This window comes from Prosopis cineraria, unplaced genomic scaffold (genome assembly GCF_029017545.1).
Source record: "Prosopis cineraria cultivar Desert tree isolate PC_DT_omini unplaced genomic scaffold, ASM2901754v1 PC10, whole genome shotgun sequence".
Lineage (NCBI taxonomy): Eukaryota > Viridiplantae > Streptophyta > Magnoliopsida > Fabales > Fabaceae > Prosopis > Prosopis cineraria.
Window position 1 is genome coordinate 34,912,504 of NW_026555341.1, and position 117,359 is coordinate 35,029,862.

Genomic DNA, 117,359 nt, shown 5'->3' on the forward strand with positions numbered 1-117,359 from the left:
CTTCATAGTAATTTGTCTTATTTATGGAACCTGGGAGTATTTAAGTTTGATGTGTAGGAACTTATTGTAATTTTTCCTAAATTTTATAATAATTAAATTCTTTTGTGTGTAGGATTTTAATATAATTTTTTTATTTTATACGTTTTTCTCAATCTCTCTAAAACATATAAATGATAATTTGATCCATTGAAATGTTATAATTCTTTAGAAGTCTCTAGAAATTTTTTATCATTAATAAATTTATATAAATTATCAAATTACTTTTATTGAAAATAAATAATTTATAATTTTTTTCCTATATCATAACTTTTTTTTATATTCGCAACAATACAATAACAAATTATAACTTACATGTTAAATTTTTTATTTGCTATTGTATTGTTGCGAATATATGAAGGATATAAAAATTGTGAATCATTTATTTTTAATAGAAAAAATTTAATAATTTATATAAATTTATTAATAATAAGAAAGTCTCTAAAATTTTTTAAAAAGTTATGACATTTTAAAAAAAATTAAATTATTATTTATATATTTATCAGGGATCCGGTTATCAAATTTTTTTTTTTTTTTAATCTCTTCTTCGAGAATCTGAAAAACAGACGTCATGTATGATGCATCGATTTATCAAATTCATATGAATCAGCGAAAGGCTCCAGGATTTCAAAGAAAAAAACTTTAGCCAGCAGGCAACATTAACCGCCTCGCGTCATTTCTCTTACCCCGAATCTGCGATTGTTCTAAAATCACCAATAATGTAATGAGCTGCTTCGCCAAACGGAAAGGTTCACAAATTTTACCGGAACGTCAGCTCTAAAATTGATAAAGCTTGAATCAATTCTCAAGCCCGCACCTTTTGGCATCAGGTACTCTGGGAAAGAATAAAAACAACTACCCAGAAGAAAGAGAGAAGGAGAACTCGGACATCCAGTCCAGTCAAATTTACACCGTTTTTCGTCTATGAGAATTCCCATTAATTTCTTAGTTTTTTTTCCATTCCAAGTCGTTTTGTTCACGCCCACATCATTCTTAGACCAATTCACCGCTTCAACAAAACCCTTCGGAGAAGTTAACCGCAAATTCAGTAGCTCGTCCTCTGGGATGTTCTACACGCCAATAAATGCGGGATTGGTATAAAAGCAGCAGCTCTGAAGATCTTCTTCCATGACAATTCGATTTCGTTTTGAGACACTATCAAGGGACTAACTTCAATTCGTTGAATAGGAAAATTTTGCATTATCTTGTTTTCTTTAATATGAGTAGCAATGGTGGTAATCAAAGCACCAGAGATATCATCTGCAACGCGGGTGCTGGAGCTGCTGCTGGTAAGTTACTCCGCTTCTTGCCCTTGTTCAATTTTGAGCTCAGTTTCATTGCGTTTATGTCTTTTTCTTATTTTTTTCATTCCAACTGCTGAAGGTTAATTTTCTGTTATTTCGCTTCCAATCAATTCTGTTCTATCTTTTCTTTTCTTTTTGTTCTTTTTTAAATAGTGAGTTGTATGTTTTGAGGTACAGTTTGGTCTTTTTTGCTGGAAAGTTTATTAGTGTCAAATTTATTACTGGAGGGTTGACTTGCTTGCATTGCAGGGGCTATAGCCGCTACATTTGTTTGTCCACTGGATGTAATCAAGACGAGACTACAAGTTCGTGGCCTTCCTCATGGGCAGAAAGGCATGCTAGAATACTTTTCCTTTAAGTTAGTTCACTTTACTTAATGCTCAGTTGCTCAAATACAATATTTCTGCGCTTATGCTAAATATCTAACAAGATAGAAAAGTAGTCTTGGACTAAGTTTGCGAATGTGGGGCATCAAGATATACGATAAACACTTGTTTCTTGCCTTTAAAAAATAAGTTTGAGACTTGAGTTGTCAACTTGAAACTGAAGGTTGTCCACCCTACAATAGGTGCCCTTCATTGATATAAGTTGGAAGTACTATTTCTATGTGCATGAATGAATTCCATCATAAATTTGTTAATGGATTTCTCAGGCTGAGGTTTGCTATTTCTTAGGTAGTGTCATCATCACGAGCTTGCGGAATATTGTCAACTCTGAAGGTTTCAGGGGAATGTACCGTGGCCTTTCCCCAACAATACTAGCATTACTTCCAACCTGGGCAGTGCGTTTCTCTTCCTGTTGCTCTTTAACCACATCTTTATTCTTTCTATGGACGTTGATAATCAATTATCATGACCAAAAAAATGCAATGTTCTGCCACTTAGTACTTAATGTGTACTAGTGACTCTTTTATCCTTCCCTTCTTTAACATGCTTCAATATTAACAATTACCTAACAAGACAAGCCATAATCTTAATAAATGGAGTTACATGTTACTCAAGCGAACTACGATCTTCAGGTTGAATTTCTTTTGTTTTATGATGTTACCTGGGAATACAATGTCCACTTACCTACTTGCAACTATATATTTCTATTATCAATATTAAGTTTTTAGTCTCCTTAATCTTAAAGCTCTTGTTTTCCCTTTTTCCACATGCTTCTAATTTTGATAAAGCATCATTTTGAGTTTTCTATCTACTACTGTTGGGGCTGGAGGTATAAAGAAAATTAGAAGAGTATATGGTTCTTTTTGCAATGATTCTTTTTTAAGAGTATATGGTTCGAGGGCGAATATTTGTTATATTAGAATATGCAGTCTTCCTTGTAGCATGCAACTAGTATTTGTTTTCGTTGCTCTTCATATTTCTTGAAGTGACACAACTATATTTTTTCCATTTATAGGTGTACTTCTCTGTTTATGGTCAACTGAAAGGCCTTATCCTTTCACGAGGTAAATATAATGCAAATGTTGAGTACCAAACACATGCGCTGTGTCTTTACAGAAATTTCCTGGTTTGACTCTATTTTCATAGGATTTTTTATTTGTAATACTGCAGCAGATGGTTGCATCCAATTATCAACTGTCGGAAATATGGTGGCTGCTGCTGGTGCTGGAGCAGCGACTGCAATTTCAACAAATCCATTGTGGGTTGTTAAGACCAGACTCCAAGTAAGTATTTGCATGTCATGCCTGTAATTTTTTAGTTAATTTTTTTTAAAGGAGCCTATGATATTAAGTTCATAATCTCAGCTTGTCAATCTTTCATTTGTTTACATCTCATATCTTATTTCTTTGAATGTCATTTTAAGTTCCTTGGCTGTATCTGAAGTATTTTCTTTCCCAGCTAATGATCAGGCTTGAAAATATGTTTTTACTCCAATTTGTAACTCTTTGATGGTTAAGGTTTGGGGAGATTACATATTCACCCTTTGGCTGTAACTCTTTCAGTTTCAATGAAATCGTTTATCATAAATTTTATTTGTTATTCTTTTAGTCTATATGTATATTTTGCCAACTTAGTCTGTGTGTTTATTGCTACATGATATCATTTCAATATCTTCAGGATCAGCCGAATTTTATTATGATTCTTTACAGTTTAGTTTAGCAGTAATCCTTCCCCTTATATATATTAAAATAATGAGGGGAAAATGGGTTGTCAATGCATGATGCAATGGTTAGAAGGTTATCCTCATATGAGAAATCATTAGTGATTGAAATCATTCCTTAAAACCTTGGTCTTTCCAAGAAATTAGAAATTTTGCTGAGGAAAGTAGGTGAAAATATAAAAAGAAGTGTGGTTAATGATTGCTTCTTGGCCAATTCCTCTCTTTTCCCTTTTCTTCACTCTGCTTATGTGTACATTGGACCCTTTTTTTCTTTTTTTTTTTAAAAAAAAAATCCATTACTTCAGTATGAACTTTGGAAACAGAATCTTCATGTGTGTCATGTGATCAATTGCTTAGTTTCACTACTTCCTTTAACCTAATATGATTACTCTGAAGGTTCCTAATCGTTTCATGTAATTGATGGCTTGCTTTATTGTAATTTTGGGCATTGATTGAATTTTTTGTTTCCTTCTTTTAATACACATTAGACTCAAGGAATGAGGTCTGATGTGGTTCCGTACAAAAGTATTCTTTCTGCACTGACGAGAATAACACATGAGGAAGGCATACGAGGACTATATAGGTAAGTTTTCTAGTTGTAATATTTACTCTTTGGCTTGATGATTTGGGAAAGTTTATACGAAATAATAGGGTAAAAGTTTTGCAGCTGTCCCTTTTTATGCCCGTGTTGGGGGTGTAATACTTTGTATCTGCATTACGTTTATGCTAATGAATAATGAATGGCATTTTTCCTGTAAGCTTCATTAAAATGGCAAAAAGATGTTGACATAAAAAATGAAAAAAAATCTCACGTTTATGAGAGAGAAAACAACTGGCTTTAGTTGAAGTAATCTTTGTTTTTGTTATGTTCTTCCTTTTATAAATTTAATGAATCCTATTCTGATTAGCTAAACATAATAAATACTATTTTGATTAACCAACCACTTGCTTATGGAGATCTGCTGTATCATCTCAAAAAGATAATTGTATTTGGATTCTTTAGAGCCTCAAGCAGCTTTGGATGTTCTCTTGTCCAGTCCATCAGATCATGGAAGAAAGACAGTATATCGAGTATTATGACTTAAACTAAAATTAGATAAATGTGGAAGAAAATTAACGGTCTTGCATAAACTGCGGAAGATCACAGATAATTTACATTGCCAAATATGCACTATATTTGCGATTTGCCACCTGCATGTTAATATAAGTTCATGTATGTAAACTAACAGCACTGCTCAAGGAGTAAATTGATGATCGAGTTTCTTAAAAATCACTCTTCTCTCAATTTGGTCCTTCAATCATAAAGCCTCTCAATTCAGTTTTCTAAAAGGTTTTCCCCAATCAAAATGATTCTTCCATTAAGCAAAGCTCATGGTCAGTTAAAAGACTTGCTCACGTGGCTAGAATGGGAGCTTATTAGGATGTTAAAGGAAGCAGTCCCAAAAACGTATTATTCAGTAGAAAAACTCTCCACAGATGTTAACTGAGCCCCATGCCTATTATATGTTAACTTATGACCTGAACTTGCCTGGTGACATTTCCCCTGAACCTGAAAAGGCATTATTTAGGCACATTTTATAAAGCTAAATGACTGTTAGTGCAATGCGATTTTGGGGAATGCCAACTTGCTTGGGGTTAATGGCCATGTCAGAACTTGCTGGGATATCAAAATATACTCTTCATTGATATTGAAACAAAAAACACTCTGCTCTCTGGACAGACCACATCTAAAACATGACAGACCAGAACTCACAGTATTACTGCTAAAGAAAAAAGAATTATTTGCACAAAAGCAACAAGAATTGCACACACCCAGAAATATTCTCACGCAAATACTGACTTTTGAGTGGTCAGGTACCTCCCTCTCCCTTCTGGGCCCTTTCCTTTACTACAATGTTCTCTCCCATCAATCCATGTGCCCCCTTTAAATATTCCCCTTCCTCCACGATATAAGTGCCCTTTTTATTTATACTTCCAACTACTCTTTTCAGCCTGTGGTGCCTACGCTATTTATTGGCTCACTAATGTCTGCTCCCTTTTTGGTCTAATAGGCCATGTGCTATTGATCTTAAGTGGAGGTGTAGGTTGAGCTTGAGTATGAGTCCTACTGAGATGCTTTGCTTTTAGAGGACCAAAAATTTGAAGGAGTAATCTTTGAAGGATGAAATCGTTAATTTACTCTAGAATAACTAAGCATTTCAAGAAAAATAAAGTAACAGAAACGCTAGATGAGCTGGGCCTACATCTTTCTGGAGTCAGTGATAGTTTGTTCTTGTGAAACAGTGGCATTGTGCCTTCCTTGGCTGGTGTAAGTCATGTTGCAATTCAGTTCCCTGCATATGAAAAGATCAAGTCTTACTTGGCAGAAAAGGGTAATTTTGATTGCACATTTGTTTACACATTCATCTGTACTTGTAGCAAATGAGTCTCTCTCTCTTTTTCTAAAGCATTACTGATCAAGTGAACCTTTCGAACACTTCAGATGATACAACTGTTGATCAACTTAGTCCAGGAAAAGTTGCCATTGCATCCTCAATTTCAAAAGTAATTGCCTCTGTAATGACTTATCCACATGAGGTATGCTAAGCCCGTGTAAATTGATTTGCAAAACATTTGTTGGATCTCCATCTGCAATAGCGCTGTAGTTTTAAAATGTTTATTTTTTTCCCCCTTTTAATGTCACTTTCCTAGGTGATACGTTCGAGGCTACAGGAGCAAGGCCAGGCCAAAAGTGCCGGGGTCCAATATGCTGGGCTTGTTGACTGTTCTAGGAAGGTGTTCCATACTGAAGGCCTCCCCGGCTTTTATCGAGGTTGCGCGACAAATTTACTAAGAACTACTCCATCAGCTGTAATTACATTCACCAGCTTTGAGATGATACACAGGTTTCTGCAACGTGTTGTACCTCAGGACATTGGGTACTCGCAAGGGTCTTCTAAACCAGATGACCTTAGCAAGTCCCAGCCAAAAGACAATGACGTAAAATTCGAAAACAAAAGGGATTGGAGGAAATCTCCATCTGAGCCTAATAAGAAAGCTTTAAATAACGAGCAGCTATCTAGACACTGATAGGGGGGTTTGTGTTATTTTCTGTAGTCTCATTTTCATTTCATTTTTTTTTAATTTATAATAACTTGGGTTGACCTCTGAAATTTTTTGTCTGGGATACAAATGCGACATGAATATGTAGTGTGTTGGCCCAAAAACAAGGTGGTTTAATAAGATTAAGGTCATTCTTTGACTCTAAACTTGGTTGTACTTTGTGCCAGCTTAACTTTTTCCGCACTTAACAAAAAAAAAAAAAATCATCTCATAAACTCAACTTCAAGAATCTTAAAATTTAGAATATCACTGTTCTAAGTATTACATATATTGTTTGCTACAATGAAAAAAGTTTTTATTTTCCTTTCTTAACGCTCATTGAATGAAGATAATGTATTGAGTGTTTGGAGACGCTCCCACTAATGCCAGAATGGGGCTGCTTTTGCCAAAGCTGAGTTTTTGCTAGGGTATGGACATGTTTTCAAACATAGTCGTAGTCATAAGAAGTTTAATTAAGTTAAAAAGGAAATATTTCGAAGCATCTTCACTTTAAATTCGTTTACCATAAAGTCACATGTCACCAAGTGCAATTTGTGTTTGAAAAGTAAACGGAGTAAACGACAATTATTTAAAAACTCATTTGGTGTCACCAAGTGTGGGGAATTTACTGTAGAACAAGCTTTTATGATGAAAAAATGGCATGTAAGTCAACTCTAAACAGTTTGGAGTGTAATTTCAGGATAACAATAGTTTGAAAAGATGAATTTCACATTCCTCATAATTAATAAAATAAGACCTTATGTTTTATCTGAAAAAATGATCTCCTATTTTGATCTTTAAATTTTTCTTCTTGAACAAAATAATTCATTCCCAAGGCAATTTTCAAATCAAAACAACTCATTTACTAGATAATTTTCTACCCATTAATAAATGAAAAGTTAAATAATTCTAATCCATGATGAATATTTTATGCATTATGGTAAGTGAATGGAGACAAAAAATACAAGATATATCTTAATTCAGAATTTAAATATCAATATTATAATCATCATAATTTAAAAGGTAATATGTACTTTTTTTCCTAAACAGTACAGTACTATCAAGGGATAGTTCAAGATGAATTCAAAATAGAAATAAAGAAACTAAGTACAGATTTGGACTTTCATACCACCTTTGATAAAAAGGTTAACAATTGATAAAGCCTGAACAAAACAAGCTGATCACTTGTGATTTGTAAATGCTGAAATTAATTTTGACTCTGTCATGAAATTTTATCCACTCATGTTTTACGGCAGAGTAAATTTTTATTACTCGGAAATAGGCTGAAGCCCAGGGTGCCAGCCTTTCTTCAGCAACGACCGGATACGGAAGCCCCTCCAAACCGGTTTGGGTGACCCGGGTCCATTGCTCCACACAACTGGACCGCCAATGCCAACCACGGTCCCCACCGAATCTAACCGTCTCGTCGGAATCTCCGTGTTGGCTTCTTCTTTTGGCGGCGAAGACACGAATAGTTCCTTCAAAGAGTTCCGACGCATCAGTTCCTTGCGTTTCTCCTTCTTCCTCTCCTCCGGTACACCGAACAGATGGTTTTGCTGAATCGGCGAATTTCGCCGCCTTGGTGACTGGCGGCCCATGTTTCGATTAAGTAGCATCCGCAGGGTGGTTTTCCGGCGCCGGAATTGAACCATCGGACTTGCCCTCGGGCTTCGCGTTGGGCTCCGAGCCATGCCGCAGTGTGTCGCGAGAAGCTTGAATTTCTGAAGCGTCGCCATTTCCAGGTGAGTCTGCTCTCTCTCTCTCTCTCTCTCTCTCTCTGAAGCGAGTCTGTGTATGTTGTTTCAATGTTTAAAGGCTCTCTTAAACGTACTTGTTTGAGTTTCAGTGACTTTGAATTTGAATATTGAGTGATGATTGTGAAGGGAACAAAGGGAATTATGAGTTCAAGGTAGGGAGGCAGGGCGTGATCTGTTTTGGAAATGGTTTTCTGTGTTCTTTTTCCTTTTCATCCCATGACACAATTGATGGGTTAGTTCTCTCCCGTTCCTTTTAATTTCAAAGGAGAGAGGTTCAATCATCAATGGCTTGGCGAAAGATCATAGAAAAGGACTTTATTTCCATTTTCAAATGTGAAAAAAAAAAAAAGGTCTCACAGTCCTTTCGTCTTCCATATACTCCTCTATTTATAATTTTTATTGGCAAGTCAAAATGGAAAAATTGAATATAACTTCCTTTGGTGGAACTGGAACCCTTGTATTCAATTCATCATCTGTCATGGGTGAAAAAAAAAGAAGAAGAAGAAAAAACCAACAGCTATTATTTAAAAAAAAAAAAATAGTGTAGGCCATCGCCAATTTGTACTTGTCATGGCTTATAAAAATCAGACCCACTCACGACGAACTGTTTCACTTCTTTTTATATCATTTTTTCTTTTGGGGGATTTAACATCACAAGGCATATTTTTACTGAATTTGTTGAGTTATATGAAAAAACCAGATTATAACAAATTCCATCAATGATGACATTTGGCTCATAACTCCGCCTATGTTTATAGCCGGTCCCAAGCCCGGGTAAAGGAGGAGGGTTGTGTTAGGCCATCAACAGCCAATGTAAAAATTTGTTGAATCTATCATGAACATGGACAATAGACGTTATAATGTTAATGCTAGGTCGTTGCCCGTAAGTAACGCGCTGCATGGCTCGAGTACAGTGATAAGTGAGTTAGAGTCGCTGCATCGGCGCCCGGATGTAGTGTTAAATGAGCAAGGGCTACCGCGTCATTCTGGACGCACGCGGCTAAAGAAGTTAGTCCATAAGAGCAAAATTAGATTTGGTACTTGGAATGTTGGGACATTAAATTGTAAATCTGTAGAGGTTGTAGGGGTTATGATTCAAAGGAAAATCAATATCCTTTGCTTGCAAGAAACAAAATGGCGTGGAGAAGAAGCTAAGGATATTCAAGGTTTCAAACTCTGGTATACAGGAAAAGTAAGTGCACGCAATGGAGTAGGCATCATTATAGATAAGGAGTGGAAGAAGAACGTTGTAGAAGTTAGCAGAATTGGAGACAGAATTATTTCTTTAAAAATGATAATTGGACGTGAGACTGTTAATATTGTTAGCGCTTATGCGCCGCAAGTCGGGACAGAAGCCAGTCTTAAGGAATTATTTTGGGAGGATCTGGAGGGGTTGATTCGACACATACCACAGAGTGAAAAGATTTTTATTGGAGGAGACTTTAATGGGCATGTCGGGAGGGAAGCTGGTCAGTATGCGAGGGTGCATGGTGGTTTTGGTTTTGGAGAGCTAAACAATGAAGGGCAAACTCTTCTTGATTTCTCATTGGCGTATGATTTTAAGATTGCCAATACTTGTTTCAAGAAGAGAGATGAGCATCTCATCACCTACAAAAGTGGAGCCTCAAGGTCGCAGATTGATTTTCTTTTGGTTAGGAACACAGATAGAAAACTTTGTAAAAATTGTAAGGTGATCCCTGGAGATGCTGTAACGACACAACATAGGGTCCTAGTCCTTGATGTGTGTATTATGAGTAAAATCCAAAAACGTCGACAAGTAGTAACACCAAGGATTAGGTGGTGGCAATTAAAAGGTGAGAAGCAAGATATTTTCAAGCGAAATCTTTTGGATAAAAGAATTTGGGATTCTCAGGGAAGTGCTAACATCATATGGGAGGATATGGCTAAAAAGATACGGGAGGTTGCAAAAGTAGTTTTGGGAGAATCGAAAGGTCCTGGTCCGAGAGATAAGGAGTCTTGGTGGTGGAATAATAGTGTACAGGACAAAATCAAGTATAAGAAGAACTGTTTTAAAGCCATACATTTGTGTAACAATGAGGAAAATTGGGAGAGGTACCGTATGGCTAAGAAGGAAACTAAGAGAGCTGTGGGTGAAGCTCGTTCTAAAGCTTTTGAAGAATTTTATAAGAACCTTGAGACGAAGGAAGGAGAGCAAAATATTTATAAGATTGCCAAGAGTAGGGAAAGAAAATCAAGAGATCTAGAACAGGTAAGGTGTATTAAGGATGAAGAGGGAAGAATTTTAGTTACAGATGATGAAATTAAAAATAGATGGGAGACTTATTTTTCTAAACTTTTCAATGATGGAGAGGATTCATCTAGTAACTTGGAGGATTTAGTAATTGGTGAAGGAGAACAAAATTTGTCATTCTATCGAAACATACGTGATAAGGAGGTAAAGGAAGCTCTTAAGAAAATGGCAAATGGTAGAGCTAACGGACCTGATTGTATATCTATCGAAGCGTGGAAATGTTTAGGTGAAGAAGGGGTGAGATGGTTAACTAAGTTATTTAATGTGATTTTACGGTCCAAGAAAATGCCTGATGAGTGGAGGAGAAGTACATTAATTCCTATTTATAAAAATAAAGGAGATATTCAGAATTGTACTAACTATAGAGGGATTAAACTCATGAGCCACACAATGAAATTGTGGGAGAAAGTAATTGAGCATAGGTTGAGATTGGAGACAAGTATTTCTGAGAATCAATTTGGTTTTATGCCAGGTAGATCAACTACAGAGGCGATTTATCTACTAAGGGGATTAATGGAAAAGTATCGTTGTAAAGATAAAGATCTACACATGGTTTTTATTGATTTGGAAAAAGCTTATGACCGTATACCAAGAGAAGTGCTTTGGAAAGCGTTGGAAAAAAAGGGAGTACGGATTGCTTATATTAAAGCCATACAAGATATGTATGAGGGGGTAAAAACTAGTATAAGAACGCCTAGTGGTCAAACAAAGAATTTTCCTATAAAGATTGGGCTACATCAGGGATCATCTCTGAGTCCTTATTTGTTCAACTTGATTTTAAATGTTTTGACGGAACATATTCAAGAGGAAATCCCGAAATGTATGCTCTTCGCGGATGATATAGTTCTTATAGCAGAGACAAGAGAAGAGGTTAATTGCAAACTTGAGTTATGGAGGAGGACATTGGAGTCGAAAGGTTTTCGTCTGAGTAGAAGTAAGACGGAATATTTATATTGTAAATTTGATAAAGGACTATTCGAAAATAATTTGGAAGTAAAATTGGGAGATCAAATTATACCTCAAGTGGAAAAGTTTAGATATTTGGGAGCCATTATCCAAAATGATGGCGAAATCAGTGGAGATATTTCACATAGAATTCAAGCTGGGTGGTTTAATTGGAGAAAAGCTAAAGGAGTTATTTGTGACCGTAAGGTGCCTAATAAACTTAAAGGAAAGTTTTATCGTACTGCTATCAGACCGGCAATGTTATATAGTAGTGAATGCTGGGCTCTAACGGGACAGCAAGAGCATAAAGTTGGAGTAGCAGAGATGAGAATGTTACGATGGATGTGCGGACATACACGTAAAGATAAAATTCGAAATGAGCACATACGTGAAAAAGTGAGGGTGGCACCTATTGAGGAAAAAATGGTAGAAAATCGGTTGAGATGGTTTGGGCATGTACAAAGAAGACCAAGGGAGGCACCAGTGAGAAGAGTGGAACATATAACTTTGAGTCCGATTAAGAGAGGTAGAGGAAGGCCTAAGAGAACACTCTTGGAAGTTGTTGAACGTGATCTCTTAATTAATAATATTTCTAAAAGCTTAATAAATGATAGAGCACAATGGCGTCTTGCAATCCATGTAGCCGACCCCACCTAGTGGGATAAAGGCTTGTTGTTGTTGTTGTATGACATTTGGCTCATTCCCTTAATTCCTTGCCCCATGTAAAATGGGATTATATAATTAGACCGAAGTTGTAATTTTTTCATATTTTATTAATTGATAAAATTTTAAATACGATTGTTGCAGATTAAAATATGATAATAAGTCCTTTGAAGTTTAATAGTAATTTTGATCCTTAGATATAATTTTCCCTAAAAAAAATGCCTTGCAGTAAATAAAAGCAGAGTGAAAAATGTGGTGTTCAAGCGTTTTTCTTTCTCAAAATATCAAATAAATCAGCAGATCCGTCCACCTTACACTTGGCCTTACGTGTGCAAAATATAGGAGGATGGGAATATAGAATCTATGGGAAGAAGAGCAGAAAGCAGAGAACTACAGAAGGAGAAATTGGTAGCATGAAGTTGACTGGTAAAGGTAATTGGTATGCACACTTGTTCAAGGATATCTAGGTTTCATATCTTAAGTTGGATTGCATTTGTTTGATCAGCATACTTTGTCGAAGGCACAACATGACTATGAAGATACCCTAATTTCCAAAAAAAAAAAGAGGAAAAAAAAAACCAAAGGCAATGTGAGGGAATTACCAAGTAAGAAGTGAGAACGTGATCTGTTTTGAGAATGCTTTTTTATATCCTTTTTCTTTTTCATCAGGATACAATTGATGGGATGGTTCCCTTCCCTTCTTTCTTTGAATTCAATCATCAATGGCTCAATGGAATGCCAAAATTTTTAGGGGGGGACTTTATGGCTTTTTCATACGTAAGACTGGAAAAAAAAGTCTCATATCTTTCATTTTCCTTCTAACTTCTTGTATATTAAACCTATCCATCAACAAGAGTTATAATTATGATGTCAAAATAGAAAAATTAAATAAAAGTTCTCATGTTGGAATCTGGTTCATCAATTGTCATGAGAAAAACAAACCAACGGCTATGAAAAAGAACAATCAGTATGAGCCACAATCGACTTGTACTTATTACTGCTTTTTTTTTTTAAAAAAAAAGCAGACGTTTTACAAACTCTAGTTTTAGCTTTTCGTTTTATATTTACATGACGTGGTGTGTAAATTAATCCTTACCAAATAAAATAAGCCATTAACTTATCACCGACATTAGAAGTAATTAACCCCATTATGCCACTTTTCAGTACGTCTTTTGTTGAAGGCAGTGACTATTTTTTTTTTTCCCAACAATATAGCCTCATCGTTGTCTGGTGAAGGAGGTGATGGTGAATGTATAGTATGCCAGGCAAAATCCCTGTTTCCCCATGATTATTTGCTTCCTCTAGATGATTGAGTTCCTATTTCCCACTCTCAATTCTTCTTAGTATCTCCAAAGCCTCGTCTATGGAAGGTCTCAATTCCTTGTCTCTCTGTAAACACTGAAAAGCCAGCTCTGCCACTAAAACTATCATCCTCCTAACCTCATTATCTGACTCAAAACCAAGAGAAGGATCAACTAGCTCCCATAGTGTGCTTTTCTGAATTTTCTTTATAGCTAGATTTGCCAGAATTATCTCCTCTTTATGCCTGCTCATCTCAATTGCTGGCAGAGATGATATCAACTCAATGAGTACAACTCCAAAGCTATAGACATCACTTTTGCTAGTAAGTTGAGTGCCTTGGTTAGATTCTGGGTCAGTATAACCAGGGGTCCCTTGTGGGGTAGTGGAAACACAAGTGTCATGGATGAGGGACAATTGTGAAAGTCCAAAACCTGCAACCTTGATAGAAAAACTGTTGCCTAGGAGAATATTGTCAGTTTTGACATCACAGTGGATGATTTCAGAAGCATGAAGATAAGCCAATGCAGCTGCAGTTTCTATGGCTATCTTCATTCTTATAGGCCATGGTAGTAAATGACGGTTGGCTAGCTTACCATGAAGATGACATGAAACAGTGCTATTTGGAACATATTCATACACAAGGAGAAGTTCACGACTGTGGTGGGAGGTGCAGCCATGAAGAGACACAAGGTTTTCATGGCGCAAGCGAGTGAAGATCACAACTTCATTTAGAAACTGTTCAAGTCGTCGATAGTTATGGTTATATAGACGTTTCACTGCAACTTCTCGTCCGTCTTGGAGTTTTCCTGGTTATTGAAGATCAAAGCATGAGTTAGACATTATTTTATTTACTTGGTATGTTGAACTCATGACTCATCGAACAAAGAAGAATATGAAACAGTAATTGGACCATCTAAAGGATAAAGAAAGCAACCGTGCATGATTTTGAAGTAAAATAACGTGATTATTTTTATAAAAACAGAAGGATGAGAATTGTAGTTAAGCTTCATATTTATACATTCCATACTGTTACAAAAAAGAAACTGTATAGGACATGTATTTTTGTACTTTCTCCATAAAGCACTCTAAAAAGATTATTATTATTATTTTGTAGAAGTCCTTAGTTTAACAGGTTCCATGGAGAAGATTCCATTACCATAGATGGTTTTGGTCTCTCTTTTTTCTTCTTTAATCCTCTCACTAGGTTCCCCTCTGTCCTCGCCAAGCACATGACTCCAAAGAACTCTCATTGTCAGTTACATCACAAGTTAATAATCTATGTTCATTAAAGAGAGGGCAGGGTGTGAAGGCATTACCATAGTAAATAGAGCTAAAGCCTCCATTCCCAAGTTCTCTGGAACGGTCAAAATTATTTGTTGCTTTTTCAAGCTCCTCGTAAGAGAATAGGCGGATCCCAAAATACCTGCCACTTTCTAAATCAGTATCAGAACTGGGATCAATTGCATCACTGTTTATTGATTGCAATTGGATGCTTGAAAATGCATATTTTTGCTTGTAATGCTGTTTAAGGAGCCACCAAATTATGATTAGAAAGCCTGTAAATCCAATAAATAAACCTGCAAAGGAGGAGATCCCACTTTAGATATGGTCACTTTCAAATTATTAGCGATAAAATGGAAGAGGGGGAAAGAAGAAAACACTCACACACACACGCACACACAAATGACTGAAAGTTAAGTTGAAGAATTCAGCATATCATGAGGAATTTTAATAGTCGGAGTTGAAAATGTGAATGTTCCAAGAGCACTGGAGTGAAGATACAAATTTTGACCCCATGCACTTGAAAGGTGTCAAGTCATTAATTCTTCGTGTATCTTTTCTTATAAGCATAAAAATAGGTATGAAGTAATCTTTAACTGAAAGGGATATTGAAATATTTTATTTTCAATTCTCATTCTTCTGTTCAATAAAAGTTAATTCAATTTCGTTTGGGAAGGCAAACTGCCAGAAATTCATTAGTACAGAAAAAGTCCGCACATTTTTATCCCAAATTAACTTTCTCAAAGATGTGAGGTGAATTTTTTTTCCCTCTTCATAGTAACCCAGAAGAGATTCTCTGCTACATATTGTAATGATGAGCATGTGAGATAACAACACTAGAGAAAAAAGAAATTTTGAATTTAACATGGCAGCAAGTAATTTCTGATAAACAGGATCTTTAAAAGGCTTTGAAGAAAAGGATAATGAACCTTACCTCCAAGCCCAAGTCCAAGCTCCAAGTTGAATAGCATACTCCCAGTCTCTGCTGCTCAAGTTGAGAGAAGAAATCATTACATCAGGATCAAAATTTTAAAGTCTGAATGACTGAAGAGAAGATACTAAAATGACCGAAATTCTAATCATCTAGCTAAGGTATAAAATTCTTGGTAAAAAAAGCCTAGGACACAAAATCTATAGCATAACCATAGATCCTAGATTATGGTAAGGATAAGAGGGGGAAGTCACTTGAATTTAGAAGCAAGAAGTGAAATCTAATGGATGGAAAATACATACATATATAGAGCTTGCTATGAAATGTATATGAAGAATTCATGATATGGAAAGCATATATAAAATGAATGCTACTGTGGAGTGTACCTGTGTCACAGTAAAAGTTATTGTGATTGTCAACTAGACATTGGCCGCCTTTGTGGTTGTAGCACTTGTCACAATCATCAGATAATTGCACTTCAATATCTATTTCACCACAAAAGAATGATGAAAAATCTGTGGTATATGTCAGGTTCTTACAAGGAAGCTGAAGAATCGAGCAAGTAGTAAAAGATCCAAATGCCTGGTCAATAATAGGAGGAGGAAGCCCGTGTAAGTCGTGACTAAAGATATCGTAGTCAGGACAGACATGATTGATGAAACCATTGGGGGTGCTGATGTGGAGGTCGTGGTTGCATATGAACAGAGTCACGTTGTGTTTGATATGAAAGGAAGCCAAAGGAGAATTTAGAGGAAGAGTCACGTTACTGTTGAAAACTTCACAGGTTCTATGCTTCAAATGCTCGCGCAGATCTAGGTCAAAAACTGTGATGATATTCTCCTGCTGAACGACATTTGTAAGCAGTAATGGTTTTCCATTCTTTTCCAGTTGAATCGTTTTAACTGGAGATTCACAACCATATATGGTCATAAAGCCACAGTGTTGCAGTTCTGGCTTAGTGAAAGGGAAGTGGAGGCTCCCAAATTGTCCGCAATCAAAAGATGTAGGACACTTCTCATGGTTCCCATTTCCATAACCAGCCAGGAAAAGAAGTACAAAGTGAAAGAGAAACAAGGGGAAAGGAAACACAGAAACTGAAGCCATTCCCAAGGGAGAAACTATAGACAGGTACGAGAAGCTGATTCTCTGTAGTTGAACTTTCTTCCCAATATATATCACTTGCTTGAACTGCGTTGTACGCCATGACTTGGAAAATGACTGTGGAAGACTTCATGAAATCATTGCATGAGTGAGAACAAAAGGGAAGGTAGAATCCACTTGGTCTGAACTGATTTAGATCTTTTTGGTCCAGCGATGAACAGTTTTGCATCTTATTTTCCCCTACTGAGTTGCCCCAGAAAGACTCTACGTTTTTGAGTCCTTGACCCTTCAAAAACGTCTCACACCGTGAGTTACACGCATTTTCCAAGTCTTTGTTCAAGGTCTCTAAACTTATAGTTAAACCGTTCAAAAAACGGCAAAGAGAGTGAAAATTCTTAGAAGCCTTGGGTTTTATTTTTATTTTATTTTATTTTTTGGTATGCAATATAGTTTAGATGAGTTGGGTACAAGAATTTATCGGCATATGTCTTCAAGTTTAAGAAGTGGTTACAAAAATTCTCATGGATCACCTACTAATAATGTGCTCAATATATTGACAGGGAGATTTGAATTTAATACTTTGTGAGTTATAAGTTTAATGTTTACCAATTGAATCAACATTTATTAGCACTTTGGGTTTAATTTAATCTTAGGGATTTTTTTTTTAAAATATATATGGATAACATGGACCAGGTGTGACCTTGTTTAAGAATCGTTGGTCTGGCCTATGCTAAACAGGTCCAAATTTAAAATGTTTTCCCCAAGATTTATGCAATAGAAACGAAAAGGATGAGTTGAGAGGGATAAGACAGAAATATGTCCATATATATAATATAATCTGAACAAATAAAATTTTAAAATATAGCAATCAGTAACTTAAAATTTATGAAGAGTGGGGATCAATTTTTATTTAGGCTTAACATTAATTGAATTTGAATTGGTATTACTGTATACTAAATGGGTGCAAAAAATAGCATGAATGGTAAATAAATTGTTATGTATATTTTATATGTCCTATTGATGATGATTGATTGATAATATTTATTGATACATTGATATTTATATTGATTCTAAAATAAATTCTTAGGTAAATCGGGTGGACTATGTCATTTGTGATTTGTCTAATTAAAATGGCCTAATTCATCTAAATAAAATCTTATGTGGCATTGTTTTAATTAATCTTTTTTATAATGAAATGTACAGTTAATTTCTTACATTTTTTCTCTCTACTATCATTAATATTAAAATTAATTTATATTAAATGTTATTTAAATGTCATATTTTTATTAGATAGGTTATAAATGACGTGACACACTCAGTATTTAAATTATTGTCATCTTGTAGTTGACATGCTGCACAATTTGTTGTTGTTGTTGATGTTTTTTTTTTTTTGTAAGATTATATAAGATAAGCTATTTAATATGTGCTTTGTGCTAGCATTGGATTGATTTAGTTGAGTTACTGTTAATCACGGCATTTTCGTGAAGAACATGAAAACTTTCTGGGTTCATAGCGAAAGAGCTTGGGACTTGACCATAAACTGCATAGAACCAGGTCTTGCTCAACCTTGTCCGAATTACGAAACAGAAATTATGGGTTTGTTTGTTTTCTGTTTTTAAAAACTGTTTTTTCTAAAACAGAAAAATTTAAAAATTTATTTGGATAAGTTTTATTTAGTTATTTTCAAAACTGTTTTCATTTTTTATTTTTAAAAACAAGAAAATAGAAACAATTTTAAGTTATTTTTGTTTTATTTTTCTTATTTTTAAAATGCAATACATTTGATTATTAAAAATTATAGTTATTTTAATCAATTTTTATTATTAAGCATTATCATTAAAAGTCTACAACTATCACTATTAGCACATTTTTTAAATTTTAAAACTCTTTTTTAATTGACATAATTAAATGAATTTTTATTTTGTTTTGTTTTGAAAACAATTTTGAAAACTATATTATAAAATAATTTTTAAAAATAAAAAATCAGAACGGAAACCAAACAAGCCCTAATTCATCGTGTTTTTTATTTCTATTTCCATTTCCATTTATTAAAAGCAAGAATAATGATGGATTTGGAAACACAATCATCTCAAAATCTCCAACCTTATGAGCGCCCAGAAACAGATTCTGTAATGCAAGTTTGTATTTAATTATTATATTAGCACGCCTTTCCCCATTTGTCTTCTCGTCTTGAACCGTTTGATACGAAATTCCAATGTGAATGAGAGAAACGTTGCGAGGTGTGGGGTCGCCTTGTCACTTACACATGTCTGGTCCTTGATCAATGATCATTGTTCTAGCACGATGGTTTAATTAATTTTCAACATTTTTTTCATCTTAAATTCAAACTTCACCTTCGTCCACTTTTAAATCTTTGGGTCCAAAATTATTTATACGATCAAAAAATTAAAATGGGTGTTTTTTTTTAAACGAAAACTCACTAGGTTATGTTCATATAAATTTAAACAAATATATGAACGTCTCAAATAATATGTTAAGATGTGATAATAAGTCTATTAAAGTTTAATAATAATTTTTTGATACAAAAGTTTACTAATAATTTTGATTTTGATCGTTAGATCTTATTTTCATTCTAAGAATCTGTGTTGCAGACTTGTAGTGCCGATAAAAGTAGAGTGATAAGCATGGTTAGGAAGAATTACTCTAGAATCCCATTGTAAATACCTTCAAATCCCATGAAATAGGCAAAATGCTCTGTAAGTAATACTGAACAAATGGATTACGAGCCAGCCCTTGCAGGTTGGCATTTTTGCAAGTTGGGTTAGGTTAACCCGCCAAATAAAATGAGTTGAAAAATTCAACCCAATTCATTTTCTAGCGGGCTAGCCAACCTGTGGGTTAGCCCACAAAAAATTATCAGAATTTTTTTAATAATTTAAAATTTATATAATATAAATATATATTTATTTAATATTTTAAAGTAAATTAGCAATTAAAAAATTTAAAAATAAATAAAATAAACATAGAATTCAATTAAGCAAATTCATTTTGCTAGATTTTTACTATCAAATATCAATCATCTTTTTACTTAGGTGTGCTATCTTTGTCACTGAGAAAAAATTTAAATATAAATCTATATTTTTTTCAGTGAATTCATATTTATAATTTTAATTAATAGATCTTATGAGATTAATAAATAATATATATTTAAAATATTTTTATAAAAATTAATAAATCATCTTCATAAACTATAACAAAAATTTTATTTGTAAATTGTAAAAAGAATTTATACTATATTTTAAATGTAAAGAATATATTTGAGAGTCATAAATTATATATTTAAAAAATATTATCATTATTATAGATTTATAAAAAAATATAATATAATTAAAAAATAAAATATACTATATAGCTCATTAATTTTGCAGGTTGGGCTAACTCAGTTTGTTTTAAAAAACGGGCTAATTTTTTCAATTCAATTAGTCAAATTATGCAGGTTAAACGGATTAGTTCGTAGACTCAATTTGTGTTTCTAGCTCTATTTGTAAGTCCAAGGGTCACCAACATAAATATTTTTTGAAAGTTCAATTACCATATCACCCAACCTGAATCCTAACATATCCTCATCTCTTTTGATTAGTCTGGACCTTGAACTTTGCATCTTTCTCATCTCTCGCGAGAGGGGAGTCGACATTCAAATAATTCTCGGTGTGGCATGTGAAAATCACATACCTGCTTGAATAAAAATTACATTTATTTCTTAGTAAAAATCACGTGCCCTGCTTTTTATTCAATTCCATTTCTTAGAGAAAATCACACTTCATTCCATTGGCTTGAACCCAAATTTCAGGAGGAAGAAAAGAACAAGAATGGCTATAACAATTCATTTAATCGCACAAATTCCAAATAAAAAGAACTAGAGAGGATCAAACCCTGGAAAAATGAAGACAAAACTTCGTTTACCCCCATTCGGATTCGAGGAAACCAAACAACTCAAGAAGGAATGTATGAGAAAAAAGATTGGCATTTCTTACATTCTCCTGGAGAGAGCTTTATGAGATTGGCGAAGGGAGGCAAGGGATGGTGAATGAGAAGGAAGAAAGAGCGGATCGTGTTGTGCAGTGGAGTGTAAAGGAAGGAGAAAGGAGAGCGTTGAATCTCTGGTTTAGAGATAAACAATGCGAACAATCATAAGTTCTCGGCGGTCCTTGGCGAGAGAGGAGAAAGATTCAGGGTTTACAGTCCAGACTATCAAAAGTAGGGGTGTTCAATTTGGACCCGTCCCGATTGGCCCGGTATCGTCCCGATCATATCGGGACGGGTCTTGTCCCGACCCGAAAATAATCAGGACGGGACTTTATGGGACGGGACAGGAAAGGGGTTCAGGACAGGACGAGACACGGAATTATCATCGGGATGTCCCATCCCATCCCGAATATTATATATATTATTTTTATTTTATATATATTAATTATATTAATATAATTTATACTTATATTAATTATATCAATTATAATTTTAATACTTACAATTCTTATTTAAAACTAAAGTGTTTTTATATTGATAATTTTAATGGTATGGAGTAAACATGACGATATCTTTTTTATAATATATTAATTATATTAATATAATTTATTCTTATATCTATCTATTTAATAACTTTTATTTATAACATATTTTTTGTTTATTTTTAGAAGAGTAATTAGCTTAGTACATCTTCACTAAAGTAGAAGAATAATTATTTGATGTTGTGTTTGACTTGCCTGTTGTTGCTAATCTTATAGTATAAAGATCACTTGTATTTTTTATTATAATATGTAGTTGTGATTAATATAATTCAATAATTAATTTTAAATTATTGTTATTTATGTACTTGTGTTATTTTGATTTTAAACTTAATAAATTATATAATTTAAAATTTTAATGAACATTATTATTCAGATCTTTTTTCGATATTATTTCATTTATCGGGACGGCGGGACGTCTCGATCTTATCCTGGTCCCGTCTCGACTCTTAACGGGACGGGACGACTTTCGAGACGAGACGGGACACGGGACCAAAATTCAGTCTCGATCTTTTTTTCGGGACGGGACACGGGACGGGAGTGTCTCGATCCCGTCCCGTCCCGTGAACATTCCTAATCAAAAGAGAAGAGAAAACGACATGGATTTAGGACTGATGGGCAATATAGTAATTTGACATTAAAAAATTATTTATATTGAGAGACTTTGGACTCAACCATTTCATGGGACTTAGGCATTTACAGTACTTATGTGAGACTCTAGGATAAAAACAATTAGTTCAAGTGGTCTGAATGCCTATATTTTCTTAGTTGTTTCTCATTAAATGAACAGACACGTTCATCTTATACCTGGCCTTACATATGCAAAATATAGGAGGTCACTAACCTAGAATTTATGGAAAAAAGTGTAGCAGTCAAATATAGGACAGTAATCTAGAATCCTTGCAGAGTCATGTTTAATTTAAATATTTATGCTTCATTAAAATATATGGCATACATGTTTATATGAGCATTTTAGCGGTCATTCATAAGGTATAAAGTATAAATGATACAGCTCATTTTTGAAGCTCTTTTAATACACAAAACACACATTAATTTTACAGACAAAATCTACTTCAAATTTATTTCTTTCATATTTAAACCTGCAAGCCTCCCACACAACTATGATTTGTTGTATATGATCATTAACAAATAAAGACAAGCCATTAACTAAGCACTGACATTAGAAGTAGTTGGCTCACTATGCCATTTATCAGTGATGACTTTTGGTGAAGGTAGTGACTTTGTAGTTTTCAACAGTATAGCTTCCTCATAATCTGGTGAAGGAGATGATGGCGGAAGTATTGGACCACTAAATGAAATCCCATTGACCCCATGAATATCCACTTCTTCTATATGATTAAGCTGCTCATGTCCACTTTCAATTCTCTTTAGAATCTCCAAGACCTCATCCATGGAAGGTCTCAAATCCCTTTCCTTTTGTAGACATTGAAAAGCCAACTCTGCCACTGAAACTATCATCCTCCTCACCTCATTATTTGACTCAAAACCAAGAGAAGGATCTACTAGCTCCCCAAATGCACTTTTCTGAATCTTATTTATAGCTAGATTTGCTAGATTAATCTCATCTCTAGACCTGTTCATATCGATTGCTGGCAATGATGATATTAGCTCAATAAGCACAACTCCAAAACTGTACACATCACTTTTGCTTGTAAGCTGGTAGCATAAATAATAGTCTGGGTCAACATAACCAGGGGTCCCTTGTGGAGCTGTGGAAACATGGGTGACATCATCAGGAAACAATCTTGAAAGCCCAAAATCTACAACTTTGACACTAAAATTATTCTCTAGCAGGATGTTATTGGTCTTGACATCTCGGTGAATGGTGTCAGAAGCATGAAGATAAGCCAATGCACTTGCAGTTTCAATGGCTATTCTGATTCTTATAGGCCATGGTAGTAAATCATGATTGGCTAGGTCGCCGTGAAGGTGACACGAAAGGGTGCCATTTGGAATGCACTCATACACGAGGAGAAGTTCACGACAGCGACGGGAAGTGTAGCCATAGAGTGACACAAGATTTGGATGGCGCAAGCGAGTGAGGATATTGACTTCATTCATAAACTGTTCTTTTCGTTTATAGTTATGGTCGTATAGACGTTTGACTGCAACTTCTCGACCATCTTGGAGCTTTCCTGGTTGTTGATAATCAAAGTTAAACATGAATACTGGTTTACTTGATATCAATCACTTATTAAATATATGAGTTATGAAGAGAAGCAAACTGGGACATTTAAAACGAATGAGAAAACAACAATTGGTGATACTGAACATTTAACTCTGTGAATTCCATACATTTATAAAGGTGCTTTTTTTTTTCTCTAAGCAACCCATGAAGAAGACTCCACGAAAGTCTTAGATTTCTCTTTCCTTTTCCTCAACTCCAAAGATCAACAACAACGAAACATGTTAACAATCTATGTTTCATTAAAGAAGGGTAATGAGCGAGGGCTTTACCATAGTAAACAGTGCCAAAGCCTCCATTTCCAAGTTCTCTTGAACGATCAAAATTATTTGTTGCCTTTTCAAGCTCCTCATAAGAGAAGAGGGATATCCCATAGTTATAAGCCCTACCACTCTCCAGATCAGTATGAGAGTTACAAGCAATTGCGTTATTATTTGCTGATTGCAATTGGACATTTGATGATGCACATTTGTGTTTGTAATGTTGCTTACATAGATGCCAAATTATGATTAAAATAAATAAACCTGTAGAAGAAGAGGCTGCACTTTAGATATACATGAATACTTTTAAATTGTAGTCTATAGTAATGGCAGAGGAAGAAAAACAGAGATGGTTGAAAAATAAGATGGGGATAGTCTTGAACTTTAGCGCATAATTCTGAGACGCAGCATGTTCTGAGAGTCTTAAATATTTATTAATCCTTCATCAATCTTCTCCTTGTAGTATAAAAAAGGGGATGAGTTCATTTCATCCTTAACTCAAGAGATATTGCAATACTAATTAAAAAAAACAATTATTTTCTATATGAGAAATTTTGGTCCAATTTCTTTCGGAATGAAAAATGCCAAAGTTTCAGTAGTACCTGATCTTGGAGATGTTAGGATTGATCTTGCGCTAGTTGGTTAAGATCACTATTAGTTGAGTTGAGTTAGCTGTATTTTCACATTACCAATTAGCCACAGTCTACTTATATTAAGGGATATTAGTCTAGGAGTGGAAATAGACTAGCCAAACTAAGTTTTGGTCAAATAAGTCTAAACTTGTGTGGCCTGAGTCTAGCCTGTAATCTTTATGAGGCTTTTTTTCAAGATCAGGCTTGGTTTGGCCTAGAAGCATAAAAAATATACTTAAAAGTAAATCTTTTAAATGGGCTGTATTTTCATACTACCAAGTAACCACAGTTTACCTATATTAAGAGACATTAGTCTAGGAGTGGAAATAGGCTAGCCAAACTAAGTTTTGGTCAAATAAGTCTAAACTTGTGTGGCCTGAGTTTAGCCTGTAATCTTTATAAGGTTTTTTTTCAAGACTCAGGCTTGGTTTGGCCTAGAAGCATAAAAAATATACTTAAAAGTAAATCTTTTAAATGGGTTTACATATTAGCTTTTTTGAAGGTTTCAAGCACATTTTAAGACTATTAAAGTCTACATATACACAATTTGATTTAGCAACTACAATATATAATAATTAAGAGTATTTACCAACAACATTACAATATAACAATAAAGTAATAGCATTAAAATCAATATATAATTATAATCTGATTGAAAACTTAACCAAGAAACTAGAAACAAAAAAAGAATATATCTATTAAAATCAAGTGGTGAAATTGATATATCATCAATTTACCATACAAAAGCCAATAAAAAAAAACATAGGAAAGGAATAACTTATTTAGTGTTTTCAAGTTTTGATTCAGAGGAAGAATGAGAAGAAAGGGAGTGAAATTGATTATTTTATAATTCCTTAATTAAATATTATATATATATATATAATATTACACATATTATATATATAAGAAATATATTACACAATGATAATATATATGTAAATAGGCTTATCTATTATACTCGTAGGCTTGGCCTAGCCTATGTAACTATTAAAGACTTGAACTTGATCTGGCTTATTTTATAAATAAGCTAGGTTGTAAGCTTTTAATGAGAGCTTGACTTACTTCCACTCCTAATATACATTGAGTCTAAGGAGGTTTAATCTCACCTCAAGTATGAGTCTTTGAAATGTATATCTTGGGATTAGTTGTACCACTCTTCAAGGAAGGGTTGTCTTGAAGGACTAATTATCATCTTGGTTTATTGTGTTTCTGATACCTAGGTTCATCATCTTTATATGTATCCTTATACAAGTTTCATTGTGTTGTATTGCCAATTTGGCTTCTCAAAGAATAGAGTATAGTCGTTCCATCATCATTTATAGATATGAGCACATATTTCACAACAAATTAATTTTCTCATAGATATGAGGTGAATTTTTTTTCCTTCCTAGAAACCCAGGTGAGATTCTCTACTCCAATATGAAAACGATGAGAAGGTTAAATTATAACATTTGAAAAAGGAGACATTTTGAATATAACATTGCAGTAATTTATGACAATCAGGATCGCCAAAAAGTTTGGGGAAAAAAATTATGCACATTACCTCCAAGTCCAAGTCCAAGTCCAACCCACAACTTGAATAACTTACTATCCTCTGCAACTCAAGTTGAGAGAATAATAATTTGGAAAAAAAAGTAGGTCAATTATAAACTATAAAGTATCAGCAAAAAACTTGTCAAGATACGAGAAGAATTTCATAATTCCCACATCTCTAATTATCAAGCAATGAAACCGAGACTTTGCCAATGTTAGCAGGAGAAATCACTTGAATACGACTTATGCTGAGAATATTGTACCGAAGATCAGTACCAGATCGCATGAATGTAATGAAAAAATATAAGGAATTTATCACATGGAAGCATATATATAGAAGAGATCATGTTGTCGGAACGTACCTTTGTAACAATAACACTTGTCACAATCATCAGATAAATGCACATCGATAACTATTTCACCACAAAATAATGATGAAGAATTTTTGGGATGTGGCAGGTTTTCACAAGGAGGTTGAAGAATCGAGCATGGTGGGGAAGGGTTTTGTGTCTGCTCAGGAGTAGGAGATGACCCGTGTGTGTCCTTACAATAGATAGTATAGTCACCACAGACAATAGGATTGACTAGACCATCAAGAAATCTGTTAGGAGGGTCGTTTTTGCATTCGGATGAGGTTGCTTTATTTGGAATGATGTGAAAAGAAGCCAAAGGATCATTTTGAAAGCTTGGAGGAGGAATCTTATTTCTGTTGAAGGCTTCACAATTTCTAGATCTCAAACGCTTGTGCAGATCTTCATCACAAAGTGTGATGTTGTAATGATTATGCTGCTGAAGGACCTGTTTAAGCCAGATATATCTTCCATTTTTCTCCAGATCAATTGATGTATTTGAAGATGGATCATCACAACCATGAATGGAGATTAGGCCACTACCTTGCAGTTCTGGCTTGGTGAAAGGGAAGGACATGTTCCCAAGTTGTCCACACTTAAACGACTTAGGACACTCATCACAGTTCTCATTTTCATGCCCAACTGAGAGAAGAGATACAAAGTGAAAAAACACGAGGAAATAGAACACACAAAGTGAAGCCATATCCCAAAAATAAAACTAAGACACTGAAAATCTGGAATGAGAACCTTAGTATCTAAATGATGATTGAACTTTCTTCCCAATATATCACCTACTTGAACTGATTCATACGCCAGTTGACCGGGAAAATGATGGGAAATAGGAGGACTTGTGACTTGTGACAGCCATGTGTGAGACGTATGCGTCTGGGCTCTATATGACGAGCTTGTTCAATGTTACGTTGATCTTTTATTCCAGGGAACAAGGTTTCTACTTGTAATTGACTCCTGACCCCTTCAAAAACGTCACTCGCACAATTTCCAAGTCAACATTCAAGGTCTATACTTTTTAAAAAAGAGCAACATTATACTTTGACTACCTTTATATTTTAACTTAATCACACAGATCACCTTTTTATTTTGAAAACGCATATAAACATCCCTTAAAATCAAAATAAATGTTACAGAAACCTTATATATTTGAGATTTCATTTCCATCCATCTAACCATTAGTTGATCGTTAAGTTTAATTTTTAAACTTTTAATTTGACCAAAATGCGCCTCTTTAACATAAGATTTTTCTAAAAATCTATATTTGGCAAAAAATATTTTTTGTATACAACTAAAAAAATAATAAATGCATTTTCAAATTTTTACTATATTAGAAAATTTATTAATTTTTATGATATTATGAAATTTTATTATTTTAATTTTTATCAAATTTATTGAGACTTACTTATTTATGTTTTTAAAAATTGGTAAAAACATATTTTTATTTGTCATATAATATAAAATGATGTAAGTTCAAGAGATTATATAAATAATTTAAATTTAAAATTTAAAATTTGTAAACATGTTTTTTACAATGAAATTATGTAACTATCAAAATATAATTTAGGATTTATTAGGGTGAGGGATAAATTAGTAAATAAAATTTATTGTAATATAAATTTTAATTTAACAACAAGCTTTTAGAATCTTTTTAGAATATATCTAACAGAGTTAACAAATTGGATTAAATTGTATGTTTTCAAAATATAGGAAATGTCTGTATAATTAAAGCAAAGTAGAATGGCGGTGACGGTACTTTACTCTTTAAAAAATTAGTGTTGTGGCTTGTAAAACCTTCCCAAGGACGGTGAAGAGAGTGCAAATTATTGGAAACTGCAGGTTTGATCTCAGCACAGGGCTTGTGATCCAATACGGATCACTGAAGTGAGATTTCTAAGTTCTGTGAAATGAAAAAAAAGTATCAGTACTTCATGTCTAGCTTTCTTTATGTATACAAAATAAAATTAAAATGCTAGTACTTTTCCCCCCTTTTACCGACACTCATAAAACTTCAAGGAGTCTTGTTTCAGCACATCCAAAATTGAACTTTAGTTACTCATCAGAAGCAATGAATCTCATATTCAGAGATGGAAATCAAGATCATCCTTCGTGAGAAGTCATTCAAGAAATGAGGACACACATTGCTGATAGTCCTGAATTCAATCTCCATAATGTTTACAGAGCAAGCATCAAATGTTCAGATTTCTTGGCTAGGAATGCGCATGAGGTTTGCATCAAATGTGTGCCTATGTAATCCAATATATATATATATATATATATATGTAGAGAGAAGCGATCACTTGTGCGGATCTGATTGCTAAAAATGCTCACAACTCTATCACTACTCTTATTTGATGTGAATCTGTTCTCCTTGAACATGCAGCCCAATATCCATAGGAAAAGAGATTGTCTCTGTTTGAACAGTATCTCCTACTTGGCATCTCAAGTGTCTCTTTTTGAACAATGTCTCCTGCTTGGCATCTCAAGCTTTGCTTGCCCCATTGTAATTCGGCCCCCGGGGGGGCTTGGGAAGAGTTTAAGCTTATGATGTTTTAATTGAGATTTTTCATGCGCCTTCTGCACTGCATAGTTTTGTTTTGTGTTTTTTATAATATGCACTGTATAATTTTGACGATGTAAAAAATAGTTTTTACAACGATTGTAGAATTGATACAGAAAGTTCAACATTTTACCTACTTCCTAACTCCTATTTTCACACTGCTTTTATGACTAAAATAAAATGTCAATTTTAACCGTTTTAAAAAATTGCCACCTACAGCTTAAAAATGAATTTGGTAAATAAATAAATAAACGAAACCGTAACATAAAGTCTGTTCCTTTTGCGTATTAAATTAAATTGATGAATGAAAGATATCAAAAGACCAAAATACCCTAACATAATAAAAGGAAAAGGAAAAAGGAAAAATTACATATAAGTCTTGTGAAGCAAACTTATTTAAAATAAGCCCTGCAAAAATAAAAAATCATAGCCAGATTCTTTGAGATTTAAATGTAATTTGAAATTTGAATGCAAAGACAATAATACTATTATTAAAAATACATTACATCAATCAAGTAATTTATAACTATTTCATTAGTAATTTATAACTATCACTTTAACTTTTTATAACTTTAATTTTATACATATTTAATCATTAACCTGACCATAGTTTAATGGAATCCTGGCTTTCATTGTGATTTTGTAGTTTTCATCAATATAGCTTCATTGCAATCTGGTGAAGGTGGTGATGGCGGATGTATTGGACCACTATGTGAAATCACATAAACCCCATGAATATCCACTTCTTCTACATGACTTTGTTCCACTTTTCCACTCTCAATTTTCCTTAATATCTCCAAAACCTTATCCATGGAAGGCCTCAATTCCTTGTCTCCTTGTAAACATTGAAAAGCCAACTCTGCCACTGAAATTATCATCTTCCTAATCTTATTATTCGACTCAAAACCAAGAGAATGATCAACCAGCTCACCAAATGCACTTTTCTGAATCTTCTTCATAGCTAGATTTGCCAAGGTTACCTCATCTTTATTCCTTTGGATATCAACTGCAGGCAAAGATGATATCAATTCAATAAGCACAACCCCAAAGCTATACACATCACTTTTATCAGTTAGCTGATAACATTGGTAGTATTCTGGGTCAACATAGCCAGGTGTCCCTTGAGGGCCAGTGGAAACATGGGTGACATCATTGGGAAACAACCTTGAAAGCCCAAAATCTGCAACCTTGACAGAAAAATTATTGTCTAGGAGAATGTTGTTGGTCTTGACATCGCGGTGAATTGTGTCAGAAGCATGAAGGTAAGCCAATGCTGCAGCAGTTTCTATGGCTATTTTGATTCTTACAGACCATGGTAGAAAGCCATGAGTAGATAGCTCATTGCGATTGTCGTGAAGATGACATGAAAGAGTGCCATTTGGAATGTACTCATACACTAAGAGAAGGTCACAAGAATGACAAGAAGTGCATCCGTAGAGTGACACGAGGTATCGATGGCGTAGACGAGTGATGATATTGAGTTCATTCATAAATTGCTTTTTTCGTTGATAGTTATGATCATTTAGTCGCTTCACTGCAACTTCTCGTCCATCGTCCAGTTTTCCTAGTTATTGAACATCAACATGTTAAGTTAGAAGTTATTTATTGGAAAATATAATAATAGGTCCTTGTTCTTTGATTGCCTTGTATTTTTAGTTTCTATAATTTTAAAAATACCGACAAGAATCATTAGATGACACTAATGGAATTAATTTTACTAGAATGTACTTAACTCTATTAATTTCTTTGCTAAGTTGTACATTTTGTCTTCATCTTTCACATTTTGTTTTAACCAAATATACATCTAATCAATTTATTTTCATACTAGCACATTTTTACCATGTCAATAAATGAACTAGTAGAGTTATAACAAAAAATTAACACTGTAAGTTCCAACGTCATTGTCCTTATGTATATTTTTTAAACTATAGGAATGAACATTACAAATTGATGAAACTAAAGGGATTGAGAACATGAAAATAAAATTATGTGAACTAAAAACAAAACGGAATCAAAGTATGTAGATGGATTGTACTAATATATTTTCTCTTATTTATTTATAACTTGATCATCATTCACTCAAAAATATATGAATCATGTAGGAAAGGGTAGTGTGAGGGCATTACCATAGTAAACAGTGCCAAAGCCTCCATTTCCAAGTTCTCTTGAACGATCAAACTTATTTGTTGCTTTCTCAAGCTCCTCATAAGAGAAGAGGGGGATTGCAAAGTAATGATCCAAACCGCTTTCCAGATCAGCATTAGAGTTATTACCAACAATTGCATTAGGTTTTGTGATTGCCGCTGGACATTATTATTATTTGAAGATGCATATCTTTGTTTGTAATGTTTTTGTAGCCACCAAATTATTATTAGAATGGCTACAAGTCCAATAACTAAACCTGCACAAAAGGAGATCCAACATTAGATATAACCACTTTTAAATTATCATTCTAATCTATTAATGGAAGAAGAGGGCAAAATAAGATAAGATTGAAAAATAAGTTGAAGATCATCTTGTAACAGAGTGTACAGGGAATTTTAATTGCACGCTGCAGTGAATTAAGATATTACAAATTCATCGTGTGTATATTTATATATACCCCCCTCCCCCGGGAATCTTATCCAAGCAATACAAAAATAGGGATGAGTTTGTTACATAAGAGATAATGAACCGCCCACGCTTGGTTCAATGATAAGAACTTAATGGTAACGTTTTTAATTACAAGGGTTTGTCTTGATTTGATCTGGATTAATTTAAGTCCCGTACTCTATGTGGGGCATGCCCAGAATACCGTGTGGTTTATACGCAATAAAGAAGAAGAGATCATGATTTAGAAAAAAAAACAAGTCTTCAGTAATTCAATTTCTTTTGGAAGGAAAAATGCCGAAGTTCTATTAGCACCAGAAAATTTCATATAATCAACATAAATCAACTTTCTTAAATCTGTGAGGTGAAAATTTATTTTTCCTCCTTCATAAAAAGCACAGGCGAAACCCTGCTACAATAGCAGTAATTTATAATAATAAACAGGATTGCTAAAATGCAATTGGGAAGAAAAAATATGCGCGTTATTACCTCCAAGCTGAAGTCCAAACCCCAACTTTAATAACCTCCCGTCGTCTGCAGTTCAAATTGAGAGAAGAAACCATTTTTAAAATGCTAACAGAGAAACCATAAAATATAGGCGTTAAATCTTACGGAGACTCGATCGAGAGCTACATATATCTAATTATCAAGCTGACATAAAATTTTCAACATAGCAATGGAGCGTACCTATGTCACAGTAAAAGTGATTGTTGGGGTCAACTAGACATCGGCCTCCCTTGTGGCTGTAACACTGGTCGCAGATATCAGATACATTCACTTCAATATCTATCTCATCACATGAGAAGCTTGAAGGATCTTCGAAATCGACCAGGTGTTTACAAGGAAATTGAAGAACCGAACATTTTGAGAAAGGATTTTCACCCTTGTCATTGAGGTCCAGATTAGTAGGATGAGGCATTTGTGAGTCTTCACAGTAGAAATCATAGCCAGGACAGTGACGATTGATGAAACCATCGGGGATCTTGAGGTCGAGGTCCTGGTCGTGCTTGCATCTGAACAGGGTTGCGTTGTGTTTGACATGAAAAGAAGCCAAAGGAGACTTTGGAGGAAGAGTCATGCTCATGGTAGTGTTGAAAGCTTCACAAGTTCTTGATCTCAAACGTTGGTGCAGTTCTTCGTCAAAAACTGTGATGATATATGTATGCTGCTGAAGGACCTTCTTAAGCAAGAGTGATCTTCCATTCTTGTCCAGTTGGATTGTTTTATTTGGAGATGGATCATCACAACCTCGTATGGTGATAAAGCCACAGTGCTGCAGTTCAGGCTTGGTGAAGGGGAAGTGGAGGTTCTTAAATTGTCCGCAATCAAAAGATTTAGGACACTGATCATGCTTCCCATTTCCATAACCAGATGAGACAAGAAGTACAATAAAGTGAAAAAGTAAGAGGAAAAGAAACATAGAAAGTGAAGCCATTCCAAAATCTAAGCAAAAAGTAATTGACTGGGAAGGAGAACCTGATTCTGTAAATTTGATGACATTGAAGAATTGTTCTCTCTTCCTAGTATATATCACCTAATAGAACCGCTTCATACGCCAGTTGACCTGGAAAATGAAAGAGCAAGACTTCATGAAAAGGGATTGCATGAGAGTCTGGGCTATATATATATATATATATATATATGTCATGGTCTTTAATGTTACATGGATACATCTTTGATGATCCAACAAAGAAGTATGTCTCAATTTCCACCTCAGTTTCCAATTTCCTCTACTGATGAGTAGCACCTATATATTGAGTCATAGACCCTTCAAGAGCTTCTCACACGCATTAATTCTCCAAGTCAATGTTCAACGTCTATGATTTTGTTTTAGTTTTGTGGCTTGTTGAACATTCCATAGAACGGCAAAGAGAGCGAAACTTCTTGGAAGCAGTGGGTTTTATCTCAGCGTGTAGCCTGTCAATCACGATTCAACCGAGAATTTATTGTCACTCGTGGACCAACAAGGCCAGTGTGTGACACGCCGGTTTAAGAATAAACCATGTTGGCCCATCCAAAATAGTCCAGGCCTTTTTCTTATTAAATTAAAGGTTAAAAGTTTGGCCCATCTTTGCAATTACACAAAGGACAAGAGTTGAAATTTTTTTTCCCTTCAAACAAAAAAATTTAAACCGAATCAAGAATTGTTTTCATAAGACCCAGCCCAATATGCTTACTGTGGTTCCACTTCGGCCTCGTATAGTCATTTTCTTATTTCATCATCATTCATCAGTTCATTAAGAGCTTAAGAGGTGTTCAATCTACCTCATTTCAGGAGAAATGATTTATTTGAAAACTGAAAATACATCCACTGCTGACATCAAATAAGTTCAATCAATAATGAATGAATGAATGAATGAAACATGATAAATTTGAAATATATTTTATTTACAAGTATTTCTCTAGATATACATACTCACTTCTCATCAACATTCATCACTGTTATCATGCGGGGTGTAAATAATTATTCAATAAATAATTATAAGTGATTATTATTAGACACTCACATGAGTTGTACTTGGCTTGTTGTGAGTCACAATTTTAGATGAAGGGAGAGATTTTGCATTTTTCAACAATCTAATCTCATCACGATCTGGTAAAGATGGTGATGGGGAATGTGCAGCTTCACTTGGTGGAATCTCAATAGCATCATGATCATGAATATCCACTTCCTCTAAATGACCAATCTCTTCATTTCCACTTTCAATTCTCTTAAGAATCCCCAAAACCTCATGAAGGTCTCAAGTCCTTGTCCCTTTGTAAACACTGAAAAGCTAACTCTGCTACTGAAATTATCATCCTCCTAATCTCACTATCTGACTCAAAACCCAATGAAGGATCAACCAGGTCCCCAAAAGCACTTTCTTGAATCTTTGTCAGTGCTAGATTGGCCAAGTTTATCTCATCTCTGTTCCGTCTAATATCAACCGCTGGCAAAGATGATATCAATTCAATAAGTACAACTCTAAAACTATACACATCGCTTTTGCTAGTAAGCTGATAACACTGTCTGGATCCACGTAACCTGGGGTTCCTTGTAGAGCTGTGAAACATGAGTGATATCATTGGGAAACAACCTCGAAAGCCCAAAATCTGCAACCTTAACGCATATATTATTCTCTAGGAGAATGTTTTTGGTCTTAACATCACGATGAACAATGCCCGAGCCATGAAGGTAAGCCAACACAGTGGCAGTTTCAATGGCTATTTTGATTCTTGTAGGCCAAGGTAGTAAACCACGATTGGCTAGCTCACCATGAAGATGACAAGAAACAGTGCCATTTGGAATGTATTCGTATACAAGAAGAAGTTCATGACTATGACACGAAGTATAACCATAGAGAGACACAAGGTTTCGATGGCGTAAGCGAGTGAGAATCTTGACTTCATTTATGAACTGTTCTACTCGTCTATAATTGTGCTCGTAAAGGTGCTTGACTGCAACTTCTCGGCCATCTTGGAGTATTCCTAGTTGTTGAAGATTAAAACACAAATTAATTATGAACAAGAGGCAATAAAAATGAAGTGTGGAGTGGAGGAATATATATACCATTATAAACAGTGCCAAATCCTCCAGTTCCAAGTTGTCTTGAACTGTCAAAATTATTTGTGGCTTTCTCAAGTTCCTCGTAAGAAAATAAGGGCAACCCCAAGCAGGCTCTGCTGCAACCTTCTCTGTTTGCATCTGAGAAAGGATTTCCTTTTTTGTTGTTTCTTGACTGCATGTGGACGTTTAGAGACGCAATTTTTTCTTTGTAATATCTTTGGCGTTGCTGACAAATTGTCAGAATGACTATAAGAACAACAAATAATCCTGCAGATGAGTATATCCCATATCAGTCCTGACCACTTTTCAATTATAATCCATTGTAATGGAATTGGTAAATTAAAAAAAAAAAAAAGCAAAAATATATTGAGATAACTTTGTTACTTCATCACCTGAGGAATTTGAATTGTTGAGTTGTAAGTGCGTCTTTATAATTAATTATAAAGAATTGCTCACTGATCAGAATTAATTATAGAAGTCTATTAAGGGAATGTCTTGAACTTGTTTTGCTTTCTCTGTTCTCTCTAATTTCAAAACTGCTTCACGAATTGCTTATTGATCTAAATTTGAGAAGGAAGGAAAATTTGACATATCGGTGAAGTATGATAAACAAAGAAAATCATTAAAATACATTTTATAACAATAAAAAAAAAATGCACATCACATCCTATCCCAAGTCCAAGTCCCAGCTTGTAGTCCTTACTTGTGTTCTCTGCATCTTAAGTTCAGACAAGTCATCATTTGAAGTAATTAGCCAAACAACAACTATGAATTATATCAGAAAAAAATGTATCCACAGCAGCAAAAAGAAGGCTATTATATGTCCCAAAGCTTAACATCAAGCCAAACGTATAAATAATTAAACATGGCAATGAATCAAGCTGAGATTTTGCCAAAGATAACAGCGGATACAAATCTTAACTGGAAACAAATATGGTGTGTGTGTGTGTGTGTGTGTGAGTATACTGCTTAATTTTATAAAAATGATGTGGCTAGCTAGAGCGTACCAAATTTGCAGTAAAACTTCTTGTTGGCATCAAGGAGACACTGGCCTCCCAAGTGGTTGTAACACTTCGGACCTTTTGCTGTTGCAAGTGCAAGCCGGTAGGTTTCTAACTATCACAGTGTTAAGAGGGGATAAAAAGGCCTTTCCCTTGAGCCCCTTGTTAATGGGGTTCATCACAGTCATCAGACAATCGTACTTGAATATCAATTTGACCAGTTAAGAACCAAAGATGGTCATCATCAGTTTCAGACATGTATTTACTTGGAAGCTGAAGTTCTGAGCAATTAGGGAAAGAACCTGGCGGCGCGTGAATATCACTGCTAGGTTTACGCCTGGATGAGCCTTCCCAATAGACATCAAATTCAGCACACCTATGTTTGACAAAAGCCGTGGGACGACTCACATAGTGGCAGTGACTGCATTTTTTCAAAGTCCCATAATTTAGGATCTGAAAATAAACCAAAGCTGAGTTTGAAGGAAGGCTTGTGTTTGAGTCGAAAACTCGACAATAATTTTTGGATTTCAGAAGCCGGTCTAGATCTTGGTCCAAGACTCTGATGATGTTCTGGTGGACGTAATGTATAAGCCACAGCTTTCTTCCATTATTATTCTTCTCCAGTTCGATGGTTTTGTTTGATTTTGGATTGTCACAGCCGTGAACTGTGATAAATCCACAGTCCTGACGAAGTTCAGGCTTGGTGAAAGGGAAGTGGAATGTCCCAAGATCTCCACACTTAAACGAGCTAGGACAGTTTTCATGGATTCCTTTATCAAACCCAGATGAGAAAACAAGTACCAGGTGAAGAAAAAAGGGGGAAGGAAACACAGAAACCAAAGAAGCCATCCCAGAATCCAGCAAACTAAAATGAAGTCGCACAAGAAGAAGAAGTAGAAGAACAAGATGACTGTGATTTCTGGGAATTGTGAATTCAGCGTGTTGGCAATATATCACGCATTGAAGTGATCCATGCAAGAGAAGAGAGAGTTGACTGGAAGGAAGCCAGCTAGCCAAGTCATGTGAGACATGCATGCTTGGAATTTGAAGACCATGGGAATCTCGTTGAACGTTAAAAAGACCATTCATGTAACAGAAACAAATCTTAAGCTTTTGCATCTCAAGTTCATCTTTTGTTTAGCGCCAAATAGACGGCAGTTGTGTCGGCTGACGTCCAATTCAATTGATAATTGAAAAAAAAAAATAAAAAAATTATTTTATAAATTATACTACATCCATCCCAAATTATAAGACATGTTTTAAAAAAATTTAGCATTACAAAATATAATATATTTTAATAAAAATAAATTTTTATTAATAATTCTTTTTTAATATTACTCTTTCTATTATATTCTCTATCTTTAATATTCATCATAAATGAAGAATTAAATGAAGGATATTTTTTAAAAGTTTATATTTTTATTTTTTAAAAAAATAAAGTTGTAAAGTATATTTAATAAACTTTATTAGTACATGTGATTTTATTAAATGTTTTGTAATTTGTGATGGAGGGATATGAGATTACATCTCAAATTATAAAATAATTTGAGATAAAATTACATATATCAATTAAACATAATAATGACACTTTACAAATTTATTTTTTCAAAAAAAAAATATAAATTTTAAAAAATGCCCCTCCACACTTAATCATTAATTATCTCTCAATATGAAGGATAATATTAGAAAAATATAATTAATAAAACTTTACTTTTATTAAATTATCTTATATTTTGAGATAATAGAATTTTTTTAAAATTATCTTATAATTTGGATTGGGCGAAATAATTTTTTATTAAGCAACCTTTGTGTTTGAGTATGGTGAAATTGTGAGTTAAAAAATTTACTGTGATTGGAGTTAAAAAATTTATTTTTTTAGATTTGGATTAAAAAGTAGCATAACACGGGTATAAAATTTAAAATATTAAAATAAAAGGTAAAAAATATTAAAAAAAGGAGGGGATGCAAAATATAAAAACTTTTACCAACTAAAATTGACATAAATGATAAAAATTCTTGTTACTTATTGAACAAGTAGCTAGTGGTTCGATTCCCAACTTTGGTATGTGTTACTTTTTAGGAGAGATTTATCCTTTACTCTCAATATCTCAAAGAAAATAATATTTGTTCTCAACAGAATACACTCATTATACTATAAAAAAAAAAAAAGAAGTGACAACTTATATTCCCGTACATGTAATCTTGCATGTGGCTCCACCTCTGCTTTTACTATATGGTATCTCAAATTTTTGATTTAGACTAATTTGGTCAGTATTTTATGAATACATCTTTTTGAAAGTCATTCCTCCTATCAAAAATTGAATCGTGGTTGCATATCCAAAGGTTAAACTTGAAACTTATGACTAAACTAAATCAAATATATAGCTATTTTGATATTCCAATCTTTTACTAGGGCATCGTTAATAAAGACAATTTGTTGACCTTGACCATACCAAACAATTCCCTCCAATACACGCCTTTGTTCAAAAAGTATCTTTTCGGAGAATTAAACCTAGCTTGTGGTCATAACTATGTCCGCCACTCCACCAAAAGCCATAGTGCGTAACAGATTTTATTTAACTGCAATGATGCAATCACCCAAATGCATGCCGTGTTTTGGTTGACTCTTTGACCATTCAAAAACCTCACATCTTTTCAAAGTCAATGTTCATAGTGTATTTAACATTTGCAGCTTGTTAGACCGCGTAAGATATTGGCAAGGAGATTGGAAATTCCAGAAAATTCCGCACGTGTAGCTGACATTAAATATGGAATTAGAGTCGGGATTTTCGTCTGTTAAAACGCAAAGAAAAATAATACTAACTATCAGCTCAGATTTGATGGGAATATTAAAGTAGAGAAATTAAATTAGAGAAGGGAATGCATAATACCAAGAAGGCTTAGTTGAACTGGTTGAAAGAATTGAATCAACTTATTTTGAGAGCTTTTTAAGTTTAGAAATATACAATCGCATTAAATAAATATGTCAAGAATATCTCTAAAATATCTGTGCGGCTATTGTTGGTAAAAATAGTCTCATGGGGGTCCGAATTAGTCTGGACAGAAGGTGGTAATATCTCAGGTTTTTCAAGATATCGGGCTATAAAATAAAAAATGAAACAAACAATGAACAAATGGGAGTTAGGTGTAGCAGAATGAGCTAATCCCTTATAACTCAGTGAACTAGGGTTCAAATTCCTCTTGAAAGAAGTATTTACATTTAATATCCGAACACATCTCAAATATAATTGTCTTTAATGGGCGAATATTTATAAACATTTTTTTTGTTTGAAAATGAACGAATGGACAATCATACCTAGTTTTACTTGGCAGCCAGAAACATTTTAGCCGGCACCGGCAGCATTAATAGGTAGCAGGTTTACACCGTCTTAATTTTTTTACTTGGCAGCTAGAAACATTTTACTTGCAACACTTGAGAAATATTATAATTTTAAATGTAAACTTATAAATTACTATTAAATTTTTACAATTTTAAAGAGAAAAGTTGAATTTCAAAAAAATAAAAAACTTGTGAATAACAATAAATATTTGAATTAAAGATAATTTGATTATTTATATTAATTTTTAATGACAGAAAAGTCCCTAATTAAGGACTATAGGGAAATTAAGACATTTTAAAGACCAAAATATCATTTACATAATTTAAAAGAAATTTATTGTCATTTTTTTATTTTTATTATGTAGTTTATATCTTACAAAATAAAAAAGAAATAGTAAAATTATGCAGTGAATATACGTCCGAATTTACTGCTGAAACAGCAGCACTGCCCAAAATCACATAATTTCAATTGGCTTGTGGGGCTCTTATAAATTGTATCATCAATGTGTATCTATAAAAATCATGTTATTTCATTTCAAAAGTAAAAAAATAAATAGTTTAAATTTGTTCTTTGCTTTCTGTTTTACAGGGTAAACATTTTATTAAATAAATCTAAAATCCTTTTGCCTCTTAATTTTTTATGTCAGTCCTAATATGATGATTTGAGCCCCCAATACTTGTTGTATGCTCTTGAATTTGAATTTCTCAACTTGGACTTTCTTACACTTAGATGATGTGGCTTTTGCTTTCTTGATGACATGGCTTCCATGTTGGATGCCACATGTATTTCCATGTGGGACTAGATTGCCATGTAGGATGCCAACATGTCAATTGTCAAACATCTCATGAGATGAAACTTTATACTAGTATTTTGAAACTCGAACCGAACTGAATTATCCAATCAGTGATAAATGATAATTTTATATATTGTTATCCTTTTAACTTAGAATTTTAAATATTTATTTGAGGGTATTTGAGTTTGATTGGATATTATTTAATTTTATTAGCTAATTTTTAATTTTGAGATTTTAACTAACTAAATCTTGAGTTTTAAATTATAAATGATATCTTTGATATTTTTACATATTTTCTATTTAATTTTTTTTATTTGTGTATATTTTTTGGATCTAATTTTGAAGATATTGATGGAGATTATTTTAGATAGAAAAATATGGGCATAATTGAATATCAAGTCAAGAATTAAATTTTAGAAATTTTGTTTATATTTATTTTAGAGTTTTTAATGTGATTATCAATTAGGATTATTAAGAGTAGCTTTGTCAATTTGATTAAATTATTAGGTTTATTTAATAAAAGGGGCAGCACATGACGCATAGGAGACGCATCACTTTATAGAAGAAGGAACTATGGGCGGCGGGATTATATTGGAGAGGCAACGAACGCGATTTTCTCTTCATCGTCATTCACTTTCAGCTATGGTTTTTCATGCTCTTGTGTTTAGCTGGTGCTGTTTGGTTTTTAATTTTATGAAGAGTTAATTTTTTTGATATGAGCAATCATAAATCATGACCTTAAGTTGTAATTAAAAATTTTTGATATTTATGAAAGATTTTATTTTAATTTACTCTTCTTCTCCCTACCTTTAAATTTTATTATTTAATTGCTATTACTGATTAGAATAGCTTTATTGTATATTTTTTGGGTTATAAATTTTATCTAAAATTTTACTTGTTGTAATTGATTGATATAGCATCATAATAGTAATTTGGCCTGATTTGAGTGATTACTCATATTTTGTTTTTAGTATGGCTAACTTAGAATAGTTATTAAGTTATAAGTTAAGTGAGATTTTAATTAATCTATAATTTAATTTTTTATTTAATTCTTGAATGATAATTTGGTAAATATATAATAAAACAAAAATAATAAAGTTAAATAAAATTAATTTATTTTGTGGATGAAAAAGATTAAGTTAGGGTTATTGAGTTGTAATTGATTGCGTTGTTTATAATTGATAATTTTCTTAGTTAAACTTGCTTTATTTATTTAATTTTAATTTATTTTTTTAAATTAATTTTTCATAAAAAAGGAAAAAGAGATAAAAATACTCACAAAGTAATCAACTAAGGGCACCTAATATCATAAGGGTATAAATACTCATAATGTTACATGAATGAGTGCAAAAATGATCAAATCGTTAACTTTGATTTAACGTCGTTAACTTTGACAGCTAAATGCTGACTTTGCATGCCACATGTCAATCTTTGTTGATGTAGACTAATAATGAAGTAGTCGGTCAAGAATAAAAATACCCATAACGTTATCAAAATTGATGCAAAGGTGATTAATTCATCAAATCTCTTAAATGTTGACTGTTTAGCTGACATCTAAGCAGAAGTTAATTATTTTTTCCTGATGTAAACAAAAAACATTCCCAGATAAAGTTTTATAGATGTTGAACGATCATCATATGAGTACTCATAATGTTACTTTAGTGAGTGCAATAGTGACCAATCCACTAAAATTCATGCTGCATGGTTTCTTTCCATTGTCATGTATCTTGCCTCCTTTCTCTCTCCCTCTCCACTCATTTTTTTTTGTCTACAAAACCTAAGATTCAACATGGTGAGATAGGTTGTACACAATTGAATATCGAGACTGAGCACACCTTCTACGTCGCACTACCTTAAGAACATTGTCACAACCTTAAGCAATTTCATTCATGATAGGTTTAAAATTTTTAAATGATTTTTGCCACTGCTACAAAGAAACAAGCGATTTAATTTGATATTCAGTCAAAATAATATTTTCTCATATCATATTCATACAATGACCGATTAACCTCCAGAGAATTTCATTTGAATTTTTTTTATCCATATCAGTGAAAAATGATCAACTTTTACTTCATGTCAGTTAAATGATTAACATTTAAGAGATTTCATAGATTAGTCACTTTTATGCCAACTCTGGTAATATTATGAGTATTTTTGTCCCTAGCCGACAACTTCGTAGGTATTTTTATCCCTTTATTAGTCCACATCAGCAAAGACTGACATGTGACATGCACAGTCATCATTTAACGGTCAAAGTTAATGGTATTAGGTCAAAGTTAATAATTTGATCACTTTTACACCCACTTATTAACATTATAGGTATTTATATACTTTTCCTTACTTTAGGATACTAGATGCCCCTGGCTAACCACTTTGTAAGTATTTTTGCTCTTTTACCCTAAAAATTCTCCTATTATTTAACTTTTCATAATCCTAATTCAAATACTTAATCTATTGACTCTTAAAGAGATGACCTAAGTTGCGTTCTATTATAAAATCTATTTTTTTATTAATTTTAATACTATTCGACAATAGTGCCAAAATTTTGGCTCTGTTACTAGGGATCAAACCTAGGTTGCCCGCGTGACAGGTGAGAATACTCACCACTATACTATGATGATTTAAGCTTTGATGATTCTGTGGATCTTCTTATTGCATAAACTCTATTGAGTATAATGATCTACTTGACTATATTAATTCTATTGAGGCTATTTGCTCATTTATTTGTGTTGAACCTTCTGATTATGATGATACTTATGATATCATGCATTCAATTGATCGTCTAAATAGCATTGATTTTGTCATCCCTGTGGCCTTTTGTGATAGTGTTGATAATACTAAGAGTCATGTAATTATTAATTATATTATGCATTATGACTCTGACGGTGCTTGTGTGGAGGATTTTATTGTTTTTATTGAGCTTCATAAGCAGGTACCTATGATTAAAAAAATTCCTTTTACTACATTGAGGCCATCTTTAATGGAGATATTGTCATCTGACCTCCAACCAGATAAAGGGAGGGTGCCGATAGCTCCTTTTCCAAAAGCTGACTCTTATTGATGAGAATCTACTTGATTTTATTGGTTGTTTCATATATAGATAGCGCTTGATGTCTCATTTGTATAAACTTTGTTGTGCATCCTTTATTGTGACTTTTGGTTGTTCCCATTCTATTAGGGAAGATTCTCTTAGTGGTTTATGCTTTTAGATGAGCTTAGATAGAAGAAAATTTTGAACAAGTATCTATTCTTAACTAGAGATGAAAATTTTAACTTTAAAAGTATAACATTCTACTTTAATTTTAGAGTTAATTAGAATTAAAAAAAATAGAAAGAATGTTTGAAGATAAAGAAATTAATTAAAAGATTTTTTTTTAGTTTAACATAGAATATAATTTTATATTAAAATGTGTTTTTTTTAAAAAGGGGGTTTTAAGGCTTGTTAACTTAAGTGTTAAGTTATAATAATAATAATAATGAGTAGGAGGGATGTGGCATAAGGTAAACCAAAAAAAATTATATGTTATAATAATAATATTTGAAGAGAGGTGGTGGAAAAGGGAGTATATAATAGTCAAATTTACTTTCCCTTGCTCATTTGTACACAAGAGAAAGAGAGAAAGAGAGAGAGAGATAGAGAGAGAAGGAGAAGGAAAGGAGAAGACAAGGGATTTGAAGGGATTTTGAGGTAAGATTTAATGTTCAAAACTATTCCTATTATCAAAACTCCTTTTATAAATATTTCTCTCCTCGTCTAGAGCTTTCTAATGATAGTAAAATTTTGACAAGTGGAGCGAATTTTAAAGTTTAAACTTAGGGTAAGTATTGGCTTTTAACAACGAAAACTATTAATTAGTAGAGATAAATTAGTACTTAAATTATATCGGTTTAGATTTGTTCTATTCATTGATTTGAGAGTTTAAAATTAAGTTTTTAACTATAAAAATGTGATCTCTATTGTATAGGATGCCTATAGTGATTAAATTATGTTTTTGGGATTTAGATAAGTTAATTTAATTTAATTTTGGATTTTTATCGGAGGGATTTAAATTGGAAGGATATGATTGTAAATTTGAGAAGTTTAGTTGAATTTTATATTTAATTGATAAATTTCAATATATATATTTATATATATATCTAATGGTATTCATATCATTCGATGTCGTAGATTAATCTATTATCGTGGTTGAGAAGTTCCCTACACGTTTAAGTTAGTTATAGCTTGGAGAAGAGGTAACATTAGAATATCCTTTCATATATCGAGATACTGGTTTTTAGTATTGTGTGTGGGTGTGTGTATATATATATATTAATACTTGTGTGATCTTATTGTGAAATGTGACATTTATTTTATGTGATACAAAAGAGGTAATAAGGGTGACTAGTAATATGATTGTTTGTTTGGGATTGATGATTGAATATTATATCGCGTGGTTTGCCTCCACTACATGCATAGTGGTTCGTCTTTTTCTTGTAGTTCTCAATGTCTCTGACATTTTGAGATGATAGGCACCTTCTTTTAAGGAGGGGAGTCCTATTCTGACGATAATGTACCTTTGGCCGGGTATAATCTCAGTTTAGACTCCAGCTAGCGGTAATAGGGGAGTTGGGAGACATAAGGGTGAGGTTGGGAAATGTATCACTATTGTTTTAATTTGACATTGATTTAAAATTTGTTATAAAATTGTGAATATTGCATCTTCTTGTCTTATGTATTGATTGTGAAATGCATATGTATATCTATGGATATGTTTGCAAATTGATTTCAAGAATTATATTGGTATATGTTAGAATAACCAACTGTTACTGAGATTTTTAATCTCACATGTTACTTTTTATCATTTTTAGGTGAGCAATCAAGTGGAGCCATAGGGAAGGCACTGAAGAAGTGAGCTTAGGCTCCCCTCTCTCGGCTTGGCATGTGGTTTTTTTGTTTATTTTATAATTATAATTGTCATGACCTATGGACCCTTATAAATTTTATTTTGGATAATTGTTATAGGTTATTTGACTATAACTACTTAATCTTTTTGTTTGAGTTGGATAACTTTTAAACACGTCAATCTGAACCATGGTTTTTCTATTAGGCTAAGCCCATTTATTTTGGATTGTACATATTAATGGTATAAGAAAAATGTAGGTTGAGTAGAGTTGATTATATCTATAAACTGTTATTGAACCCTGGACTTGCTACAAATTATTTATTGGGCCCCATCTGTCCTAAGTCCAGTGGTGATTGTTAATCTTGATGTTACTTTGTTTAAATAGGTACATTTTTAAGAAAAATATTTATTTATAAAAATAAAAGGGGGAGGTTTTCTTTTGAAAAAAATTTGGCAAAAATTAGGTCTGTTACAAAAAGCTTATAGAGATTTAAATTATTTAGTTATTTCTTCTCCTTTCACTTTTACCTTACATTTTATATTCTATTATTGGATTGATTAGATTATTCTAAATTGAGTTGCATTGATGACAATGTAAGATTTAAGTGTGGGGGAAAGGACTTGTCTTTATTTTGAAAAGTAAAAAAAAAAATTTGGGTGTTTTCTTGCATTTTTTTAAAAATATTTTTAGTCTCTTCTTGGTGTGAAGTTGCAAATTTAAGGCAATTTTAGCTTGGATACATTCAAGCATGATAAATAATTGATCTTGTGTCTTGAATTTAAGTTAAGTGGCAATGAATTTGGTTTCAATGAATTAATATAATAGTCATTAGCTTGTGAGAATTTGGGCCTAATATTATTCTTTTCTTCTGTATATTCTTCCATTACTATTCTTACTCTAAAACTTGTTTTAATTCTTAGTTGAGACTATAATTATATATACTTTGTATGAAGATAATTTAAGCATTCTTTTCTTTAAAACTTCTTAGCCAAATAGCTGTTCCATGCAATTTTATCCCTTGTTAGCCACTTTGAATTTAGACTTTTAAAAAAAAAAATTTAGCCAATTGAAAACATAACCAATAAAATACTTTTCCCCCTTTCATTTTCCTCACTTCACTTTAGATAATGAAAAGCATATCACTAAATTTGTTTGAATGAAAGAATATGTTTGAAGAGAGATTTGGATTATTTTGAAAAAAAAGGGGGGCAAAAAAGGTGAAAGAAAGAAAAAAGAGAATGTAAAAGGCAAAAAGCCAAAAAAAAAAAGAAAAAATCCAAAAAAAAGAAAAGAAAATGAAAAGGCAAAAAAGAAAAGAAAAAGAGCCAAGAAAAAAAGAAGAAGAAGAGAAAAATAAATTTCAAATTAATTTATTTTGTTTCTTTTTTTTATATATTTTATTTAAAAGATGCTTTTTATGCTCCTAAAGTTCATTAGCATTTCTTTTCCCTATTTTTATATCATACCGTTACCTAAACCCCATTATAATCTAAAATAAAGTCTTTTTAGTTCTTACATTGCATATGACATAGATAGTGAAGACTTAGATGAAAAACAAACCTATGATAATAAAGTTTTGATAAGAAAATTTGAGTGAAATACTTACCTATAAACACTTAAGAGTTGAGAGTTAAACACTCCTTTGTAAGGGACTATTGCTTGATTCATTCTTGCCAAATGAAATTGTCATGATACTTATTATTTTGGATATAAGAGAGGTTAATTAGAGTGTTAAAGTTTTAAAGAGCTTTGATTGTTTTTTTTTTATTTTTTACTTCCACATTTCCTTTTCTTAAATTTTAAGATTTAAGTTTTACCGAGAAGCGTAAAAGTCTAAGTGTAGAGCAATTGATAAATGATAATTTTATACATTTTTATTCTTTTAATTTAGAATTTGAAATATTTATTTAAGGCTAATTGAGTTTAATGGGATATTATTTAATGTTATTAGCCAATTTTTAATTTTGAGATTTTAACTAACTAAATCTTGAGTTTTAATGTGTAAATGATATCTTTAATATTTTTACACATTTACTATTTAATTTAATTTTATTTGTGTAGATTTTTTTAATCTAATTTTGAAGATATTGAAGGAGATTATTTTAGATAGAAGAATATAGGTATATTTAAAGATCATATAATTTTTTAATTTCATATAAGCTTTTAACATGTAAGCTTTTGGTAATAAAAATAAGTAAATATTTTAAAAAAATTACCTCATATTAAATTTTTTAATTTTTTTAACAAGTTTCCATTGATAATTTAACAAGTAACTATTTGTAAAATGACAAGTCCCAATACTAGCTTTGAAAATTTCTCTTGATTTTTTATAAGTAAATTTTAATAAAACAACAAGTTCATATAAGCTTTTGATATGTAAGCTTTTAGTAATAAAAACAAGTAAATATTTATAAAAACTACTCCATATTAAATTTGTTTAATAAGTTCCCATTGATAATTTAATAAATAACTATTTATGAAATAACAAGTCCCATCATATTTTAAACTCTGTTTTCACTTTCATGCCAATACTTATCAAGAGCTTAATGGTTACTTATGATTTTATAAATGATTACTTATTAAATTACTAATGAAACTTGTTAAAAAATTTAATATGAACTTGTTTTTATAAATATTTACTTGTTTTTATTGCTAGTAATGACAAGTTTTCTTTTACTTTCATGCCAATACTTATCAAGAGCGTAATAGTTATTTATGATTTTACAAATAGTTACTTGTTAAATTACTAATAGAACTTATCAAAAAATTTAATATGAACTTATTTTTATAAATATTTGCTTATTTTTTATTACCAATAATGACAAGTTTCCCTTGGTAATTTAATAACTAATCATTTATGAAATGACAAATCTCCTTACTAGCATTGAAAATTTCTCTTAATAATTTGATAAATAAATTTTAGTAAAATAAAAAGTTCGCATAAGATTTTGATACACCAATATAAACTTGTTAAATGAATAATGCAAATCTTTATACATATTTTACACTCTTTTTTTTACTTTTCAAGCCAATATTTATCAGGAGCTTAATGGTTATTTGTTATTTTATAAATAATTATTTGTTAAATTACTAATAGGATTTGTTACAAAATTTAATATGCATTGACTTTTATAAATATTTACTTATTTTTATAACCAAAAGCTTACATTTCAAAAGCTTTTGTAAACTTATTATTTAGCTAAAATTTACTTGTTAAATTATCAAGAAAAATTTTTAATGTTAATAATGGGATTTGTTATTTCACAAATAGTTACTTGTTAAATTAACAATAGCGACTTGTTAAAGAAATTTATTGTGGAGTGATTTTTTAAATTTTTACTTGTTTTTATTATCAAAAGCTTACATGTTAAAAGCTTACATAAACTTATTATTTTACAAAATTTACTTATCAAATTATCAAGAGAAATTTTTAAAATTAGTAACAAGACTTGTCATTTTACAAATGGATACTTGTTGAATTATTAATGGGGACTTGTTAAAGAAATTTAATATAGAGTGATTTTTTTAAATGTTTATTTGTCTTTATTACCAAAAGCTCATATGTCAAAAGCTTATATGAATTTTTTATTTCACCAAAATTTCTTATCAAATTGTCATCAAGAGGAATTTTCAAAGTTGATAACGGGATTTATCATTTCATAAATTTTTACTTATTAAATTATCAATAGGGACTTGGTAAAGAAATTTAATATAGAGTGATTTTTTAAATGTTTACTTATTTTTATTACCAAAAACTTATGTGTCAAAAGTTTATATGAACTTGTTATTTGATTAAAACTTACTTATCAAATTATCAAGAGAAATTTTCAAAGCTAAAAATGAGACTTGTCATCTCACAGATATTTATTTGTTACATTGCTAATGGGGAGTTGTCATTCCTAGTAATAACAACGAGTAAGCATTTATAAAAATCAGTGCATATTAAATTTTTTAACAAGTCTCAATTGTAATTTAGCAAGTAGTTATTTGTAAAATGATAAGTAACCATTGGGCTCCTAGTAAATTTTGGCATGCAAAGTGAAAACAAAGTTTTATATATATATATATATATATATAAAGATTTGCATTATATGATTGAAAAGATTTGTTAGCCTAATGGTTAACTATTTTTTTGGTGATCAAGAGGATGTAGTTTCAAACCTCACCTTGGCTACCTAAAAAAAAAATTAATTTGTCTCCCTCGTTGGTCAGGTGATAGGTGCCGAAGCTCTGGTGGCAGTCCAACCACTAGTGTTGGAGATCCAATGACTGGTCTAGTGAGGTGGTCTAGCCACCAGCACCAAAGCTCCGATGGCCAGTGCCAATAAGGAGGTTTTTTAAAAAAAAATTGAGGAGCAGTTTTGTCTTTTCATACTAAAAATTAATTACATTTTAGTCTATTAGCCCTGCTGTGTGAATTCAAATTATTTGGTCCTTCTTGGTAAACAAAATCCTCCAGAGGTCCTTCATTGTGATTTTCCCTAAGTTTATACACCCTACAATTTAAGTCGTCAAATACTTGTAACTAGTTTGTAAAAATTTTAAAAAATAATTAAATGTAGTTTGTATCATTAAAATGGTAATGATATACAAACTACTTAAAAAAGATTTGGCTAACTTGTTTTTGTAAGTAAAAAGATGAATAACTATTATACAATAATATAATTGGTATGAATTGGGAGTTACCCAAGTAAATCTGATTGTTATTATAATCAATTTAATTCAAATATAATCAACTTAATATCAAAATATAATTATCTCTTACAAATAGAACTTACCTGTGAACTTTTCATTTATATCTACACTCTCAACCTTTGTCGTAACTAAGATCGTTAATAAGTGATTATTTAGCATTCCCCAAAAGTTATAGCTGATTCACTATGCCATTTATCAATCACAGCTATAGGTGAAGGCAATGACTTCATACTTTTCACCAAATCAATCTACGTGAGGATGGTAATGATGGATCTATAAAACCACTATGTGATATACCAATAGCTCCATCAACATCCACTTCTTCTATATGATTAAAGTCCTTATTCCCACTCTCAATTCTCCTTAAAATCTCCAAAACCTCATCCATAGAAGGTCTTAATTCCTTTTCCTTTTGTAGATATTGAAAAGCCAACTCTGCCACTGAAACTATCATCCTCCTCACCTCATTATCTGACTCAAAACTAAGGGAAGGATCCACCAGCTCCCTAAATGAGCTTTTCTGAATCTTCTTTATGGCTAGATTTGCTAGATTTATCTCACCTCTAGGCCTATGCATATTAACTACTGACATTGATGATATCAACTTAATAAGCACAATCCCAAAACTATACACATCACTTTTTCTTGTAAGCTGATAGCATAAGTGATAGTCTGGGTCAACATAACCAAGTGTTCCTTGTGGAGCTGTGGAAACATGGGTGACATCATCAGGAAACAAGCTTGAAAGCCCAAAATCTGCAACCTTGACTTAGTAGTTGTTGTCAAGGAGGATATTGTTAATTTTGACATCCCGATGAATGATATCGGACGCATGGAGAAAAGCCAATGCAATTACATTTATATAGTAATCTTGATTCTTCTAGGCCAGGGTAGTAAACCATGACTTGCTAGTTCACCATGGAGATGACAAGAAACTGTTTTGTTTGGTGTGTATTCATACACAAGGAGGAGTTGACAGCTATGGTGTGAAGTGCAACCATAAAGATATACAAGATTTGGATGGCACAAACGAGTTAGCATCTCAATTTCATTCATGAATTGTTCTACTTTTCGATAGTTGTGCTCATATGGGTGCTTAACTGCAACTTCCTGTCCATCTCCAAGTCTTCCTGGTTTATTAAAATCAAAAACCTCAAGTTATGAACTAGTGGAAGACATATGACATGATAATTTGAATTCGTTTATTCTATGTTGAATCTCTATTTTAATGTACCAAGTGGAGTGGAATTGTGTTTATAATAATACCCTTGTCTATTATAAATAACTCTCTACACAAAACACATATTTCTCATGCTTCTCCCCTAAGAGAAATAGATAATCTGGCAAGGAAATCAAAGGAACCCCTATCTTCTTAAAAGACAAGTTAATAGATAATCTGTATGTTTTAGAAGAAAGAGCATTATCATAAGTGAACTACCATAGTAAACCGAGCCAAAGCCTCCATTCCTCAATTCTCTTGAATGATCAAAATTATTCGTTGCTTACTCAAGCTCCTCGCAAGAGAAAAGGAGTACCCCTAAGTAGGTTCTTCTACCTTCTACATGGGAGTATGGATCAATTGCATTATTTCTTGTCAATTGCAATTGGACGTCTGAAGATGGACATTTTCGTTTGTAATGCCGCCTTAATAGCCACCAACTTATCAAAATTCCTAAAAGTCCGATAAGTAAACCTGCAAGAGTAGAGCTACCACTTTTAATACGATAGTGTTTAAAATCAAGAACAAGCAATGAATTTAGATTAGAAGTTGCAAAACTGAAGTTAGAATAAACTGAGATTTGCAAAAAAAAAGTTAGGATAAAAGTTAATAACTGTAATGTGAGTTATATTTGGATTAGAACACAACATATTCACATCAGAAAACAACAAAAAAAAGGATCAAGACCAAAATATTTTAATGATAGAAATTAGCTAGGATGAATTTCCCTAAAACATAATCGGAAGATAAGAGAATTGGATAGAAAATAAGATAATGATCAAATTTGAAGACTAATAGTTGAAAAAGAATAAAAACATTGCATGCATTACCTAGCCCAAGTGCCAGTGCCAGTTTCCAAATCTTCCTCCCGTCAATCAAAAGAAGAAAATAGTTTGAGGCAAACACTATAACAATCATAAAGTATAAGACTAAATTAGTTGAGAGCCAAAACTTGAAGATGTATTTGGGATGAGTTAGGCTGGGAAGGTAAGGGAGTTCAAGGAGCATGTGGAGGGCAAAAAATTTTAATTTCAGATTCAACCATTTCTAAGTAAAAAATATATCAAATATATAATGAAGCTAGCAAGAAAGGTCAGCTTTTTCCATAGATTATCAGGAAAATACTTCAATTCAGAAGCAATTACATAAAGCCACAAATGAGTACAAACATGTTAAGGACTTTATTAAATCATCAGTGAACAATTTCACATATCCTCAAAAAATTAGTAGGTAAAGTCTCAAAATTCATAAAGAACCCATCATTTTGGAATAACACGCATAAGGATTGTTCTTGGAGTATACCTTTGATGCAGTAAAAGTTGTTGTTACGGTCAAGTCGACACTGGCCTCCTTCGTGGCTGTCACAAGCATCAGATAATCGTACCTCAAGAACTATTTGAGCAGATACGAATGATTGAAGGTCTATGCTATCAGGCAGGTCTTTTTTTTTTTGGAAGCACAAGAGTTGAGCACGCTGAGAAATAGCTTTCTTGGTCATGATTAAGATCATCGAGTTTGCTTTGATAATAGATATCAAAGGTAGCACAGCAATGTTTAATAAAACAGGTGGGGGGGGGGGGCTAACATTGAGGTGGTGGTGGCATTTAAACAATGTTATGTTGTATTTGACATCAAAAGAAATCAAAGGTGAGTTTGCAGCAATTGTGATATTATGGTTGAAGGCTTCACAAGAATCATTGGATCACAAGCGATCGTGTAGATCTGGATCAAAAACTGTAATGATAGGTGGCTGTGGAGTGACGCCAGTAAGCACCAAGAATGGTCTTTGATTCTTCTTCTCTAGTTCAATCATTTTATTTGAATCTGGATTTGGATCATCACAGTTATGTACCATCATTAAGCCACAGTCTGGCCTTTCAACTTTGGTTAAAGGGAACTGGATGCTCCCAAGTTCTCCATAGTGAAATGATGCAGGACACTCACCATAGCTCACGTATCCATACCTAGCTGATAAAAGGAGGAGGAGAGAAATCAAGAGGAAATGAAACTCAAAAACTAGAGCCATAATCCCCCACTTCTTGAACAAAACACTAATAATGATTTAGTTTGGATTTATCATGTTTCCACTTATATAACCTACTGTTCCTACTTGAACCACTTGATACGCAAGTTGACTTGGAAGATGGGATGGGGAGACTTAGAGAAAGAGACGTGAAAGAAAAGTCAGGGGTATCTAGGGGAGTTATTAGGGTCTTGTTGAATGTTATGTTGATCGTTCTAGCAAAGAAGCTCAGAAAAAATTTCCATCTCAAGTTGGCCTGTTGTGTCCTGGACTGTTCAAAGTTTTCATAATAATTTGAAGCTTTCTATTCTAGCAATCAAATTCAAAATGAAACATTTTCCCGTCCTTCATATATGACTCTGCCAAACCGACCATTGGATTGGACGACAAAGATATTGCCTTTGGAAAGGGGAAATACTGGATTCAGTGCGTACGTCTGGCAAGATGGAAGTAAAGGTGATTATTGTGCTTGCACGTCCTTATCTGACTCCAAAAAATCAGCTAAAAGAACCATACTAAATAATAGACATATGAAGAAAGAGGAGAAACAAAACAGAGAACTAAAGATAAAGAAATTGGTGACACCAGAGTAAAGAGATTAGCTAATGCTAAAACTTCATTGCCCTATTCTATCAAGGATAGTAGTACATGTAATCTCAGGAGTAACGTTAAAATAAACTAAATTATTGTTAATGATATTTTGAAGTTGAATCCGAAAATTCAACAATCAAATTATCAACTGAGGAAGAAAGAATTTATTGGTCGGAATAAAACACATGGAAATGATATTCACATGAGTAGGTTCTATTGAACCAGGAGGAAGAGAATCTAAGTTGAACTTGAATCCCACCATTCATCTCCTCATTATCACAGTCGATATACCTATACATTCCATGTCTGCGCTCCATGTCACAAAACTGCTTATATTTAAACCGATCAAGCCAAACCTAGTTCTTCAATATCGGATTCAAGTTAAGAAGGCCGAGAATCGAATTTCAAGTCCAAACCACATCACAAAACTCACGTAACCAAACAAGACGCAGTTTTGTTAAATTTAGTTTGCCTACAAATCACGTTACAGGAAAAGGACCTACTTTTGGAGTTCAACATCATGCAGGAGAAATGTATAAAAATTTAAAAAAAAATTAATAATTTAAAATATTAGCCTTAAATTTCAACCTAATTTTAATATTTATAATTTTATTTTTAAAATTTAAAAATTAATATTTTAAATTATTAAAATTATGAGAATTGAATTAAAAAGTTAAAATTTAGATACTGAATTATATCCGAGTAAAATTATTAGAATTGAATTTCAATAAATTAAAATCTAAGGATTAGATTATAATTTAATAAAATTATAAAATTTAATGATTAATTTTTTCAATATCTTATCAGGGAGCTTCACCTGCAAAATTTCCCACTCTCCCTCACTCACTGTGTTCCGCGACGCACAAGAGGAAGAAGACGAAGGTTCCCTGATTCAGATTCACGTGGGTGTGTGTGGAGCTAGGCAATTCAATTGCCATTTTGAATTGGGCCGTGGCCCACCAACACCATTCCTATGCCCTTTTTTCTTTTTATTTTATAAAGCCCTTTTTTCTTCTTTATATGTAACATAATATCTTATATCATATTATATGTGTATTTATATAATAAAATTTCAATCATTCAACAATTTTTTTCTCAAATCCTTAAAATTTAATCCCTTTTGAGAAAATTATCTCCACTCAAATAATATCATATAACTTTCAACTACTATGAAATAATTTCTTTAAATTCAAATCAATACTGATTAATATTTACTATTTTTAATTTTGTATTCATGTTCTATAAAATAATAATTTGATGCTTTAAAATTATAATTAATATTAATTTATTTTGGTCGGGATTTTTTTCAAATTCATGTTCTATTTCATTAAATTACAATCTTATGTGCCTCTATATCTCAAACAATATAATTTAATTACTCTAAATCGCAATTTACTTGCTAATTCATATCCTAATATTAATCAAATTATAGAAGCGAAAATTGGGATGTTACATGCATCCTACATTAGATATTTTGCCCCTGGCTTTCTTGCATTAAATTTTAACAAAGAGTTGGTCACATTAAAGAGTTACATGGAAAACAAAACAAAAGAATAATAACAGAGATAATATATTAAACTTAAATTTCATTTTCCACATGCTAAATATGAACCGTAAATATTATCAATTTATCTATTCTGAAGAAAGAAGGAAGGAGTGAATTTCTTGACAAAAAACTGAGCAGCTATATTTACACTATAATGATATTGGGATAGGCCCTAAAAAGGTTTGGGCTGGAGGTGTAAGATGGGCCTAGAAGATAATTAAGGGTTTTGAAGATGGCTACATAAGCTGATGGGATACAAAGAGAAGGGTGTAGATGTGAGATGGGACTTAGAAGATAATTAAGGGTTTTGAAGATGGCTACATAAGCTTATGGGATACAAAGAGAAGGGTGTAGATGTGAGATAGGCCTAGAAGATAATTAAGGGTTTTGAAGATGGCTACATAAGCTAATGGATACAAAGAGAAGGGTATAGATGAATTTGGTGACTCCGTCTGGCGTCTTCTTCCTTTTTGGCCATAGTTTATGTGACCATGGAATTTCTTCTCTTCTACAACTTCTTATATTCCTTTAGTGGTTTCGTGGCTGCCCCTCCTATATTTCTTGTTTTTATTATTCCATAGTTTATATTTTCCATGTATTCTGGCTGGAATTTACATTAAACAAAGATCAATTATGTTTTTTATAATTTGAGTTCATGACAAATGGTACTTTCATTGAGAGGATCTCCTACTACTATAATGGACAGTCTTTCTTTAGTTGCAAAGTTTGAAAATAAGCTTTTTATGGAAATCGAATTAGAGGTTTCGCTAATTGTGAAATTGATGAAACATTGGCAAGCTATAATGGATTCTGGGTTGGATCGACTAGAGGCCTCTGTTCTTAGGGTGTTGCAATCTTTTGATTCTCTATTATAGAATATGGAGTAGTACCCTTAGTAATCTGCCATTAGAACTTCAGAGTTTGACATATTTGCAATGAAGCTCAATATTCAATGTGCTATTCGGCAATTTGATAAACCTCTTCCTAAATTACAGTTGCCTTCTTAGCTTCTCATCATGGATTACAAATCCGATGAGGTAGTAATTATTGATGATTACAAGGTGTCCAAGTCTATTGATAATGGAATTATCGATACTATTTTAAAGGAACTTACTCCTATTGAGTCGACCTTTAAGTCCTCAATGATTTCTTTAGTCCATAACACTATAGCTACCATTAGTGTATACTCACATCAACCACTTATGCAAGACACTGTGTGAAAGGTAGAACTAAGGGACACTCAAAATCAACTTCAAATGAGGACCTCTTCAATTTTAGATTGGGTTAGCTTCATCTACCGCAATGAAGCCCGACTCATCTTACCTAGCTTTGTGCCCCCTCGACTAACCTAGTAGAGATTTGTTGGCCGTGATTCTAATAAGCTTCAAGTATTTGATCCTGGCATCAGTCGTCTTTAGAATTACATGTTGTTCGATGACTTTCTCAGTGGCTCTCTACTTTGTTCAAATTTAAAAGCCTCCTTATTTTTCCAATGGAAAGTTGAATAGTCTTTTATAGGATTTATGGATATTGCCACTTCTATCAGTAATGTGAGGAATAAAGCTATGAATAATGACATCATTGACAGGGGCCCATTGGCGATCCAATGCAAGGTTCTTGAGGTGGCATCCCTGTAACCATTTTATCTCCTTCCATTTCATTCGATAATTAGTCAGTTAAAAGTTAATAGTTTAAATGTTATCTTCATATTTGATCCTGGTGCTGTTATTACATTATATACCAATTCACTCTTGATTGGGATTGTAATGGAGAACATGTTTGAGACTTTTAATGGCTTCAGTGTTGCAATTGATGTTACTCTGATGCAACTCAATTACAATTTAATGTTACTATTTTGTTGCTTACACTCTCAAATAGTTGTTGGTGAGTTTTGTGAATTTGTGCCAAGTTGGCTTCACCTTCAAGATCATGTACAATGGGACCTATATGGTTACTCTGCATATGTAAGTTTTCCTTTTGCCAACATCTCCTCTTTTTCCTTGCACCAACTTGCTAGAAAATATGTAAATCATTGCCAAATTTGCGTGAAATCATTTTTCACTACTACCTATGTTGCTTATTTGGTGTGGTTCAATTTATGGCGCATTTGGTCTACACTAAAAGCCTTTTGCCTTCTGCATAATTTCTTTGTTACTTGGGAACTAGTGCTTCCCTAACCCATGACAACTATGTCTCTTCACCCTATTGTGAGTATCAACATATTAAATCAAAGACTAATGGGGTTTTATTCTCAAATTTTCAAGAAGCATGCAATGATCTTGCTTAGTTATCCTCCCATTTTTTATGATGTTTATGGTGTCTCCATTGCTCATTTTTAAATGCTTTTTTCATTTTTGCGAGTGCTACACATTTGTCTTTGGTCTTTCACCAACTTGCTTCTAACAATGGCATAATTCCCTGTATATCCATTTCTATTATTTGGATCAACTGGAAAAGTTGCTATGATAAAAAGAGGTGTTCTCTTGAGAATCTTGGTTTTTTGTTAGGACTCTTTTTACTAATTTATGTAACTATCATGAAACACATTAACTCAAGGCCACATGGATGCTCTAGTTTATCTCTGTTATCAAATAAGAGAGTGGCTCAAATATCTTATGCTGCAATTAGTTGTTTGCAATGGGTCATCCAGTTTGTTCAATACTATCATGATAAAAATTATTCTGCACTAAATCATATTGAAATGCTCCCTCCTCATATGATCTTTTCTTGTTATTATTTTGCTTGATCAATATGCCATTTTCCCGTTAAGCTCCCCAACACAAGTTCCAAGGTTTGGAGAGGATTTAATGTTTTGTATGCTTACAATAATGGAAAACAAATTGTATATGAGGATGAATCAACTTATCTAATGAAGACAGTGTCTCTAACAATTCATTTATCAAGGGGAAAATGTTGTTGGTGCCATTAGACTTACTTGTAGCTTTACTAATGTTGGATATTATAAATGATACCTACATGACATGTGGTATCCCTGGTATAGCTTTAGGTTCTTTCCATACAAATGGCAATACTACAATTGATGCCTAACTCTAAACTAGACGTTCACTATTTTTTATTATGGTTGATACCGTACCTTTTGGACTTCTCCAAGATGGAGCTTCGTCATATATTCAACACCAAGTTTTTTGGATTTATTATTTCTATATTGGATGGAATGGCTTGGACCCACCAATAAACCCCTATTTGGATGTTTTCATGCTATTTTTGACCTTGAAGGCAAGGTCAATTTCAAGGGGAGGGAAATGTAATGATATTGGGATGAGCTACAGGAAGGTTTGGGCTGGAGGTATGAGATGGGCTTAGAAGATGATTAAGGGTTTTAAAGATGGCTACATAAGCTAATGGGTTACAAAAAGAAGGGTGTGGATGAATTTGATGACTCTCTCTTTGGTGTCTTCTTCCTTTCTGGCCATAGTCTCTGTGATCATGAAATTTCTTCTCTTCTACAACTTCTTATATTCCTTTAGTAGTTTTGTGGTTGCCCGTCCCATATTTCTTGTTTCTATTATTCCATAGTTTATATTTTCCATGTATTCTGGCTAGAATTTACATTAAACAAAGATCAATTGTGTTTTTTATAATTTGAGTTCATGACATACACAAAACAAAAGAAAACGTTGTGCCTATAACATAAATTTGTGCTCCTTCCGATTTAAAATATAAAATTCTTTTAACTATTTCATCAAAATTAAGAAAATTAGTTAAAGGTAGCTTATATTACTAAAAGGATTATAATTTACAAACTATTTATAGAAAGATGTGGTGTTAATTGTCTCTGTCAATGAAAAGATAACTATTATATATAATATAATCGAAATGAATTGGGAGTCACTAAAGTAAACCTATTAACTCATAATAATCTGATGGTTATTACAATTAAATTAATTCAAATATAATTAACTTGATATCTTAATGTAATTATCTCTTACAAATAGAACTTTGAATTTTTCATATATATATATATATATATCTACACCCTCAACCTTTATTGTCATCACTTAGATCATTAATAAATAATCATGATAAGTGATTATTAAGCACTTCCAAAAGTTATAGTTGATTCACCATGCCATTTGTTGATCACAGCTATAGGTGAAGGCAATGACTTCATACTTTTCAACAATCTAGTCTCATCACAATTCGGAGAAGGTGGTGATGATAGATCTATAGGACTACTATATGATATATCAACAGCACCATCAATATCCACTTCTTCTATATGATTAAGCTCCTCATTTCCACTTTCAATTCTCCTTAAAATCTCCAAAACCTCATCCATAGAGGGTCTCAAATCCTTTTCCTTTTGTAGACACTGAAAAGCTAACTTTGCCACTAAAACAATCATCCTCCTCACCTCATTATCTAACTCAAAACCAAGAGAAGGATCCACCAACTCGCCCAATGCACTTTTTTGAATCTTTGTTATGGCTAGATTTGCTAGATTTATTTCATCTCTAGGCCTATTCATATCAACTGCTGGCATTGATGATAGCAGCTCAATAAGCACGACCCCAAAACTATACACATCACTTTTGCTTGTAAGTTAGTAGCATAAGTGATAGTCTGGGTCAACATAACCAGGTGTCCCTTGTGGAGTTGTGGAAACATGGGTGACATCATCTGGAAACAATCTTGAAAGCCCAAAATCTGCAACCTTAACGGAGAATTTATTGTCAAGGAGGATATTGTTAGTTTTGACATCCCGATGAATGGTATCGGAAGCATGGAGAAAAGCCAATGCAGTTGCAGTTTCTCTAGCAATTTTGATTCTTACAGGCCATGGTAGTAAACCACAGTTTTCTGGTTCACCATGGAGATGATAGGAAACTGTTTTGTTTGGAATGTACTCATACACTAGGAGGAGTTCACGACTATGGCATGAAGTGCAGCCATATAGGGACACAAGGTTTGGATGGTGCAAGCGTGTTAGCATCTCAATTTCATTCATGAACTGTTCAACTCGTCGATAGTTGTGGTCATACAGGCGCTTAACTGCAACTTCACGTCCATCTTGAAGTTTTCCTAATTATGTAAAACCAAAGCACCAGTTATGGACAAAAGGGAAGATGTTTCATAAATGACTTGATTATTAGCATCACATTCATTTAATTGCATCTTTGCCTTTTGGTGCAGAGGAATGCACATTGATTTAATGGGCAAAAGGAAGATTCAACTTGAATTAATAAGTAGATATATACTTAATAGTAGTACCCTCAGCTTTTATAAATCATTATATGATATGTATCTAATATTCCTGTGCCCTAAAGTAATATATTAAGCACATAAATAGCTTTGCATAAGTGATTACCAAGAACGTTATTTTTCATGCAAGCTTCTCTTCTGAGAAGGAACCATAGAGAATATCTAAAAAACAGTTTAAGATTTCTCTTTCCTCATCCAATTCCTATATGATCTCTCGTCCTAGCTCACTCCTCTAAGATGATATAGCTAAGAAATCAAAAGAACCCTCCCTTCCCAAAAGAAGACAAGTTAATAATCCATTTGTTTTAAAAGAAAGAGCATTATCGTGAGGGAATTACCGTAGTAAACAGAGCCAAAGCCTCCAATTCCCAATTCTCTTGAACGATCAAAGTTATTTGTTGCTTTCTTAAGCTCCTCATAAGAGAAGAGGGGTACACCCAAGTAGATTCTACCACTTTCTGAGTCTGCATTAGAGTATGGATCAATTGTATTGTTTCTTATTGATTGCAATTGCACGTTTGAAGATGGATGCTTTTGTTTGTAATACTGTCGAAGCCGCAGCCAAATTATCAAAATGCCTAAAAGCCCAAGAAATAGACCTACAAAAGTGGACTTCCCACTTTTAATATGATAATTCTTAAATTCAATCATAGTTAACAAAGAGAGGAAGCAACTTGTTAGCTGTTAAGTTGATATTCATGAACCAAAGGGATGGTGAACCAACTGTAGTTTACACGAGAAACTCTAATTCAATTTCTTTTGAAAAAAAAAGAGGGGAAGAAAAGCAAATATAATACAGCAGAAGAAGAAAATATACGAATCAGAAAACAACTAACAAAAGAGATCAAGGTGGAAATATTTTAATGATAGAAGCTAACTAGGTAGGATGAAATTCTCTGAAACATAGATAGAAGGCTGACTTTGAATTGGAAAAAGAGTGGGACCATAGAGTCTCAAATACAAAATTAGAAAGAGGACTAGGTACAACATTAGAGAATGATTGAACTTGAAGGCTAATAGCTAAAAACGAATAAAAAATATTATGTATGTTACCTAGCGCAAGTCCCAGTGCCAGCTTCCAAAACTTACTCGGATCAGGCGGAGCTGCAATAAAAAGAAGGAACAATTTAAAGTATCACAAAAAAAAAAAAAAAAATCATAACAGTATTAAGACTAAATTGGTGTAGAGCCAAAACTTTAAGATGTTTTATTGGGAGTGAGGTGGGGAAGGGAAGAAGTCAAGAGGAGCAGTCCAAGGAAATAGAATATCAAAAATATAATGAACTTGGCAAGAAAGGTCAACTTCTACCATATATAGATAACAAAGAAAATCACTTAAATTGGGAAATTGGTACAACCATGTCTAGGACAAATATTATGTATGGTAGTGTGTGACAATTTCACTTAGCCTCAGAAAATTAGGCCACATGAACGTCTCAAAAGTCATTAAGAGCCCTTCAAGTAGAAAGAATGTATACAAGGGTTGTTCTGGGAGTATACCTTTGTCGCAAGAAAACTTATTGTTACTGTCAAGTTTACACCGGCCTCCTTCGTGGTTGTAACACTTGTCACAATCATCAGATAATCGTGTATCCAGATTCATTTGAGCAGATAAGAATGATTGAAGGTCTTTGCTATCAGGCAGGTCTTTTCTAGGAAGCACAAGAGTTGAACATGCTGAGAAATGGCTTTCTTGGTCAGGTCGAAGATCATAGAGTTGGTTGTAATGATAGATATGAAAGCCTGCACAGGTATGTTTAATGAAACCACTGGGGGCGCTGATATTGAGATCGGGGTTGCATTTAAACAGGGTTATGTTGAATTTAATGTCCAAAGAAATCAAAGGGGAGCTTGCAAGAATTGAGATATTGTTGTTGAAGGCTTCACAAGAACCCTGGGATTGCAAACGATGGTGTAGATCTTGGTCAAAAACCGTAATCACATTTTGCTGCGGAAAGACACCGTTAAGAATCAGGAATGGTCTTCCATTCTTCTCTAGTTGAATCGTTTTATTTGAATATGGATTTGGATCATCACAGTCATGTACCAGCAATAAGCCACAGTCCGGAAATTCTGCCGTGGTGAGAGGGAACTGGATTCTCCTAAGTTTTCCGCAATCAAACGATAGAGGACATTTGCCATGGCTCGCATATCCATGCTTAGCTGAAAGAAGAAAAAGGTGAGAAATCAAGAGGAAACGAAACTCAAAAACCAAAGCCATAATCCCCCACTTCATGAGCAAAACACTAACAGACTCCAACAAAAGACTCATTCTCTAATAATAATTTAGTTTGGACAATAGTGTTTCCACCTTCTCCCTCATTATATAATCAACAGGTCCTACTTGAACCGCTGGATACGCAAGTTGACTTGGAAGATGACAAGGGAATACTTGGTGAAATAGACCTGAAAGAAAAATAAGAGGTAGCTTCTAGCTAGGGGAGTCAATAGGGACTTGTTGAATGTTAAGTCGATCGTTCTAGCAAAGAAGCCCAGACAAAATTTCCATCTCAAGTTGGCCTATTGAGTCTTGAACCCTTCAAAGTTTTCGTACTATTTTTTAAGCTTTTCTGTTCAAGCAATCAAATTCAACCTACATAACTTTGCCAAACCGACCATTGATTGGATTGGAAGACAAAGATATTGCCTTTGGAAAGTGGGAATACCAGTCTCAATAGTGCGTCTGGTATTGAAGATGGAAGTAAAGGAAAGGTGATTATTGTGCTTGCACGTCCTTATCTAGCTCCAAAAAATTAGCTGAAAGGACCACACTAAATAGACATATGAAGAAAGAGGAGAAACAAAACAGAGAACTAAAGATAAAGAAATTGGTGACACCAAAACATATGTCATCTCCTCATCACCACAGTCCATCTACCTATACATTGCATGTCTGCATATCACAAAACTGCTTATATTTAAAGCCATCAAGCCAAACCTAGTTCTTCGATATTGGATTCAAGTTAAGAAGGCCGAGAACCGAATTTGAAGTCCAAACCACGCCACAAAACTCAGGTAACAACAAGATGCAGTTTTATTAAATTGAGTTTCCCTACAAACCACGTTAAAGGGAAAGGACCTGCTGTTGCATTTCAAAATCACGCTGGGAAGCATTTGCCGTGCTTTGCTTTCTCTTCATTTGTTAATCTTCTTTCTCCCGTCACCTGCGTTTTTTCCCTTCTTGCTCTAATGGTCTATGAATTTTAGTATTTTAACCTCACTGATAAATAAAATTTTAAAAAATAAAGTAATAATTGTCTGTTTCATTTTAGTCAATAATTTAAAATTGTCCTTTTTCATAATCATTTAGGATAAATATATTTTTTTGTCAAAAATCAAGATGATGGATACATCCAGTATAAATAATTGTTATTATATTTTACTGTACTTATTTGTCTTCTTTTTTTTGTTTTTTACCATTCTCCCCTTTATAATTAAAAAGAAATTGTTGTAAGTCAACTAAATTATCAATTTTTTTATAATACCCTTATTATTGAGTTTTTTAAATTTTAAATTTTTATTCTATATATCATATCATATATATTGTAAAGAAATCTGCCATAGGTGATCTACAGTTATTTCAACAGTGACAGTGGGATCTAATTTATTTTTTTTTCCAATTATTATCAAATAAAAAGATAAGAATTAAGAAAAGTAGGGAAGTAGGAAATTGGCGGATAAAAATATAGATAAAGACCCATGGTAAAAAAAAATGGATATGAGACCTGCTATTAAAATAGTGGTGAGACCCATAATTCAGTCAATCAAATTTATTTACATAGGGCGAAAAACTTTTATTGTATAAATTATCATTTGCAAATGTTAAAATTTAGATAAGGTGTAAAAAATAATAAAATTTTTATTTTTTAAAAGATAATGTAAGATCCACAATAAAAATTGGTGATGGATATAAGATTTTTTTCAAAAAAAAAATAATAGGCGTTAAATATGCAATAAAATTAAAAATTTATTCAGAAAAAGTATAAAAAATAATTTACTTAAAATATAAAACATAAAAAAATTAATTTACTCAAAATAATAAATTCTGAATAAAATATTTTTATTTTAATTTTCTATGTATGAGATTATAAATTATAGAATAAAATATATAAAGTTAAATGAAAAATTATAAAATAAAATATTTTATTGTTTAAATTTAAATATTAATATTATACATATCTTGGAATAATAAATTATTCTTTGTATTTTAAAATTCAAAGAGTAACAAACTTTTATATTATTTTTATAAAAATAAAATAATTTGTTGTACATATTCTTAATATAGATGAGTATGTTATTTATGTTTTTAGTATCCACAAAAATAAGAAATTATAAAGATGCAAGTTTTTATTCATAAAATAAAATGTATTTTTAAATAAAAATTATAAAATAAAAAATGTTTAAACTTAAATTTATAAGGGTATAACACAGATAAAAAATTAATTAATTCTAAAAATAGGTATGAGACCTACCATACAAAAAAATGTAGAATAAAATATAAAATTAAGTGAAAAATTAATTTTACATGTCAAGAATAATAAAATGCAGAATAATATCATTTCATTTTAATTTTAACTTTAAAACAATATATCATTTAAATGTTTTAAAGATAATTTGAATGAATTTTAAATAATACTTACTCCTACTGTTCCTATTTATAGGATAGAGAGGAAATATTTTTTTGTCCTATTTATAGGTCACATTATTAAATTTTTATTATAAATTTTTTCTTTTATCCTCTATTGAATGTTGAAGTGAAAAAATATATTATTAAAATATGTATATTTAATAGGGGCAAAGTTAAAAAGTTATTAAATTTTTGAAAAAATATACATTTTAGTCCCTGCAGTTTGTTCTTGTTTTTGTATAGATCCTTGCACTTTTTTTTTTTAGTATTCTAAGTCCCTACACTTTTATTGTCTAATGTTATAGATTCCTAAATAAATAAAATGAACAAAGTATAAGGATTTTGAATGAACGTAAAATAATAAAAAAATAAAAGTGTAGGGATTCAGAACACACAAAAAATGTAAAGACCTATAGCAAAATACGAGCAAAATGCAGGGACCAAAATGTATGTTTTTCCTAAATTTTTATATAGAGTTAATGAGTTTTAAGTTTTTCTTTAATTTTCATAAAACATATTAGAAGTAATTTATAAATAAGATTAGATAAGTAAGTATATTTAAAAAGGAACTACAATGAAAACTTGAGAAAAGTTAAAGAACAAAAGAAATACTTTAACTAATTTATAAAAAATAACAGAGATATCTGAAATTAAGATAAAATAGTGAACAGCGCAATATATTTTCTCTACGTCATAAGTATACTAAAATAATATTTATATTTTTTATTTTAAATAATAAAACATTCTCGTGCAAAAAGAGGGTATAATTTTGTTAGCAAAAAAAAAAAAAACCCATATAACCCATGATTTAAAAAGTAGGTATGAGACCCATCATCAAAAAAAGTGGGTGCGAGACCCATAATTCAATTATAAATTTTATGTACATATGGTGAAGAACTTTTTCTATATAAATTCTAACTTGTAAATGTTAAAAATTTATTTAAGGTGTTAAAAATAATAAAATTATTATATTTTGAAAGATCAGAAGAATCTATAATAAAAATTGAAAGTGAATATAAGATTTTTAGTAAAAAATAATAGATATTAGATAAGCATTGAAATTATAAATTTTATTTATACAAAATATAAAAAGTAATTTACTGAAAATAAAAAATGCAAATAAATTAATTTACTTAAAATAATAAATTATAAATAAAATAATTTTTTTTTCTTTTGATTTTATATGTATAAGATTATAAATTGTAGAATAAAATATAAAATTAAGTGACAAATTATAAAATAAAATATTTTACTATTTAAATTTAAAATTTAACTATGTGGCGATAACACATATCTTGAAATGATAAATTATTCTTTTTATTTTAAAATACATAGAGTAACAAATTTTTTAGGTTATTTGTGTAAAAATAAAACAATATGTTGTTACCAAAAACATAAAATGATTTTGATTACCAAACAGAAGAAAAAATGATTTTTTGTACATATTTTTAATATAGATGAATATGTTATTTATGTTTTTATATTTGTAAGATATGCTCCTCACTCAAGAGAGGGTGAATTGGGTGTCTTTTTTTTTGCCTAAAGTTCTTGACTTCAAAAACTTGAAATATGAACGATGAGAGAATAAATAGAGCTAATGAAGATGAGAGAAATAAAGAGCAATACACATGGAATTTATCTTGGTTCGGCTCAATCCATTTAGCTTATATTCAATCCCCAAGAACCTCATGAGATTTTTTACTATAACCTAAAGTTCAATTTGGGCACTTATGAAGTCACAATATAATCTTAGACTCAACGTCTGAATCACTCTCCTTTATAAAAATCTCACAAGTTCTATTCGAGCACTTATGAAACCACTTACTATCTCTCAAACTTACAAGTCTGGTTTTGTCTCCCTCATAGAAGTAATTTTAGCATCCACTTAAGATCTCTTGATCTTAAGTCTACTCAAATCAATAATAGAAAATTTTATATCATAAAGTGATCTTAATATGAACTCACTCATTGAACAGTTGAATACATTGAAGTACAATGATATCAAAAACAAAAATGGAGATAGTGGAAGATATTGAATATCACAGCTTATGCCGCTTACTTCTCTGCTTCATTCTTCATAAATGAATCCTTTTATAGTTAAAGTTGATAAATAATTTGTTAGACTCATTAAAATAGTGGTTGGAGTAGTCTCCTTCTCTCTTCTAATCTTCTCCATAAAGTATAAATCAATTTAGTGCTTTCAGTAGAGTTTTCTTGTCTCTTGTAGAGTATCCATTAGACACAATATATTTCCCATTGCTCTTTGATCTTTAAGTTGTAGATGTAGGTATAGGTTTGTAGCTTTGCAATGGTATTGTTACTTGAAAAGAATGGTAGAAAATGTAGCTTTTCAGATGTGTTTATGTAATATCTCTATATACTAAACACAATCAAAGCCATAATCTAAGGTATTCAAAGGGATTAATGTAACACATCAATTTTTTTTTAAATAATTTAACTCAACCATAGTTGTATTACAGCCACTCAACACATTTTTATATCAATAATTTTAATATAAAATATTTTATAATTGGCTTCAACTCACACAATACAACATTTCAAATAAATTTTTACCTCCCACATGCCATTAGGCTAAATCACATTTGTCCATCCTTATACTCCCAACAAGTAAAATAAGCAATTTAGTCAATTTTCAACACAAGCCAGTTATTTGGCCTTATAATCATGCCATTTTAACCAATCTAAAGTAAACCAAATATTAAAATTACAGTCATCCAAATTGTACCAAAAATAGAAATAGTTTGAAAGGCATGATTACATTTATATATTCATATAATTGACAATAAACAAAAAACCCTAATATTGATAATATAACACATTATAAATCATAAATCAAATACCCAAAAGAGACAGTGAATCTATGCCACTAAGTCTCTGGGACTCCTCCACCTGTCACTCATGGCTCTTCTCCTGAAAATTGTTAACCACATAATGAGACTCAAAAGTCTCAGTAACCATAGCCAATTTATGATAGTATATACAAACAGTTAAGTGTATGCTTATTAAGTGAGAATTAAAAATAAAATAATTCCAACAAATATAAGAAATATTACAATACACACAAATAACCATCCTTATATCCCTCCATTAACCTCGAGTCGTAGCCCTCACTCGGTGCTAAATTACCCGGCCAAAGGTAGATTATCCCGAACCCTTACAAACCACCTATTGAGCTCCAATAGAGGCGTACCATGTGGCACATAAATACAACAACAATAGCAAGTCTCCCAACACTTCTCTCAATAATCAAACAAATTCATAATAATATTGCACAATTATACAATATTACAAAATTTATAATTTTCTCAATAATCACCCAATTAATAAGAAGTAACACTAATCACAAATTAAAAGCATGGTTACCTCATGGCTTTTTTAATAAATTATTCCTTACAATTTCTCTCCCACCACAATTTTCACCAATAATACAATCTACAAATAACATATTATTTATAAATATTAGTTTTAATTTTTGAAACTAATAAAATAATTCTAATAATAGAATTAAAAATATAACATAATTCTTAATCTTAATCTTAATACAAATCTAGAGTTAATACTATTAAGTAAAATTTTTAACTCCTCTTTTACTTATCAATAAACATTAATAATCTAAAAATCAACTTTTAAACTAATTTCTATTATCAAAATTTTCTTTTTATTTCATAAATTCGCACCTAAAATACCCAAAAATTAAAAATTGAGTCTCTAACTTAGAATCATAATCCTATAGCCATAATAATTCATTTCTCATCCTAAATAATCACCTAAACCTCAATAAATCAACATATATTTTCAGATCTAGTTTAGAATTTGATCCATAAGCCACAAATTCAAAGATCATCAACAAATTTATACTCTAGAACATTTATTATACTACTAACAACCTCATAAACTATATTTATTCAACATAAATTCATCTCTCTTCCAAATCCTAAATTTTCTACCACCACAAAATTAAAAACCAAAGAGGAAGGATGACTAAGAAAATTTTTTAGAACGCTTACTTAGTCTTGACAAGCTTAAAATCACACCCTAAATATCCTATTAAAAACTCTTACCTTAAAAATTCAGCACCAGCGAACTTGGCTCACAGACACTCTCTCTGCCTCAGCTCACGCACAAAGGAAAGAATGAAGAAATGAAGAAAACAGGTGAGTTTTAATAAAAAATTTCAGTGGGTCCTATATTTTTTTATTATTTCTTCTTTCCTCTCTCTTCTTTTTTTTTATTATTATTATATAAACATAATCATTACACCAGCACTGAAAGTTCACTTCTTCTTCCCCCCTTTTTTTATTCATACCTTTCTCTTTTTTTTATAATAATAATAATAATAATTTAATAATATATTTTTTAATTAATTAATTAATTTAATTTTTTTAAAAAAATTAATTTTTAATTTAGAATTATATCTTAAGTTAGATTTAATAATCATTTTTTACTAATTTGCTTACCTCTAAATATTTTTTAAAATTTTTATTAACCCAAGTTAACTATTAAAATTAAAATTGGGATGTTACAATTAACCCTTAAAGGATTGTCAAATTTGAAAATTTATAGAAATGGAATCCCAAGTTTTCATAGTTTGAAAATAAATCAAAATCATTCATTTAACTTTTAATCAGAGTTAAATATTGATTCGAAAACATGTGATACTTCAGAGGAGTGAAATAAGTCAAAAACAATTGAAAAACATCACAATATGCAAAATAAAACAATACATCGTGGCTTGTATACAATGCACCGTGGATCCTCTCTATTTGTGCCACACGTCACAACACAGGTGACATGCATCACAAGTTGTTGCACAATTATGATAGTAATTTTGCTATCACATGTTAGTAATTTCGAAAAACCTTTGACATGCTTCATTTCTCCATTCGATATCCAAATAAAATGATCTAGGTAACTCTTTTTATAAACTAGCTAATGGCACATGTTTTACTTTTAATTTAAGTCACACAAGGAAGTTGGATACCTAAACCTAATTTCATAAATTTTTACAATTTTTACTACTAAAGAAGGGGTGTCCAAAACTCATACTTGTGTAAAAAACTATTCCTAATACCATGACCATACTTAATAAACTTAGGACTACCTATACAATACACCACACACTCATAATCCCAATCACATCAAAATTTCACCCATCAACACCTTAATATCAAAAACAGAAGGGGAAGGTTTTGACATTACATTTCAACATCAACATTCACAATTGAAATAAAATAAATATCTATATACTTGCACTAGCATTTTAGCCCTATAATAGACTTGAACAATAATCAAATAACAACCTAGGGCCTAAAATAATTTCCAAAAATTATTAACAACAATATAGTGCAAATGTATGCAATATGCATTAGAGCCGGGAAAATGGGTTGAGCCTGCGGGCTAGCCCATTTAACCCTCACAAAAAAGTGGATTAAAACGGGCTAGCCTGCGGGCTAAACGAGCTGGCCTGCGGGCTAGTAATATTTTTAAAAAAATAATTTTTTATTTTTTAATTACATTATATCTTTTTATAAATTTACAATAATGATAATATCTCTTAAATATATAATTTATGACTTTTAAATATGTTCTTTACATTTAAAATATAGTGTAAATTCTTTTTACAATTTGCAAATAAAATTTTTGTTATAGTTTATGAAGATGATTTATTAGTTTTTACAGAAATGTTTTGAATATATATTATTTATTAATCTCATAAATTCTATTGATTGAAATTATAAATATGAATTCATTAAGAAAAATAATATGAGTTTATATTCAAATTTTCTTTATCAGTGACAAAGATAGCACACCTAGGTAAGAAAATAATTAATAATAAAAATCTAGCAAAATGAATTTGCTTGGTTGAATTCCATATTTATTTTATTTATTTACAAGTTTTTTAATTTTTAATTTTCTTTAAAATATGAAATAAATATATATATTTATATTGTATAAATTTTAAATTATTAAAAAAATTTGATAATTTTTTTCGGGCTAGCCCGCGGGTTGACAAGCCGCTGAAAAATGGGTTGGGTTGGATTTTCCAGCCCATTTTATCTGGCGGGCTGGCCCAACCCAACCCGCAAAACTGTCAGCCCACGCTGGCTAGCCCACGGGCTGGCCCGCAACCCGTTTGTCCAGTACTAACATGCATCTTAATTGATAATATTTAAACTATTACACAAAATAAATGAATTAAGGAGGCAATTACAATAGGAATATTATGTTTCCTAAGCCTTTAGAGCCTTTTTCCTTTCTGTACCAAAGTTAGAGCTTATAAAATATTAAAATAGAGGAGTGAGTTTAGCCACTTAATAACCAAAATACACCTATCATATGCAATTATATATCAATTAAATAAACACACATAAATGGTGTTGAATTCTTAAAAAATATATATATATTATTATATGTTCACAAAAGGTCATTTCTCATCTTAATTCATTTTCATTATTATCATCTCAAATCACAGAGCATGTAACATCCTAAAAATTTTAAGACTCAGATTTATTTTAAAAATAAAATAAAATATCTATAATTAAATTAAAATTTAGAATAATTTGATAGAGGTCTAGAGTTTGAATTTTACTAAGAAAAAATTTAGTTTTATTTAATTTTTAACTATGGAAAAAATTACCAAAATTGACCCGGACTTTTGTGCAATAATAAAAAAAATTGGGCCCTTTCTTGTAATTTGCCCTAAAATATTTTAGCATCAGTTTTAAAGAGCAAAACAGACCAGAAATGCAGAAAAGAAAACAAGGAAAGGAAAGGAAATGCGTGAGAGAGAGAGAGAGAGAGGAAGAAGAAAGGAGAAAGAGAGGGAGTTAGGTTCGGATCTAGGAGTCTTTGCAACCGTTGCGAGCTCGGCTACACGATAGGTAAACTCCCTACTTCAATCCTCTTCCCTTTCTCTTGATTTTCTTTAATTTTTGGAAGAGGATATTTTTAAATTTTGATCTCAAAGGCTTTATTCTTGTAAGCTTTTGTTTCTTTGGATCTTAGGGAACATGTTTTGAGTTTCTATATAGTAATCTAATGTTTTGAGTGGATAATTGGATGAAAAGAAGTGTTTTGGGCACAAAATAAACCTTGAGAAATTGGGTTTTTGCTCTTCAATGGTTTAAGCTTATTGATTTAGTTATAATTTTTCTATTTGAGCCTAATAAGATTTAAATTAAGGTTTGGTTTTCATTATAACGGCTAATGGTGAAATTTGGTGACACTAAGTGAAGGTTTTTAATTGATAAAAAATTATATAAATTGAAAATTAGCCTAGTGATGGCTAATAAATGGTTTTGGTGGTTAAGTGATACTATGTGAATGGTTGGTTTAATATATGGACCATTGAGATAGATTATGGCTCATAGATCTAAGTTGTGTGGTATGAGTTATAGTCTTCATTAATGCTATTTGACATGATAAGTGATGTGGATCACTTATATGTTGTAGGGATTGTTGGTGGAATTTGTTCGGAAGTTAAGGAACAAGCCAAGTTCTATTTTGTACAAAAGGAACCCTTTTGGTACCAAAGGGTTGAGGTAACAGGGGAATTTATATTTCTTATTACTTTGTTTTAGCTATTTTTGAATAAATATTACTAGCTATCATACATTACATGTTTTAAAAGATTAAATGTGCTTTATAAGGGGTTATGGGGTACTACTTTGATTATAGTGCAAATATGCTTTTTTTAATTGTTTAATAACAATGTTTTTATGGAAACGAGATTTATAAATGTTATACTACTTTAGAGTGTTGAATGGTCAATACTCAGGAAAGATAGACAAAAGTAAAAGGCATGATCTTGGTGGGAGTTCACCAATGAGAAGGTGTGAATTTTTGATATTTTATGGCACACTGTCAGTACTCAGTGTTATCTTACGTATTGTGGGCTCAGTGCACTAAAGTGGTTAGTGTATTGAGTGTTCGACACCTCTCAGTGAGGGAGGAAATCTGACATATGAGTGTGAGGTTGAGTGCCTAGGCCAAGGTAGCCCTCACATGGAGAGTAAGTCGAGCTGACTCCGGGAGGGAGTTAGCTTTGATTGCTCAGGATTCACGTCGAAGGGGCATAGGCGGTTCGGTGGATTAGATCATGCCTTAGACTATATTTTGTGCCTGTGGAAGTATAAGTAGGTATAAGATTTACCTGTGAGTTAAAGAGTGCCAGGGGGCATTCTGTTGGTCATGAAAGGCCATACCGACCTAGATCATGCATTCATACATTTTAAATGGCTAAATTATATACTATGTTGAATTTATTATTCATTTATTTGATTATGGCTTACTTTGTAATAATCAATGTAGATTTCTCTATTACTGAGACTGTGGTTGTCTCACCCATTTCTTTTCAATATTATAGGTCCAGGTGAAGGATCCAGTGGTGGCACGGGGAAAGGAGCAAAGCTAGGGGTTTACTTGTGATTTGTAAATAACTGCAACCCCTTTCTTTTGAGCAAATATATTGTAATGTATTTGGGATTAGGGTGCCAGTAGGATATAATTATATATGTGTGTGTGAATATGTGTGGATTGTGTGCTTGTGTATGAATTTTTGTCTGTCTGTAGACTTGTGGCTAGGAAACTTAGTTATGGTGTGTGGTTTTGATGGATTTACTTAGTAGACCAAGTTTCTATTACAAGCAGATATTTATTTTAATGTGTGTGTGTGTGTGTGTGTGTGTGTGTGTGAGATTCTATAAGCAATTGCAAAGTGGTTGCATTGCAAATGGTGTGTTATGGGCAAACATACATCTTGGATAGAGAGAGTGGGTGCGTGGGCCCCACAAGGAGCTCTGAGCCAAGTGAAAATATTTAGCATATGTATTTATATAAATACATGGTATTTGGATTGATTTGTGACCACTTTTATATGATTTGTGCATTTTGGGGGTTTAGGGTCCATTTTGAGAAATGGCACGCAGGTGGTCAAATTTTGATGTATGGGGGTTTTCCATCATTTGAATGTTCTATCAGGTGTTTTTAGTCTTATTTGACGTGTCCAAAGTGTTCCCACAGGTTTGTGACCATTAGGATGAGATTTAGACAATTTTGAAAATGGTTTTTACCAAAAAGCTGCACTTTTGCGTCTGGATGTCCAAATCTTAATCCGACCGTTGGATTTCTCTAAAATTTGGGTTACAAGTAAAACCTTTTATAAGCTTCGTGTGAGCTTTAGAATCACATCAATTGGATATCGGACAGAGAAACGATGCACTCCGGAATTTGGTCTGGAAGTGCTGTCATGACAACATTAAATTGCTGTCACGACAGCTACAGTATTGATGTTGTAACCTGCATAAAATTCAATCCGTCCGTTGGATCTTTTCAAAATTTAGTATGCTAATAGTATTCTTTAAAAGTGACATGTGAGCTTTGGAATCACTCTGATCGGAGGTCAGATGATGAAATGGTGCACTCCGAAGTTGGTCCAGAAGTGCTGTCATGACAGCTTTTTAGCTGTCATGACAGCAAAAATAATCAATTTTTTAACATGTATAATTTTCAATCCGACTGTTGGATCTTTTTAAAATTTGGTATACTTATAGTACCCTTTGAATGTGACGTGTGAGCTTTAAAATCACTTCAATCGGAGGTCGAATGACAAAACGGTGCCTCCCGGAAGTTGGCCCAGGAGGGATGTTGCTGTCATGACAACATCTTTTTATTTCACTTTCGTCTAGCTTGCTTCCGCGTGCTATAGGTAGAACCTATAAATTTTTTTTAAAGGCTTTAAATGTTTACTTTGCAATTGTGTATTTGCTTAGTGATTTAAATGGTTTGTTTCCTAAGTTAGTTTTAGGATTAATTCCTTAACCACACTTAATTTATTTGAATTGTGTGATTTTTGGATAACACTCGGGGCAAGTGTTACAGAGCACATTGTCACAAGACACACAAATATGTGATAATGACCCAATTTATCATCACAACTTGCCACAAACTTAAATAACCATGTGACACATTATATAAACACATATGCATGATCAAACCACCTTATACCCTCCTTATAACTTTTGACTAAAATCGTAGGCTATAATATCAAATAAGCCTTCATCCATATGACTAGACTACTTAAACTCACCAATTATGAGGTGTGACCCGATCAAAGATCACATAACTCACTCTCAGACCATAGTTTTCCCTACTCTCAAATCTCTAGGGTGTCATATATTCTAAGCTAATCTCCTCAATAAATTGATAGAAATAGCTAGGTTCTAGTCCCTTGACAAAGTATAAAATAAGGCTATACCCTCATGCACCGAAAGGTAGCCATAAATACCATATGAATTTTATCTACTCCTCTCTCCAAGAAAACTTTGGCCAACTAATCATGTAATGTATGATACTCACTCATTTCACAATTTTAGTATTTCAATATCAATACGTTGGGCTTACGACAATCCGCTACCCAAGTGAGCATCAATTTTACTTTTCACAGTCATTATCCATTTCAATTTTTAGTCTCATAACATGCTCCCATATCTCGTTTAGCTACACATATCGTACTCACACATCAATACAATCATGCCATCATCACATCTGTATCACATGCTTTTCATTTCAATTAGATGTCATAGTTTGCCAAACGTTTTAAATCAACTCCACATTTCAAGTCAAAATGAGACTTATCCCCTTATCATACAATTTAGAACATGCTTTCGCATTCACAAATCAATCATACATGCAATTAACATATTTTTATTCTAAAAACTTAATAAGTAACTACCCAAAATAAGATTTTTTCGGTTACCTCAAACTTTTAAAAAGTCAAAGATTTACCCCTCAATAATTAGCTTTCAAGCTTGCTTCCTAAGCTAAATATGGTGCTCGAACGATTAATCTACAATTAATCAAGTCCAATCTCAATTAACATTGCTAAAATACACTTTTAACTCTCATTTTCCATGTCTAAAATACCCAATGCCTATATTTCTCACATTTAGACCTACCTATTGGGTGTATTAACTTTCTATAGCATTATATAACTTCATTAAGCTCCCATATTTCCATTAATGCCTCAACCATCCCCATAACTTACATTTAATGCCTTATTTTCAAACATTAATGCAGCTTACCAACCAAAAGCTTATAAAATCATCAATGCAAGATTTAAACAACTCCTATTAACTTTATTTAAATCAATGGGTTCAAACCTACAACCTATATGGATCGAAATTTATCATCCCATCTTAAACCCTAACTTTAATCCCCATAATAATAGAATAGAGAGAGAGGAAAAGAGTGTAAGGCACTTACCTTAGGTTTTCTAGCACCAAAATACTCCCAAACTACCAATATGGCAAACCTTGGCAAAGCAAGAATAAGCTCCTTCGTTTTCCTCTTCTTCCTCTTCTGATTTCTGTCTCAGTTTGTGAACCATTTATCGGATGCATGGCATAAAGAGATTATCTTCCTTTAGTTATCTTTTATGCATCAAGGCAAACGTGCTACATACTGTGTAATGTCAATCTCGCTAGTTTTCGCCAATGCTTAGCCTCCTTCACAAATAACACCGAAGCCAAGGTCACCTTTTACTCTTCTATACAAGACACAACCTTAAAGATTGTCTCATTTCATTCAATCCATTCTTCAGCTTCACCCTCTTTCATTGTTCCGTCAAAAGTAGGCAGATGAAAGCTTGAGAAACTCTTCTAAACTTAATCTATGGAATTCTGTGAACCGCTGCCACCCATAGCTCCAGATTGCTTGAGTGTACTCTGTTTATATGCTTCTTTTTCTTCCTTATACATCCCTTCTTCATTCTCAATGGTTCTACTATCTCCTCTTGCCCTTTCATTTTTAGGCACACCTTGACCCTATACCATATTGTAGATCTCTTGCATTAAATTTCTCATTTCCAATAGCAGAGCCCTATTGCCCTGTGATTCATTCTTAGGTTGCTCCAAGTTCTGGCTAACAGGAATGTGATTCTCTAGTGAAAGATCATTAATTTTTAATATCACATCTATGTTAGATAGGTTACCACTAGTGGCAGTTTTGGAAGATCATCTTCTTGCCATCCTTTCTTTCTTCCTAAGGATAGAAGTAACCATAAAAGAGTGAGTGGACAAACTAAGCAACTATACAAGGGAGAGGTAAGTGTAACAAATAGATATGTTAACTTCTAAACATGAATGCAATAAACAAGAAAATCAAGGACATCAATTACATATACCAGTCTTAGAATGCTTGAAACTGATACCAAATTATAACATCATCTCTAACATTACTAAACATATAAAATACCAGACATGGAATAACATTATAATAAATGAGATTAGATAAATCCGATAAATAGTTATCATAACATAAGAGTTAAAAGATTATTTGAGAAAACAAGATCTCAAGAAAAACCTTTCAAAAGTTGTTTAAGCTCAAACTATAATTTAAATCTAAATAAATAAGACAACGGAAGCATAAAAACCCATAAACAACATAAGAAATACAAAGGGAAAAATTTTGGAAGAATTGTCTAGAAAGTGGTATAATATGCCGTGGTGCAGGGCTTTATCCACCACAATAGACTGGACAGAAGGACACGTCCCTCTCTGTGCCTCGCGCCCCTTGTCATAACAACAAACTGCTATTATGACAGCTCTTCAGGCCAACTTCTAGAGCGTGCTATTTTCCTCTTCGACATCCAATTCAAGCTATTCAAGTGTCCACATGTGGCTCTTAGAGCCACCTAGCTATTGGCATTAGTCTCACACCTAAACACTAAGTCAAACAAGATTTGGACACCTAAATCTAAAATGGCACATTTTCCTTCAAAAACCACCATAAAGGTGCCTAAACTCCTAAACCAAGTGTCAATAATCATGGAATCACTTGACCCAACTCAAATAGACCACAAACAACTTGTACAAATATTCAAATCATAACAACAATAACCCAAACAAGATTTAGCCACCAAAATTCCATATTTGACATAAATCTCACCAAGGGTAAAACATACCACAATCTTTCAAATGGTTAAACTAATATATAAATCAACACAAAACTAGCAGTTACACTAATATCTCGACCTCTCATAGCCACAACTACAAAGATACATCTTAGGTAGAGATACCCATGATTTATAATAAAATTCATGCAAGTGCATTACACAACAACAATGAATCCTAAGTTGGCATATGTATATGCAATTCATTAAAACCCAAAATAAATGAGAAGGACTATAAAATTACAAGCTAGTCTCTCAATGCTCGATTGTACCTTCTTTTCCCTGTCCCTATCGAAGCTTTCACTTGTAAAATGTAGCCATGGGTGAATCGAGGACTCAATAACTAAATAATTTGATCAAACTACTTATGTCTGAGAATAGTTTGTGCATATGTGAAGTGGCATTATAAAGCATGTAACAAATCACATAAGTCCACACATATGGTTATAATATGATATTCATGATGAACACAATAACTTATATCCTTCTTATTTCTTTCAACTGAATTCGTGGGCTGACAACTCGATAGGATCAAGTCCATGTAACTTGACTAGCCCAAGTTCACCATTAGTAGGAAGCAACCCTCGCTAAGAGCTCCTTCATCCACTATGGATCATAGACTCCCCCTATCCACAGATATTAGGGGTGTCAATGCCCAATCTACCACACATAGTACTAGGACTTCTAAACAATATAATACTGAGCACCAGGGCCTCTACAATGCCAGTTTACCATATAAATTTTTAAATAATGTCCTTAACAACATACTATGGTGAACTCCCACCCTTTCACAATGATCATGCCAAATATGCTGAAGGATTCTTAACACATAGCCATAACATAGATTTTTCACAAAAATGCTCTTTATAGAGTTTCGTAAATACTTATACTTAAACTAGCATTTAGCTTTTCAAAAACCATAACACTAAAACATAAGTTGCCATTACACTTCACATAGTTTCTAATTCATCAATATTGCATATTAATACTATACTAGTACAAAACAAGAACGTTAGTTTTAAATAAATAATCACACAACCATCTAAACACGCAAATAGGGAGTTTAGACAATTCAGTTACCTCAACCCTTTTATCATTAAAAGAGTTATCGTAGTCAACCAACTGCTCCACATGTGTCCACTATCACTACAATGCTTGATCAATGGCTTATCTATAAATTAAACCCTTAATTGTCAATTCACACACTAATCACCCCATTTATAATATAGTTTTGGGACCTATAATACCCAAAACCTTGATTTAGCTTTAACAATTCTCCCAACACACTCCATTAATTCTATTTAATACTTAAACACATAAACAACACCATTCTATCACCCACATTGCTCTTAATTACCTAATTTCCACCTAGGGTTCGTCCAAACCCTAACCAAAAACTTTAAATTATAATATAATTTATAAATTTAGATTTAGAGACTTGATTTAACTCCCCAAGGCCTTAACTAAGGCAATGAATTCAACCATTACCCAAGAACAACCAAATCAAAGCCCTAAAATACCCCAAACCTTATAAAATTTGAATATAAGGAGAGGGAGAAGTGTAGAAAGCTTACCCAAAGCTAAATTTTATTCTAAATACTTTCAAAGTGATCCTAAGATCAAGCCTTAGCACCCATCGGTCATCTCCCATTGCCTCTTCATGTTCACTCTATCCTACTTCTCATTTTCTATTCAATTTTGTAAACTAATAAGTACAGAAATTTGCATACGGCACATGGCATAGAGAACTCCACACACATTTGAATCTCTCTCTGTGCCACGGCCTGGTTGAACTTTAATCTAGCCCTTTTTTAAAGTTGTCTAATGATTCATTAGCTATATTAGTCTCCCAAAAATATTATTAATCAAAAATTCACTTAATTTTTACCATTAGACCTTTATAAACATTGAAAATTTTCAAAATGAGAAGCTAGGATGTTACACACTGCAGCATATGCTAGAGAGATAATCCTTCACATTTTTCTCCTCCTTTTAATGCCCGGGTGGCACGATTTCACTTCAAACCTATAATTAGGTTGAACTCACATTCAAATATACTTAGTAGACCTCTTTGGCCACACACCATATTAAATCACTCAATTACCATAATTAAACTTTATTAATTCCTTAATAATTCAAGGATTAAAATTTGGGATATTACAATTTACTTGTTGAAGCCAAAAGCAAATACAACATCATTTACACATTTAATGCTCCAATAATATTACCATTGAGAATTAAACCGGAAGAACAAATGCTATTTGAAGATAAAAATTTTTTAAATAAGATCAATAAGTGTTTAATCCAAGCCAAAGTTGTGTTTGGAATGATTCTAAGATGATTAAATAGCTAAAATTCTCAAAAAGTAAAAGGAAAGAGAATAGAAAATGCTCTATTATAGATGCGAGAAATAGAGCAAGTTTCTTCATACTTGTTTTGGAATAGGTAGCCTTACTTCAAAATAGTGAAGAACAGAACAATGAGAAGCATATCATCGATTTTTTTTTAAATATCACTCTTATATCGAAGAAATTTATGCATACGATAATCTAAAAAATTGTATTGGGAATAAGGGAAGCTATTTCCAAATAAGCTATTATTGAATAAGCTATTCCAAAATGATGTATCATGAAATAGCTTTAAAAGAGCAACCACTATTCCTAAATAAGGATAGCTATTCTCAAATAAGTTATTTGTGAATAGGCAAAAGACTAGTTACTTGGGAATAAAGATCAAATACAAGAATAAACTATTCCAAAATAAAGAAGCTATTTTAGAATAAGGACTTGTTCATAAAAAATTCACATAAGATTTTGGATTTTAAATATGTGATTATAAGTTTGGTTGAAATACTTTCCAGGCAATTAGGAAAGGTCCTTAAGAGATTAAGAGTAAGTTGAGTACTCAGTCTTTAGAAAGAAACTCAATTAGATCAAACATTGATTAAGCTTTAGAGTTTCTTAACCATATAGGAACAAGGGATGATAAAAAGCGTTCAGAGTTTAATCCTAATCAAAGTTGCATTTAAAAAGATTTTAGAAAGATTATAGAGTGAACACAACATTCAGAAAATGAAAGGATTGAACAAGAATTAAGAATCGAAGAGACTGAAATGAACACCTAAAATAGAGCATAAAAAGTTATTCTTAAACTAGAATAAACAAGCTTATTCCCAAATAAGACTACCTATTCCCAAATAAGGCACATTGTTTCGGAATAATGGATAGTTCACTATTTCATAATAGATTTTGTGTCAAATTCTAAAGGTTATAAAACTTTCATTTTAATCCAAATCAGGCAAATGACCTATGGTTGAAAAGCTCTAGATGTCTAGCTTCTAAAAAATTAAGATCTACTTAAAAATTCAAAGTAGTTTGAGAGATATAATCAAGAAGGTGAGCAAAGATCAAGGACATTTTTATGAGGTTTTGGAAGCTTCAAAAGCCAACTTTGAAAACTTATAACAACTTCATATAAAATCTATTTTAAATGAAATAGACATCTTTGGAAAGCTTTACAAGTCTATTTGAAATGAAAGAAGTTTCACATTAAATGAATTTGTATATTAAGATATATATATATGTGTGTGTGTGCATATAATAATGAATGAATGTCAAAACCAAATATCTCCAAAACTCTTCACTCAAAACATAAACTTCAATTGTTAATAATGTCGCACCCAAAAATGCAATGCGAACGACGCACGAGAGTGAAGGTTTTGGCCTTCAGAGTGAGAACTGACTGAATGGGAGTCGCCACCAAAATTTTGAGATAAATCTTGGAAAACCATTTAAAGGAGAATAAGAATGGTCTGTGAAATTAAAAATAGGTTTAGAAGTTAATTTAATATGGGGAAGGTGTTAGGCATCCCACAACACCTATTCGTAAGAACGGTTACCTGAAGTTAATTGTATTAAATTAATATAGTTTTAAAGTTATTTCAATTATCCTTTTCTTATTCATATGTTTGAAAAACAAAAATGATAATAATTAAATGAGAAATATTTATTTATTTACAATGGAGGACTTGATTCAAAATCTGATTCTGAGGCCTACGTACCTGTGATGGGGATCAAAGTCCACATAATTTGGGATTATAAATTGTTGGTGAAAATATTTTTGAAGAGAAATTAATTAAAAATAATTCACCATTTTGCAAATAAAATAATTTTTTAAAATTTTGATATGTATGTTTTAAATTGTAAAAAATAATTTAATTTTAATTATTTTTCAATTTTGAATTTTTGAAATAAAGAAAAGAAAAGGGATTTAAAATTATTTTTTTATATTTTATGATTAAAAATTTAACCACTATATATATAGAGCCTTATTAACTCATACAATAATGTGATTATTCTAAATATTTACAGAGATTCTGAGATCTCACACGATAAAAGAGTTTAACAACTTAATTTATTTGTTTATATTTTTATATATTAATAATATATTTTTTTAAACGTGTATATATTTTTATATTTTTTAAAGACTCTTAATCATTATACCTGCAAAGCCTTATTGACTTATATAGTAATATCATTATTCTAAATATCTATGGAGATTCCAAAATCTCACACGATAAAAGATTAAATAATATATTTGTTAATTATATTTTAATTTATTTCTAATTATGTTTGTTTATAATGTGTATATTTTTTATATGAAATCCTAATCGTTATACCTATAGAGCTTTATTAACTCACGTGATAATACGATTATTTCAGAGGTCTCTAAAGATTTAAAAATCTCACGTGACTAAAAGCTCTCATTAGCAAATGTGATTATAATTTAAATACATTAATTTAATTAATTAATAATATTTTTAAAAAAAATTGTCTTATATTATTATTTACAAAATCATTTATTTATTATATAAATTGAGAATCACGACATTGTGAGAATTTATTATCCCACATGACAATGAACTTAATTTAATTATCTATAAAGATTCTTAAATCTCATATGAGACTTAAATATTTTATTGATTTAAATTATAAAAAGAGAATTAATTTTAATTATAGGCCTTTGAAACCCATATTAATATATAAAAGTTGGATTATCATACCTGTAAAATCTTATTAATTTACATGGTAGATGATTATTTTAAATGCTGTAAAGATTCTTAAAATTTTATACCACAGATAAATAAATCACAAATAAAAATCTCTTATTTTCTTTTGCATATTTCGGTCTCTTATAAAGAAATTCCTATGTCATGATAAAATAGAAAATGCAATGAGGTGTGTGTATCTTTCATCGTGATCATCATTATGCATAAATAAATAGCCACATAAGGGTCAGAACGGTGCCACACGTGATAATTCTAGAACATATTAATACTGTTGAAAGGCAAGTCATAATCAACTATACAAAACTAAAACATTTCTGGATTAGATACGTTGGTTATCTCATAGAACAAACTATCATAAGTTAATTTTGCAAACACAAACATCACAAGACGAAAAACTTAACAAATTTTAAAATTAATAGGCAAGTTTAGTGATTAATTTTTAAATGTCAAGAATCTCATAAGAACTATACCCTTAAACTATTAAGAGACATAAAATTATACAAGATTAATTTTATAAATAGATCTTGGAAGGAAAAAAAAAAGGAGAATAATATTATTCCAGCCATACCTTTTACCTGTAACCGTTTGACAGGGATGGTGACTTCAATCAGCTCTTCCCCAAGCTCTCGGTCCTCTCTCTTTTCCCCCTGTCCTCCTTCTTGCTGGTTCGTACTGTCACTACTTTCTCCTCCACCACCAAGTTGACGGCAACCCAGTTTCGGGACCGTTTGGAAAGAGACACGAAGCTCTGGGGAGTTATGGTGCTGTAGACTGAAGCCATAGCCAAGCGCCTGAGTTGAAAGGCAACTGAGTATATCCCCTCTGAGCCTGACCACCGCATTCTTTATGTGAGGTTGAAGAAGGTCAAAAATCCTGTTGCGTGTAGCTCGTCTCTCTAACTCCTGCGCTTGCGTCTGTGACCTTCTCTTCTGCTCTTCTCTCTTTTGCTCTATGTGTGGCTGGTGTGTTCGCTTGCTTTCTCTGTCTTTTTTTTTTTTTTTTTTTGCTTTTCTTTCCTTTCTCTGCATTTTGTGTCTAGCTTCTGTTTTCTACCCTCTTCGCTTCGTGCATGCGTTTCTTTCTCAAGGTAAAGCTTCGTGCGTGCGTCTGCCTTTCTGCTTTGTCTGCTGCGTGCATGCGTGCGTCTCTGGTTCTGTTTCTTTTCTTCCGCTGGCCAAAAATGCTTTGCATGACTGGCGTTTCTGCTCTGCTCTTCTCCTTCGTACGCCAGTCTGCTCTTCTTTTGCGTGTGGCCGAACATTTAGGTTTGCTGTCTGCTCTACTCTTGGTTTCTTTTCTTTGTGCCTTTCGTGTATGCGTGTGTGTGTTCTGCTCTCTCTTTTCTCTTCTTCCTTTCTGCATTTCATGACTGGCGTTCTCTGCTCTTTGTGTTTGTTGTGTAAGCCAAAAGGAAACAAGCGTTAAAGCTCATGTGTTCTGACCGAAAGCAAGATTGGGGATAGGAAACTGATGCTTCGGTTTTATATATATATATATATATATATATATAAAAAAACCATAACTCTTTTTTTTCTTGTTAATTATGTTCATTGCTTTTAGAAATTAGATTAAGAGAAAAATCTAATTTTAAGTTAAAAAGAATATCTTTTTTTAATGGAAAACAATAATAAGGAGAGAAAATAAAAAAGTTGACTCTCAAAAAGTAAATTCCCAATATCTTGAATTGTTGAGGTAATTTGGAAGAGATTTGCAAAATTTAAGCAAGATTTTTTTATTTTTAAAAATTAATTTTGAGGACCAATTAAATTTATTTATCTTCTTTAATGTGTTGTATATATTATTATTATTATTATTATTATTATTTTTGAAAATATAATCCTAAAAAGGGTTAATTTCATTTTTGTTATTTTTTGATATTTTTTGGTTATTTTAAATGAATTAAAAGAAATAAAATCCTAACCAATAAAAAATTATCTAGATAGATTAAATAAAATTAAATCCTATTAATTAAAGATTTTTTTTATTTAATCTATTATTAAAATTTTATTATTGTTGTATTAAAATGCATGGATAAAAATACAGTGGTCACAAATAACATAAACTCTAACTTTGACTAAATATATTGTATCCAAGTTATGAAAAATACACTTTTGAACACTCTTGAATATATAATCAATTTAAGATAAGAAAAAAAAATATGGTATATAAAATAACTTTCATATACATAAACTATTTTTTCCAAATCTCATATACTATTGAATACAATAACAACAACAACAAGCCTTATCTCACTACGTGAGGTCAGCTACATAGATTATATGACGCATATGTGCTGCTCTATTTTTATTAAGTTTTTTAAGAATATTGTTAATTAAAAGGTTTGCTTAACAACCTCTAAAAGTATTCTCTTCAGTCTTCCTCTACCCTTCTTGACAGGACTTAAAGTCTTCTATTCCCCACTCTTCTTACAGAGGGCCTCCCGTATTCTTCTTTGTATATGTTCGACCACCCAAATCAAATTTTTCTACCATTTTTCTTCAATAGGTGCCACACTCATTTTTTTCCATATTCGCTCATTTCAAATTTTGTCTTTATGTGCATATCCACAAATCCATATCAACATTCTCATCTCTTACTACTCCAACTTTGATGCTCTTGCTGTCCTGTCAAAGCCCAACATTCACTATCATAGAAAATTGCTGCTTCTAATAGCACTTTGAAAAGCTTTTCTTTAAGCTTATTAGGGTCTTATGATCGCAAATAACTCCTTAGTAGCCTTTCTCCAATTAAACCACCTCGCTTGTATCCTATGTGTAATATCTCTATCAATGTCTCCATTTTAATGAAGAATCGCCTCCCCAATATCTAAACTTTTTCACTTGAAATATGGTTGATTATCCAATTTCACTTCGAAATTACTACTCACTGATCCCTTATCAAAATTACAATGTAAATATTCTATTTTACTCCTACTCAAACGGAACCTTTGACTCCAATGTCTTCCTCTATAACTCAAGTCTACAATTTATCTCTTCTCTTATCTCTGTAATAAGAACTATATTATCCACAAAAGCATGCATTTAGGAATTTCTTTTTGAATATGTTTAGTCAAACATTTAACACTAGATCAAATAAATAAGGACTCACAGATGATCCTTGATGCAATCCAATTTTTATAAGAAAATCTTTTGTTTCACCACCAAGCATTCTTATACACTAGTTGTTGCCTCCTCATACATGTCTTGTATAGCTTGATATAGGCAACCCAGACACTTTTCTTTTCCAAGGCCTTCCAAAGTACTTCTCTTAGTATGCGATCATAAGCTTTTTCTAAATCAATAAAAATCATATGTAAATCTTTGCCTTACATCGATACTTTTCCATTAATTTTCTTAATAGATAAATTACTTCTGTAGTCGCTCTCCTTGGTATGAAGCCAAATTAATTCTTTGAAATTTTAGTTTCCAATCTCAACCTATACTCAATCACTCTTTTCCATAATTTCATAATATGACTCATAAGTTTAATCCTTCTGTAGTTAGCACAATTTTGAATGTCTTCTTTATTTTTATAAATAGGAACTAAGATGCTTCTCCTCCATTGTCTGAAATTCTCTTAGATTGTAAGATCTCATTAAATAACTTAGTTAACCACCACACTCCTTTTTCACCTAAACATTTTCACATTCAATAAAGATACAATCAGGTCTATTGGCTCTACCATTTGCCATTTTCTTAAGAGCTTTTCTCACTTCCCAAGCTCGTATTCTTTGATAAAATGACAAATTTTGCTCTGTTTCATAAGTTACTAAATCTTTCAAGTTAATTGGTGACCCCCCCCATCATTGAAAATCTTAGAAAAGTATGTCTCTCATCTATCTTTAATATCATTATTTGTGACCAAAACATTTCCCTCTTCATCCTTTATACACCTTATTTGTTCTAAATCTCTTGATTTTTTTCCTTACTCTTAGCAATCTTATAAATCATATAGTATCGAATAATATAAGTAAAATACTTTACAATACTTGTTCCATGGTTATAGTTAACTATAACTAAACTATAACTTATTTATAATTATAGTTTAAACCCTTATTATAATCAGTCTCAATTGGGTAGGTTAGGTATATAGAGGTATATGAAGGAAATTGTCTGGACATGATTGGATAAGACTCATAAATAGTCCTGGATTAGTCTTGAGCTAAGTCTTCTTCTATTTACTCTAGTTTAATGTATATAGTTAACTAAACTATATTTGTCATCATCAAAACTATAATTAAATATAATGTTATAAGACATTATGTCCAACAATATTCACGAGGATAAAAAATTCTAAAAATTGTGCAAGTTGTTGTTTCTAAAATAAAATTTATTTTTAAGGATTAACGAGCAAAATGGACCTTAAGCTCTTACTAGAAAAGCACCCTAGACCCTGAACTTTTAAAATGTGTAAAATAAACCCTAAACTTTTAAATTCGTAACAAATAAAATCCTACCGTTATCTTTCTTAACGTTGTTACTGCTCACCATTATTGTTCACCATGGGCCCCAATTTAATGCTAATGTAGTAGTCCCTTACTAATTTGTCATTATTGATTAACGCCATAAACCCTAAACTATTGTGCAAGTAGCATCCTCAACCCTAAACTTTAAAACTTTGAGCAAATTACTGCTACCATTTATGTATAGAACGTTGGCTATTATGTAGAGTAAATCAATCTCAGCATGGTTTGCCATGGTAAATGCATCGTTAATCGTGGTAAACAACCCATAATTTTATAAAATGACATCTTTTGCAATGCTTTTCAAACGACTAGTATCTTATACTTTCATATACTCTATAACTCTTATTTAGTCTTATTTTAAATAATTTTTTTTATTTAATGATAAAAACTTAGGATCTCATTGGAAAATAAGTTTAAATATCAGAGAATTTTAATTAATCAGTTAATTTGGGTTTTAAATTCATTGATGAAATTGTCAGCTTTCGCATCCATCATCTGTAAAATCCTATAATACTTAAACTTTTTTTTCAAATGGGATCCTGAGTTTTTACCATTAAATAAATAAACATTATCTAAAATAAGACTAAATCAAAGTTATAGAGTATACGGAAACATGAAATACCAATCATTTAGAATACATTGCAAAAACAGGACAAAAATGTCATTTTATAAAATTATGGGTGGTTCTCATGGCCAACAATGCATTCACTACAACGAACCATGTTGAGGCTAATTTAGTCTACATAAATGTCAACATTCTATACATAAATGGTGGGATAATTTGTTCAAAAATTTAAAGTTTAAGGTTTAGGATGCTACTCGCGTAATAGTTTAAGGTCTGTGGCGCTAATTAATAATGACACATCACATCAACTAAGGGACATGCCATGTTAGCATTTAACTAAGGCCCATGGTGAACAATAACGACATTAAAAAAATAACAGTAGGGTTTTATTTGTTACAAATTTAAAAGTTTAAAATTTATTTTACACATTTTAAGAGTTTAAAGTTTAAGGCACTTTTCAAGCAAGAGTTCAGTATCCATTTTGCTCATCAAACCTATTTTTAAATAAAAATTATATTAAAAATTAAATTTATACAAGCATAACAAAGTTAAGATAAAAATTTACCGTATATTTATTATTAGCATAGAGTAACAAATCATAAAATGGTTTGTTTGAAGGTAAAACAAGTTTTTGCTCATACTCTTTAAAGGCAAGTAGAAAATGCATTATTTTATTATTTATATGTAAAAATAGATTATGGTTTGAAAATATATGAAACAAATTTATATAATTATGTGCTTCAAGTTAATTATATAATGTCAATGAATTTATCTTCCACTGCATGCCTAATCTTTTCTTAATCATTGTATTACTTGTGATACACATATATATGATTGATAAATAGTATTATAACATGGATTACACTATTTGGTTAATTTATAATCTTTATCATTATCATTTATAAATAATATTATGAGACAAATTGTAGAATGATTCATTATAGCACATGTTTAAATTTTTTTAAGGTGATACATGGACAACAAGATTTTGAAAAGAATAAGCCAGGGAGGTGAGGAATTTTAAAAAATCGTTGATATTTTTTTATGTATAAGGGTAGTACATAACAAAATAGAAATTATTCCTTAAATTTTAATTTACATAGGGCAATGTATTTTAATTTAAGTACACTAAAATAATATTTTAAATATTTATTTTTTATCTTTTAAATAATAAAGCATTGTGGTGCATCGCATGGGGTATAAATATAGTTTTTATATAAATTTTAATTTATTAAATAAAATTAATTTATATATCATCTACAATTTAATTAATTATATAAATTATATTTATGAATAAAATACACTAGTCACCCTTTTATTGTGATTCAATTACACTGACTTCCTCTCTATTTTAAAATATATATAAATCTTCCTTTGAATTAAAATATATGTTATATAAACCTTCTTTGATTTGAAATTTTATTTTCATTCATTCAATCGTTAGTTGACTATTAAGTTTAATTTTTTAAACTTTTAATTTGAAGAAAATGCCCCTCTTTAGTGCAAGAATTTTCCAAAAACTATATTTTCCAAAAAATATATATTTTGTGTACAACTAAAAAAATTAAATAAATATATTTGAAATTTTTATTATATTATAAAATTTATTAATTTTTATCATATTATAAATTTTATTATTTTAATTTTTACCAAATTTATTGAAACTTATTTATTCATGTTTTTTTAAAATGCTAAAAATATATTTTTATTCATCACATAACATCAAATGATATAAGTTTGAGAAATTATATAAATAAGCTAAATTTAAAACTTCAAGTTTGTAAACATTTTTTTATAATGAAATTAAGTAATTATCAAAATAATATAATTTAGGATTTATCAGGGTGGGGATAAATTAGTGAATAAAATTTGTAGTAATATAAATTTTAATTTAAAAATAAGTTTTTATATATTTTTTTTAGAATATTCCTTATGAAATTAATATTATACTAAATTTTGTGTTTTCAAAATAGAAGGGAGGTGTGTGTAATTAAAGTAAAATGGAATGTTGGTTAGAGTATTTTACTCCATATTTATATTATAAAAACTCATGTCTTTTTAATAATTACAAATCTATTAGTGCTTTAAATTAAAATTATTTGAATAATTTTAATTTTTTTAAATCACATTTAGAGCCCACTTGTTTAAGATTAAAAAATAATTAATTTTTAGATACTTTAGAATTTTTTATAGATATTTTATAAAATAGCATCTATTATTTTTATTTGGTTAAAATAATAAAAAATCATTATTAGTTAGTCATATTTAAATTTTATGATATCTTCTTTGATTTATTATTTATAAAATGATTTATTATTTAATTATTTTATAATTTTATGATATTTTCATGTATTTTTTTTTTTAAAATATTCTCGTTTCTCTACCGCATCAAATTATTTTAGCTGTTACTCAAAGCAAGTTTTAAAATAATTATAAATTTATTTTTTTCTAATTTTGATCATTTTTAAAGTTTAAAAAAACATAATAAAAATTATAAAATATATTTTTTAAAAAAGTAAGAAATTTTTTCATAAAATAAACTAGAAAAAATTAATCATTTGGTTCTTATAGTTTTAACTTAGTTATAACTCAATTCTTAAATTTGACTCGTTATAACAAATCTTGATTTAGTTATAAATCAATCCCTGAACTTTGCCTCTTGCAATTCAATCCCTGAAGTTTCAACCTCTTAAATATTATCCCTATATTTTAAAAAATAAAATTATAAAGATTAAAAATATTTTAAAATTTTAAAATTTATAATATTTGTAAATATTAAAAGGGTTAATAATTTAAAATATCAGTATTAAATTTTAAAATATTTGTAATCTTTATAATTTTATTTTTAAAATATAGAAATCAATATTTAAGAGGTTGAAACTTTAAAAACTAAATTGCAAGAGGCACAATTCAAGGACTGATTTACAATCAATCAAAACTTCAGACATTAAATTATAACAAGTCAAAGTTCAAGAACTGAATTAGAACTAAGTTAAAATTATAAGGATTAAATGATTATTTTTTTCAATAAACTAAAACAAACAGATTTTTGGAAACATAACATTCAAATACAAATCAAGCTATAACAAAATCAGTCCTAACCAAATTCTAGTTTCCAAACTCTAATATAAATACACAATAACCCCTCAAACCATTTATGTATATGCAAGGCTTACTTTGATCTTGGCTATTTTGTTATGATCTTTTTTAGCCCAACATTTCCTGGCCAAGTTTTTTTTAGGCTGATCTACAAGTCTAGGACAAAGTATTTATTTAAGGACTAATATAATCATTGGTTCTTGTAATTTTATCATATTTTTCTTTTAGAGCTTATGATTTTTTTTTCAGTATTTTTTGTTATTATAGGGACTGAAAACATTAAATTATAGAGACTTGAGAAACAAATGTTATCCAATCTTTCTAAAACTATAAAGACTAAAAATACTAAAAAAACTACAAAAATGAAAAGCAAAACTAGATAAAATTATAAGAACCAATAATTATGTTTTACCTTCATTTAATGAAAGAAGGAAGGAAAAAATCAATGTTCACATTAATAAAAACTAAAATCAATGATACATATACACACATCTCAAATAATATTATTATATATATATATATATATATATGTACATAAAAAACATATTTACATATTATTTTGTACAATTATCTTAATCTAGTAATCTCTGATAAATAGAATCTACCTTCAAATTTTTCATTTATACTAATGCCCTCAACTTGGCCCTAAAAAAAAAAAAAGCCCTCAACTTTTGCCATCACTGTGATATGAAGTACAAGTCAATCTTCAATAGAACTTGATAGTTGATTATTAGACACTCCCATATGTTGTGGTTGACTCACTATGCCATTTATCAGTAACAGCTTTAGGTGAGGACAATGATTTCATACTTTTCAGCAATCCAGTCTCAACACAGTCTGGTGAAGGTGGTGATGGTGGATGAATAGGACCACTATATAATATACTAACAGCACAATGACTATCCACTTCTTCAAGATAATCAACCTCCTTATTCCCACTCTCAATTCTTTTTAAAATCTCCACAACCTCATCCATGGAAGGTCTCAATTCCTTGTCCCTTTGTAAACATTGAAAAGCCAACTCTGCCACTGAAACTATCATCCTCTTCACTTCTTTATTTGACTCAAAACCAAGAGAAGGATCCACCAACTTGCCAAATTCACTTTTTTGAATCTTATTTATTGCTAGATTTGCTAGATTTATCTCATCTCTAGGCCTAGTCATATCAATAGCTGGCATAGAAGATATCAACTCAATTAGAACAACTCCAAAACTATATACATCACTTTTATTGGTAAGCTGATAACAATGGTGATAATGGGTCAACATAACCAGGGGTTCCTTGTGGAGCTGTGGAAACATGAGTAACATCATCTGGAAACAACCTTGAAAGCCCAAAATCTGCAACCTTTACAGAGAAGTTGTTGTCAAGAAGGATATTGTTAGTTTTGACATCTCGATGAATGGTATCAGAAGCATGGAGAAAAGCCAATGCAGTTGCAGTTTCTATAGCAATCTTGATTCTTCTAGGCCATGGTAGTAAACCACAATATGCTAGTTCACCATGGAGATGACAAGAAACTGTTTTGTTTGGAATGTACTCATAAACGAGGAGGAGCTCGTGACTATGGCAAGATGTGCAACCATAAAGGGACACTAGGTTTTGATGGCGTAAGCGAGTTAGTATCTCAATTTCATTCATGAATTGTTCTACTCTTCGATAGTTGTGGTCATATAGACGCTTAACTGCAACTTCACGTCCATCTTGAAGTTTTCCTGGTTATGTAAAACCAAAGCACGAGTTATGAACAAGATGTCAAATGTTTTTAAAAGGACCTAATCATGTGCATCTCATTTACTCTATATTTCTATTGCATCTTTGCCTTCGGAGCTAAATAGACATATTGATTTAGTGTGCATAAGAGAGGACCAACTTGAAGTACTACATAGAATTATTCCTATACTAGTACAAATAATTATATCACAAGACATGTACATTTAAATATTCCAATGCCCTTATTTTTTCTTGGACTGCTGATCAAAAAAATCTTGGACAAAACCCTCTGCCCTTAATTAGAGAAACTATATAGAATAGAAAATAGCTTTGCATATCTGAAAAACCTCTAAAATTTCTCTTTCCTCCTCATACATGATCTCTCATCCTTTCTCCTATAAGATAGTATAGCCAAGAAATCAAAATAACCTTCCCTTCCCAGAGGAAGACAAGCTAAAATCTATATGTTTTAGAGGAAAGAAAATCGCAAGTGAATTACCATAGTAAACAGAGCCAAAGCCTCCATTTCCCAATTCTCCTGAATGATCGAAGTTATTTGTTGCTTTTTCAAGCTCTTTGTACGAGAAGAGGGGTACCCCCAAGTAGGTTCTGCCCCTTTCTGGGTTTGCATTGAAGTACCGATCAATGGTATTATGGCTTGTTAATTGCAATTGGACATCTGAAGATGAATATTTTCGTCTGTAATACTGCCTTAATAGCCACCAACATGTCAAAATGCCTAGAAGTCCGACAAATAAACCTGCAAGTGAGAAGCTCCCACTTTTAGCACGATACTTTTTAAATTAAGAGTAAGTAATGAAAAAAAATCATAGAAGATCATCTTGGAAGTTCGATAATGGTGTTATTTTAAGTTGATTAGCTGAGAATGTGCATGTCATTAACTGAAGGAATGACTAACTCACTCTCTTAAATTATGAACTCTAATTCAACATCTTCTGGAAAAAGAAGGGGATAAAAACATAAAATTACAACCAGAGAAAACATATATTAATCAAAAAAAACCTAAGAGAAGGATCACGTCCAAAATATTTCAAAGATAGAAACAAAGATGGATTTCCTTGAAACAAAATTGGAAGAGGATAAGTTTTAACACAAGAGAATGATTCAATTTGAAGACTAACAGCTGAAAATGAATAAAAAAATTGTTTATTACCTAACCCGACACCCAGTGCCAACTTCCAAAGTTTACTCCTACCAGGTGCAGCTGCAATCAAAAGAAGACATAATTTGAAGTTAAAACTAAAACAACCACAAAGCATAAGACAACCTATTTGAGAGACAAAAATTTTAAGATGTGATTGTGAGTTAGGTGGGGAAGGTAAGGAAAGGAGTTCAAGGGATCGATGGAGAACAGAGAAGCATAATGGCATAGCTGACTATCTCCAGTTGTCACACTAAGGAATAAGAGTATCAAATATATAATGAAGAAGCAAGATAGGTCAGCCTTTTACATAGATTACAAAGAAAATCACGAAGCATTCAGAAGAAAAAATTGCATATTAGTAAATTGAAGACAACAGTTGGTACAACCATGTGAAGGACAATACTAAAAATCATCCATGACAATCTCACTTATCCTCAGAATTAGTAGGTCACATTAGAGACTCATAAAACATATAGAACCCATCATTTACAAAGAATATATAAATGGATTGTTTTTGGAGTGTACCTTGAATGCAGAAAAAGTTATTGTGGCTGTCAAGTTGACAGTGGCCTCTGTGGTTGTGACACTTATCACAAGCATCAGATAATCGTACCTCCAGAGTCATTTGAGCAGATAAGAACGATTGAAGGTCTGAGCTATCAGGCAGGTCTTTTTTTGGAAGCACAAGAGTTGAACATGCTGAGAAACGGCTTTTTTGGTCAGGACTAAGATCAGAGAGTACACTGTAATGATAAATATCAAAGCTCGCACACCTATGCCTAATAAAACCATTGAGGGCGCTGATATTGAGCTTGTGGTTGCATTTAAACAGGGTTATGTTGTATTTAATATCAAAAGAAATCAAAGGAGAACTTGCAGGAATTGAGATATTGTTGTTGAAGGCTTCGCAAGAACCATTGGATTCCAAATGATCGTGTAGATCTTGGTCAAAAACAGTAATCATATTTTGCTGCAGAAAGATACCGTTAAGCTGCAAAAAAGGTGTTCCATTCTTCTTTAGCTCAATCATTTTATTTGAAGAAGGATTTGAATCATCGCAATTATGTACGACCATCAAGCCACAATCCGGCAATTCTGGCTTGGTGAAAGGGAACTGGAGCCTCCCAAGCTCTCTGCAATTAAATGATCTAGGACACTTATCATGCCTCGCATTTCCATTCCTCGCTGAAAGAACTAAAAATAGAGAAATCAAGAGGAAACGAAAATAGAAAGCCAGAGCCATGATTCCCTGCTTTTTGAGCAAAACAATTAAGGGCTCAAACAAGAGCCTCATACTCTAATAATAATTAAGTTCAGATAATGTTTCCACCTTCTCCCCAGTACATAACCCACAGTTCCTGCTTGAACTTTTTGATGGCGAAAGTTGACTTGGGCAAAGAGGCCTGAAAGAAAACAAGAGTTCGGGTAGGAAATAGCGCTTTATAAAGTTATGTTGATCATTCCAGCAAGCCTAGATAAACTTTCCAAGTCGGCCTATTGAATTCTGGACCCTTCAAAAATCTCACATTTTCAAAGCTGGTGTTAAAACAATCAAATTCAAGCTGTAACTTTTTCCTTCCAATATGGCTTTGTCAAACCGGCCAATGGACGACAAAGATATCGATATTGGAAGTGGAACTACCATGCCCAGTGCGTCTACAATAGAAAGTGAAAGTAAACTGTTGAAAATTGTTCCTGCACGCCTCTCTCCCCAAAAAAAAATCAGCTTTCTATTTTCGTATGAGGAGTATAATAGGACAGGTGTCATGAATTTGTAAAAGAAGGAGAAATGAAACAGAGAATTAAAGATGAAGCAATTGGTTACCCTAAATTAACTTGTGCTAAAAATTCGTTGCCCTGTTCTAGCGAGGACAGTATCTGCAATCTCAATAGTTAAAATTGTAACATTGAATCTTACATTATTAATGGAAATCTAACATATCAAATGATGCAGAGCAGCGATCAAGCCAAATCCTTAACTATCATCTCATTGCTTGATATACAGGTCATGATTCTAGTTAGAAAGAGGGTTCACACTGATTTTTGCTGGCATGGAATGGGTCAAAGAGAGTACGCGTCGGAAGGTGCACGCACATGACTATGGCGCAGAGTCATTAAATTCAAGATTATGATGTTTCTGAATCTTCCACCTCAGGCACAATTCAAACACTGTGTGCCCAGCTTAATAATGTGAAATTGACACCAGCGGAAACTGCTGACGAACAAGGTTGAGCAAATCCCAAAGGCTTTGAACATGGTTGTGAAGGGAGAGAAAAACTAAAAGCGGTAAAACGATGAATCGAAGTGTGGGACCTACATTTTTCAGCAGTATTATTCTTCCTCGATCCTTCGATTAATAAATTCTGAATTTTCCTGCTTGATTTGTTTCTCCTTTAAGAAAATGATTTTTAAATATAATTTTTTAAATATTTTTTACTAAAATAAAGAGGATATAAAATAAATTGACCTCTGAACTATAGGTTCAAAAATATTTCACATTTTAAATTTATTTTTGATGCAACATTCCATTTGAATTTTTAAAAATAATATAATATAATTCATACCATAAACAAAAAGTTAATTTTGATTATTAATTGACTAAAAAATAATAGAAAAGAACATAAAAAATTATAAAAATGGCCAATAAAATTTTCTTGTTTATTTTCTATAATTTTTTGTGTCCTTGCCTATAATTTTTGAATCCTTTATTGTGATTTTTAGATTTGATTAATTAACGGTGAAAATTAACTTTTGTTAATAGTCAGATTGTATCATTTTAAAAAATTAAAAAAAATAGTATACCAAAAATAATTTTAGAGTTTTAGAAGCTTCTAGATTTATATTTTAGATGTGAATTTGCTACTTAACCCAAATAAAAATCGTTTCTAAATTTTGTTTCTACAATAAAAGTTTATTTTATATAATTGGAGACATAGCTAATCTGTTGAAATTTTGTTTCTGCATTAAATTATCTATGAGTTTGTTTCTGCAATAACATTTTGCACCATAAATTATCTATGAGTAACACCCCAATAATGCCTAAAAGAATATTAATCCAAAAATATAAGGCATTTTTTCATATAAAAGATGTTTAAAATATAACACATTTTGAGTATTTTAATATGTAATTAATGATATTTTTCAAAACTACTTTAAGGGTGTAATTAATAATATCTTCTAATTAAATAGGAGTAAATATAAAAAAAATGTGTAATTTTAAAGATAGCTTAACTAGCTCTTTGACGAGCCCAATTCAATTAAAAATACCTTATAATATTGAACTGATGGTGTATAAGATATTTAATTTGTTTTCTTTTGAACACATATAATTATTAGGGTTAAGAGTTATTTGTATCATTTAACTTTATCCCAAAAGTCAATGAGTATCAAAAACTCAACTATGGATCAATTATATCTCTCAACATTAAAAAAGCATTGCCTCATACCCCTAGCATTGATTGACTGTCTTCTCTCATTATATAGGTCTCACATTTAAATTTTTTAAATATTTTTTATTATAAAATATTCCCTCTCTCACTAAAAAAATGACTTTTGGCGGTGACAAAAAGTCGTGGCCAAAAGTCTAAAAGTCACCATTAAAGGTTCTTAGTAGTGACTTTTTGCCGTTAAAAAAAATTTTTAGCGGCAATTTTTTGTCGCTAAAGGATCGCCACCAAAAGTCTTATCGCTAATAAAGTATACCTAATTATCACTATCAAAATTTTTTGCCGCTAAAAGTTTACCTTTGGCGGTGACAATTATCACCGCTAAAAGTATACTTTTGACAACAATCATGTTTGTTGCTGCTAAAAACTATTAGTGACAAAACTTTTAGTGGTGTCCCTTTAATGGCAAAAAGTCACCCCTAAAAACCTTTAGCGGTGACTTTTTGCCACCACCAAAAGTCAACTTTTAAAAAAAATAAAAAAGTCATCTCATGCCACATCAACGCCTCCTTGTGCCACGTCATCTGATATCTTATGTCATATCACCTACAACGTGTGCACCTCCTAGTGCCACGGCACATGCCATATCACCCTGCCATGTGTGCACCACATCACCCCACCATGTGTGCGCCATGTCACACTATATTGCCATCACATGCCACATCACATATTCATTGTGAATTGTGAAATATGCTTAAATCAAGATTTGAGCCCTTAACCTCCATCCTTCCCAAGCTTTAAGTCCTCCTTTGTTGTTAGTTTGAGTTAAAATACACCTGCAGTTATTTTATATAAAATTAAATATATATTATTTAATTATATACACATATATCACATAATATATTATTAAAAATATATACATATATATTTTATTTTATTTTCATTTATTAATATGTTAAAGTAATTTCTATGAGTGTGTGTGTGTATTATTTTTTTAATAAAATATTATTTTTGTTAGGAAAATGAACTTAAAATGAAATAATTTTTAAATATTAAATAATTTTCTTATAATTTTTTTACCAATTTTTAAATTTTATTTTTTTTTTTAATAAAAATAATTAAGTATATAATTTATCTATAAGTATGTATTATATTAGTTTACATTAAATATATTTTACTTTTTTTCCATATTGTTCCCAAAAATTAATAAATAAATTATTAAACTTTTATCTTCTCCCAAGTTAAATGCTTCCCCTTCTTTTATTAAAATAAATTTTATCTATAATTTTTCAATTATCTTAAAAATATTTTAATAAAAAATTTATTTTAATCATGTAAATTTTATTGATAGTCATTTTGGAAAATTATTTTTTTATTATCTTTGTGATAGAAAATGGGTGAATATGTGATAAACTCAAAGTAGATGCTAAATACAAAAAACTCCAAGTTAAAAATTTAAGTGGATACTTATAATCAAAATAGAATGAATCTTATTTTGACATTATCTAAATTAGTTTAGACTTCTATTAAAGTCTCTTTAACAGAGTCAATTTAAAGTTATTAGGAAATACTTTTTAACAACTATACAATTTAAAATAAACAAATTTTAATAAGTTTATACATAATTTCATCCATAATTTAAAAAACTATTAAGTATTCTCAACCTATTTTATTTATTGCTTATTTTAAATAACCATCAAATATGGAGCATCTTATTTAAATAATCAAGTAACAATAAAAAGTAAAGCTCAACAAATGAAGTAGACACCATTTGTCTACTAAGCCAAGTATCAGGTGCATAATGTATTAAGTAGTCTGTAATGCCATTTGCATCTTACAATATCTATATAATTTTAACATTCTAATGTTTATATATAACTTTAACATTCTATTGTTATTTATTTCTCATTCTATATATAAATACTTTTAGTGGCAAAATTTTGCCACTAAAAGTATTTACAAAATATTTTTTAGTTTTTTAATTATTTTTTATGAATTATAAAATAATTAAACAATTAAAAAATAATTGGAAAAATTATTTTTAATTTTTTAATTATTTTTTTATAAAAATACTTTTGACGGCCACAGTAATTACAAAAATTATTTTAAATTTTTTAATTATTTTTTTATGAAAATACTTTTGGCGGCGACATTTTTCACCACTAAAAGTAATTATAAAAAATATTTTTAATTTTTTTATGAAAATTCTTTTGGCATTTGTTATAGCAAAAAGTATTTTTAGTAGCAAAAATTAAATGTCACCGTCAAAGGTCTATTTTTAAAATGATTTTTTATTTTTGACACCAAAAGTAGACCTTTAGTGACTATTTTTTTTGTCTCTTCTAAAAATTGTCGTCAAAAGCCATTTTTTTTTAGTGTCTCCTCCCGCTCCTTCATTCCCTCCTTTCTTTCGAATGTATCATCTTGCCTCGTTGAGCTCGCTAAATATGAAGCCAACAATCGACTGTGTTTGAGATATGGTTGTAGGATCCACTTCTTGGCAATCATCCAGGCCACTTTCGGTGGCAGTGCAACCAGTATTATCGTTGTTATCAGTACTTTTGGAGCTATTTGCATCGTAGGTGATATTTTTCTTGGGAGGAAGAGGCAACAATGTCATTGTAGGGCAGTGAATCAGCAGCTGCGTTAAGTTGATTTGAGGTGAAATGATCTGATTTCTTGTTGTTGGGAAGAGGGGGGAGATTACCTCTCTTCTTGTTATCATCGGAAAAGCATTTGGAAGTCTTCTTGTTGGCTAGAGGGGGATTGCTTTTGATGGTGAAAAGCCAAGGCATTGCCACAGAAACAGCCTAATAGGAGAAGCTCTCAAAAGCCCGAGTCATGACTAATGCTCTTGCTTTTGTGTTATTGCCTCCTTGTTGAGGCTTCTCGTACTTCCACACATAAACTTGAGAATCTTTGCTTGCACTTGCCACGTGTCCTCCACTCAGACTAAATGAAGCTACAATTGACTGTTTGAATTTTGGAAACCCGTTAACATACCCAATGCCACCGATGCCAAGAGCAATAAGGCAGAACGCTAGAAACGCCACCGTGTTCTGTGTCATGGGCTCATGGTGGCTTGGCAGTTCTTTAACTCTCATTGCAGGATGGAGTCAAAGAGAGAGGGAATGAAGGAGAGAGAGGAGAGGAGAGTAGGGAGGAAGGTGGGAATATTTTATAATAAAAAATATTAAAAAAAATTCAAATATGATATCCAGATAGCGAGAGAAGACAACCAAATAATGTCAGGGGTATGGGGCAATGAATTTCTAATGTTGAGAGACAAAATTAACTCATTATTGATTTTAGAATGTTAGTGATTTTTTGAATAAAATTGTGAGACAAAAATGACTGTTAATTCTAATTGTTAATATTACCTCAGCCACAATTACATGATCACAATTTGCTAAATAATACAATAATCACATCACCTATAAACCATATCTCACTCATCTACAAACGCTACAACTAATATCAAGGAGGGTGATAATTAAAAACTTGTCATTAGATTATATTCTTATCAAAATACAATGTTTGGGGGAAATTGAATACTTGATCGTGCAATATTAACATGTAAAAATTTATAAACTTACCGTATTTGTATTATATTATACAGAGAACCTAATATGAACACTTGCTTAACCACTGACACCAGGCGTTGTAGATTCACTTCCCCATTTATCAGCAACACTGTTTGGAGAACGAGGTGGTGGCTTCATGTTCCTCAACAAGCCAACCTCATCCCAATTGGGCGATTCTGGAGGCAATCGTGGGGCATCCTGTACTAGATCACTCCCACTTTGAATCCTCTCCAACGTCTCCAACACCTCCTCCATGGAAGGTCTCCATTCCTTGTTATTCTGTAAACACCGAAACGCCAACTGAGCCACCAGAACCACCATCCTCTCCACTTCCCCATCAGTCTCAAACCCAAGAGAAGGATCCACCAACTCACTCAGCTCACTCCTCTGAATCTTCCTCACTGCTAAACTCGACAAGTTAATCGAGTCCGAATCTCGGCTCATGTCGACCGCTGCCATTGATGTTATGAGCTCGATGAGCACAACTCCAAAACTATAAACATCGCTCTTGCTCGTGAGCTGATAACATTGATGGTATTCAGGATCCAGATAACCTGGTGTCCCTTGAGGAGCAGTGAAAACATGAGTAACATTGTCAGGGAACAACCTCGAGAGTCCAAAATCTGCAACCTTGACATTGAAGCCTTCGTCGAGGAGAATGTTGTTGGTTTTGATGTCGCGGTGGATGATGTCGGAAGCGTGGAGGTAGACCAATGCTCTTGCCGTTTGGACAGCGATTTTCATGCGAGTGGACCATGGTAAAACGGTGGGCTTTTTTGGGTCTCTGTGAAGGTGGAGGTGATGAGCGACAGTGCCGTTTGGGATAAATTCATAGACAAGGAGGAGCTCACGACTATGGTGAGAGGTGCAGCCATAGAGAGAGACGAGGTTTTTGTGGTGTAGGCGAGTGAGGATCTTGACTTCATTAATGAAGTGTTCTACTTGTCTATAGTTTTGCTCGTATAGGCGTTTCACTGCAACTTCACGTTCATCTTCAAGTTTACCTGATTAATATCATTCAAAAAAAAACTATCATACAATAACTTAAGAAGCTACAAACTATTATAAAGACTACTATCACCATCAGGTTTTTCAATTACAATTTAACTTTTCATAACTTGAAAAGTGTGTTTTTTTGCCACGTCAGGAGGATTAGAAGTTTAAACATTTGGCTTGCCCGCCCCACGAAACCGAATTTTGGTGTCTTTGTACTTTCTAATGTCAAAAATCTCAGTTTTTAATCTCATCTAATTCTTTTGGGGCATTAGAATCATAGACACTCCAAATCCAAACCCACCCAACAATATCCCATTATTGATTTTAAAAAAATATATTATAAGCGTTATTTATTTTCATTCTTTATTTGCAAATATGAGACTTCTTGTCGTTAGTATATGCAATTTCTTATCCTCCGATATTTTGAATTAATTAATTCATAATTCATTTTTCCCCAATACAAATAAACTGACAAGATCATAAAAGATGCGACTGCATGAACCTAAGCCCATGAATAAGAATAGGAGCAAGGTAAGGTTACCGTAGTAGACAGTGCCAAAGCCACCGTCTCCGAGTTCTCGGGTCGGGTCAAAATTGTTGGTAGCTGCTTCGAGCTCCGAATACGAGAAAACAGGGACTCCAAAGTACACATTGCTGCCCTCAAAGCGGGAATGACCACCGTATATGTTAATTGAATCTGAATCCTCGGATTTTCTTTTCCACCGCCACCATACGATCATCCCAATCGTTATCACCAACGGGATTCCAATCCCTAATCCTGTCCATTGACAATATCTGTACATAATCCCGCTACTCTATGCTCTAGACTATTTTCTTTTTTCATTTTTTTGGATAATCGATATAGAATATTTTCTATATGTTGAAAAAAAAAAACATTTTCCATAAACTATGTCACTCCACATTTTATAGTTATAAAAAATATCTCCTCATTTCTACGCTTGTATTAGTAACATGAGTTGAGAAATTATGCATGGAAATTATAGATATTAGTTGTGAAAAAGGAAAAAATGGAATTTTATTTATATGTTAAATACTCCTTTCAATTCTCATTATAAAACACTTTAATTAACTTATTGAAATAAAAAAAAGTAGTTAAATCATTAACTTTATTTAAAAATAAAATAAATAAATAAAATTAAAATTGCATCTCATTCTCTCTCATGATTAATGAGTTTAAATATAAATAATATTATAAAAATGTAATTAATATTTTATCAACTATCTTATATTAATAATAAAAAAATCTTCTAATAAGCGCTCTATATTAGGAACCATAAAAAGTATATGTTAGAAGTGTCATATATCATGGACAAGAAAGAGTGTATATGTTTTGAGAAAAATAATAATTGATCAATGAGCTTATTTTAAAATTACCACTTATGAATTATGATTACACTCCTTAAAATATATATTATAATATATATATATATATATATATATCTTTATCTTTCTCCCTTATTAAATGAGAAGGTATTTTTTGAAGTTTATATAAAAAAAATGTATTTAGAGAACTGAACTTTTATGTTTAATATCAGAAAGTGAAACTGATGGCGTAAAAGAGAGAGTCGTGTTGTAAGTTGATAAGGTAATTACCTAATCTCAATGGCAGCTTATTCACCCGATTCTCTGCACCACAAGTTAATTAAATGAATCCATTAAAATTGGAGACTCAACTGTTTCAGAAATAAAAATATCAGTCTCCTATCAATCAAAACGCTCCAGGATTCAAATTACCGCCATCACCATATCATCAATATCAACTTCATATTTGATATAAAATATAGAATTTCTCACAAACTGCATTCTTCATTAATTATATAAATAACATGACTTACACGACACAGCTGCCTTATTAGAATAACAAATTACATGAATGAGTACATCAGCCACAAGCCAATGGATATGAGTTGTATTCTATGAATAATACAATTTTCTGTTACTTATTTAAAAATATAGATATGGATAAGCCCATAGATGTGGACCTAATTAGCTTTTAGTTTGAAAATTTTGCGGCTGGAATCTTCTACTAATAATATGTCAGAGATTTGGACCTAACTTGTGCTAATTTTTCAAACTGGGAAAACGTCCCATTAGATCAAAACATCATTTTAAATTCCTTTTGGATTATCTAACTTTATTATATTTTAGTTTTTTATTGGTTTGAATACATCAACGGTTTAATAATGTTATTTTAGTTTTAGAAATAGACAAGGATCATGGGTTGAAATTGAATACCAATTGAGTTAATTTTATTAACGTGTGCATAACTTTTTAACTCATTTGCTGACATATACATAATTTCACATTTGTCTTTCACGTACATTTTGTTTAATTAAGCCAAATATAAAAGAAAACCTTTTTTCCTTTTATTTTTAATTATACCTCATAAATTTATTTCAATGTCAACATATTTTTACCACACCAACAAAATCATTGAGAGAGTTACAGTAAAATTAATCCTATTAGTATCAACTCATAGTCATTATATGCATGTCTAACAAGTCAAATTAAAGAGAATGAATATGTGAAAATAAAATTATAAGGATTAAAAACAAAACATATGCACAATAAAGGGATCTACTATTATATTTTCCCATGTAATTTTCACGAGAAGTAAACAAGGACTGTTTTGTTTTTTTTCCCCCCTTTAGTTTGAAAGGGTCAAAAAACCAATTTACGATTAGCCAATTAATTATACAAATAACACATCTTTCTTTGTCACAAAGTCAAGATATAGCTGTTTAGCGTTGAAAATCAACACTTGTTTAACTGATATCATAAGTTGAATAAAAATAGTAATAATATAAGTAAAGACAAAGAGACCAACTTTTTTTTTAAAAAAAAAAAGGTAAATGATGATTATAAGAAGGATCAATTGAAAGATCATGAAGCAAAAGACGTCACCTAACAGCTAAAGATGAATGTGAGTATCATAAAACAAAACTTAAACTAGTATTATTATAATGCTCAATCATATAAAATGAATTGAGATTTCAAACCTTGCGCTCTAAGATGTTAACGAGTGACAAGTTGACCAGTGACCTCAACTATCTACATAGTAAATTTCCATGTTATTCTTTTCATTTCCTAATTTTTTATATCGGTGAAAAAGTTTAAATATATTCAAACGTGAAAAATTAAGCCTGCTTTTAAAACCACCGCAGGTCAAACGATTCAATTTTCAAATAACTGAAGCACACGAGAAATTTTCACACACCAGTTTTCAATCACATGACACCGTAATTGACTGGCACCATAATCATTTTACCTCTGTATGCATGTTTTGTTCGACATTTACGATTTTAAGGTGGCCAAAAACAAATATGCACGATGTCATAATAAGAAAAAGGGAAGTAAATGTGTTCTCAAGACTTGATTTTGAACAAAAACTAAATCAAACCAAACCAATCAATTTATTACAGTTAAGGACTTATTAAGTTTTTTTTTTGTCTTTTATTTTTTTATTTGGTTTTTTAGTAGTTTAATTCAGTTTAGCTTACGTTTAGATCAAATTTGAACTTTTTTATTTTTGAGATATTCTTCATAATCACCAATATATATTCATGTTCATTGATGATTGATCACTATTCATTGTCATTTGCAGTGAAAAATTGCTTGAGTATTGAAGAATTATTTTTAACAATTAATTAGCATATTTTAATTATTAAAAATTAATATATTATATTTAAAACACCTGATTATAAAATTTAAAAATTATCATAAACAATTATGGATAAAATTTATCAAATTGTGACATATTTTTATAAATGATTTACAAATGACTAAACTTGGAGAAGGTAAAAAACTTAGACAAATTTATAAAAATATATATAATAAATATAATAAGACTTAGTTTTATTTAGTTCAAGTTTTCATAAGCAAAAAATTAAACCAAACATAACTAATTGCTTTGTCAAAAAAAAAAAACCAAACCAAACCTTATTTATAATCGATTTTGATCGGTTTATGTCGATTTGGTTTGATGTAATTGATTTGAATTAGTTTTGAGCACCCTTAAAGTAAAAGGGATCATTTCATGATGGATCATCATTGGCTAGCATGATGATGGAAGATTGTAATATGCACAATGAATATACCCTCTGTTTGCAGTCTCCATTTTATTGTGACTTGAATTTGGTGTGTAGTCTAAGTCAACTGAATTAATGAGTATTTTAATTATAGTTATTGGATTTCATCAACGCTTAAAAAATTATTAAGATATATTTTCTTTCAAAATTTTAAAATAACTTTTCATATTAGCACATACCTTTCGTATGTTGTTCCTTCCAAAAATTTAAAATTTAATACTTTCTAAATATTATATAATAAATTTTTTATAATTATTTAATTAAATAGAACAATTGTTATCATGTTATGTATGATAATCATTGAATGAGTAGATTTACATTACTCACTTGTCCAAACCTTGCTTTGTGCCTTTTGTTTTGGTGCTTCTTTCTTCATTCTTTCATTATTACCTCTGTCTAGTGTTCTTCATGTCGCTATGCGGTTTATGTTTTTGTTGCTCTTTGTTACATATTTAAAGAGAATCATCACTCTAAGTGTGTTTGGTTTGAAGAGATGGGAGGTGATGGGAGGAGAGAGAAGGAGAGAGTTTTAATATTACTTTATTTAATTTTGTTAGAGACTTAGAGGGGAGGGGAGGGGAGGGGTTTTTAATGATCATTTGTTTGGTTTAGAAGGGAAGATAATAACTAATTTACTATTATATCCCTTACATTAACTTAATTTTTTTAATTATTCCTTGTAGAAAATAACTTTACACCTCAATTTAAATTGCATGATTTTTTAAAAATTCACTCTCATGCTATCATATTGTTAATATGTGAATAAAAATTAAACAAATAATTATAATGATAATAATTTTTTATAAAAAATAAATAACTCCCTTAAATATATAATAGAATATGATGAATTCTAATTTTTTTAAAAAAATTCAATGATGTCAGTCAAGGTTTGAGAATGAAGCACAATTCAATGTAAAAAAAATTTTAGTTATAGGTATATTTAAAATATTAAAAAATAGATAAAAGTAAAATAATTTAAAAATTAGCTCCCCTCCAAAAAAACTCAATTTTGAGGAAAGCAATATAAAGGGAGGAGAGGGGAGGGGAGGGGTTATTTTGGCTCCCCTCCCTTCCAAGAATTCTTAAACAAATGAGGGACATCTCCCCTCCCCTCCAAAACCTCCAACCAAATACACCTTTTATGTTTGAAAAATTAATTAACGGGTTCTCTAATTTTTTTCCAATTTTTCAATTTTAAATTAAGTATTTGTAATTTTATTATTTTAATAGAGCTTTTATATCTTGATATGTTAGTTTATTAATTTTTAAAAATAAAAATCCTTGAATTTTTTATTTAAAAATTAAAATTAAAAACTCTTATATTTTAATTAAAATATTATATAATTTTAAAATTAATTACATAATTTTTATAACTGAAAATTTATATAAACATTGTAGCAAATCAAACTTTTCCCATTTTTATTGGCTAAAAATATTAAATCAAATTTTTTAGAAACTATAAAAAGTTTTTATTTTGAAGAATTTAATCATTCGTTAATGATTATATCTTTCAAGAATTAACATATTAAATGAATTAAACTATAAGAATTTAATTAAAACAAAATAAATTGTAAAGGCCTCATTTAAAATTGAGAAAAATTATAAAAACCTACAAATTATTTTTTCCTTAAAAAATTTAGGGATAATTATATTTAGTTTTCTCACAACACAATTAAACATCCCAATGTCCATTGACAACTCACCACAGTAAAATGATATAAAATTTATAATTCTTTTAAAATTTTAAATACCTAAATATTTCAAACAATCCTTTCTTTTTTTTGCCCAACAACAATCCTGTTTTTAAACAAGTCACACAAGTAAGAACTCATATTGGTGTGAATTTTTTAATATTATCTAAAGAATAAATGAGTAAATTACCTTCTAAACTTGAGGCCTGATAGCACAATAGACCTTAAATTTATTTATTATAAAAATTATTTTCTCAACTTTTAAAAATAATATAATCTAGCTACTGCCATTAATAAAAGTTAATTTTAACTATTAATTAATCAAAAAATGACAAAAAGGCACCCCAAAAATTCTTGGAGTCATTGTCTGTAATTTCTGGATTCTCTATTGTAATTTTTTGTCTTTTTTTTGTAATTTTTGAGGTTCTCTTCCATCATTTTTTAGTCAATTAACATTATAAGTTAACTTTTACTAACAATAAAAATTAGATTGTACCATTTTTAAAAGTTAAAGAAATAATTTGTGCAACATACGAGCTCAGATTCTATAGTTCTACTTAACCAAGAGTTTGAGGGTTAATTAATTTATTTACCCTTATCTAAGCAGAGGGTTTTAAATATATAAAATTTAAATGTGATTTTAAATTTAAAATTCAAATCAAAATTCATCTATTCAAATACAACCTAAAAGCATATTCAAAATTAACAAAATCTATTTTCCCTTTATTAAAAAAAATGATATGAAGCAGTGGCTAAATCGACCATAAATTATACAGATCAAACTAACTAGAAGTTTGATATATAAAACATATTGCTGGTATAAAAAAAAGATATATAGTGCATATTATTCAAGATTTATGTATCGTATGATTTATTAAAAATGTTATTGCGTATATTGATATTGATATGGCTATTATAATTCAAATTATTATTGGTAGGTGTTGTCAACGGCTTTTATTGGGGTAAAGTCATTTAAGATTATTTTAAGAATTGTTTAAGAGGGAAAGAGCATTCACATAATGGAGGGAACATATATATATATATATATATATATTGATTATTAGTGATTTGAATAGCTGTAAACATGCATTTTTTTAATTAAAAAAATCCTTGATCACTACTCTATTTCCTATTTTAACTCTTACAATCTGAATCAGCTAGCCCCTAATAGATTAAATTGGTCAGCCACTCTTTGTTAAGTCCTGTCTATTTTTCAATCTTTGAATTGTTGGTATTTGGTTAAATCTCAACATCTACAAGAGGGGGGAAAAAGGGATTCATGAGTTGCCTAAATTCATTTACTCAATAATTATGTCAGACTATAATCATTTAATTTAATTGATAATTAAAAGTTATCAAGATTCAATTCTTAAAAAATTCATAACAAACCTCATGATTGTGACACTTGTCATATATGATGTCCTCTAAATTTTTGAAATTTGGTGCTATATGACAATTTCTAATATTCAACTAAACTATTATATAGTGCCACAATTTACGACAGCTCTCATTAAGTAAGTTTATATCGCCTAATATAAATACAAAAAAAAATGCTAATGTTTTTGGAGTTGGCTTCCCTCAACGGAGGGAAGCCTTCTCTATCCCTTCATCGAGGGAGAGACAAATCTGGATCATCTAAATTTAATATGAACCATTCAAACTTACTATTTTTAATTTTTATTTTTAAATAAATATATATATATATATATATATTGTAAAAATTTTAATAAATATGACTATCAATCTAACAATCCAGATTTGATATTAAAAATTTAAATTAACTTTTTAAATATATTTTAAACATCATAAATATACTCTGAACAAAGCAGTAAACTTATTAAAAAATTTTAATATTTGATAAGTATATTTCTTAAACAAATTTATAATTTTTACATTTTTTATTTTAAAAATAAAAATTAAAAATATTAAATTTCAACCGTTTAGATTAATTTGAACGGTTCACATTAGAAGTAAAGGAGGCTTCCCATGCTTTTCAACCTAGGACCCCGTAGGAGATCAAGAGTAAATGTAAAGTGTTATGATTTGGAAAGAAATATTCTTAAAATTTCAAGGCAACATTCTTAAACATCATCTTTCAATCTTGAAGATAGTGTTAGTGTTTTTTTTTTTTTTTTTTGGGTCCAGCAACGTTGATGTTAGCTTTCAGTTGATGCAAACATGATTCTGATGATTTTCGACATAAATGCATTTCTTATTTGCAGGTTAACGGCTTGCTTTTCATCAACTTATAAATGCAGCAGTGAGCATTGAAAACAAAGAGGGGAAATAGAGACAAACCAGAAGGACAGCTCCGATGAGTATCGCCGTCCGGGCAATAGCACCTGAATCTATACCCTTCAAATTCGAAGCCACACCTCCCTCCACTTCTCTTGCATTCGTCGCACCTGCTCGCCGTCCAGTTCGCTGACTTCAACACGAACCCTCTTCCCAACGCCTCTGCGATCCCTCCTTCCACATTTTCCACCACCGTCGTCATCACCTCGCCGCCTCTGCAATTATCCTTTGCATACTTCAACTTTTCCTCATCATCGTCCACCGCCAAACCCAACACCGACCTCGTTCTGTTCCCTTCCGAACACCCCACCCTGTTCTCTCTCATATCATCCGGCAGCGACGACGTGTCACAATTGAAGAACAGCAACAACTGTGTCTGGTTCGGGGCGAAATCGAACCTGTCGCCGTAAAGAGTAAGGTTGTTTGAAGGAGAGAGACAATTGTTGGAATTGGAGCTTTGTAATTTAGGGTTGGAGACTCGAAGAGAATTATTGCGGTAGAAGATTTCCCCGACGATGTACAGAGTATTGGAGAGATTGAGTGATGGGAAGCCATTGGGAGCACAGATAAGGTCAAAACGAGGGAATCCGCAGAAGGGGTCTTGTCTACCTACGAGATGGAAGGGGTAGCTTATGTTGGGGCCGTTTCCACAGGTTTTGGGTTCGCAAGCTTGGAACTTTGGATTGACAGAACAGAGGATGATTCTGATGAGAACAGAGAAGACGATGATGGCGAAGGCTGTTGCTAGGTTCATTTGGGAATTTAGAGAGAGAAGACGAACCGGGGCGAAGAAGAAGAGGAATTAAGAAGGGAATAAATAAAAAGAATGGTGGCGGGGGCGGTTGACCTGCGAATTAAAGACTCTGGCTCTGATCAGGCAGACTGTTATGGTTATGGTATGCCTACCTTTACTGCCTCGTAGCCTTATGAGTCATCAGTTACACTTTTTAAGTTTTAATTTTAATCATATTCAGATTTGATGGGAATCTAAAATTTTCACACCCAACGGGTGTCCCAAACGACACTATAGAAATCATAGATTCCATGGAACGGTTATAGAAGATGCGGACACAAAACGTAGAAAGAATACCAAATCACAATTTTGCCTCTTGTCATTTCTTATGCATTTATCCGATTATAGGGAATTGATTGAAATGCTCCCAATGGCTTCCCATCACTCGATCTCTCCAATATCCTATACATCCCGTGTGGGGGAAATTTACTATCACAATATTTTCTTCATCTATAAAATATTTTTAATTAAATCTCACATATTAATAAATATTTATTATTTAATTAAATTTATATAAAAATATAATATTTTTTTAATTTTATCATAATTAATATCATGATAGTGGTAGAAAAAATATATAATTAATTATTTATTTTATTTTTTAAGACAATGATAAAATTATTTAATTATTTAAAAATATTATTATCACTTCCTTATCTTTAAAATAAAATAAATTTATAAAAATATTTTATATATAAAAACGGAATCTCCAAATCTCGAATTCCACCAAGTGTCTCTCTCCTTCCAAGAATATAAAAGAGAAAGTAATACTTTAATTTTTTCTTTTTTAATAAAAACGAAGCCAGATATCAAATCAGATTGTTATGAGTAGTAGTGGCTGTCTTTTTAAAACAAGTGGCTTGAGATTAAAGAGTCATTTGTTTGTATTTCTATTTTTTTAAATTATTTTGTAATATAATTTTTAAAATTATTTTTTTAAATAAATTAATTTATCTGATTGTGTTAATTTAAAAATAATTTCAAAGTTAAAAATTTGGCCGGATGATTATAGGCTTGTACCGGTAGACAATGGTGACTTATGATAAGTTTTCAATAAACAAACATAAATATTTTGAAAATAAGAAAAATAAAACAAAAATATTTTTAAGATTTTTTATTTTTATTTTTAAAAACAAAAATAGAATAGTTTTGAAAACAATTAAAATCAAAACATTTATATAAAAAAGTTTTTTTTTGTTTTTAAAAGAAAAAAATCAAAAACAGAAACCAAACATGCCCTGAATTCATCTCTTATTTAATGTTGCATTTCTTTTTCAAATATCTTGTTTTTCATCTATACTGTAAAAACCAACCCCAATTCATCTCTCATTTACTGTTACATTTCTTGTTTTTCACTTTCTACTATACTAGTATGTGAAAGACTCTACTGCCCGTGATCTAAAATTTAGGGAGATATATAATTTAACTTAATTTGTATAGATTATTTATTTTTTAATTTTTTTTGTTATGGAAAATACGAGTTATTAGATGAAGCAAGTTGGCAAGCAGTTGAAAAAAAAAAAAAAAAAAGCATGGATCATTCGTCATTACACTTGCCTTTAGGCTTTCAAGGGACCAAATTCAAACCGTGCAAACAGTTCTCGCTTGTTCTTTTCTTCAAAGCAGATGATTTGATGCCCGAAATCAAATAAATTTAAAAAAGACCATAATGATTAAAATATTTGATTAAAAAAGAAATAACGAAAGAATTACGCTTGAATAAATTAATAAATATAAATGTTCAGAAACGTACTTAAATAAAGTAAGTATCTGTTTAAATTTTAGTTAAATATAATAGATTATAAAAATAATTAATTAAGTGGTAGATTTTAATCATAATTAATTATGTTATAACGCAATCTATTTGGATATTTTTTTAAAAAAATTAATTTTAGCAAAATTAAAATTATTTATATAATTTAATCATAGTTAATTTTAACCATATAAATTAATATATAATTTAATTTTTAAATATAAAATATTAATTTTTTGAAGATATAAAGTTACATTTTATTAAAAAAAAGGTAAGAGAAGAAAGTTTGGTTTTATTTTTATTTAATATTATGTTTTTTTATAATTTTTTCTCAAGCTTTTTTTTATAATTTTTTTAACATTTTTGATCAATTTTTTGCACAAAGCTGATCAGAAGAGCTTCTGAGAAAACACGCGTTTATGGTAATAATTAATTTTTGATTTTGTTTTTGACGGTTTGGATAACTTGATTTAAAAAATTATTTTTGAATTAAAAAATTGATTTTATGCCTTTTCAAACGCACGCTAAGAATCTGGCATAAGAAGACGACAATTGATGTCAATCAGGTAACAGTGGTAAATCAAGCTGTGCCCCAATTTAGTAAGTCAGTGGCTGTTGCCTTGGTCTCTGTGAGAAAGTTGGAAATTTTGACAAAAAACCTTTCGCCAAACTACAGTAAGTGTCAACAAAATACTATTTTTTTTTTTTTGTCAAAAAAGGGCACTGTTAAATCAAAATTTTACAACTTCCCTCGAGTCAATGTCCCAACTCCCACACGCAATATTGACTTTGTCGTCGTCTTTTTATTCTTCAATGCTGGGGCAAACATTACGCATCACGTGCGTCCGCTAATTAGCATGATCATATTTATATAAAAAAATAAAAGGAAAAAATAACAATAGCCATTAGTAGAGCCAGAATATGCGTTGGATTTCAAGGGTTGCCTGGATAATTGGCCAGAAGAATCAGGTTGGATTGAGAAAAAATTGGCTTATGGTATGTTCTGGCCTAGATTATATATACTATGAATCATATAGATTAAGCTTGATGAGTGAGAATTGGCCTTTTTAACTCACAAAAAATAAAAAAGAAAAAATTTTGAGTATAAACTATATTGAACATAACTTATTTAACTTGATCAATTCATATATTTTGTACAAATATTTAAGATTAATATTTTGATACATTTAGAATAAATTATGAAGGAATATCAAATTAAAAATAATCATTTAAGTGTATTTTTTAAAAATTTATGAAAAAATAAATGAGTTGATAAATTAGCTCATTTAACCCACCAACCTTTAACAATTAAATTATATTGAAATTTTTCCAACTTACGTGAAAATAGATTAAACCAAACTCAAGTTATATATTTTTTCAACTTATGGGCCAACCCATATGGTTAAGGTTGCCTCACATTTTTAGTTCTAGCCATGAGGTCATATAATTTGATTGTATTTTGTTTTAAATTTTTATAATTTTATTTCATTGTTTCCTATTGTTTGACTTTGATCATTATGAAATGTTAAAATCTAATTACTATTTTTTAATGCACATAAAGATTACCTGCGCACTAAGAAAGTTAATTTAGCTTTAAGTCTACTAATTCCTTTGATATTTGGCTAATTTGACATTGACAAACCATGATAAGAATATGTTAATGCCAAAATAAATTGATCACATATGATAAAAAAAACGGAAATTATTTTTATATTTCACTTAAATAGAATGTGAGAGTCAAAAATAAGATTAATAGAGTTAAGTACATGTCAGGAAATTCGTCGGCGCCAATTCATGATCTTTATGTGCATCTATATCTATAAAAGTAGAATCACACCTAACTTGACATGTATGCAAATTTTAAAACTATGCAATTCTAAACTATCCACATCATTGTCAATTTTTAAAAAAATTAAAAATGATCTCTCCCCTTGATCGGGCTATCACACATACTATGAAAATAATTACTAGAATTAACTCTAATGTAGTAAAAGGTCAACCAAAGCCGGTAATTTGAGTAAGTCAGATTTATTCAGGTTAAACTTATTTAAATTGAGCTTCAAATATCCTACTCTTTTAAAAAAATTCATATAATCAAGCCTCGTTCTAACTTTTTTAGGTCGGGTTTAGGCTGGCCCGTCAAGCTTGACCAAAATTACCTCCTCTATATACATATAAAGTAAGTAATTCTGGCAGTTGGGCTTATTCGGGCCGGGCTTAAAGTATCATATCCCTTTAAAAAAACACATATAGTCAAGCTTAGCTCTAACTTTTTTCAGGCCGGCTTGTCGAGCTTGGCCCAAGTTATTAGCTCTAAAGTCAACCTAAATCATCTCCCAAAGAGTGACTATTGTCTAACTAAGAGGCTAACTAGTGGAATAAATCACCCAAATGTATGAAATTGATTTATCTAAAAACCTACTAAACAAATAACAAAAAAAAAACTAAGCTAGAGAGAGAGTGTGTGTGTGTGTGAAAATTTCCTTTTAAAGTGTTAGAACCCTAGAGATTGATTGTGTTAGAATCCTTATCTTCTTAATAAATTAAGCCAATTAGTACTCTCTTCTTCCTCTTGACCAAATTATATTAGCCTAAAACAACTATCTGAAGCCAAATAACTTAACTAGTTAAATTCCCTAAATCTTAGATTAAATCCTTAGTGCATTTCATTAATTGGTACAAGTGTTAGCTAAGGGAGACAATTAAATTCATCCCTCAAGTGCCATGGCCAAATGCAAAGAAATGAGCAACTACAAGATTATGTAAAGTTACTCAAATGCAAGCATCAATCTCACAATATTATGTAACATTAAAGCAAGCAATTCACTAAATGAAAAATGTAATTACATACATTAATTATCAAATGGCTGAATTAAACTAAGAACAAATGAGAGAAAATTTGATATTATAAGTATATTCTCTTTACATAAAGATTAAATTCAAATTAGAATTACAAGGTTATGATAATCAAATTCTCAACTAAAGCATCTAATCATCAAGTTAAGGGAAGAGCTAGGAAATAAGAAAAGCTTAGTCAAAGTTGCTCATGATTCATCCTTCGTCTTCCTTTCTTTGGGATTCCTTCAAGGTGCTTAGCTTCTCATCTCCATCTCCATCTCCATGGTCTTAATGGGTCTCAAAAAATTGATAAATTAATAACTCATATTGATAAATTAACAAATAAAGTAAAAAAAATAGTAATTAATAATTTTACATAACAAGTGATGGATACTTTAATCTTTTTATTGTTAAAATTATTTTCACTTCAATCCTTTTAGACTAAGCTAAAATTTTAAATTTTTTAAAGACTCACTAATAATTAAGTTACATTTTTTGTTCCATAGTTAAAATTCTCCTAAAATTTTTCAAACTCAACCCCCCTCCCTTTCCTGCTAAAAGTAGATTGTATCATGCTTCTCCCTTTGGTTTTCGTCCTTCCCTTGCGAGGGTAGGATTTTTTTTATAATTTTTTTATTTCCTATAAGGGCACGATGGGAACCAAGATGGAGGGAGTAGGAGACTCCTTGCTCCCCTCCCCGTCTCTGTGAACTTGTATTATAGAATCGAAAGTAGTATCTATTAACCCAACAATTAAGGACTTATTTGAATTTTAATGAAGTATAATAAATTATAAAAATAATTGATTAAGTGATAGATTTTAATTATAATTAATTATGTTATAACACAATCTGTTTGGATACTATTTTTTTAAAATTAATTTTAATAGAATTGAAGATATTTGGATAATTTAATTAAAATCAATTTTAACTATATAAATTACTATATAATTGAATTCTTAAATACTAAACATTAATTTTTTAAGGATGCAAAGTTTGAATTTTATTAAGAAAAAAAGAGAGAAGAGAAGAGAGTTTAATTTTATTTTTATTAAATTATGTGCTTTATTTATAATTTTTTGTGGGCATTTCTTTGTAATTTTCTCCAATATTTTTTGATAAATTTTTCTGCAAAAGCTTGGATTGGTAGCTTGGGAAAAAAATCAATTTTCACCGCACAGATCAATTAACCAAAAAACCTGGTGTTTGGGTAATTAAAGCCGAAATCAATTTTTTCCCTCAAAAAATTGATTAATACGGCTATCCAAACACACACTAACAGTTTTAACTTATTCTTTTTTCCTTTTTCTTTTTCGAAGACGATTACAAATATTTGGGTTTTTAGAATAAAAACTAAAAAAGCAGATAGACCAAATATAGAACTAAAACAAAAGGAAAAAAAATAGAAGAGACTGGGAAAAGTACAATTGAAAACAACAGAGATCGCACTAACAACAGTAAACAAGAGAACATAGAAGGTCAACATATTGCTAAATTGTGGTCCTTGCAGATAGCTCACATAATCGTAATAAGTAACCTGATCAAAAACTGATTTATAAGATAATTTTAAAGCGCAGAGAACAAATAAAAGAATCGATTATTTTTAATCCAACAAACGGAAATAAGTTCCAAATGAAATATCCTGTAGGATTTGAGAGACCAAAACTGTATGAGCTTTGGTTTTGATAAAAGATCACCCGCATGAACTATAATGAAACAACGAAAAACCATGCAAACCAAAATATAAAGACAACACACATACATAAACAAGACTCGGGAACCAGCCATAAAAGAAAAGACTCTAAAAAGGTGCCAAAAAAGATGTAGCACCAAGTGATGGGGGGAGAAAGTGTCTCCTTTTCTTTCTTTTTTTTTCACCATTTTTCTTTCATCATGGTTGGATCAAAATTTCAACTGCTCAGGTTTGATTTTTG

At 31.3% G+C, this 117,359-nt stretch overlaps 8 protein-coding genes and 4 pseudogenes across 10 annotated transcripts; 1 reads left to right on the forward strand and 11 right to left on the reverse strand.

Annotated features, from left to right (window-relative positions):
- Window positions 1-662: 662 nt before the first annotated feature.
- LOC129284354 (nicotinamide adenine dinucleotide transporter 1, chloroplastic-like) lies at window positions 663-6,694 on the forward strand. Of its 3 annotated transcripts, none has more exons than XM_054919803.1 (10): window positions 663-1,131; window positions 1,225-1,325; window positions 1,590-1,673; window positions 2,015-2,121; window positions 2,742-2,790; window positions 2,897-3,009; window positions 3,935-4,029; window positions 5,730-5,818; window positions 5,929-6,023; window positions 6,138-6,694. In XM_054919803.1, exons 1-10 carry the CDS (start codon window positions 1,121-1,123, stop codon window positions 6,513-6,515), a joined length of 1,122 nt encoding a protein of 373 aa, XP_054775778.1. In that variant the 5' UTR covers window positions 663-1,120; the 3' UTR covers window positions 6,516-6,694. The 3 variants fall into 3 exon arrangements, with proteins under 3 accessions (XP_054775778.1, XP_054775779.1, XP_054775780.1); XM_054919804.1 differs by having other exon boundaries at window positions 2,900-3,009; XM_054919805.1 differs by having other exon boundaries at window positions 663-1,325.
- An 808-nt stretch (window positions 6,695-7,502) lies between these two features.
- Window positions 7,503-8,625, reverse strand: LOC129322231 (uncharacterized). The gene has a single exon (XM_054968395.1). It carries the CDS (start codon window positions 8,261-8,263, stop codon window positions 7,796-7,798), a length of 468 nt encoding a protein of 155 aa, XP_054824370.1. The 5' UTR covers window positions 8,264-8,625; the 3' UTR covers window positions 7,503-7,795.
- Window positions 8,626-13,201: 4,576 nt separating this feature from the next.
- On the reverse strand, window positions 13,202-16,791 carry LOC129322587 (LEAF RUST 10 DISEASE-RESISTANCE LOCUS RECEPTOR-LIKE PROTEIN KINASE-like 1.1). Its single transcript, XM_054968883.1, has 4 exons — window positions 16,065-16,791; window positions 15,639-15,732; window positions 14,783-15,063; window positions 13,202-14,272 (listed from the first exon to the last, which is right to left on the reverse strand). The coding sequence occupies exons 1-4, from the start codon at window positions 16,780-16,782 to the stop codon at window positions 13,482-13,484; spliced, it is 1,884 nt and encodes a 627-aa protein (XP_054824858.1). The 5' UTR covers window positions 16,783-16,791; the 3' UTR covers window positions 13,202-13,481.
- A 5,681-nt stretch (window positions 16,792-22,472) lies between these two features.
- LOC129322588 (LEAF RUST 10 DISEASE-RESISTANCE LOCUS RECEPTOR-LIKE PROTEIN KINASE-like 1.1) lies at window positions 22,473-26,989 on the reverse strand. Its single transcript, XM_054968884.1, has 3 exons — window positions 26,299-26,989; window positions 23,784-24,035; window positions 22,473-23,461 (listed from the first exon to the last, which is right to left on the reverse strand). The coding sequence occupies exons 1-3, from the start codon at window positions 26,987-26,989 to the stop codon at window positions 22,473-22,475; spliced, it is 1,932 nt and encodes a 643-aa protein (XP_054824859.1).
- A 2,332-nt stretch (window positions 26,990-29,321) lies between these two features.
- On the reverse strand, window positions 29,322-33,007 carry LOC129321192 (LEAF RUST 10 DISEASE-RESISTANCE LOCUS RECEPTOR-LIKE PROTEIN KINASE-like 1.1; annotated as a pseudogene).
- On the reverse strand, window positions 32,979-35,169 carry LOC129322589 (LEAF RUST 10 DISEASE-RESISTANCE LOCUS RECEPTOR-LIKE PROTEIN KINASE-like 1.2; annotated as a pseudogene).
- A 988-nt stretch (window positions 35,170-36,157) lies between these two features.
- On the reverse strand, window positions 36,158-37,081 carry LOC129322590 (uncharacterized). The gene has a single exon (XM_054968885.1). It carries the CDS (start codon window positions 37,079-37,081, stop codon window positions 36,158-36,160), a length of 924 nt encoding a protein of 307 aa, XP_054824860.1.
- Window positions 37,082-49,778: 12,697 nt separating this feature from the next.
- Window positions 49,779-54,662, reverse strand: LOC129321504 (LEAF RUST 10 DISEASE-RESISTANCE LOCUS RECEPTOR-LIKE PROTEIN KINASE-like 1.1; annotated as a pseudogene).
- A 4,476-nt stretch (window positions 54,663-59,138) lies between these two features.
- On the reverse strand, window positions 59,139-59,588 carry LOC129321506 (LEAF RUST 10 DISEASE-RESISTANCE LOCUS RECEPTOR-LIKE PROTEIN KINASE-like 1.2). Its single transcript, XM_054967283.1, has one exon. The coding sequence runs from the start codon at window positions 59,586-59,588 to the stop codon at window positions 59,139-59,141; it is 450 nt and encodes a 149-aa protein (XP_054823258.1).
- A 60-nt stretch (window positions 59,589-59,648) lies between these two features.
- On the reverse strand, window positions 59,649-62,573 carry LOC129321505 (LEAF RUST 10 DISEASE-RESISTANCE LOCUS RECEPTOR-LIKE PROTEIN KINASE-like 1.1). Its single transcript, XM_054967282.1, has 4 exons — window positions 61,808-62,573; window positions 61,361-61,411; window positions 60,646-60,906; window positions 59,649-60,127 (listed from the first exon to the last, which is right to left on the reverse strand). The coding sequence occupies exons 1-4, from the start codon at window positions 62,541-62,543 to the stop codon at window positions 59,649-59,651; spliced, it is 1,527 nt and encodes a 508-aa protein (XP_054823257.1). The 5' UTR covers window positions 62,544-62,573.
- A 29,108-nt stretch (window positions 62,574-91,681) lies between these two features.
- Window positions 91,682-95,932, reverse strand: LOC129322906 (LEAF RUST 10 DISEASE-RESISTANCE LOCUS RECEPTOR-LIKE PROTEIN KINASE-like 1.1; annotated as a pseudogene).
- A 4,925-nt stretch (window positions 95,933-100,857) lies between these two features.
- LOC129322994 (LEAF RUST 10 DISEASE-RESISTANCE LOCUS RECEPTOR-LIKE PROTEIN KINASE-like 1.2) lies at window positions 100,858-110,926 on the reverse strand. The gene is made up of 4 exons (XM_054969486.1): window positions 110,046-110,926; window positions 103,562-103,594; window positions 102,489-102,725; window positions 100,858-101,955 (listed from the first exon to the last, which is right to left on the reverse strand). The coding sequence occupies exons 1-4, from the start codon at window positions 110,794-110,796 to the stop codon at window positions 101,009-101,011; spliced, it is 1,968 nt and encodes a 655-aa protein (XP_054825461.1). The 5' UTR covers window positions 110,797-110,926; the 3' UTR covers window positions 100,858-101,008.
- Between the last annotated feature and the right edge of the window lie 6,433 nt (window positions 110,927-117,359).

Coding starts and splice junctions, on each gene's coding strand:
- LOC129284354 (XM_054919803.1), top strand. Junction 1,326..1,589: donor GGGTGCTGGAGCTGCTGCTG/GTAAGTTACTCC, acceptor CTTGCATTGCAG/GGGCTATAGCCGCTACATTT. Junction 6,024..6,137: donor TAATGACTTATCCACATGAG/GTATGCTAAGCC, acceptor TCACTTTCCTAG/GTGATACGTTCGAGGCTACA.
- LOC129322231 (XM_054968395.1), bottom strand. CDS start 8,263: ATGGCGACGCTTCAGAAATTCAAGCTTCTCGCGACACACTGCGGCATG.
- LOC129322587 (XM_054968883.1), bottom strand. CDS start 16,782: ATGGCTTCAGTTTCTGTGTTTCCTTTCCCCTTGTTTCTCTTTCACTTT. Junction 15,733..16,064: donor TAACTTTTACTGTGACACAG/GTACACTCCACA, acceptor CAACTTGAGCAG/CAGAGACTGGGAGTATGCTA. Junction 14,273..14,782: donor CTTTAGCTCTATTTACTATG/GTAATGCCTTCA, acceptor TTCAATAACCAG/GAAAACTCCAAGACGGACGA.
- LOC129322588 (XM_054968884.1), bottom strand. CDS start 26,989: ATGGCTTCACTTTGTGTGTTCTATTTCCTCGTGTTTTTTCACTTTGTA. Junction 24,036..26,298: donor CAAGTGTTATTGTTACAAAG/GTACGTTCCGAC, acceptor CTTCTTCTACAG/GTTTATTTATTTTAATCATA. Junction 23,462..23,783: donor CTTTGGCACTGTTTACTATG/GTAAAGCCCTCG, acceptor ATCAACAACCAG/GAAAGCTCCAAGATGGTCGA.
- LOC129322590 (XM_054968885.1), bottom strand. CDS start 37,081: ATGAATGGTCTTTTTAACGTTCAACGAGATTCCCATGGTCTTCAAATT.
- LOC129321506 (XM_054967283.1), bottom strand. CDS start 59,588: ATGCCAGCAGTTGATATGAATAGGCCTAGAGATGAAATAAATCTAGCA.
- LOC129321505 (XM_054967282.1), bottom strand. CDS start 62,543: ATGAAGTGGGGGATTATGGCTTTGGTTTTTGAGTTTCGTTTCCTCTTG. Junction 61,412..61,807: donor TAAGTTTTCTTGCGACAAAG/GTATACTCCCAG, acceptor TTTTTATTGCAG/CTCCGCCTGATCCGAGTAAG. Junction 60,907..61,360: donor GGCACTGGGACTTGCGCTAG/GTAACATACATA, acceptor CCACTTTTGTAG/GTCTATTTCTTGGGCTTTTA.
- LOC129322994 (XM_054969486.1), bottom strand. CDS start 110,796: ATGAACCTAGCAACAGCCTTCGCCATCATCGTCTTCTCTGTTCTCATC. Junction 103,595..110,045: donor TCATCGGAGCTGTCCTTCTG/GTTTGTCTCTAT, acceptor CTTGTGGTGCAG/AGAATCGGGTGAATAAGCTG. Junction 101,956..102,488: donor CTTTGGCACTGTCTACTACG/GTAACCTTACCT, acceptor GATATTAATCAG/GTAAACTTGAAGATGAACGT.